The sequence below is a fragment of the Pogonomyrmex barbatus genome, unplaced genomic scaffold (genome assembly GCF_055798465.1).
Source record: "Pogonomyrmex barbatus isolate J1 unplaced genomic scaffold, ASM5579846v1 scaffold1, whole genome shotgun sequence".
Classification (NCBI taxonomy): Eukaryota; Metazoa; Arthropoda; class Insecta; order Hymenoptera; family Formicidae; genus Pogonomyrmex; species Pogonomyrmex barbatus.
This window is the reverse complement of record NW_028297098.1, coordinates 21,799,097-21,943,275: the sequence shown is the minus strand read 5'-3', so window position 1 is coordinate 21,943,275 and position 144,179 is coordinate 21,799,097. Positions and strand designations below refer to the sequence as shown.

Genomic DNA, 144,179 nt, shown 5'->3' with positions numbered 1-144,179 from the left:
ATGGAAGAAAATCGCCGTAAAACCGACACAAGTAAACGCACCATCACGGCATGCCTTTTCTCTAGCATGGCCGCCTCTCTTTACTCTGAGAATTCTTTCTCACCGTTTTTTTACACTGTTGATTCTCGACTTTGAATGCTTCCAATCTTTATAAGCGTTTCACATTCTACCACGATTTTTCGAGAGATCATCGACGAGAGGTAACGCTAAGAAAAAAGCCTGTATGTGCCTGTATATATTATATATATATAGAGTTTATATTTATATATATATGAAGAAAACTAAAAAAAATGAAGAAATAAAAACTCAAAAAAAAAAAAAACAAAAAAAAACAAAAAAAAAAGAAATTGTTGATCGAAAAAACGAGATCCCTGTCGATCAGCTCTGATAGCCGATGTGCTTTCGCACGTTTCGCAATTTAGCCATCGGCCTTCTACAACTGCCTGCTGGACATGGCGGCGGTAAATCACACCGGAAATAATCACGGAGCCGGAAGTAGGGCGAACAGTCTCGAACCGGTGATACGACCGGCCACGGACACGAAGCACGAACGACACAAAGAACACAGGGATGAGGAGGATGGGGCCTTAAGCGTTCTCGCAGCCGCCGAGCACAGACGTCAGCGTAGCATCAGGTACGCAGTTTATTTGTTAAAAGCAAAATTTATTTTTAATTCAAAAAAGAAAATAAAAGATTAGATTATTTCTACATATTGGTAAACGAATATTTTTAAAAGAACTTTTCAATATGTTGATTTTCTAAAAGACAAAATATTTATTTATATTTTAATCCTTTTGAATTTAAATATACACATAATACATAATACATAAAAATTAAGATTTTTATATATATATATATATATATATATATATATAAAATTTACATGACCATTTGGACCATGAAAACTTGATTATTATAGACGCCTCGCAAATTTTGAAACTGTAATTTTATATCACGTAATATGTGATCTATTTGTCATTTATTTCTTTGTTAAGAGTATATCAGGATGGCGATTGCTCTGATTGCAGAAACAAAAAGGTGAACTGGAAGATGTCTCGCCAATACGATATACTAGGCAGCAGCGGAGAGAGTAGCCAGGGAGGGGGTGGGTCTGGGGTTGTACTCGTAGTTAATGACGAGGATCGCGCCCCCGAGCTAGAGCCATTGCTGGCCGAGGTGCCCTCCCAGCAGGATGATCAAAACAACTACTACCACGACCATCACCATCACGACCAATACTACTACGATACCGACAATGATCAATACTATGACCATCACCAATACTACCACCACTACCATCACCATCATCATGACCACCGACCACCCTCGTACTACCAACACCAGAACACCTACGCACCTCGCTCCTCGATCCGTTACCACAAGGTGTCGACTCGATCCAAGCTCAAAAAAACTTTCCTCAGTTTTTCGAGAATGTCCTTTTCTCTCTTCCTTTGACCCCCTATCGGAAATAGATCGCGATAGAAAGATCCCCATTCGTTGTTTCGAGATGCAATAAGAATCGCGATTACCGTATGTACGACACACGTTTAAGCTGTGTTAGTTCCGTAGCAACTGCACGATGTTTCTGAACTGAAATGTTCTTCAAACTATTTTCATAATCTTAATCTTCATCTTTCTTTCTGATCTATATCTTTATCTTTCTTTCTTGAACATGGATTGATATTTAAGGGGTTGGAAAATTATATTATTTTTATTATAAAATTGATAGATTTTTAATAATAATGTGCCAATTTTTATTCAACTACATTAAGTTAATCTATTTTATTTGGTAAATCAAATTTTTGAATTAAGAAATATTTATATATATATATATATATATATATATATATCATATTTATTCTTATTTCTTTTATAAATAATACAAAATATTTTTATCTATATTTTAAAATACTATTAAAACTGATAAGAATATAGTTTGATTTTTTTCGTATAGAGAAACTTTAATACTTTATTGATATTTAAGAGATTAGAAAATTATATTATTTTTATTATTAAAGTTTATTGAAATCCAGAAACATCCTGTAATTAAATAGATCACGTAGATCGTTCTATTTTATCTGAAAACAGTTTTAGATTAGGATAACATCTCCGCGGATTTGCTCTGTTCTAAAATAAAATGCTGTCTCGCACTTAGCATTGTATTAATTGTATCACCTAAACTATTTTTAGAAGAGATGTGACCTCCTTCCAAAAAATTCTTATATTATAAGATCTAGATGAACAAAAAAGATCCTTAGAGAAAAAAGATCCTTAAAGATCCTACTAGTGAAATTAGATTTCAGAAAAACGGTTAAACTCCCGCTGAACAAATCACTTATAGGTATTTAAATTAGATTAGGACAAACCGTCTTAGATAAGCCAATCGATGTTTTCTATCAATCTGAATTTCGATTTTTCCAATCCTGGAAAGAAGATTATTCAAGACATATTCGCACGGGTCGAGAGGTATTGCCCGTGATGTCGTGATCCTTGGTGCTCAAGACCGATTCGCAGTGAAATTAGAAAAAGTTTCAGTCCACGTCTGATCAGACGCTTGTTTTTACTACTTGCCGATACTGCGCATCTGCTCGCTGATGGAATCCGTCTTGGTCGAATTGGTCTTGATTTCGTCGAGTGTGTTAGCATTCCTGTAAATAATAATGACACCTAGACACACTCTAGCGCGAACACCATATAGAAAAATAGCCACATGTTTCACTTGAACGCTCTTTAGTGATATTTCTCGTGTCGATGCATAGAACAGCTCCCACCCCCTTGTCCCTTGCTGCTTTCGGCCTTAGGATTATCGCCGGAGCAACGAAGCAGTCAACACGATCGCGCGACTGCCTCGTTCTCTCTATCTATCATGTTTTGTCTTGATTTTTTATGTCCACGTCCTGGTAAGTAAGTAAAAGAGCACACACTCTTGCAAGGGAGACTTCCACCTCGAAGGTAGCGAATACCTTCCTCTTTCCAACCGAGCGATCGGAATTTATCGACAAATGCATGTGCATGAGCGAAACTTTTTAAACTTGCATGTCAATTAACACACACATATGTATGTATCTCTGTGTGAATTATATTCTCACTCCGCCTTATCTCTCAATTTCTCCTATTTTCTTTTCTTTTTCTTCTTTTGCAAAGCTAGGTTTAACTTTGTTAGTGACAAAAGTGTATGCTGAAAAAAAAAGTGAAGCAGATCGCACATGAATGAAATTACTGTTTTTAAAATAAAAAGTTTTTTCATATTCTTCTTAAATTAAATATAATTACAATAAAGAAATATCATTGTGATGTTAATTGTACAATAATAAAATATAATAATACTAATATCAAATTCTTCAGAAATTTTATTGATGATAGTAATTTTTTTTTAATAAAAAATCATGTTAGTTTAATTTTTATTTTAATTGATAAATTTCTATTTTTTTCTCACTACATATTATGCACATAACATTTAACTATAGTTCTCTAATAGGAAGCCAAATAATGAATCGAACGTGCGTCTGCTTTTGAATTTTGGAGACAAAAGGCGTCTCGTCGTGTTAGTTTCTTATTCGAAACGCGCGCGAATCGAACAGCGCGATATTGCTAAAGACAAAGAACCGGCAACACCCCGACTCCCCCTTCGATTCCTGATCCGACTCTGAATTACATAGGTAAACTATTAAATCGCAAGTATGTTCTCGTTTAGGAGCTGCAAGACGTTATACCGTCTGACTCACGTGCCGGTAGCCTCGAGAGTCTTACGCATCCTGGTGACAGAGTCCTTCGTCCGCATCCTTCGGCGCCTCCCCATAGACGATCACGATCGCCAAGTATAAGGTATTATAAGTATAAGGAAGGATAATATATAAGCAAAAGAGTCTCAAAGAAGAGCCACGTAAATTTTGCGTGCGACTTAATTACAAGAATTTCAAAAAAGAGCTATTCAGCGCGATGATCCAATAATAATTTTAGATATAAAAAAATTTGAAAATCTGATGTACTCCAAATTAAGAAATTAAAGCAAGATGTATTTCAATAAAACATATATTATTTTAGTTTAAATTAAGAAATATTTCAATTCCAAATTACTGAATTAAGGATGACAATTAAAGACATTGATATCTTCAGTTATCCAATATTTGATTATTATAGATATGGCTAACATATTGGCTGGATTATATACTACATGACATATGTGTGTGATTTTTCTCATTTGTCGCCGTCATAATTTGCAGAAGACACTCGCCAATAATGCCTAGATCACCATCGCCAAGGCGACATGGCCGATATGATCATTACCACGATGGACCAGGGTTTAGCGATACCGTTAGCAATGTCGTCGAGATACAAAGGCACACTCAACATCCCCATGCGTCACAGTATAATCATCGGCATAGGATACGAGGTACGACGTACCGGCGATAATTCCGACCAGCGAAAGCCACGACGGTGCAACGATAAGTCTTTCTCACGGAACCACGACCGCGAACTCTGTTTCGTGTCGGTCATCTCCAACCGGTTTTTTTATCTCGTTGTTTTTTATCAGAGCCTGGAATATACTACGAACACAGCATCCTTGTATTTTACTCTATCTCACCGTATCACCGATACCTTCATTCTCTTGATGTTATTTCCATTATATAATTATGATTGATTATGATTAACTCCAACCGGCTTGGTGATATTTATCCTATCGTTTCAGACAGCGTCATTGGATATACGCCGTTTTCTAGAACTAATTGAAGAATTGTTAATTATAAATTTTTGTAGATTTTTTTGTCAATCAGAAAGCGACGAAAGAGAGTTCGTGGTCACGGTTTTCTAAGAACATGAATGTTGCTATAATGTTGATTTTACTCGAGGCAGAAAAGCTCTGTGTGATACTCGATGTAATACGTTTCTTCGTTCTGTTCTGTTATGCGCCTACACAGACTATTACGACCACTGCGACTATTACGACGATGGTAATTTCTTTCACAACTCTCCTCTTCTTCATTCCCTTGTCTCCACGATGCAATTATGATGTTACTACATAATCAATACGATCGTTTGGCTTTCACCATTTCTTCATTTCTGTTCTGCGATGATACATACTCATGCATATACATAGATGACACATACGTATGGATACACATTTACATACACGCAAAAGACTTCACAGAACACAAATCTACATAGTAGACAACTTTTCAAACAATTGATATGTACAATACTCACAGCACCAGTGTTCATCATACATTGAAAGCGTTTCTCTTTTTATTGCCACTCGATGCTTTTTACATTAGAAACGCTATTGAAATTGTCAAATAGTTCTAGAAATGATCAAGAAAATTAACTAATTGGTTGTTATAAATTATATTAGATTGCTACTAAAATTTATTAGTATGTTTTCATAACACATGTTTAGTTTTTAAATGCAATTCACAAATATAATTCTTGTATTATAAATTGTTAATATAATGCATATTTGAAAGATATATGTATATGCCAATCATATTGTTACATGATACTTAACATTTTGGTTTTTAAATAATCATATTGTTACGTCCATCATTCTGTCATTCAATGAAGAAATATCTGAAAGTCTGAACGACGTGCGGCTTTTACAGTTTAATTATTTTAATTTACAATTTAATTTTTACAGTTTAATTATTCACTTTTGCCTTCTACTGAATTAAATTGTGTTCTGTTGTATTACATACATTTGGCATCTGGTTAATCTTCTAAACCAGTCTATTTTATTTGCGCGAGTGCAAGAACATCCTCCATAAATGGTGCTCGGGCGTAACAGTATGAAATATAGAATGCAATAGTGAAATAATTTAGCTCGTCTGCAAGAGAATTAGAGAGTTCAAGGAATTTGCACAATAACTATTTAGACTATCACGATTATTGATGCACCCCCGTAATTTAGTAATTTAATATCGTAGAATATGTGCGCATGCTACGTTAGATGCCTTATAGAATTTAAACACGTCAATATCTAGAGCATCGGCACAAACATATGTTTGCAATATTGATTTGAGTGATTTCGTAACATTATGGACATGAAACATCACGAGCATGTTGCATTAATCCTCCTTCTTGACAATTTCAAAATAATTAGCACACATTTGGGATCTCTTTTATTAATTCCGAAAAATCGTATTACAAGTCATAATGATCAATTTCACAAAATGTAGAAATTAGAGAAATTATGTGAATATATTAAATTAAGTTATGACACAAGTAAATATAGTCAGTATTCTTTCTTGAAAAAAATAATAGTTAACCTTACAGAAGGTTAATTACTGTTAATAGAGCTGTACATTATGTTACAATAGTATCATTAGTTCATCAATCCTGAATCCTTTCCGACAAATCGAATTCTTCGACTTTCGCACAGAGACCGAGTGATCGAACCGAAATTAATTTTGTTCCATTGTAAACCTTTTACATAATAGAACAAACAAGTAATATTGAAAATTATTATCTAAAAATTATCCGATTTCTAATATCCGTATCAACTTTCCAACTTCCCGGCTTTTCCACAACCTTGTTACACGCTTACGATTTACTTGTCAACCCTTGCGTCGTGTGTCAAAAAAGCCCGAACGATTGTGCCACTGAAACATATACAATGTACCTCGAGAGACTTTAACGGACATGTTCATTAGGTCCATGGAGTGCCTCGACGAGTCCAGCTAGGTCGCCAAGCCCGGTTCATAGGATCGAGCGCGGTGGTCATTACGGCACGACTAGTCTGGAGCAGCGTTCGAGGAGTCCAAGCCCCATAGGCGGCGGTCGTCCGCATCACCATCATCACCGTCATCATCCGCATCAACACAGCTATCCGGTGCTGGTCGCGAGGAGAGGCCAGGGTCGCCGGCTGCCGCCGACGCCGAACAAGCCGTCGACCCTGCAATTAAAACCGGCCAACATCAACTTCCCCAAGCTGAATGCCTCACCCACCCATGGACCGCACGGCATGGCGCCAGCTCATGTGCCTGTGGGACCCGTACCTGGCCATGTGCTGCAGCACCCGCATCCGCCGCCGCACATGCCACCTAGCATGCAGCCGAGCCATCATCCCTTGAGTTTCGAACAGGCTGTCGCAATGGGCCGCGGCGGTCGGCTACTGCCCAGCCCGGTGCCCAATGGTTACAAACCGCAACCACAATCTAAACAAAGAGCACCTAGGTAAAGAGTTCTTATCGCATGTATGATCTTGTATCATTAGCTATAAATAAGCTTTTATTATTAATCTTTGTTTATTTTTTCAAGGCGTTTCTTCTAAGACACTTTAAAGTTCATTAATTTCATAGTAGACCATTTAGAAATTGTCTTAATTCATTTGCTAATGTGTCTTTGGAATATATAATCTATCCGCTTTTCTCCAAACTGTAACGACGAGTATTGATTGAACGGATAATGTTTTTGCAGGACGAGGCACTCGGACAGTGACGAGGACGATTGGTGCTAGCCAAAGTGGGACCCTGGACGGTGGTCCGGTGACGTGGACGCCCCCAGGCGTCTCAGGGTTTGCGCGTGATAGTTGTCCACGTGGGACGCACACTGATTTCGGTGTGAAAGTAAGGGAGGAAAGTGCCGTGGAAGTTGACGAAGCTTTAAAAGGCTTCTTCCAAGTCTCGACTGACCAAAGAATGTTTCCATGAAGGATTTATTCCGGTCATAACATTGCGGCATGTATTCCGGCATATTGGTAACCGAAAGAAGTCTAAGAGGGTTGAACAGGGAAAACGATTCCAGGCGAATAGTGTTCGGACCGATCTCCGATGGCTGAATATGACGACCGAACAGGGTCAGCAAATACACCAGAGAAATCGATTTCTCGCGAACACAGAGAAAGTCGGCGAGTTATCATTTACGTATCGACGTCGTACGAATCCGCGAACGAGAAGAAATAGCGACGCTAGCGATTCTACGGATCGATCGAGCAATCAAACGGTTGAGCTCGGCGTGAGATCTCGAAGATTCGATCTTGGAGATTGGATCAAAAGAATCAGAAACGATCGCCTGGTGGGATCATTCGAAAGATGAAATCCATCCGATCACACTCGAGGACGCTCTACATTGGTGTGAACGACGTAGCGAAGATGGATCACTCGAGATCGCGAGCGATGGTTTACGTCGAGAGACAAGGTGGTGGTGGGTTGCAGTGAAAACTCGTCGTGCGCGACAGTGATAGAATAATTAACGCGGACGTTCCGGGAGAGCTCTAACCTCCGATATTATACGCGAGTTAATATTTCAATCTTACCTCGATCGAGCGGAGATCATTTCGGGAGAGACTTACTTTTTATACAATTTTTCGGAGGAGAGACTCATCGAACGCCCGAATTGCGCTGTGATCACCACGAAACGTTCTCTTATGTGCGTGTATGTTTATGCGTGTATGTATGTCCGTACGATTCTGTGCGTGTATGCTTACGAAAACCCCCTTCCCCCATGATTTGTCGGAAATCGCGACTGATGTAACCGAATTGTTCCACTTCCACTCGTGAAAGCGCCGATTAATAAGTAATGTTAATTCAACGACGATGTTAATTGAGGCAAGGAAATGGAAAGGAAAATAACAGTTGGGGTTTCAATAAAGTCTATGATTTTCGGTTTTGAGAAGGAATTTGGAATAGATAGTACAATTTGAAATGTATGATGAAGTTTCATTTCGAACGTTTCGTTTTTGTTTGCTGTGATCGAACGATCTTTTGTTTGTCGGGAAACTTAGCCGCGCAAATAAAATCGACTGATGGAAGTGGATGTTTCCCGACAAATCAAGTAAGAAATCATTAATGAAAGGGTTAATAGGATTAGAAGTTAGATCGAGGCTCGAAACAGAATTATAATTGTTCTGTCGAGATTCAGGTCAGCTTTATTTTATCATTAGCGAGATCGTGCGTAAACGATTCTCTAATAAAACGCGAATCGGAGAGACGCGCAAGAATCGCCACTATGAGATATCGATATTGTTCGCAGTTGCGGTTCTTGTCAAATCGAAAATGCGAGACGATTGTAGCGGCCGTAAGAGCAAAACAAGTGGAAAGGGGAAGAAACTGAACGCGAACGTCGTCGTTGATTCGCGCGGATATTGCCTCGCGATTCGTGCCAATCAAGAGAAATTAGGAAAAAATTCAGGAAATGAGGACCACGATCGAGAAATACGCATTTGGAATACGGAATGAGAATAGTAAATGATCATCGCGAGATATTAGGGGGAAGATGTGTAAAAGAGAAAGAGAGAAAGAGAATGGGCAACATAAAGAAAAACAGTTCTTACCATACAGTTTTCAAAAGCACTCCTGTAAATTACTGCGTATAATTGAATTACAATACTTATTACTTATCACTGCTAATACCGTTATTAAATTAACACCCACAGAAAGAGATGAAAAACAGCTACTTCACTCTATTATTACACTATTAACCAACTATTGCTACTACCATTACTATTATATTACGATTTATTACCGCTACTACCACTACTACTACTGTTATTGTTACTACTACTATTACTATTGCTGCTGCTACTATCACTACTACTATTACTCTATTATTACAACTATTACTATTACTAAACTACTTCTACTATCGTCGCTACTAACGCTGTTTACTATCATTACTGTAATACTAAGTGTGCTAATTACCGAAGTGCGCGATTCGTGAGAAATAAACGTGAAACATCACTTTACGTAATTAATTTGTCTTCAAGCTCGTGAATTACGCCGTCGATTTAAACGTGCATTTATACGACGGACGACAAAATAATAAAGAAAAATAAAATAGAGAGAAGCCGAGAGAATTATCCGCAAAACGAAAGCTCTAAACGAGCGTACGTATTCAAACCAAGATTAACATAATAAAAAAGAAAAAGAATTATATATAAAGACATGTTTAACATACTGCCACTCGTACGGGATGTTTTAAGCGGAAACACATACGAGAAAATGTAGGTGTACATAAATGTACGTCGTTTCTTTTTTTTTTCCTGTGACAAGTATAAATATTACGATATATCTGTACGTAAGTAAGTGTACATACCCGATGAGCGAAAAAGAGGGAGAGAAAGCGAGAAAACAAAGAAACGAGTGAATGGATGTAAAATAACTGAATCAATAAATTTAAGAAGCGAAGCAATTCGGATGATATGATTATCAATAATCGTCAGATGATGATTTTTTTTTTATAAAGTATTTTTATTTTATTTTTGTTTCTTATATTCTTGTTTCTATATTTATTTATTTTCATTTAATTAATTTATTAAAGGTAGCTATGATATTTTTAAGAAAAATGTGAGAGAAAACAGAAGAAGACCCGATTTACTTCGTTTCTTAAATAATTCGAATGATTTCCGACGCTGCTCTGTGCTTGTTGCGTAATTTTTGTGTATCGGCTAAGTCAAAATAAACGAGAATATTGCCATTACATAACGACATTAATTAATGTAAGTAGTTAATTCGAAAAGAAATGTGTGCATGTATCGGAGAAATTAATGTGGAGAGAAAGAATAGAATGAAAAATGAAAGAAAGAATGATTGTCTTTTCAGCATGATCGGTATATAAAGATCCTTGGTGAATGGACGGGCGTTAATCATCGAACTTGTTTGTATTATTCAGCGATTAAAAATTTAACAATACATGATAAGATCAATTTTTCCAAAGAAAAGACTATAGACTTATCCAATCGCTTTAATATATTGTCTAATATACATATATATATATATATATATATATATATATATATATATATATATATATAGTAATGTAAAATAAAAAAATTAATAATAAAAAGATCATTCAAAAGAGTTGAGATAATTGGTGATTGATATCTTCAATAACATTAATTATTTCCAGGTTCAAGAAAATCAGATTTGAATCAGAGTCACACACAATGTTCTCTCTCATCTAAGATAATATAATAATGTTACTTTGGAAATGAAAAGGGTAGAGACGAAAGGAAAAGAAGAAAAAAAGAAAGGATCACCGAGGATCTCGCGAGCGCATTTTTGGTGACGTGTAATCAGAGTCGCGTATTTTCTTCCCTTAAGTGCTTTAAAAACTCAATTATATATTGTATCGACGCGTATAAATATTATTACATAAACGAGATTTACAATTAGAATTAGTGAAAAATGAATGCGGTAGGCAGGAACGCAATCAATCAATTCGCTAATATTGGTCCAGAACAGCTATCTTTACATTATTTTTATGTTGTTTTTTCTTTTTATAGATAAAACAAAAAGTAACTAGATTTATATATTTCTATTTAATATTCAGAAAAATTGAAAGATTATTAAAAAATAAATTAACAAAAAATAATATTTGTTCAATAAAAAAGATTACTTTTATCCTAGCCGGTATTAGCGAATATCTCAAAATAAATTGAGATCGACAATGATTCATGAAGATTCGCAATATCGTGATAAAACGATTATAATACGCGCGCGCGTATGAGCGTGTGTGTATGATTAAACATTCATAAAAATGTTTTTCTGTGATAAACATATTTCGAAAAAAACTTAGTCGGTCCGGTGATATGGTCGCGTCGATAAGCCATTTTCAAGCCGGATTCAAAAGTACACATTAATACAAAAAAGAGCCGCATTTAACATAAAAAATTGTCGATTTCTTCTCTTTTTAATTCTAAATATTAGATATATTTGTTTAGAGTGAAATCAAATAAATAATTATATTTGACATCCAATTTAATCATCTGATTCAAAATATGTTTTGTACGTAAAATGAGATTAGTCTATATATATGTAAAATTAAACTAAGCATGTTTATATGTATAATGTTTAACTAATTTTAAATTTTATGATAAATTGAATAGATAAAATTAATATTGAACATAAAGTGTAAATGCGGCTCAAAAAGAATATATGAGTGAATCGATGGACACATGATGCTTAAAGTGCAGAGAGAAAGAGAGAGAGAGAGAGAGAGAGAGAGAGGAGGAGAAGGAGACGAAAGTAGAAAAAGAGAGAATGCAAAATGTGCGTGTATAATGTATGTCATTTATCGTACACGTCGTATAAAACATTGTACATGCATGAGAGAATAACGGAAAAAACTCTTTCAATCTTCACAGACTTTCTAATGTCGTAAAGGATGACGACCAAGCTCGTAAAGAACTAATCAACTGTAATCCAATATAGATATTAATGTAATTATAATTTTTAAAAATGCTAATTTAAAGATAAACGTGAGAACCTTGTGACGAGACCGTGATTTAATTAAATTACATAACAATAATACATTTAATAACAATATCGATTGCAGTCATATAAGTAATTTATAATAATGATAGTAATAATATCGTGATAAGGATAATAATAAGAATATCAATAACGATTTTACGACTCGTCTGACGATACTCAATGACAGACGATAACAAAAGACTTTTCTTAGATACGTGGCAAGATGTATAATCCCGAGAGATAATTATTGTCGAAATATAAAAAATATGCGTGCTTTAGAACAAAATTTAAAAAAAATATTAAAATAACGCTAATTAAAATATAATATCCAAATTAATTTATTTCCATATGACTCTACGATTTTCGAAGGTATTGTTTGGTCGCATTGAAGTAAGATTTGTTCCGACTGTTATTTTATTATTTCCGGAAAAAACAGATATATATTTAATACAAGAAAAATTCACGTTTATATTAACAATGCAAAATTAATTTGACATTTTACACAATTAGATGTCATATACTAATTTCTATATATTGCAAAGCGTATTATAATGAATATAATTTTTATATATAAAAAAAAATTAATCAATTAATTTAGCTTTTAAAAGATAGTAAAAATAATTGATTTAGTTTGCTTATTGTCGATGGATAAAAAATAATCAATAAAATTGGCATCATTAATAATAATCAAAAATTGAATCATGGAAATTAAAAATAATAATTATTATTTTAATATTTATGTTAATATTTATCTTTTTAATTATTATACTTCATACTATACTATACTTCATAATAAATCATAATTTTTCTGATATTTTATGTGTAAAATTGCATATTGCATTTGAACGTAATTTGGATCCATAGTTCATTCTTCAATCGAAATGCGATCACGCGAACCTTCAATAAATCGTCGAGCTCTCAGTGATATTAAAACGAAATAATATTAATGAAAATAGATATAAAAATCACGTTGCGATATCGCAGAAAGTTCTGTAACGGCAGACGTCCGAATCCGCAGGAAAGAAAGAATAAAAGAAAAGTATGAGGAACGAGAGCTAAGGCGACATTTTCTGTATATTTTATTGATCGCCGCCAACAAACAACACGTGCGCGTTTCACACGTGGACTTTATAAATGTGTATACATAAATTAAAAATATGAACATCGAACATACACACACACACACACACACACACACACACACACACACACACACACATACACACACACACACACACACACACACACACACACAACATACATACATATATAGAGTGAGGTGCATCCTGGAAACTCGTAAAACAGGATGTTTGATCTATCTCAGAACGGTGCTCCATCCGATGAGTATAAAAGAGAAATGGAAATAGAAGAAATTCTCTCGGTTTTTTTTTGCAGAGAGAATAAAATAGAACACGACATACTCGCGTTAAATAATGAGAAAGAGATTTATGAAATCGTTGCTCGATCGATATATAGTATATTGTAAGAGAGGAATATTACACAGGAAAATAAATTCCGCGTGCACGTATAACTTCATTTACTTGTATCTATAACATGTGTAAGGTGTAAACGTGATGAGATAGAAACTTAATAAAGCGCGAGATTTTTCCTCGGGCAAGCGAAGAGTTAAGTCAGAGAAAAACAAAAAAGAAAAATCGTTACTGTTAAGTTTTTCTACTTATTCTATATACATATATATAAATATATAAATATAATATATATAAATACACACACACACACACACACACACACACATATATATAATATATATATATATATATATATATATATATTGCATTTATGTATTTGCGTAAAATATACATATATAAATATGTACACGTAATAGATATGTACACGCATACAAGTTATGCGTATATATATATATATTAAAAGAATATACTGTGAGATATACTGTGACACTTGAACGCCCTTGTCGATAATAAATAACCGTAATAGTAAAAAAATACGAAGGAGAGAGAGGAGAGGTGTGTGAAAGAGAGAAATTTTGTCACTAGAATCTCTTGGCGCATCGGCGCCGGAGCTTCGTAGAGTTTCATACTTTTGCAAATAATCGAAAAATCTCGTCGACATTATATATAAATAAATAAATAAATATATATATATATATAATCGATCTCTATACATATATACATATTATAAATATACATATTATAAATATACATATTATAAATATATCCGAAAAATTTAAACCCGTTCATTCGAATCGATTTAAGTCATGTACGCGGTACGCGGTGCATAATTAGAGAATTGAAGTGCAAAAGAATCACTTGTTGCAGAAGGAATCGTTGCGGAACGTCAATTTCTTCCGGTCGGAGTGCTTTCACGTTTCTGATATACGCACGCACAGGTATATTGTATTTGCTTTTAAAAGTACTGAAAGAATCTGCAACAAGATATAAATTTATGGCATTTCGATATCGAAAATCAGTCGCAATAAATGTCAGAAAATATAATTATATAAAATATAATATAATTATATAAATAATAAAGTTGTCTCCAAAATATTAATAAATACATTAATTTTTGCTTATTTACATTTAAAATAAGCTATTTACTTGTAATTATTTACTTGTAAAATTACTAATTTTTATTTTTTATAAATATTTATGAGTATTTTAATCTAATATATATTTACATTTAATTAAAAGTAAATTTTTAACAATTGTGGAATTGAGTGGAATCTTTTTATTAAATTATTATGCATTCTTTATTCAAGTATCTTTCTTTCGCTAATTAAATAATAGCTGAAATTTTTCGATATTTTCGAAACCTCTGCACGCGTTGTCTGAATGTAATGTAGTTTTGCGTGGTAGAGTGTACTCAATGTATTTTCGAGAAACCCCCCCATAAACAATTTGTGAATCCAAAAATCGAAGCTGATGCTTTTCTGTCGCGCAAAAGCCGAGAGAAACGCAAAGATAAAATGAGAGAGAAAGTCATAGCATGGTGAATCATCAGTTGCCTTAATATTACAAAAACTAGAATATTGCGAAACGCGCAAGAAAAATATTAGAACAGAAGAAAACCAATTAGAATAATCGAGACTGAGCTGGGAGAGTTGCGAAACTCTTCGAAATAATTCGAACCGTATAATTCGAACGTTTGATGAAAATGTGAGGAGGCAGCTGGGCATAGATTGCGATAATAAACATTTGCAATTACATTTACATGCAATTACATTTAAATTGGTCTAATTAATTCAGATTATCAGATTTGAATTATTATATCTAGTCGATAATGTTATTTATAATTTTTGTTCTTGCCGTACAAATCATATTTCTCTTTCCCTCTTTTAAGTGTTTTAACACAAAAAAGTTTTATACGTATATATCTTTATAAATTTAAATGTTTACTTCTAGACCGTTGAAATATCATATTAAGAATCTGTTAGATGTATATAATATCTGAGTTGTGATTCGATATGTTACAAGTCCCAGCTCCGTTCATACGAAGGTTATTTGCATCTTGGCGATTTCGTCACCATTTTTACGAACTATTGGAAATCAAAAGATCGAGAATGCGAGGGAACTAAACGAAACGAAATGAGGACAGAAAAAAAAGACAAAGAAAATCCAGAATAAATTGACGAATTGGGAAGCGAACTGTGGCTGTTCTTTATATTATGTATGTATTATGTGCGTAAGTGTGTGCGTGCGTGCGTGCGTGTGTGTCCGCAGAGATGTTCAACGAATTACATATGAGTACATATGAGCGATTAAACACGAAGGAGGGAGGGGGGGAATATAAAAGAGCGTATCTGCGAGAAAGCTCGTCTTCGTGTCCCACGTTTAGCGTTGAAAATGCGATTCCGAATTTTAATCCGAGAGCGAGAGAAAGAAGACAAGGACTTCTCGATAGACGAGTATAACGTATGTAAAATTGATTTTTTAGATATTCTTATACTTATTACGAATTGTAAAAGTCGATTTTCATAGCATTCGATATGTCTGCGAATCGCATTTAGGGCTAAACGTGCGATGCGTTGCTTGTATCTTTGATAGTCGCGTACCGTTGCGAGAATTGTGTAAAAAGTCGAGAAAAAGAAGTGAGAGAACCCATTGAAAGCTTTAACTTTAAAATAAACTAATTTAAAAACAAAGATTAAGCGCAGAACATTACGATGCGAAAATGCGGAAGCACGACGGCTGTAAAAAAGTTTGACGCTGCCAAGCGCACGATCGTCTGGCACGATTCTGACCGCTTCTACTTATGTATCCCTCTCTTTCTCTCTCTCTCTCTCTCTCTCTCTCTCTCTCTCTCTCTCTCTTTCAATACAGCCGGACGGATAGCTCGTCGGAGGAGTGTAACATGAGAATTCGCGCACGAAGCTTCGTGAAGGATTGGAAATCCTCTCGCGTCGAGGAATTCGCGAGATGTCGGAATTTGGATTCGAGAAATTACGAGAAACTTCCTTGTTATGTCTCGCGCCCTCGAAAATTCATGAGCGAGCTTGTTTCATGAACCGGAAGCCGGAATCTCCAGAGATTCCGCGGCGCCAGAATTCACGAGGCAGCGAACTCGGGCGCGCCGCGCGGCGTTCCGTCGTGCTTCCCGTCATTGTAAAAAAGTTTACTGTATATTACTTATACGTATACATACGCAGAAACTCTAAAGAAAGGTATATTTGTGTTTTCTTCGAGAAAGGATCGGGCGAAAAGATTGTATCTTTATACGTAGCAATTAATAATCTTCGTGCTCGCGCGTACGTCACATGGTAAGATTTAGCTAATTGTAAATAATTGCGGAAAGATTCTTATTTTTTTTCGTCATTTCTATTTGTGGCACAAAAACGTGAGATTACAATATTTTTGCAATACTTTATATAATTTAATATTCTTATATGAATTAAAATTTTATATACTTTTACAGTATTTTTTTCGCAGATTCTTCGATGAGCTTAAAGTACATCGAAAATTTTATGATGCGTTTAGTCGCAAAATAATTTAATATCAAAATTTTATTTATTGTAATTAATATATAAAATATATTAAATAATTAAACATATATTTTCCAGAGATTTTGAAAAATATTTTAATTTAATAAAATTTTTGTGTTTTATATTAAATTAATGAAATATTCTTAAATTAATGAAATTAATTTAAAATTAATGAAATATTCTTGAGTTATTGTCAAAATATTTGTAATAATGAAACAACATCAAATTATGATATGAAAGATTCAAATATTTACGAATCTTATTCAAAATAGAAAGTAAAGAAAATATAAATTCAAATTATATCTAACGAAAATCTGAAATCCACGTGACAACGCGTGTGCATTGCGATATCTCATTTCTCTTCTTCAAAAAAAGATATCTGAATATATTGTGTACACAATGAACATACATCTGCCAATGAACTGTATACGAACGAGAGAAAAGAAGAGAGAAAAAGAGAGACTGAGAGAGAGAGAGAGAGAGAGAGAGAGAGAGAGAGAGAGAGAAAATGAGAAAGAGAGAGAAAGATAAAAATATTATATTGAGTGAGAAAAATATCTATCTTATAATTCTTTAGAACCCTCGAAAATACCGACATATAAAAAAAAAATGTAAGCGTGTAAATGAGAGAGAAAGAGAAAGAGGAATGCGTGTGTAAAAACAAGAGAATTTAAAAATGAAAGGAAGAGAGAAAATGCGTAAAAGAGAAACAAAGAGCAACAGAGAGAATATAAAGACGTAAATATGCATCATTACTGATGTACTATGCTGTAAACGTGCGAGAAGCGAAAAATCTGTCTTATATATAAATATTATACATACACATACACACACACACACACACACACACACACACACACACACACACACACACACACACACACCATACACATACATATAGCTAGTTCAAATTTGCAAACTTAGTGTGTATCGTCGCTTCGAAAATGCCCAGTCATTACTCGCCAGAATTTAAGAGAAGAAACCCGACAACCGAGATTTCAAGTTCATTCTTTTTTTAAGGAAAAAAACTAAATAAAATAATGTGTTAAAATATTTCACACAAATGACTTTTCACTTGACCATAATCCCAATTTTACCAAAAGCAATAAAAATAATTAAAAAATTATTATAAGAAACAGGAAGAATAAAGTCTTCTATTTGTAGGCGTTAACTTAGAACGTGATATTGCAACATACGATAGTAATCATTAATAAAACTTTATTGTATAAATATTTTTAAATGAGATCATTAAGCTCATTGTTATTCTTTATTAAAAATGAAATCATAATTTTTTAAATGAAAAATCATTTTTTCATTTAATTCATGATAAAATAGATATTATTAAATCGAGAATTATTTGAAAGCTTTCTTAAAAGTTTGATATAAAATAAAAAATTGTTAACATTAAAAAATTTATAGAAAAATTATTTATGCATTGATATATTACCATATTTATGTATTAAAGTTATGTATTTAAAAATTATTTAACAATTTAAAAATTTTAAATTTAAAAATTATTTTTATATTATGCGCGTGTAAAATTATATTCTTGTATTATCAATAGAAATCATTTTAGATTGTAATTTAATCGAGAAGTCCTTTTAGATTTGGCTGGACAATTACGAATCTATGCAATCTTGATGAGATTATTTAAAAAATTGGTGTTTTTGGTTTGCATATGTTTTGGAGAAGACAGCTTCTTTATAAGAATAAATTTAAAAAAGCTTTTGTAATCAGTGACGACAATAATTTACATGCAAATGTTGTTGCACGTAACTTCGCCATTACAGCATGTTTATACTACTACTGAGAAAGTGAAAGTAGCTTAAAGTGGATGTAATCGAACAAAAGACAAAAATTTTTGAGAACTTCATCAAAAATAAAAATATTAACTAATTAATTAAATGAAAATTTCTTTATAGCAATAAATGTAACGTAATTATATTATATCGCAGTAAAAGGGATATGTAGTTTCTAATTATGCATGGGAAAAACATGAAATATTAATTATGTTAATATAAATTGCTTACTGCTGTATTACTTATATATTGCTTTCGCAATTTATTCTATTGTAAAATTAGACAAAATAAATTATTAATAATATTATTAACACAGAGAATGCAAATCAGTTAATCATGATTAGACATATTTATTATATCTCATTTGATTATTTACAGATTGATTCAAAATCGATATATTTTTCAGATATACCAACTTAATAATATATATGATAATAATATATATAATATATGTTAGAATATATGTAAAAATTTATAACAGCGAAATGCAGCGTTCTTGGAATTTTTTTAATTATATTTCCAAAATACTCTTATTGAAGTTGCAATAGTATAACCAGATATGTAGTCATCATAGAGGCGATCTAAAACAACATTAATCACATATTGATTTTTTAATATCAAGAATTCAATCTGAGCAAGATATTCAATAAATATAAATGAATGTAAATTATATAAATTATAATATTATTGTTATGTATGAATTTATATTTTTTATAATTGCAAAAATTTGAAAGTATCTTTCCATCTTATATCATAAAAATAAAAATACAAAAAATACAAGCTAGTAGTTATTGTTCATTATTGTCCAGTATTCTTAAATATGCATAAACGCGTTTTAAATTATGACTTGCATAGAAAGTACTATCAATTCAAAAATAATTTTTTATGAGAAGCTTTATACTAAGCAAAAGTTATCATGACAATTTTGCGTTGAGTACATGAAAATATATACATGAAAATATATTTGTACATATATTTGTTATGTGTTAAATTTTGCGTATTTTTAAACAGCGATGTACTAATTCGAATACACAGTGCTTAATCGGCTTATGGAATCAAGAAATTAAAAAGCATATTCCGTTTTTATGATTTAGAATAGAGAACGTTTTTATTTATTTGACGTTATTTATTGAATGTGAATGTAGTTAGTATTTGTTATATTCAAAATTTAAATTAAAAAATATTCCATGCAATCTTTTCATAAAGCTGTATATAACTGTATATAAAGCTGTATATAAAGCTGTATATATCATAGTGTTTAATTTTCTACAAAATCAATTTAATAATACTGTAACATCTTGATTTATATCTACTTGTTAATGATTTAAATCTACTATTTGAAGATAGATCTAATATTGCGAGATATTCATTTGTTGTTATTGGATTTAATTTTTTTATTTTTTATTTTAAATCATTAACAAATAGATATAAATCATCGCGTCAAGATGTTACAGTATTATTAAATTGATTTTGTAGAAAATTAAATACCACGATATATACAGCTTTATATATATATATAAAAAGCTGTATATATCGTGGTGTTTATATATGTGTGTGTGTGTGTGTGTGTGTGTATATATATATATATATATATATATATATATATATATATATATATAGACATATACATATATATGTATACACATTTGATTAATATATTATGTGTACAAACATGATTAATTTTTATGTATATAATTTGTACATTTATATAATTTAAAAAACATATTTTTTCATAATTTATATGTAGGGTATTTTGCATTGCTTTGATTTTTTACATACCGAACGTAATAATGGCAAATTCACGTAAAAGCATCCACCAGCGGAGAATTGAAGTCTTCGATTTAGAAATTGCAACAATAATTCGATGCATTCCTGCATTCAAAGAATTTGACTATAATATACTATAATCATATATAATATAATCATATATTCTATATGACTATAATATACATATATTCTATTATAATCATATTAAAATGACTGTTATATATAAAATATAATAACACACAGTGTCAAAAACTTCAAGGAAAATAAAATTGAACAACATTAACACAAACAGAATTTCAATCATCTTGATTTGTCTTAATTTTTATTGAAACAAACTAAAAAGTTTAAATGATTATTATCTACTCACTTCATTTTTTATCACTCTTACTTGCCACTCGATTAAAATCGAACCCATACAATTAGCCTAAAACAAGTCACGTTAGTTTATTAAAAGTATATTACTCTATTTATATTTATGTAAAAAATTAACATTCCACTATAATATCAAAAGATATATATATAAATTTATTATCAGCATACATGCATGTACTATTTCATGCAATAATATTTAAAGTTTGCATGTATGGATAACATATAATTATAAGTATAAATTCTTGTTAATTTTAATTGCTATTATCTCGATATTGTTTATTTTGTTATCTAAGTGTAAGATGACATTTTACTTTGTATCAATAGGAAAGTTTTACTTGAGAAGAGGTGAAATCACAGGCAATATGAAGCAATACAAGCTGTAAGAGAAATCCAAACAACCAATTGCTTAAGCAGAAAGTTAATGGCCATGTCACCCGATCCCAATTATTTATAAGTATCCACTTGATTATGAAGTACATGCTGTTGATAGTATGTAATGTTAAATTGCCAAGCCAAAGGAGCAACGATAACGAGTATAAAGATCCTAAGTTCTCTGCGGCAATCATCAAATCGTTGTGCAGACTTAAAATCGTCTTTTGGAAACAAATAAATCCGTTATTATTAATTATTTAATTTTAAATCAATATATATATATATATATATATATATATATATATATATATAAATCTGCGTTATATAGATATTATTATTTTTAAATTATATGGTATTATAATGATTGATCTTCTTAAAAGGGTTAAATAAAACCAACCTTTTTGCTAACAGTAACGGTTCCTCTGCCTGTCACCGGCGGCAAATTTTGTAGCGCAATTGCGTTAAGGTGACGAAAGCGTTGGCCTAGAAACATAACTACCGCCACGAATTTGTAGACAGATACCAATGTGCCGAGATAAGGCAGCATATATCTCACATTATGAAACCATGACTCCATGAAAGCGTACATTCCCGATCGATTGATGACGATCCAGATGACCGTAGTCACAATTACGAAGAACCACGCAACAATCGCGGTCCACGTCTCTTTGCGAGAATAGCCAAGTTGCCTAACACTTTCGTCGTAATCCTGTAAAGCAGCCCAAATCCTAACAAAGCTATTTCTCGTAAACATCGTCAAACCCACTTCGTACATCACCACGCTGTAGTTAATAAGCACCTGGGCAATTTATTTTTAATTATTATATTAAGTTAAAATGATTTAAAGAAACTTAAAATCTTTACTACTTAACTAGATCCTTTCAAAGACCCCAAAAAAGTAAAGATAAATCTAATATAAAAGCAGGCTTGTGTATCCCGAGGATTTGAATAAGTAATTTTATCTTGAATTTATTTATTTTATAATTTAATTAATTTATTATTAATTAAATATTATAATTTATTTTCTCTATTTTTTTTTTCCATTTGATTTTCTACTCTATTATTTTTGCTCTTTTGCTCTTGTTTAATTTTTCACTGACCTTTACATCTTCCAGTTGTCCGAGGACAGGGATATCTCTTTTAATATTCGTAAACTTCACGCATACTTCGTACAATGCATAGCTATAAAAAATAGTGGCGATCATCGTGAAGATCAGATTGATGTTCGACGGCATTATACGATCCTGCGAAAAGTTGTAAGGAGCGAAGCCAAACACTCGCGCAATGTAGATAAATGGCCAGATAACTTTATAAAGAGGTGAGTCTGGACCGTTTAATTTTTGAATTCGCTTCTTTTTCAATTTGGAGAATACGGTCTCCTCATTGACAGGAGAAACTTGCAATTCCATGCTCAAAGAGACATCAATCGACGCTTTCGAATTAATTAGGTCGAATTAAACGTGAATTTTTTTATACGGCTAATGAAGTAGATTTTGCGTAACCTGCCTAAGAAGCATAGATAATTAATCATTTGCATTTGAAGAGATCAGATCTGACAGAAGATGAAAATGGATTCCATAAATAATAGGCTGTTTGATCATTAAATTAATACAATAATATAAACTGTCGACATAAAATTATAATGACAATGCATTAGTAAGAGAATAAGTAAATAGAGAAATAAGAGAAAATATTGTAAAAACATGAATATTTGATTAAAATGTAATTTTATATATCAACTGTGAATGTTTAAATTATACATTGAAAAGATATGAAATTTTTTATTATTCAGATTTTGCTTTACTCTATTCGTGATAATTTTTGCCACGACGTTATTTCTTAATAAATTTGTTAATGATAATTATTCTTTCAAGTTATTTATTTTGATAAATATGGTATAAAAGTGAAATTTATAATTGCAAAAAAGTTAATGATATTTTCAATCAGATTCATCTTCAATTCCATGAATATTAAATCAATGAAGTTTTAAAAAATCTGTTCGCTTTTGTTTAATATCTCGACAATTATCACGTTCATCAAATAATTATATATTGTATAATCTTAAAAAATATACAATCTTAAAAAATATACAGTCAAAAAATAATGTAAAGCTATTACAAATAAAACTATAAAAAAAAATAGAAATTGAATAAAAAAAATAAAATGAATAGCACGAATATTACAGAAGATAAAAAGGAAAATATTTTTCTTTTCTTTAATTGCAATTTTTTTTTCAAATTGCAATAAATTGAACGTGAATAAAAGAAAAATGATTATTATTATGTTTGAAAATCCCGAATGTCACATTTTTTGTTTCAAAAGTTAAGCAAAGTTTGACATAGCCTTTGGGTTTTGGAGTTGTCATAAACTTAAATTTTTACTATGGGTTCGTCGTGAATTTTCCATTAACAAGAATATTATACATTCCAAAAATATATAATTCAAGATACACACAGAGAAAGAGAGAGAGAGAGAGAGAGAGAGAGAGAACAGTAGAAAAAATTTATACAATTTTAAAAAATAATAAATATCGCAAATAATTAATCTAGTATCTCAAAATCAGATCGTCGTTTCATTCAGGGTTCGATACATTTTTGGATTTTTTTGTCATAATTTTTTACACAAATTGAAAATTTTTAGTACAACGGAATTTGTGTACTCACATTACGACAGAGTCCTCAGAGTGGATCGATTGTCCTAGACGATGTCGCGAGGTCTACGTGAGGACTTCGCGTTTCATGTACCTTCATCGCTCGCGATAAAGCGGGATTAGAGCCACTCGCGTAAACATACTCGCGATGAACACACAAACGCAATACGTGCAAAGGCTTAAATATTATTCCACGTCGGCACTGGATGAATAATTGAACAGAAAGAAGAATAACAGGTTGAAACACATTCACGATCAGTGGAATGAGTTTGCAGATAGTTTCAATCGTATTGTGTGAAACAGTCTGAACTTAAAGTCTTAATTTTTTTTTAAGAATTTTCTATTGAGGATATTGATTTAATTATTAAAGCGTTATCATTCATTTACTAACAATCTTAATTATTTTTCAATTCTGATTTAAATTGGACAACTTGCTAATTGATATTTTATCAACTAACAAGTTTATTAATTTATTAAATATTTATAAACAATTATATAATTACGTATATATATATATATATATATATAGCTAATAATAATTACAGTAAAAGATAATAATCTATAGTTCAAGTCTATTTTTTTCTTAAAGGAAAAATAATTAAATAAAATAATATGTTAAAATATTTTGCATAAACTATCTTTCTCGTTTAAAATTTTTCTTATCAAAAGTAGTAATGACAATTAAAAAATTGTCGTAGACAACGACAAAAAATGATCACTAAATTCTTTATCTCTTAATCTCACAAAATAAATATAAATTCTATAAAGCTAACTTAGAAATTAATTAAATATAAACAGAAATTAATTAAATATAAACAAAATTTAAACAGTAATGATATATCTTCAATTGAAAATAATGTTCTACATAAAATTTAGAGTATAAAGCATCTTATATATACTGAATTAAAAAAAAAAATAAAGTTTTCAATGTAACATCATAATAGCAACGCTTTATTTTAATTTTTTTTTTCGCGTAAAAAAATCGCAAAGAGATATCTTCTAGTTTTCATATCCCTAATTCAGACATGAAGTAGTTATCACCCGAATCATTTTAGATGACTTTCCCGCTAGATGGACGTAGCGTACAGATGTTCGAATCACCGACGCCGTTTCGAAAAGTAGGGCAACCTCGTGTTCTTCTGGGTAACGTGTCAATTGATATGTCGCTACTATTGTTGCGTTCTTATCGTATTCGGATATGTACAAGCGAGGTGCATTGATAGCTCTGGAGGGATGCGATCGAGCCGGCAAATCGACTCAAGCGAAGATGCTGATGAATGCGTTGAACGATTTGCGGATCCCGGCGAAAGCTCGCGCATTTCCAAGTGAGTGACGATCGATCGCGTGTTTGTGAAGTTAGGTTATTTTGTGCGGGAAAAGAATGACTTATCTCTGCCGCAGATATAAATGGATTCAGTTTGATAAAAGAAACATTAAAATAATAATTTACGCACCAAATGCATATTTATAATCTGGGATATTATTTTATTTGAGATATTATTATTTATGCCTATCTGGGTTATTATTATTTATGTCTATCGTGTCGTTATCGGTTCTGTCTTGTCTCACTTGTTGCTGCATTTCCTATTGCTTTGAATGCTGGCAGAGTGAGAAAAAATTGTCGTGAAAAATTCGCGTGAGAACTCAGTAGATCGTATCTTATTGTTTAAAAATGACAGATAATGGAAATAACTAATTATACCATTCAGAGAGTAAACAAATTTTATTTATAATCTAAAAATTCTAATAATTCTAAAAATTATATTAAGCGCTAATTTTGTGAAATTAAAGAAACATTTCTTTTTTTTCTTTTGCAGATAGAAAGACTCCTGTTGGAGCTATTTTAAATGGTTTCCTATCAAAAGAGGTAAATATACCATCGGAGGCGGCTCATTTGCTCTTTTCTGCCAATCGCTGGGAATGCAAGGAGGACATGGAGAAGACACTTTTATCTGGTGTTACTCTGGTGATAGATAGATATGCAGCCTCTGGTGCCGTATACACAGCGGCCAACACTGGCAGAAGTCTCAATTGGTGTCAACAGGCTGATTTAGGGCTTCCAAAACCAGACTGTGTGATGTTTCTCAAAGTGTCTAAGCGACAGCAGGAACTGCGCAGTGATTGGGGAAAGGAAAGATTTGAGCATAATGAATTTCAGCAGCGTGTCAATGCCAATTACGAGAAATTAAGAGATGATACTTGGGTCATTGTAGATGCCGATCAAGATGAATCAGCAGTACATGCTGAAATACTACAGAAAACACTATCTGTTATTCAAGAAGTTGAATATCGTAATATAGAGTTATTAAGTGACTGAAAACAGTGACAAATCTATGTATTTCTACCTCAGCAAAAAATTACTATATTAGTAATTCTATGCGGTATTCATTGTCTTTAATAAAATCCTAAGAAAATATCAAATATATTCCCTGTTAAATAAACAATTTTATTTTTATATCTAGAAATTGTAAAATAATAATAAAATAATAATAATTGTAAAATAATATTTTTATATTTATATGTCAAGGAAATTGTGCAACTCATGTTAATTTTTGTTTGATATATAATATTAATTAATATGATCAAGATATTACATTGTTAAAGTTAAAAAATTAGAGGAATTCAAATTATATATGAAATAAATAAATTTTTAAGTTGACAAATTAATTTCATGTTTGCTTTAAGATTAGTTATTTTATAAACATGTTTATATCATTTTACAGTGGCTTTTAAAGTAAAATATGAAATACACTTATTTTGATTTTCATGGCAATAAATAAATTATATATTATATATCATGTAATATGATTATGTTGCATAATTCCATATAATAATATAATAATAAGTAATAAGATATTTTCTTTTATCTTTATTTGAATATAGTTTTGAAAAAAAATTGTTATTAAAGAGAGAGATGGAAGCTGCAGATGTTTCTTAAATGAAGTCAGATGTTCCCTAAAAGGATATGGTTCTCAGATACATCTGGACTCGATCTCGGTGAAATAAAGCATGCATTAGATATTTCCGGAATCGAATCACACACTTTGCGCGCGTATCTATATGCATTCACGACATACATTTCGTCCTCGTGATTGATGTTCTAATACAAAATTGTATCGTAAATAAAATATGGGGAATAAATTAATCTTTATAGTAAAGATATAAAAATAAAAATAAAATTATTGAAATAATGTAATAAATTATTGTAGTGTGGTGTGTGTGTGTGTGTGTGTGTGTGTGTGTGTGTGTGTGTGTGTGTGTGTGTGTGTGTGTGTGTGTGTGTGTGTGTGTGTGTGTGTGTGTGTGTGTGTGTGTGTGTGTGTGTGTGTGTGTGTGTGTGTGTGTGTGTGTGTGTGTGTGTGTGTGTGTGTGTGTGTGTGTGTGTGTGTGTGTGTGTGTGTGTAATAGTATATAAATTTTATAATCTAATAAAACCTTTATACATATATGTATATATGTATATATATTTTTTATATAATATAAATTATGTCTACTATGTTTTATTAAAATAGAGAAACGTTGAGTGACGAAATAATGACAAACTCCGTCAAAAGTAAAATCGAAAATTAATCACACTGATTCATCTCTCTTAAAAAAATAATTTGTCCATATTATTATATTCACAATTGTATAGTGGCTATTTGTATAAATTGATACTTGATTATAGCAATATTAAATCAAATCTGCTTGAATTTAAGTGAGTTTTGCAATCTGGAAGAGAATTCTTGAATTTAAAGCTCCAGGAATTTCTAGAATCATGCTTTTTGGAATTTCAGTTAGTATTCTATTACAAATTACAAATCTAAAGTACACTTTATCTTGAGAATACTCGTCCAGATCTACGACATTCGTATCCTTGAATAAGTACAGCAACGGAAATCGATTATGTTGAGTACGACGACGCCAGTTGCTAAGTTGTACGATGATAAATTACATCTCGCCCATGCACTGTGTGTAATGATGTCTCGTGCAGCTAGAAGCAAGCGCATTAAATGTCTTCATGCAAGCGTACTCTTGAAGAGGATATACGCATAGCTTATAAAGTACTAAACTGTATGTGCACACATACATACGTGACCTGATAACAAAATTACAAAAAATTCGAGTAGGCGGTGATGGATGTACGTCATTCTTTAGAAACTGTCCTAGAGTGAAAAGGTCAATTTTAATTAATGCATTTTAAAACGCTTTTATTCTGTCCTTTATAGAATTTTTGATGAACATTTTCTTGTTCTTTTTGAATAAAAATTTGACGGAGAATTTTTTTTTAACTTGAACAAAATATTTGGATAACTTAATAACTCTATCAAGTATATTTTTCATTATATTAAATGCATAAGTATTTAATTATTTGACAGATTTCTTAATAGTAAATAACAGACATTCCATTTATATAACAAATAATAGAACTTAAATACCGACATAAAAAATTTTTTTCATTAATGTATGCATACACACACACACACACACACACACACACACACACACACACACACCATATATATATACATACTCTATATATATATATATATATATATATTATATATATATATATATAAAACACTCATATATATATATATATATATATATATATATATATATATATATGAGTGTTTTATAATTAATTCAGTTTTTATCATTTCACTTTTTATAATTAATTCAGTTTACTTTCCTATCTAATAATATAAAAATATTTTTCATGAAGATTTTTCAAATAATTATATTTTTATATGCAAAATAAATGATTTTTTAATCGAAAATTCTTGCCTCTTTTATCAAGAGTCAAGAGATGATCTGACTATTGCTTTAATCCTAATATTCCTCTATCTCAGTTTCTGACTGTGAATTATTACAATCCTCTGTGGCGACACGCCATTAATCCTTAAGTATCACTCATGTGCAACGATGTGCACTAGGATATAGCCGTATTATTCAGGAGTTGGAGACGTCGTCCGGGAATCGCGTTCCTCCAAATCTATTACGAATCCCTGGACGGGAACGCAACTTTGTTTCATACGGAAACGCGATCCGGGAAAATTGCATCCGGCGAAGAAATCCGGCGGAAGCGCACAATGGAGACTCGAGTCTGAATTGATGTTTCCGAGGCTATGTAATTTTCCACGTGGATGGGGACACGATTTTGCGAATTACCGGGAAAACTATTAACTTTCGTTCAAACTGTAAGTTCCATATTGCTCGCTCGATTGCGATAACGCGAGAAAACGCGAGTTTATGCGAATAGATTTCTCTCTTTCTCTATATAACTGTATTATGTTTGCAATAATAATTACTCAAGAGTTTCTTTGTTCAAAAGTTTATTTCGTAATAATTGTGATTAACTGGTTCGTTATTAATCGCAATTAACAAATCATCGTCTACATTAGTGCGATCATCGGTGAGAAACGTTATGAAAGTTTATAGCGATAGTTCGAATTAACTTTTGTTATTTTTGAGACTTGATTTCTATACATGATTGGATGTTCGGTTGCACACAATCCTCCGTGATTTAAATTCTTTTAAGATCCATTGTGTCTTCCCCGAAACTGCAAAATTTAAAAAAAAACTGACACATTATTTTTGGTATATACATTTTTAAAGCAGTACGAAAAAAGATAAAAAGAAGAAAGAAGTATATAAAAAATAGAAATATTAAGTAATATACTACTTCTTATAAATATCTGTTAATATATTACTTTTTACGTTCTCATACAAAATAAGTTTATAATAAGATTATAATATAACGATTTGTCTTGCTATTTTTTTCAAAGGATAAAGAGTGCACTTAAAATAAAATAAATATATCTACTCACTGAAAGCTACTGTTATGATTATGTCTCTAATCTCTTCTGGGTCTTATAGTGAAGATACTCCTCTCCGTCTCGCACGTGGGCCTCGGTCTCTGTTGTGACACGCCATTATCACTATGTATCTCGGCGGAAACAGTAGTTACAGTTCGCGCCAAGTCAGACGGACCGAAGACGAATCTCGTCTCGTACTGTCTTGTCCAATTGCTATCGGATTTCGATCTTTCTCGCTCTGATTCACCATCGTTAGAATTGTTCCCGGATTCCTCGGCATCGAGAAAACGCGAGCGTCGCCTTTTCAATGATTTCTGCGGGGAATGCCCGACATTTCCGTCTAAATCGGCCGACTCGATCTCGTCTCTCGGGATAGCGCAGGAAACCACCCCCCTGTTTGACTCCTTCGTATCAGAATCTTCAGCAGACGTATCGTCGAACACTTGTTGCGACGCGTTCCCGTTCGCATTGTTGATCTTCGATAGAGATCTGATCGATCGCTCGTTGCTCAATGCTTGGCTATTTTTACGTCTCTCCTCATTGCTTACCGTTTTATCAAGCTTACAATCGTATTCCGCGTCTGTCCCCGACTCGTTCACGCTCATTTGCATCGAGTGAACGTCATCGGATTTAAAACTACTCTGAGGTACACCTTCAATCGTCTGAATGTCGATGACCTTCGTCGACGTTGAAATAACGACGTTATCTTCGTTTTCTCTCGACGTTGATTCATCACTCGACTTTGCCTCTTTATAAAGGTCTTCGTCTAATTGAGCCTCGTCATGCGATCTCTTCCTCTTCCAATCAACATCTTTTTCCACGTAGATCTCTTGCAAATTTATATTTATCTCTGCGTGATCAACGATCAGATCCTTTTCTCTCGAATCAATTCTCGTGAAATTCTGCTGGTCGTCAATTAATTTGACGGTTTTTCTAGCTCTGAGATTGTAACTATGGTTCTTGTCGTTAGATACGTGTTGTTTACGCGATGTCCTTGTCGAGAGATTGTCGTCGAACGTGACAAATTTCCTAAAAGATATACCTGTTTCCAAATCCTTCCATGCATTGCAATGGATTTCCAGGAAACAATCGTCAGTTCGAAAGCCGGTTCGTTGAAAACTGGCGATAATGAGATCCCGCGGAACTTCCCGCCACGCTTCCACCAAACTTCTCACTACGTTCTCGGCGTTCCATTGGCGTCTGCGTTCTCTGATTCCTTCCACATACCTACGACAAAAATATTCTGATCGACAAATATTTCTGATAGTTCCTTGCAAGCGAGATAATTAAGCCTTTAAAGCATGTGCTTTTGTTTATTATAAAATTTTTGAAATTTTTCTGAAAGGTATTTCTAAAGTTTGTAAAAATCATCTCTACACAATAACAAGAATGCTGAAAATTTTGCGGAATTTTTCTTGATAGTTTAATTTTATAATTTATTTAATTTCGTATTTTATATACAAAGTTGTATACAACCATCTTCAATAGATTTACATTTTGCATAATATATGAAATATGAAATATATATGAAAATATATATATATTTATGAAATATGTATATTTATAATATATTTATAATATATGAAATTTTTATATTACAGATTCCTAGATTTTATTCCTAGATTTTAAAATCCAAGAACGATAAGAATTTTAAGCTAAATATTTATACTTATTTATTTATTTATTTTATACTTAATAAACATAGTAGAAACAACAAAATGAATTATTAAAACAAAATTACGAGATAAGCATTTTAAATAAAATATACTTTAAAATTTCATTAACTTTTAGCATAATAATTGCTTCTAAATTATAGATGAGATTATCCTGCAAATTTTTACTAAATCTACGAGCTTGCAAAATATAAATAAATAAGAAACGATTATTATAAATTTTATGAATATACCTTTTTCTGTAAGCCATTTTGACGAAATGGAAGATATCCCTTTTCAGCGGTCTCAACAATGGCGGGAAGTTGTCGGGGAAGAAGATGTGCCTAATGTTGCTTAGTTCAAGATCTCGAAAGGCACCAATGCGATTCCTATGCAGCAGCAACAGGATCCTGCGATCGTTACTCGACATACAACGGTTCAATCGGGTCAACCATTCCCTAAAGAGACCGTCGTTTATCGAAGCATCTTCGCTGTGAGCATATACGTGATCCTTGCCAGTTATCAGGGCTGGATAAGAACCGCAGATCAATAATGGTAGCTTCTCGGTACCGGAAGCGTTACAGCATAACAATGCCGTCGTCTTCTTTAGAGTCGTATCAGGCACATTTTGTTGTATTGTTGACGCCAAGATCTCAGGCGAAACGTCGGAGTACATCGTTAACTCATCTACATGGAGGAGATCTTTGTGCTTATATTGCGTAATGACAGATCGTATCATGTCGATCCAGAGTCGGTAATTGTTGAAGATTGACCCAGAAAATTCCTTCAAATTCAACGAGAGACCGTATTTTTTTAGGAAAGACGACAGCCATTTTTCGGAACAATTAAAGTCTAAAATAGAAAAGAGAAAGAATGAGAAAAATATGATAATCACGTAGCAATGTTAAATAATACAAATATTGTATTTGCGAATTAAAAACGTGTCATGAGCTATTATTAATGTCAATTTGTTGTTTCGTCACCATCGCAGTTTACTTTGTCAAAGCGAGAAACAACTTGATGCATTAACAACAGCTCATAACACAATAATAACGCGCAATAATAATCCGCAAATCATAATACAATTTTGAAAAAAATAATAAGTGAAAAAGAATATGATCAAATTATTAATATAATCAAATTAATAATATATATTATTAATGAACTTTTTCAAATTTTCTTTTAGATTATCTCAAATGTTTGAATATTAATTTTATACAGAATAAAATCGGGATAAAGAAGAAATATTGTCATTTTTCGGGAAGAGAGAGAGAGAGAGAGAGAGAGAGAGAGAGAGAGAGAGAGAGAGAGAGAGAGAGAGAGAGAGAGAGAGAGAGAGAGAGAGAGAGAGAGAGAGAGAGAGAGAGAGAGAGAGAGAGAGAGAGAGAGAGAGAGAGAGAGAGAGAGAGAGAGAGAGAGAGAGAGAGAGAGAGAGAGAGAGAGAGAGAGAGTAAAACGAAGCGGAATCTCGTGAAAAGGCATCGTCCTCCTCCTGAGCTGAGTGTGACATTCAATACAATGCCATTATGGTACAAGTCTATTATCTCTTCGATTATTGCGATATGAAAACAGAGCCTTCGTTGGAATTAACTCCGTTCGTGCCTCAAGCTCTTAAAAGCAGAGAGGGTTTTTCGAGGATACGTGCCTGCCAGTCCGTGTTTGCTAGCCAATTCGAGGGCCTTGTCACGTAGAAGATGTCTGTCAAGGGGACAGTCGGTGGCGTGTCTCTCGCAGGTCCATCTCAGCAGATCGTCCTTGATCATTTTCATGATGGTCGCCTCGCGGTCGACGTGTTGCTTCCAGGACATTTCCGATTCGCTTCAACGGTCCTTTACCTCGAATGCTGCCAGACTTTGACGTTTCCGGGGGATTTTTCGGTGGATCGCGGTTGGAAACGGAATAGGTTGGGTTTATTGAGGATAAAAGTTTTTGACGGACAGACAGGACAGACGCAACCGGTGATTCGCGCTTGTCCCGCGGGAAACCGCGTTGACAGATAAATTGCGCTCCGGGCGCGCTCGTTTCGTTACGTCGAGATTTTTCATAGGGTTAGATCATGTGACATAAAAGTACGTTTGTATGTACACACACACACACACACACACACACACACGCGCGCGCGCGCGCGCGCGCGCGCGCGTGTGTGTGTATACATATTCTATCATTATTTGCAATTCTCATGAATATTAATTATTATTTCAAAAATATTACATCTTTGCCGAAACTCCTGCTAAATCTTACTTCTACCTGCGCTAATTTATAGAAGTTTCTTAAGCTTAGAAATGAGCTATTTTATCGTTTTCAGAAGAAATATAAAAATTTTATTTCTCAGAAAATGCTTAATAAAAAATTATTTGTATGTTTGATATATACGTTTGTATGTATATACATATATATATATATATATATATACATAATAAGGTAAAGAATAATTTTGAGCGAGATTGGCGTTCATTCTTGGAACAAATTTCCAACCGAAAATTACGCCATTCCATTCTCTAGATTCGGCAGATTTCGCTCGCGCTGAACAGAATAATTAATTAGCTATCGGAGACGGAGAGTGACTTTGGCGGTATGCAAACGTTTATCTTGAAACGTTTAAACAATGTAGAACATGAACGATTTTCCTTTTTAATCCGCGGAGGTTCATTTAATCTGTCTCGTCCAGAAATCAATTAAATCAATATCAAGCACACGGGAAAAAAAGACGCGCTGTGAATTTTTACGTACCTTCTTATTGCTAAGAATTCAATTTATTCCAGGTTGTATTTTTAAAATAACTTTTTGACCTGAGACAAAACGATTTAGTTTCTTTTTTCTCTCTCTCTTCATTTATGTCAAGTTTCATTCGAAACGAAGGTGCGAACGAAATATGACAAACTACTTATCTTGCATTTCACTCCGAGATCACTGATAGCTGAGCCGAGCGCTTATCGTTCGCGACTTGTCGCTCGCTAATACACGTTCTTTTCATGACATGTGTGTACTCTCTTTAATATGCGCGCAATTCCTGGATGGCGGTCGTGTCGTCGCCAAGTGTTTTTTTTGTCGGTTCTATCTAATTGCATGAGAAACGGGAACAGCGACACAGTATTCGCCGCCAGCATTCACAGCATTGTCCTTAAAAGCCTTTCTTTTTCGTTCTCTTCTTTCGACCCTCTGACTGTTCTCTTTTTCGCCCAACCGCGTCCTGAAAGAGCTTTCTGAAAGAGGCCAAAACAGTGACAAGATCAAAGAAAGTACCTGCTGCTACAATTCCCCTTAAATTAAACTCATCACTTAATATCTTTATTACGATGTAATATCGTGCTATTTATTCATTCTGGAATATTACGCGTATGATTATATGCACATTAATATGCATGCTGCAGTAAATGTTTTGCTAGACATCTACTGAAATTTCTTTCTGCCATCAAGAAGAATTATTGTTTTAATTTATGTTATATTATTTATATTATTTATATTTTATTTATATTATATTATATTGTATTATATTATATTGCATTATATTATATTATATTATATTGTATTATAACAATATTTATTCGATTATTGATCTCATTAGCCCTAAGCACCGATAATTGATGAAAGAAATCTAAACAATTATTATTACCTAAATAATTATCTCTCTTTCTCTCTTTTGATCTTAATATTTATTATTTCTCATAAACTGAAGAATTACTAAGAAGAATTTATTCATTGCCGTTTGCATTATTTTTGGAGTTGGTATGTGATTTCGTCACTCGTTCTCGTTGAGGAAATATATGAAAATACGCTTCGTTCTTTTCGCTCTTTCAAGCACTCGTCCACATATCGTCCATTCGCGTTAAATTACATTTCTTGGGAGCGTTGTCCGAATGAAATAGTTCTCCTAGATATATCCTAGATTTTTTCTGTCTAATATCGTGTTATTTGCTCGTGCTCGCCTACATTCGACGCCTCTTCTTGTTTTTCCAAGTTAGAAACGCTTATATTACCATTTAATTATTATTTTATATGTGTTATAATCCTTAATATTAAAACTCTATGAAAACGTATATACAACATATTTATTACAATTATTTCATACAAAAATATATGTTTAAAAATATTTATTTACCACAAATAATAATTTTACGCATATCTCATACTTTTCGATTCCAATACTATAAATGTACGTATTTTAATAACGCTTATCATTATTTTAATCATTTTCAATTATTTTATTTAATTTATTTGTCAATAACAGATATTCCGTACTCTTCGAAAATAGGTCTTTTATCTCCAAATTATTTTATCTCACGAAATAATATTTTTCAGTAAAGTACTCTTCGTGTCCGAAGGCGCAAAATAAATTGTATATTCATGCTCTTCGCTACAAAAATACACGTGAGAATCAGAGGATAGAGGTGTCATGGAGACGCAATAGAATCGGTAACCGACGACACGGCATGGCCTTGAATACTAACAGGCCACCTCTTGCGATACAATTACAGTTGTCCAGTCATCCCGAGCTATACAGAGCGCATCCACTTCGACCGGGGTTGCCTCCACCTGTTATTTTTCTCCACTCTTTCAATTATTCATTCAGGGCCGACGTAGAATAATATTTAACGGTGACATTCGCACGTATACCTTTACATTTGTGTGCCCGTCACAGGTATGTTTACACGAATCGCTCCCATTTTATCGTACGCGACGAAAGTGTTCACGAAACGCCGAATCCTCCTAGTTCTTACGACGTCATCCGGAACAATCGATGCGTTTCGAGGTCTCGAGCTGCGAGTACACACAAGTCCGGAATCGTTGCCGAAAGTTTCCAATTTACGCGGCGAAATGATTTACGACGGACAGTCGTGAAAGATAAATCGCCGTAAATATATTGGACTTACAGCGAAACGGCCGCTGCTGCTTTTGGGATGCTGAATTTCATGCGGTATTTACTGTCTTCGAGATTATGTAAATCTTTTTATTTTTTTCACTCTCCACCATCTCTCTCTCTCTCTCTCTCTCTCTCTCTCTCTCGAGCTATATATTTTTGGGATTTATAACGTACCCGTCGATGGGAAGTTGACGTCGAGACCGCGGAAAAAGTTTCGGCTTTACGACAACACCGGAATAGCTCTAGGGCGTTGTTAAAATTCGCTTAACTTTCGGAATAAAGAGCGAGAGAACGGGCAGGATTTTTGAAAGTAATAGTTGGTTTTATCACATCCATTGTATTTTAAGAGGAAACTGCGGTTAGAGAGGAATAAAGCGGTTTTTTTTCCTCTACCTCACGCTAGGATTCACGTTTGTTCTTTTTTTTTAATCGTAAATTCTTCTAATATCTATTCTGCAGTTTCTGTTTTCTTCTTGTAGTTTTATTTATTGCGGTTCCACGTTGTTCTTCGACATTACATTTTCTAGAACAATACAATTGATCGATGAACGCGGTGATTTCCGGGACACAAAATAAAAACGAACAGACTTTTCAGGAACTTCGTTGATTCAATATTTACTCGTGAAATTGAAGATAGACCTGATTGAAAGTTACATCTTATCGACCTTATTGCAATCGTAAACTTTGCTTTCGCGCCGTTCGTTTGTCGCGATAATTGACTTTAGCAAATAATTAACTTTAACGAATTTATATAAATGAGAGAAATACCGATTATCGCAATGAGCAGGCTAGAGCGCAGTCTGAGTAACCCGAAAAATATTATATCGTATTATATTATATTGTATTTTTAACTACTTTAATTCATACTTTAAATACTCACACAGTGTTTATATATAAAAGTTTATATATAAAATTTTATTTTAATCTGACATAAAAATTAATTTTACAGACTTCTTCAAATATATTTATGTATTTATTCTATCGCAATATGCTATTATTATTGCAATTTTATATTAATGATATATTATCACCAATTTAATCGTAACGGAATGTATTCTTCTATCTTTTATCACATTGAAACTCACACACGCAGACAAATTCTGTTAATTGATAATTATCTATGTTTCGTAGACAGATGCAAGTTCTGTCTCATTAGCGGAGACTGGCATCGAGGAAATTATGCTTGTTAGATCTAATTGATTCCAAGCATCGATCGATTTCTCCTTGGCCATGAAGTCGCAAGCTTCTTCTTTCATTGTAAATACCGTATTCACCAAGGTAAAGAAGAAACGAGTCAAAAGGCTACGCGGTCTAGACTCGTCTCTTTATAGGGCCACGTGGCCAATGATGTACATTGTGCGAGTGTTTGGCTTTGCTCCTTATAACATTTTGCAAGACCGTCTAGTACCGTCGAACATCAACCTCATCTTCACAGCGATCGCCGCTATTCTATACAGCTATATATTGTACGACGTGTTAAAAAAGTTCATGAACATCCAGAGAGAAGTCTCGGCTCTCTCAGGAACAGAGAACACGAAGGTAAGAAATTAGTTATAGAGAAATACTCCCGGAAGTATATATAATTATATGTATTGTCATATTTATATATATAATTTTATAAATATTATATGATATTATATAAATAATTGTATATATTTTATTTAAATAAACAAAAATCTCTCTCTATTTATAAACTCTTTGGATAAAAATCAGTTTTCAATATCAGTTAAATATACTTTTGTCAATTTTTCAAACAAATCTAATTAAATAGCTGTAAGTTTCTAAATCATCTAAATATCAAAGCAATGATTAAAAGTAGCTCATCATGTAGGTAATCGTCAACTATAGCGTCGTGATGTACGAGCTGAGCTTAACAGTGTTCACGAGACATAGCTTCGTTAGAATTTGGAACGCGCTACAGGATTACGATAAAGGTGTCAGGCAATTAGGTCATCCTCGCAAAGAGATGTGGACCGCAATCGTCGCGTGGATCCTCGTAGCTGTGATCGCGAGCATCTGGACTTCCGTCAATCGCTCCGGAATGTACGCCTTCCACGAGGCGTGGCATTACAACATGGGATATTTGCTGCCCTACGTTGGCACGTCAATAGCTATCTACAAGTTCGTGGCGATGGCTATTTTTCTAGGCCAACGATTTCGCCACCTCAATGCAATTGCGACGGAAAACTTACCATCGTTGTCAATTGCGAGCAAAGAAATCGCTACCATCAGCAAGAAGGTTGAAATGATAATTGATGATGACAATATGATATAAAAAAATATTAAAATTTTTACTTAATTTTATCTCAGAATTTTATCTAGAATTTATTTCCTCTCAAATTAATAAATTTGTTTGAAATTATTAATTTATGATTAATTTTTAATTTTGAATTTTAATATCAGAGATAAATAAATATAAATAAATGAACAGTTTATGACAATTCTATTCGTTTGACTTTTTGACTGTTTTCAAAAGACAATCCTGAGTCTGCACAACGATTTGATGATTGCCGCGGAGAACTTGGAGTCGCTATACTCGTTGTCACTGCTCTTTTGGATCGGCAATTTGAGTCTGCATACCGTCTCTAACATATATTTCATAATCGAGTGGATACTTCTAAAACCGTGGGATACCCTGGCATTGCCGCTTGTGTACTGCATGAGTACCTGGTTGCTGGCGTTTCTCTTTCAACTTTTACTACTTCACGTCGCCTGCGACTTTGCCTCTTCTCAAGTAAAACTTTCTTGGCGATACGACAGAGTATCGCATTCACGCTTAGATAACGATATAAAGTAGCAACCTTGAGTATTACTACGTGAAATAACATAGATACACTTATGGAAATATTAAATTAAAATTTTTTTTATAAACTTTTAAAATAAAATATCAATATTCAATAGAAATAAAGCCGGATATTTTTAAGAAAATGTTTTATATAAATTATAAAAAAGTATTTATAAATTATATTTACAATTTATAATTTATAAAATATTTTTAAGAGAATACATAAACATAATTTGTTCCAGGCTAATAGCATGGGCTTGATTCTATTCGAGTGGCAAGTAAGACTGATGAGAAAAAATGAGGTAAGTAGATAAAATCATTATTGCATGCTTTATCTCTTAGTTTCTTTTAGTAGAGAAATTTTTGCCCAACAAATTTTCTCTTTTCTAATTGCAATATCATCTATTCTTCTAAAAACTTCTTTCGACTTCTTCCGTGCTTTTATTACATCTACGTATAGTATTATAATTATTTTAACACAATTACAATCTGCAAGAGATTTTTCTCTGAATGCAGGAGTTCGTTGAGTTGTCGTTGCAATTTCTAAATCGAAGGCTCAAGTTCTCCGCCGCAGGATGCTTTTACGTGACTCTGCCATTATTACGTTCGGTACGTAAGAAATTAAAGTAATGCAAAGAATTCTATATTTTAATTATATTAAAAATATGTTTCAAACCATATATATCGTTAATTCATTAAATTTACAATTCCTAATATCCGCGATTACTTTTCAATGTCTGATTATATCTTTTAAATTACGTTAGAAATTTTGATTAGTCGATCACATTATATATTGCGAGCACTTTACTTGCTATGCATGCAAGAATAATTGCGAGTACATAATGATTTATCCCGTGATCCGTCGCTTAAAATTTAGCTTAGCTAAAAGTTTGATGAGCGACGTTACGTATATATGAAAGACGTATGTCAAAAGATTAAAAGGATTATTAACGACGAACGTGATATTAAGACCTGCGTCCTTCTTAGCTGGATATTGCGAGTAGACATAAATCATCGCGTCAAGATTTTAAAACTGCTGAATTATCCAGATGATTTCGTGGAAAATTAAACACGTTCCTTACCGCGATGTTATCATGGCGATCAGACAACTTAAAGAGGAACGTGCATTCCCACATTTTCTCCACGTTGCGCTGGCGATTCAATCAAGATTAATAATTAAAGCGGAGATATTATAAGCTCCACGTTTATCCGATACGATATTTCCGTGAAAAAACATGGATGCACGACTGCAAAAATAGTAGCTCTATTAAAACGCGAAATGAAAATAAACGATAGGATTTATATCAAAATACAAATGAAAAATAAAAATAATTAGTAGTTTTAAATTGAAATGTTGCGCGTGCATATATAAAATAATTACATCTAGTTGTTTATATAAATATTTTTTTTCATATATATATATAATAGTTCAATGTACATGTTGCGGAATTGGTCGAGTGAAATATTTTTTTTAACATGAATTTTCAATATAATAATAAGTGGAACTGAAACGATCAATAAATGTGAAAATGATCATTACAGCAAATATTTTTATATCAAAACCTGCGACGTGATAGAGTTTAATTGGCGCCGGTATCCCGAAGGAATTTGGGACGCCGTAAATGCTAGCGTAAACGTGCTCATAAATCGCGTTACCAGAACACGCCCTTCGATTTCATCATTCCGCAAACTGAATAAGCCTTGTATATACTCGAGTCAGCGCACTACTGTTTGAAATTGGTAGTTGTGCGAAACTTCACGGTTAGTGATGCAGTTATATACAGCTTCGAGGGCACCTGACCCTCAAAGCTCCCACGACAGTGTCTGCTTAACGCAAAGCTTCGATTTTCGTGTGGAAAATTGTTTGTGAAATTTACTGGTGTTCCGTATATTTAAGTTTATAACGTGACTTTCCGCATATATTTCACGACTGTTTAATCGACGACATAATTAACAACTTGTATGTTTTACTTTTTGTATATTTTTATACATACATACAAACAGCGAAAGAAGAAAAAATATATAGTTCAAGCTTTTACGATCGCGAACTATATATTAATTCACAAATATAACATAATATTATAATTTTTTAGGATTTTTTATTTATTCAGAATTGAATATCTTACTCAACTTTATTCGAATATTGGAAAATTCATTATATAAATCGATCAATCATTATATTGTTTTCAGATCGCTTCTACAATGACTACATATCTGGTTATACTACTACAATTTCAATAAAAGTGTGTTGGCAATAAAAGTGAGGAAAATCGCAGGATCGCTTCACGACTAATTTCTATAAATGTGTTCTAACGTGTGTTCTTTTAAGACGATACATAGGAGAAATATTGATTTTTCACCAATTAATAATCTTCAAATAATATCAGATTAGATTAACGTATTTAATCAAGTTTGATTGATTTACATTTTTCATGTTAATAATATCATTAATAACATTCATTTGTTTAAATTCAATAAAATAAATTCTGGATAATCGAGAATAATGTTTTATATTTTTTCCACGTATAATTAGAAGCTCAAACTCTTTTTATAGGACAATGTTGTTATGCTTGTTAAAAAAAAAACATTCAATTAAACATTGTCAAATGTTTTCGTTGAGTTCCCAAGATCAAGTTTCTTTCGTTTGATTATATCTACTTTAAACTACTTTCGCTTTACTCAGTAGTAGTACAAACGTACGCTGCGACGATAAGATTATGCGCGGCAACATTTGCATATGAATTATTCTCGTCGCTGATTACAACAGTCTCTTTTAGATTTAATACCCAAAAGAAGCGCTCTTTCTCGAAATACCAAAGCAATTTTTAAATCACGGTATCAAGGTTACGTAGATTCATAATTGTGAACGGAAAGGTTAATTAAAAGATTGAACTGAAAAGATATTAAAGAAATTAAAATTATAATTTTAAAAGATTTTCATTAATAAAAATATGCGACTTTACTTAACGACGTTAATTATTTACTTTTACAACTTTACTTACGGAACACAAATGATTCCTAATAAATATAATTAATAATGCAGAGATAATTTTTAGATAAATTAATTTTTAATACCAATAATCTTTTTTTTTAATATTATTTACTTCCAAAAATTTTCGATCGCGATTGTATATAATCTTTACATAATAAAGTTTCACTATCGATTACTCTTATTGCAATATTATGTTCCAAGTTGACGTGAAGAAAATTAACAATTTCATAAATTATAAAGTACTGTTATGGAAAATCGATGACTTCGCCTTCGCTTAAATTGTTTAATCTTGAGCGCGCACTTTATCGTCTAGTTTACTCATTAAACGGGAAAATTGTTAAATATAACTATTAACAATTAGAGAGATTCTAAAACAGTGTAAGAAAATTTTCGTCATTTTTCTAAATTATGGGTAGAAAAGAATCATGACATAATAAAAAGTAAAAATAATGTGTAAAACGTTAATTATTTACTATATGTTACATCATTTTATGTACAAATATTCTTCTCCATTTCGTAGATATTCTTTTCAAATGAAAGATATTAAACTTAGTTTTATATATGAAAACATAGTTATCATAATCACAGTTGTTCATGTAATTAACAAAGTTTTCGCAAAGTTTAATCCTGCCATAAAAACTAGTATCTATATTCAGCAAAACTTCTTTACAGTAATCAAGGATCGTTTATAACGCTTGAAGAATTTACAAACATAGTTCAAGCGTACTAGAGTTTTTCTCTGGATATTAAAATTTTGCAAAAAAAGTCCTTCAATAATTTCTTGTTTTATAAATAATAATTATCATAATTAACATGTTTGAATAATTTTTTTTCATATATTTAAACAATAAACAAAAACCAAAGGTTTTATCAACTTTTTTTTAAATTAAATAAAGATAAAGTTAGTAATAAATATTTATCTCTTTTTTATAAAAAAAAGTTGAATTAAAATAAAAAATTTTCATATAATTACATATGTTCTTTTGCATATATATATATATATATATATATATACATGTTGCATATTTCTTATATTCTTATTTTCTTCATTAAATAAAAACCTTCGTAATTATTTCAAGAGCCAGATTGTTCACTTTTACTTTCGCTTCTCTAATAATCTGACAATATAGATATTAAAACCTCTTATTGTTAAGTATCACATTATTATTGAAAGCCTTATCTCGATGTATTACACCCACATAATGACGCGCAATGTTCTGTCTCTATACAACATACGTATAAAAAAACACAACAACCGATCATAAAAAAGAGATTTACGTTGTGATCAAAGCAGATCGTCGTTTACGAAGCCGACAAAATGAATTTACTACTAAAGTGTCGCCGACTCTCACTGATATCGACATATTTTATTACGTCAAAACCAATACGAAACAATCTCACTATCGTACTTATCGTACATGAAGACTTCGTTCGATCGTCAATCGACTTTCATTGTTTACGAGCGATAAAGTTCTGGACATTGACAAATAATGGGCGAGTGACTCGGACGTTAAAAGAAAAGGGAAAAAAATTGAAATTGTCCCTCGAAATTGTCGAAGGCATTCTTCTAGTTTCAACAATATCCACTTTAAACGTCCTTTAATACTTAGAAATATGAGTAACATCTCTTCTTTGCTTCTACTTGTCGAGTAATTTTTGCTTGAATAAACATACTTATCTTCTCTTTTGAATAAAGAGAGAAAAATAAAATGAGAATTGTTGAAAAAACCGAGGAAAAATATCAAACTATCTCACACTTTCTAATCTATTTCTCTTCATATATTTTATATCTCTTTGTACAATATCTTGCAAAATTTGATAAGTTGTGTCAAGGTGTGACGTAGACTTTCATATACATAGACGAACAGCACTTAAATTCTTGTGGAAAAATGTTCAGAAAGAAAAATATAAGTTTGATCGCATAAAAAGTCTACTTTTTTCTTCTATCTTGACTGATAATTTTGAAATTTATATCCTAGAATGTAAGACAAAGAAATGAAACTAAATTTAACCTATTCCGATAGCAAAGTATAATAATTATGTATTATAATACATAAATTAGAGATAATGGAATTGTCAAAGGACGAGATGTGGAAATATATTACGCCATTTCTAGTAGAAAAGGTTTTGTTAATGAAGCAAGCTAATTCTAGTAAACCAAAAACAAACGAGGAGTGCACCGTTTCAAATAATATTCCGCTCTTCTAAAGTGTACATAGGTAAATATATATATATATATATATACATGTACACAGATATAACTTTGATGTAAATTTCACTAGATTACGTCAAAAACCGCGGAATAATGAAGAGGCACATTTGCAACATTTCAAAGAGAAGTCAAACGACCGTGAATTACATTTTGTGTCAAAAAATATCGAAATTTGACATTTTTAAAGATATTATTTCCTGTTAAGTTAAAAATGTAAGTTAAAAATGTTTAAATAGATTAGATTTTTTTTTAACAATATTCAAAGTTTTATTCATTTTATTATTTGGAAAAACATCTTTCTTATCCATTTCTAAAAAGGGCATATTAAATCGATATTCGAATATATCGAAATTATTGTTGTTGATTTTCCATGATGCCGATTAGGTCTCTCATTATACTTACTTCATGAGTGGCTGTTATTGCAAAGATTTTCATAATTATGTTGTAATAAAGATGAATAATGTAATAATATATTAATTTTTTAATCGTTATTTAAATCTCACCATGAATCAGGTTAAGATGACATAAAAAATTCAGAATGAATGACGTGAGATTCGAGCGAGATAATATATTTCTCGCATAATTAGCAAACCAATATTATGCAATATGCAATTTTACAAATTATTATAACCAATATAAACTCTAAGTATCAGATATGATATAATACTTAATTTATCAAATACGATAATATGAGCAGAAATAAATTTAATAAACAAATATGTAAATGAAAAAAATCTATGATACGTTAACAATATTAAGTCAGGATTTAAATTAAAAATAAACAAAGATTTTAATATAAAATGAAATATCTTTTAAATTAAAGTAAATTAATATTATTAAATTTATGATTGTAGTCCGCGACGAAACATTTATTGAAACCTCACGTCATATTAAATTTTACTTTGTACTTATGTAAAGTCAAGTTATTAATTAATATAGATAGATAAGATATAACATGATTGGGATCAAATCGACACATTTATATTTATATGAAATTATGAGGTATCTAGAATTCGTCGCGATTTCGTTTTTGAAAAGAAAACGCGAAGATAACGCAAAGCGATACGCAGCACTGCTCGCCCGCACGAGTGCCGGTGATTGAATGATAATGCCATGCGCGCGCGTACACAATATCGCTCAATCAAAGTAAACAAAGTATCGATGCCGCGCACTATCGTATCATTATCTCGAACACAAAGATTTCAACGTTATGATCAAATTAAATATAAGATATATACTTCCCGTTAGGCTCTGCGCATAATGGAGGAAATATTAGGAATAGCAATAAGTATTAAATTTTGGAAATGAAAATTATGGAATAAAATAATGGATGGAATAATATGGAATATGGAATAATATGGAATAAAATATTAAATGAAAATTAATGGAATAACATTAATATTAGTAATTATATGAGATTTTAATGGCGAGATTATATAGTGTGTGATTGTATAGTATGTGATGTAAAATGTTTTATATAAAAATATATGATATGGTGCGGTAAAATGGGCAAAGGCAAGTCAGCGCTGTTTACGGTGCGCAATTGACATTCTTTATTACAGTTCAAAATTATAATTACATTCTTTATTACAGTTCAAAATTATAACATACGTTTCGACTGTAGTTTGAGTCATCCTCAGTGTATACAAAGACAAAGGCAAAATACTGCGTTCATCTGATGTATTCTCACTGATGTTTAATTCGCCAACAAGAATTACTATGACCGCACAAACATGTCATCCTTAAAGAGACAAGACAAGTCTTTAAGGGGTTGTCAATTATCAGATGATACACAGTAGTTTACATTAAACCGCGGTTCGCACACCTTGAGCTCCAGGCGATAATAACTGAGCGTGGTGACTCTACAGGTCAACAACTTGTCATCAAAACAAAGCCGAGGTTACAATTTGCTCAAGATGGAAATGTATGCGTGGTACAAGAATTCAGACTATTATTCTGTCTCTTAAATAAAGAGCCCTCTCTGAGATTAGATTGTGTTTTTCGCAAATTATGTTCACAGTCTGATACTTTCACACCGCTCCAGTCAAATTCATGATGACGTAGCCTAATCTGTATTCGGTAATGACTGAATGTGTGTTCGCGCTTCTACGTATATGGTTCTGATGTTCATGCAGTCTCGTTTTTAATTGTCATCATTGTTTGTCTAACATAGCACGTATCACAGTTGCCGCGGCAGATCTTGTACACTACATTCCTTTTGGAATGTGCTGATAGAGCGTCCTTATGAATCCTGATCATGCCTCTCAACTTATTTATACTAAAGTACGCAGATTTTGCATTGAAATCATTGACAACTTTTTTGAGTTTAGTCACAATTCTCGGAACAAAAGGTAAAGTGAACCATTTTGCTCCCTGTGATTGCACTATTGTACTTAACATGCTTGATCTATCTTCCCGTCTGAATAGTGTTTTTTATGAATAGTGTTTCTTGAATGGATATTATCAAAGGTAAAGCTGAGAGGGTAATCATTTATTACAAAAATCGTAATCACCAAATTCAAGTTTTTTTTATGGTATTTCGGAGAGAGATAATAAGAACGCTCTATCAACGAGTGCCTTTTTTAGCAATAGTGCCTTTTTTTGGGCGAGAGAGTGCTGGGAATGAAAATTGAGGTATCTTCCCAAAAATGTGGATTTATGAAACCAAACAATTTCAACTTTCTTATTAACAATCTTTAGGGTCAAATCGAGAAAATTCAACTCGCTCCCTCCTACCTCAGCAGTAAATTGTAATCTAGGATGGTACGAGTTAAATCTTCCAAGAATCTCATCAATCAATCGGGAAGGAATGGCCATTGCAATGTCATCGACATATCTATAAAAAAATGATAAACGGACCTTAACACGAGCACGCTCTTTTCCAAATTTCTTAATACTAAATCAGCTATGATCGGAGACAATGGAGAACCCATGGGTGTTCCAAAGGTTTGCTTATGAATTATATCGTCAAACGTAAAAAAAGTAGAATTTAGGACAAACGAGACTGCACCTAAAAATTTATCCTTAGGGATGTTGCAGTTCTTCGAGATGTAAAAATATATGATATTAAAAAATAAATGGCGCGCGCAAGCGCGCGTTTTGTATCGTTCGAATCTTTTAACAAAATGCATTATAAAGTAAAGTGCAATGTGAAAAAATATCAGTCTTCTTAATAAAATAATTATTAATTATTGATTATGTTCAAGCATAGAATAAATGTTTCTGAAACAACCAATGGATTTTATTAATTATTTCATTCAAATAATCCGCAAAGAAAATATTGCTTAAAAAGATAAATATATTATCTCATTAACAAATATTGATATATTTTGAAAGTATTTTTAAGAAAAAAAAAACATTTATAGCAGATATGTAACATTTTTGACAATATCTTTGCACAAAAATGACTATTATTATGAAATAACATAACAGATAAAAGTTGCGGGATGTAAACGAAATAGTTTGCTTAGAAGTTTAGATGCAACATCTTTTTAACCGGCGTTCCATGTCAATTTGGCGTCATTGCATTTGCATAGTATTGCTTCATTTTGCTTGCGATGAGATAATCAGAGAGACTAAATTGAGCGATGCAGGAATTTTAAAGAGAATACCGTGACTTTAATAATAAAGAAAGAATTATCTATTCTATTAGATATATTTATAAAGAAATATTAAATTTTCAAATTAAGAAATTTATGAGAATTTATCATATAACTGTAATTAATATAAATATAACTATAATTGGTCATATATCAATTTAATTATTGATATATTCTCTTTTGTCAATTTTTCATAAATTTTTAAGTTAAAACAAAATTAATTTTTGCTTCTATTTTATTTATAATTTTACTTCGAAAAATTAGAATAAGAAAATTAAAATTAAATTACAATAATAGTTTTATGAGTATGTACTTTTTTGTATTAATAAAAATTAATTATAAATTAATATTTTATTTTAATCTACAATTTAGAAAGCGTTTGTCTATTAAAAATATAATATAGAATATAAAAAAACAAGTTTTTCAATATTCAATATTCAATATTCAATATTCCTTGCTCTCTCTCTCTCTCTCTCTCTCTCTCTCTCTCTCTCTCTCTCTCTCTCTCTCTCTTCTTTCTTCAATTTAAACGATATTTTTCTTTTTTGACACATTACTAATGAAACAATGCATCACATGCATTTTGCACGAAGCTCTCAAATATAACCTGGGCTATTCTCGTGTGCGCTATTACTTCAACAATGGTGGAAAAGTTTTTGACATTGTTGACAATGCTTCAATTTTCTCTTTATGGAAACATTCAATATGAAAGAGAAGTAAAAAAAGGATATAAAAAAACAATGATGAATTGCAGATACTGTAATATTGAAGATTGTATGCGAATGCATTTTCGAAAGAGAGAAAGAGCAAGGAAAGCGTTTTTTTTTCTCTTATAAAAATACTTTTCCAAGAAGACGAGTACGTATAACTTTGCGTATAATAGTCTATAATTCAAATCCTCAGGGGGATTACGTTTTCACCGAGAACCTGAACACTAAGCCGAGAACTTTTCCTCCAAACAATTTTCCTATTATTCCTATTATTGTAAAAATGTTCAGAGAGATGTAATAATCCTATTTCTTAAGCTTTTCATGATATTTTTCTTCAGCTACATTTTCAGCGGACAATGACTCTCTATTTTGACAAGTTCTCGAAAACGTGACGCTCCAACACGTGACACGTTCGCGAACAACAATATTACGAGACGCAAGATACAGCCAAGGAAAAATGGGAGAAAATGAGAAAATCGCCCTCATCGGCAGTCAGCAATGTTACTACGACGGCAATGCATCTATTTTCCACGCCATCGTTCCGGAAAATTGCTCCTTTCATCGGCTTCCGCCGCGTTATTCTCTCTCAAGCAGATGCACGCGATTTGCTTCTGCTGCACGCGACGATTCAAACTGATAACGTGATAAAGAATAAATCATTATATTAAATATCATAAATATTTCTCAATCTTGTAGAGTAGACACCTATATGTTGAAGGAGAATTTGAGCTTTCAAAAAAATTCATAAATATCATATTTCTATTCAAAACTATTTTCGAGATTTGAATTCAATCAAAATTTAAGATGAATTTGAGAAAGCAATAAATGTATATAGAAAATACATACGATAAGAAAATTTTTTGTTTTTTGTGATAGTTTAACTACAGTAAACCAATGTGATATAAAGGCAGAGACATTCGTGATTTCATTCGTGCACTACCGAGTGGCCTCGTCTATTAATTTGCAATGGTTTACGAGGCACAGAGTTCGATGTTAATTCGATTAAACGAGTTTGTTAACTCGCTTGCTCGATAATGGGAATCGTCGCCGCCGGGATCTGAATAGCGTGAACGATAGAATTCTAAATCCCGGAGGAGATTTACAGTTCGATGAGCTGTACGTCTTCTTCGATCTTGTCGTTAAACGCTTAAGTAATGAGATTTTCCTATCCTTAATTTAAATATAACTTATCTTCAAAAGTATAGATAGACGTAAATCAATACAATACAAATTTCCTCTCAAATTTACATTTATTTGACATTACAACAGAATCGAAGAATGTAATATACATTACCTTTATATTCCGTATAGAATATAAAAATACCCCAAGAAAGTATCCATTTCACTTTCCTTGGATATTAATTTTCTTATTTATGACGTTAAAATGTCGCGGAAGTATTACTTTCAAGGAAATGAAAATATTGTTTTCCTTTTTTTCTTTGTGATGAAAGGATCGGTCGGAGGAAGAGAGAAAGAGAAATTGATCGAAGAATCCATAGAAGAGAATGTCCCCGGAGATCACCCTACATATACACACGTGGATGAGTTTCAATGGATGTACTTACGTCACTGCCCATTTTTAAACGTGGGCGGAAAACGCTACCTACGTCATCAAGCGATCGTACATGATATCCCAGCCTGGTATTCCAAAAGAGAATCTAACAAACGTTCAAGGAAACAAATTTTTAATTTTCCGAGTTTAAAAATTTGAAACAGAAATTTTCGTAACAGAAAAATATTATCACAATAATAATCAATATTTTCTAACAATTAATATTTGCATTTTTCTCTTCAGTTTTACATTTGTCGCGAAATTCTACATTTTTGCGAGATGCATAGAAAAACGTATGCTGCTAATATTTTTAGAATTTAATTAAATTCTTAAAAAGAAGTTCTTAAAAAAGAAACTGACCCTCTCGTGTCCATTATTTATTTTGTAATTCACGAGTGATCTACGTGAGAAATAGAGTGAATACACGGGAATAGGAATGTAAGAGCTTTTTTTAAGTTAAATTAGATTTTGAAGATCAAAAATCAAAAATGTAAAACAAATAAATTCTTATCAATCCCTTTCAAATTGTCCATTCTTTTTTAGGTTAAAGTTCTGTGATAGTTGTAATCCAGCGAAAGGTTTAACAAATTCGACACGCGGGAATGAAACTGGATGTAGAGAATGGAGAATGAAGCCGACAAAGATCCTCAACGCAGTTTTGAGGATTAATTGAATTTCAAGAGATAGACAATAATGAAATTCCCGAATTTGTCGTTCATCATACTGATACCGTTTGACAGCAGCCGTCAGTTTATGCTAACGATAAATATTACAATTACTGGCAATCATGATATTGCATGAGCAATTATAAAGTCCCAAAATGTTCTTTGACAAAAAACTAATATTAATGTGAATGATGTAATTATTATTAAATTAATATTAATCTTAAGCAAATTAAATAATTTATCAACAAATTTTTTTTTTTTTTAAATATCATTTTCAAAAATTCCATATAATAATTATACTCAACTACTTAATATTAAAATAATATTTAGAAATTATTATAATTAAATTAAATTACATAAAATAAACGTAAGTGAAAGAACATTTGCAAAGATATAAGAACTTGCTGCGCAAGTTTCAATATCCTGCCGAAGGAAACGCAATCAAAAGATCAAGAGAATCTGATCTTCGCATAAGCTCCATAAGGAAAGTCAAATTTTTCCCTTCTCGTAATAAGTAACTTTCCCCAGAAAAATTCTGTACGTTTCCATGTAGCTACGACAATAACCTCTTGGTGCGTCATTACGTGCAGTTTCCACTACATTACGAAGTACTTCCCCTATACATATAGAACTTTTGTCCTTGTCCCGCATATTCGCCATCTCTACCGAACGACCATTGTCGTGAGTGTTATAGTATGCCTGAATGCGAATTTTATGCAAATCGACCATTAGGTATAAATATGTTTCACGCATCGATTTCATCACGCTGCTTCCTATTACTGATATTGCCATTTTACTGGTGATATTGTGCCAGCCATGTGCGTTCCCCATCCATATCATTCATCCTAAATTTGCAAATATTTCCGACGAATATCTGATTGCGGAAGAAATTTGGAAATTTACAGCCTCAAATCTATGATTTTCATGAAATTGAAATATTCTAAAATATATTTATATAATAAGATATATTTAAAATAAAGTGAATTTTTACAAGTAATCTGTCAAAATATACATAAATTTTTAAAAATTTACAAATATTTATATCTAAATATTTATACTTAATTAATGATAATAAAAGAGACGATGGATTTACAGATTTCTGATACAAATAGATATTAAAGTAATATTGTAATTTTTAATTTACAATTTAAAGTAATCTATTTATTGGAGCATAACAAGTTTATTAGAATAAAAAAATAGATATACAATATGGATTTATTTACGTTTGCTGCACTTCCTAACATTCTGAAATAAATTAGACATGAATGTTGGGAAAAAAAAAACAAGAATGCAAGAAGTGCAAGTAACATGAACAAATCTATTAAAAATACTTCGAAATATAGACAATAAATTAGACAATAAATAAGCGATATAAAATTTTGCATTAAATGTATTAAATGTATTAAATGTATTAAAGTTACATTATAGTTCGCATGTACCTATTTGTTTATCTAACGGTTTATTTAAACAGTGGTTATCGTAGACTTACATAAACTTACATAAACTCGAGTGACATCATTGTTACCTTTTTTTAAATTCGCAAGCCCATTGTTAAATTCCTCTCAAAAATATTATGTTGTTACGTCCAGAGAACGCTGGATTTAATTTTATTTATTTGAAAGCAAGAATTTCAGGATCAGGAAGGATGCAGCAGATACTTCTCTTGCTGAAGGCGGAATGAGCTGCAAGTTGCTCGCACTCGGTTATTGCTTCTGCTCGAGATTCAACGTCCTATGCGAGCGTTATAATATCTCCGTATGAGCGGAATGAACGCCAGTCCATTATTTAAATTAAGAAACTTAATCTTTTTAACATGGGATTGGACCTCGTGCGATCTTCGAGCGGAAAAGAACGAGATATTCAAAATAAAAATATAAGAATTTAAATTTAGAATAACATTTTAATAAATGCCTAGTGAGTACATAAAAAAAAAAAAAAAACCAAAGAAACACATAATAGGTGAGCGTGTGTATGCAAATATGTATGTATATACGTAAATATTAATAACGTATGTATTGCGCGGATGTTACAGGGATGTTAAGATTTTAATAAGATTTTATCGGGGATTTTGCATCTAGACTACTTAATATTTGATCGTTAAATAGTTAGTTTCTTAATCTCGCGATCACGCGCTCATCTATAAATTATTTTATTTGTAATATCATGTAATATTGATCCTGATACTGAAAAAGAAGAATCTTTCGTGAAGTCTTCGGGATGTAACAATATAAATATAAATTTTTTTATATATTTTGAGATTGTTTTTTATAAATATTCTTTTAATAAAAATAATATTTGAATAATATGATAATCATTTTGGGCACAATGTACGTTATGTTTATTTAATTAAAATAATTCAGAAATTATTCTTTTTTTAACACATTTTCCGATGCTGTTTTCAGATATGTTAAATTAAAAGAACTGGAGTTAGAGATCTTAATTTAGTTTTGATAAAAGAATTTGTTGTTTACAACTTATCACTGTATGTAACTCACTGTATGTTAAAGTTAATGTGCGCACATTAGTAGTAATATAGTACTAATTCTAATTTTGGAGCTCTAAAAGGTAAACGAGAGTCCCATGCGATGCAAGACATAACGTCACTACATGCGGGAGGCTCGCAGAGAGAAAAGTTCGTTTCGCTAATGTATAGTCCGTGGGGAGAAGAAAGTCCGCGAAGTTGATTCGCGAATGCGAAATCGCAAGAGGCAGGAAGAAAGGTGCTCTTCAAAGTTTATGTCATATAAAAATATTAATTTATTGTAAAAATTCCCGTGTGGGATTGCTAGTCCTCCATCGGGTGCCTCTTCTGGTGGCGCATTGGGGAATCGGCGACTTAGCCGGAGGGTACCTGAGAAAATAAAATGCCCAGAGACCAAACCAAATCTAGCGAACCAAACTAGCGAAGCGAGTAGCAATGGAAAAACCAAAAACGGATGCGAGTATCAGATGACAGTCTGGAAAAACCGGGAAATCCACCCTCTTCGGAGGCAGACTTCGAGGATTCTGGGAGAGATCAACCATTGCTAGCAAGCGATATCTTAACTGATAAAGCATTTAAGCATAATTTCATAGATCCATGTGAAACCAATCCCCTGGACATGGGAAACTAAAAGACACGCAAAGCATAATAGGAACCCAGAATAAAGTAGGAGACAATAAAAAGGAGACTACAAACTCTTCAACGAATAAACAAAATATATATTTATTACGTTTTCTTTCTTTTTCATGTGCATATGACCATTAATATCTAAGAAAATAAAAACCTATCGTTTAATAGATTACGAATTTAACGAGAAGACTTTTGAGTTAGGGCTTTACCAATCGGTAACGCTTATTTATAATAAACAATAAAATACAATGTTTATATTTTTGTCTTCGATGTCAAATTGTCACTTATACATTATACATATGTGAGCACAGAGACGAACAAACCAACTTTGGTAAGATAAATAAAGATAAGTAAAGAAAATCGATATTAATAATTATTTAACTATTGAGAATAAATAATAATTACATTCGTTACTGTATCATATACATGAAACTTCCAAAGCTAATAGATTATTGTTGTAGACGCCTTAAACTATAACTTATATTAATTCTTTTATAACTGTAATATGTTGTTTTTTAAATTTTGAAACTCTTTTAGTAATATCCCGTTCTTATATTTCAATAGTATATAAAAAGAATTATGGGAGACGTATTGCAATACGTATGGGACAAAAGATAGCGTTAATAAAGAGAATACTTTGCCAAGAAATTTTCAAGACAAGAAAGTTATAAAAAATATTAATAATGGGATCATAATAAAAAACAGAATATGACGTGATATAAATATATCAGGCCCGTATTCATAGTCCAAACTTATATCTAAACTTAAGATTGACTTGATAAAGTTAGGCTTATTAGTTATTAATGAAGTTTTACTTATATAAGTGACATATTCATAGTTACAAAATAAGACAAACTTCATAAAGAAATTATTGATTGAGTTTGACTTATTAATTAGGTCAGACTTGACCAAGTGCGTATTTTTTATTTACTTGAGATTATATTTTGTTGGTGACTAAATAATACAAATATAAATTTAATCTGTAACTGTTGCTCCGAATTGTGAGCGAATTCGACATGTATTACAAATCGATATATTTGCGAGCGAGATAACAAATGAGAGACCACGACGTGTCATTTGTTTATTAGGTAGGGTAATATTTGATATTGTATAAATAGACAAGCGTGCGAAAAGACGAAAGAAGTCGAGATTGAGTAAGCGAACCGAGCAAATTGTAATAATACGCAAATAAAGACTTTAGTTGGAGAAAACGATTCGAGTATCTAATACAAGCCCGTACATATTTATTTATTTGAGATATTACTTATTAGAAACAAGTTAAGATTATGAATACGTCAAGAGTAAAATTAAGTCCATGAACAAATAAATCTGTCTTTGTCAAGTAAATCTTATACCTGTCAATTCAAATTTGCTAAAATATTTTATTATGAATTAAGAGATAAACTTAAGTAACAACTTAAGTCTTATTTATTTTTAAGTTTAAACTATAAATATGGGCCTTAAATGCCTTTTTTTATTGTTGTAATCACTGAAACTTATTAAACAAATATCTACATTTTATATATATATGAGATACAAATTTAATTTATATTATGGCCGTTAATCTAAAACGAATTGTAGCTTATTATATATAAAGTAAAAAACATTGTGGTATATAAAATTGTTATTATGAGAAAAGAGGTGCATTCTATAGTCAAAAATATTGTAACCTGAAAATAATAAACTTACTAACCTAGTGAAAACAACTTAGTCAATGTGATGTCGATATGTCATCAAATTGATCAGAAATATGATGTCAAAAAAAGTGATTAAAATGATGGCAAAATGATGACTACGCTACACTGCAAAACGTCCCATATCTTAATAGTGATTCTGACTGTCATTATGATGTCTATTTGATGTCAATTTGATTAAACAATTATTCTGCACAGGAATAAAGTTAATATTCATTTCTACTAATGTAGATTAATGTCTTCTTGCAATTTTTACATACATATTATGAATATTTGTATATATCTCCTTCCTTCAATGACATAAATCCAAAAAATAACGATTGTGTTTTATGACTCATAATATATGTTTACAGTATAATCCATTACAAAATCATTACAAAATTACCTTTTTAAAAAAAGGTAAAAAAAAAGAGTGTCAAGTAAAGGGACGTACGTGCCCTACGAGCGATTTTATGAGATTCGAAAGAAACACAAATCGTAGAGGATGTAACACTTGTATATTCCAGCTGCACATCGAGAATAGAAAGTGAGGAAGTTGTCAAACCTCATTGTAATTTCGTAATTTGTTTCACAATCCTATTATTACGTCCAAAATTAAAATAAAATGATGGGGGGAAGGACGACCCAAAAACTATTCTCGCAGAGATCTATAAGATTCAGAGATATAAATCTATGAATCTATGAATTAAACACACTTTGTGTCACAGATAATGGATCAATGTATGAATAAGACGTTATAACGCTGGGCTGTGACATACATTTGATTCATTTTTAGGTCGAAAGATTTCTACTTAGAGAATCTTATGCGATTCTTAAAAAGTGGAATTGGAGCGAGGTTTTTGAATGAATAATAAGAGTAGTTTAATTAAAAATTTGGACATTTAATAAGTATCATTATCCGATGTGTTACACATTTTTTATAATAAGGAGGAACGAATAATAATAATAATAATAATAATAAATCTGACAATAATAATGATAACGATGATAATGACAAAAAGATAATAAAATCGTTTACAATGAGAGAGAAAGAGAAAGAAAATTGTGCACTGGAAAGAAGAGCGAATACGAAGGCGACATGGCGATGATGGCAGCGGATCCCTTTCATCTTGCAAACCCTCACCCCGCGGACTCCCGCTTAATAATGTAATTCCCTATTTGTTCTGTGGACTCTGTGCTCATCGCGCATGGAGTATCACGTGCTGCAAAACCTCCCTCTTCCTCTATCTCTCTCAGAGCTCCAGAATTAGAATTGGTCTTACTTTATTACCTATGTTAAAGTTGGTGTGCGCATATTTAAGTGTTTTATTTAATTTGTGATAAAGCTACAATTTCTCAATCGTTCTTTCATTTAAGTATATCCTTATTTCTAGATTTTTTAAAGGAATATATTTTACAGTATATTTTACAGTATATTTTACAATATTTCAATTAGATAGAGTGTTCCATATATAATATCACAAACATATATCACAGCCAGTTGTATATAATTAATATATATTATAAATCAAAATGTCACATCTTTACATTTAACTATAATAAGTAGAGTATATAAAAACATTTAACATAAACATTTAAGTATAAAATTAGAATATATAAATTCTGCGTCAAAGTTACGAGACCATGTTTCATACAAATAACAATTAATTTATCACTACTCGAGATCTTCTTCGATATTTCTGAAAGAAATACGAGAGATTCGAGAAGAGTATCTTTGTCAATAAGAATAAAGATTACATAATATCGTTTTTGGTTTTAAATCTTTGATAAAATCTTCGTTGTGTCATTTCGTAAGAAATGAACGAGATTCCCACGATATCACGAATCTGTCATGAATTGAAAACTGATCTCGTCGAAAGAAACAATCGAAAGTAAATCTATTCACAAATATCAAATCTTTTTTTTTATTTCGTGTAATACGAGAGAGAAAAAGGTTAATTGAATAAAATGTTAAAAAAATAAAAAAGAACAATTAAAAATGCAATCTCATATGCGATACTAATTTGTTAAATTTATGAAAAATGGACAAGTTATTATTATATCGCTTTTTCCGGTAAAAGATTTGCAAAAAGAAAAAAATTACATTGTCGCTCAATTTCTATTTGGTAAAAATCTCTCCGAGTGTTCATGCTGATGTTTTCAAAAAAGAAAGACGATGTACGTGATGCATACAATACATCGAATTTTTAACTTTTCAGTTCACAATTTTTATGGGCACTAACATTCTCTTAATCAGACTTTTTAGTCGTGCAGTTAGTTTCAGTCATCGATTGATATTTTATCAAAAATAATTATTGCAAGATTCAATTTTGTTGAGTATTATCGTATATATATATAAATATTTTAATAAATAAATAAGTAAGCAAAATATATATTTTAATGTAATGAAAATTTTGATAAATAGATAAATAAGTAAGCAAGTTAAATTGCCAATCGAAATTCTTATTGGATCGGAATCCCATTAATTATAACATTGTACAATGGTGCTCCGGGATTTGCAGTGTCAATTAATATCAATCCATCAAAGCGAATTGACACGGCAAACCCGTTTGCCAACGATCTGTTAGCCTCTGCTCTGGTGTAAGCAGCTGTTGGAAACCAGGCATAAATCGAAGTTACTCTCGTCGGCCTGATAGTACCAGTGGGATTGAATTAATCCTAAATCTAAATAAAGTATATACGTGCACACCATTTTTAATCATAGCACCTGTCATTGTAAGAAATATGATTGTAATTTAAATAGATTATTATCGTGACGTATGTTAGCGATGAAGTTTAATTAAATCATAATTTGGAATCATAATTTCTACACGGCTAAAAGTTCTTTCTGAAGAATGCCGATGCCTCCTTTTAAGCATCAAAACTCTTTTCGATCGCTCGTGATTTCTCTTGCGACATGGAGAATCTCAAGTTTTTCGGACTTACAGTGGCGTAGCGTGACATGCAAAACTCTGTCTGTACGTGTGGATTATAATACATAGTAGATGAGAAATTCGTGTTGGAGCGGCACAACGTAGGGGCATTATGGATCGGTATCTGCCAACGAACGAGCCCACCGAGTCCATCGAGTTCATGGAGCGCCGACGTTGACTTGCTTGAACGTGATCTGAATCACAAACATATTAATACACATGTATCGTCTATTTTAAAGCAGTTGACCGTACTCCAAAAGCATTATGACAATCAACATAATTCTGTAAATTATTATTTTATTTATTCATTTTTGCTTTTTATTTTATCATATTTATATGTAAACAACAAAAGATTTAATATAAAAATACGATTTTATATTACTCCGTTAGTGCCCTGTTGTTATATTTTTATTTTGAGTTTTTTATTATATATTTTATAATTGTAACTTTTTAATGTTATACACATACATTATTTATATGTGATATTCTTATATCATTATATTATTATTTTTATATAAAGTTAAAAAATAATTATTGATATAAATAATAATATTATAATTGTTATAATTACCCAAGTAAATTGCAGTTGCTGTTTCGAGAAGAAGCCAACCATTCAGATACCCTGGGATATGAGAGGTTCAGTTCACTTTGTGTTTGTAGAGATGATACACCCCAATGTTCCAACTTATGCACATCAAATTTCCGTTTGTGTTCTATCATTTCATACTTTATCTCCTTTTCTTCCGCCGACTTCTCCATTTGATCCAGTTTCGTTTCCGCGACGAAGGGATGTTTCGGGATCTGATTCTGAGAGAGATAAGGATGTTTAAAAAACAGCGGATACTTATAGGGAATCTTCAACTTCGGCGAAGGCTCGACATCTTGGCGGTTTTCTTTGCAGGAGATTGTATGATCCGAAGGTACATAGGAACTCGAATTGGAAGACACAGAATTGTTTGTAAATTTTTCGCGAGGCACCTCGGTCAATACTATGCGAGGATTTTCCGATCGGGTCATATCGCAAGTATTTTCCGCGTAGCCGAAAGTTTTGAAAGTCGGCTTTTCGTCGACATAGTCGAGATCGGAACGCCAAGATGTCAACGAGGAAGAAGACGTTGAAGACAAAAATCGTTCGATAAATCCCGAGTCAGAAATATGTTCATTTGAACGCTTCTTCGACCATTTTTTCCAAACTTTCTTGTAGTTAAATAATATCTTATCGTTGAATGTCGACTTTAGCAACTTCTTCAGCGACTTCGTCCGTGACAGTTTCTCTGACAGAATTGACATCCACGTTACGCAAGTGTCTTCTGTGTTGACACGTCGATGTTCATTTGGGGCGCTGATTACATGCGATGACTTTTGACTAAAGTTAGATGATGATCCTGATATTGATCTAGAATCCTGACCAAAATTCTTTTGATCTTTTAAAATATCCTTGGAAGGCGTAACAGTTATGTTTTGGAAGGATAAATCTATACTGCTATTGCCAATATTTGTGCACACATTAGTCTGTGACGATCTGAAGGACTTTAGTGATGATGAGCTCGAGAGATCAAATTGTTCATTTTCGAAGTCATATAGATCGGCTTGTAAATTTATGTAACTGCTATTACTGCTTGAGTCGCAAGAGCTTGTTAAAATATCGTCAAGTGAATTCTCACAGTTCAAATCTTCAACGTCTCCCAAAGGGCTTGAGCAAATTATTGATTTGGTCTTCTTCATTTTATCTTTCGGTCTTTGCTCTTTTTTCTTCAAGTTCCAAGTTTTATTTCTCTTCAAAAAACTGGATCGTGCATTTATTGATATCTCGTCCGCAGTACCATACATATTGATCTTGGCAGGAGATTCTGACAATGTCTCCGAAGGTGTTTTTCCGTCGTTCTCCGGATAATACTGATTACACATTACAAAATCATCTTCGCCATCGCATGTCTCAAGTGAAGTGAAAGAGGTCTTACATTTTTTCTGAAAATTATCCTGAACTTGCAAGCTGGATTCATCATGTATTGCGAGATTCGAACCATTCTTCTCTATATTCTTCCAATTACAATTGACATCAAGAGAGTTCAACGACTCGGATTTTTCCTTAACTCGTTCCAAGTGTCTGTTTTCGTTAGATGCCTTTACACTTGACTCATAAATTTCAATAATCTTCCTGACGAAGTTGCCGTTTGAAATCGATGATTTTGATTTGATGTCTTGTTGGGTGGCCGATGTCGAACATCTAAAGTCTGTTTCGAACCCACGGATCAGGATCTCCATGTTCGGCATGTTTTTTGGTATGTCCGGTAAAACGCGAACTCTATTGACAGGCATGTCGGTGATTAAAAGTTCACAGCTCGTTTCTGGGATAAAAGGGTCCGTGTATTCAGATCGATTCGTGCTTCCTCGCAAAACTATAAAAACAAAAGAAAAAAATTTGCATAAATTTCGAATAATTAACTAACAAGACTACTTCGTGTAAATTTAACTAATATATATAGTATCTGTAACTATTATTGTACTATTTAGAACAGTAATATTTTAGAAGCGTGCTTGTGAAGTTAGTGACGTTTAATTAATTTTTAAAAAAACAACGATACCTCCAGTAGAACTTTTCATAACTCTACAATTCCTGATTAAATAACATTTTGCATTTCTAACACTAAAAAATAAAGAAATATACTAACTTCACATTTCAACGCGATACGTCCTCCATTAAAGTACAAAAAGCAATCGAATATTATGATATCCGTTAAGAGTTTCCGTTAATTCTAAATGAATTCTACATTTATTTATGGATAAAATTCCAACGATTAATAATTTCGTAAACAGAAATTAAAAATTAGAACAGTACAAAAAAAATTGCGCGCTTTGTGCGCACTATTTACTTTTTGACATTATATTTTTTTTATATATAAATATATATATATATATATATTTATATAAAATATTTATATCACATACTATATAACCTCGCCACTAAAAATCTTATATAATTACTAATATATTTCAATATTACTAATAATATTAAATAATATTAATTACTAATAATATTAAAATTACTAATATATTTCAAATTTTCGTTTTCAAAATTTAATACTTATTTCTGTTCCCGTTATTTCCTTCATTGTGCGCAAAACCTGGAATGAAAAGTATATATATATATACCTTATATTTAATTTTAGTGTTGAAATCTTTGTGTTGAGATAATGATACAATAGTGCGCGGTCTTGGTACTTTGTTTACACAATCGAGAGGTGTTGTGTACGTGCGCGCAGCGCGTCATCATTCAATCACCGACGCTCGTGCGGGCGAGCAGGGTTGCCTATCGCTCTGCGTTATCTTTTCGCGTTTTCTTTTCGAAACGCGAAATCGCGACGAGTTCTAGATGACATACAGGAACATTCGATGTATCTTACAATAAACAATAGCTCGCGCTGACTTTGTTGGACTCATATGTATTAAAAGGCGACTTGTCTCACTTGAATATTTCGGACGGCGGAAATGACTCGTTTTCATTGAAAGGGCGCTTATTTTTCTAAAACGCAATGATAATTCATAACTTTTTATAAATGATAATCTCTCCGATGAATATCCGATGAATTGTTTTAACACGACGGAAGGGCTACGTATCTCGAAGGATTTTATTTAATGATGATCCGACATACATAACAATACATATAACGATAGTTATACGTTTATACGTAACAGATAAAATACATACATAGATTAAATAAATTGTAACGAGTCTATTAAGAGTGCCGTTTGCTTTGAATGCTATAAATATTCTACCTTTATTATTTATTACACGCCAAAAAAAAGATAAAACAATGACAGCGCGTGAGCGAACGCATATCCTGAATGAAATGTAGCAAATGTACGATACAGATCATTTAAAAGTTATTCAAAATGTAACAATTATACATATATGTTCCGTTATCGAAAGTGGAAATACGTACATGAATAAACGTGGAAATTAAATTTTCGTTGTAACGTTGTTGAATATTGTTTCGTCATAGCCAGACTATTGTGACTGTAGCTTTAAGTTGTGTTTACCCGCCCCGGTTGATATGTCACGTGTTTATGAGCGCCGCGCCCGTTCGGCATTCGTATAGGCAGGTAGAGAAACACGCTGCTTCGCATTTTTTCGCATTTCTTTGATACCGAATGATATCAAATGTTACTTTACCTTATAAATGCCATAATAAATGCTTATTAATTAGTGCTAATTAACGATTAAGCGTAATTCTCTAAATAACTCTAAGTGTCGGTCCACAATGAGTATTTAATCTTTAAGTCGTAAGAAATTGACCAATCATAGTCGATTATTCTTTTCATATTCGATTATAATTGGTCAATTTCTTACTTCTTAAAGCTTAAATCACCTATTGTGGACCGACACTAATGAAATATACAGTGGCTAACGAAAGTACTTCGAACGCTTACATTTATGATTTTTAGTACATCAAATATTTATGTTAAACAGAAATTTCTGAAACAATTTGGCGTTTAGAGCAAGAGAGAAGTTCAGAGATTGTGTTAGTAGAATTAAAAAATAATTCAATGTATATAGAATTCATGTATATAGAATTTACAAGATATTTATTACAAGTACGTATCATGAACGGATAACAAGAGTATTCGAACGCCGTAAATATTTTTACATTTTTATGTACTAGTATTTTGTTGTACCTCTTTTGGCATTAATAATCTATCTGAATCGACGCTCCATATTGTATACTAATGTTCTTGTTACAGTTGTGTCTATAAAATTCCATATTCTATTATTTTTTCCTTTAATACCCGGTTCGATATAATTTGATGTAATATTTAATTTTTTATCAATTTCTGCTCAATCGGATTGATTACAATGGCTTTCGTTAGCCACTGTATGTATACATATTTAAGTGACTTATTTCTTGGAAACTTATAATTTTTTGTAAATATTAACTCCTCCAATGGGTACGGCCTTGACGTGGCAGAGGGGCTCAGTATTCCGAGGGATTCCCAACGGAATTCCGAAGACGAAGAAGCTAACAGTATCCGTTGCACTGTTATTAATAACATTAATATTGACATTAGGTAATATTACTGTTATTAATAATGTACTAACACAACATAGCCACGAGTTGTTCATTGACTCTTACGTGGCAAATGTCGGTTTTTAACCGACCATTATTTTTCCGCCGCCGATTTTTAAGGGTGAATGAACGAACTGCAGCCAGTTCGTCGCGCCGCGCGTTTGCTTCGGAAGTGCCGTACAAGTGATCGGACTAAAAAACTTTTATTTAAAATTAGTGCGATTATAATAATTCGCGAATGTTCTGTGCTACGAGGAAACCTGACGACCTAACATCCTGAGAGGAGGAGGTGGCCTACGAGAGGCATCGGGCATCGGCGGAGCAACCTTGCGGTAAATATATATTTTTTTCTCAATAGAAAATTAATTTCACGTAATTTCACATTTATTTGGATTATTAAATTTCGATAATTTAATTTTATAGTTCGGGAAAGAAAAACAGTTTAAAACTTTGTACGCTTTTATCTTTATAAAGATAAATTCTTTTTTTAATTATTTTATTATTTTAATGAATTATTTAGTTTAATGGAAAAACAAATATGTAGATTCGATGTGTGTATTCGTAAAAATTACTTTTTAAAATATCTGTATTTAGAGCTCTGCTATAATTTAAATGTTCTGTTTTTGTGTTACAGAATAATGTAATGAAATCGTAGCTACGTGGCAGATTCACTCCGCTGTTGCGCATCAGGTCGGTAAGTAACGATTTTTTTTTTATTAGAGTTACAAATAATATCTCAAATATATCTCTAATATATTTCAAATATATCTCTAATATATCTCAAATATATCTCTAATATATCTCAAATATATCTCTAATATATCTCAAAACTCAGGATGTCTTAAACGTCAACATGTTAAATAACTAATTAGAACGTCGACAGGGTATAATTATTCATGCTAATCAGAAACATCTGCTTTTCCGTATAACCGCCATTTTACCCATCAATTTGCTCGATTACTAATCCGCGATGGTTACGCGATCCACTGTGCTTATTTTCGTCGAGACGGCTTAGTCTTCGTAGCAATCAGCTGCATACGCTTCCGTCATTCTTCATAGTCATAATAATATGATAGAAAGAAAAAAGAAATACGAAAAGTACATTAGGGTTAGAAAATTGAAATTAAAAATTAAGAATAGATGAATGAGCCAAGCTGAATATTTATGTTTCTATTGTAAAAACAAATACGCTGTATGAATATACAAGCATGCTTTCGCCAAATGCAATGTTAAAAGAAACGTAATGAACATTTTGGACTTCTTATCGTGGGGACTTTTAATAATCCGTGAAAACGACCAAGCACAAGTCATCCATCAATCGCTGATTCGAGATCACGTGAGTTATCATTTTAACGGCACACGCGGGAATAACATATGCTTGAAGGATAGTTATGCTTATCGCAAGAAAAACTTTCGTACAGCGCATATATTTGCGTGCAAAGATAACGTGAAATATCCTTTGATGATGTAAATACAAAAATAGATTTCCAGTGAAATTTTAATTTACTTCGTATGGATAACGTGAACAAATTATAAAATTCAATAAAAAATTAGAAATTTTAGAAAAAAAAGACAAAAGAAAGATAAAGTAAAAGACCATATTATTTTATATATACAGAATGTTTCACTTTAAACTTGAATATTTAAAAAATTAAATGAAATGTCGAGATCTGATTTTCTCAAGATTATATAATTTTAAAAGGAGAACTTGATGAAATAAAATTTGTTTTTGTGTGACAATAAAGTAAAATAAAGATCAACGTCACTTTTTAAATAAAACTGTAAACATCTTTGATCGGTTGTAACTTTTTTTACGATAAATTCAATGGCACATAAAATCATTAAAAATCAAATAATCGAAGCAAAAATCAAACCATTATTATTAATAATGCTTGAAATGAGGTACGACTGGAACGTGCGATATATGTATATCAAATTTAATACAAATTTTTTATCGTGTATATATATTAAAAATTACCAATCTAAACTTTTTGGCAAATAATGTCGCCAAAAATAAGATTGATGGAAATTGCATATGACTTTATCTAGTCGTGCCCAGTAGACAGCTGATGGAGTAAATGTGTCAAGTGACCGCTGATCCGATGTCGTCTTCTTCAAAGTAAAACGCTTCTCTCAAGGATTCTCTTATTAGGTCGCTCCTTCGCATGTCAAGTTTTCGGCTACTTTGAGGTACACGAATAAAAAAACCGATTCTTCGCTACGTGAATCTACGTGATCTTTGTCTATGTCTTGGAAAAAGAGAATAAAAGAGGGAAATGCTTTACTTTCTCGATATTGATTAAAATAAAATGTCTAATATTAAATAAAAACAGATCTGAACGTTAATTAAATAAAGTTTGTGAAATAAACGAAAATTAAAGGGATGAGGTAGATCTTAAAAAAAGGAAGATAAAGAATTGCAGATAAATTGAGATTCACGAAATTTGAGTAATATCTTTCCGAAATGTCCGGGTCATACCTGTACAAAATAGATAGTCGTATGTAATAAATAAGTTTCAAGTTATACACACGCACGCATGCATTTAGATACATATATGTCTCTTTCGTGATGGTACATGAATTTGCTCTCTACCCAAGGATATCGATTATTCAACAACGGTGCATGTTTACATATCTGTTATCTAGCACATGAATTTGTAATCTGTCTAGGATATGGAGTATTCAAGAACAGTATTTGTTTACGTATATACATAAATTTCTTAAATTTCTAAAGCATCTCCAATATTGATATCATTAATAGAAAAATTAGTTCAAATCTTGTAAAACAATTATTATGAGATACATTTCTTATACGAATTTAAAACATTGAATTAATCTATAAACTTGAATCAAAATAATCATAAATTATTTATTTTTTCAAAAATAGTATACATGTACATTTTATACATAAGTTTTGTAATTATTAAGTTATTCCATGTTTTATCTGTCAATTAAAAAACTTTCATTCTCTAAACATCTTTCCGTTTCTAAATATAATTTTAAATTAGGATATTTTAATTGTAAAAGTATTAAAAATATGAAGCTCTTTATTACATTTTTATTGAATATTATTAAAAATCTTTATTTTTTGCTTTTAACAATATTACTTGAAAATTATGATAATTTATATAACAGGTTAATAATTTATTAAAATTTTTCAATTTTTTTTTAATAAAGAAACAATTTTTTGAAATTTTTTTCACTATACTTTGCAAAAGTCCTTTTTCTCAAATAAAGATTTACCCCATGCAATTTTCATAAAATTTCTCTTGGCGCGCTTCTTTTACGAAAGAAGATCGATTCAATAAATATGCTGTTTCCTTTATACAACCAAATCCGTATGTTATAATCGTTTTCTTCTTATTTTACTTAACCATTTTTATATATTTAAAAAGTTGTTTAATTCAATGGAATTGATTTCTGCAAATATAATGTGTCAAGTAGTTATTGACCGGAAAATTGCTGCTTTTCTTTTTTGGAGCGCTACTAAAAGCTTTCTTCATTAGGGACAAACAATTCAGAGCTAAGACTACTTCAAAGTTAATGTTAATTGGTCCAAATGGGATTTCTTCGAAGAAAAATTTAAGATACGGAAAAACAAATCTATTTTTATAAATATTATAAATCGCAAAAGTGCTTTCAGAATGACATAAATTTATTATCTTGTAAATTTTATTTATAAATTACTGCTCCTAACGTACAATTTGCATTTTTAAACATTGAATACAAATTAATAATTTCCTTCTCACTCCTTGAAAAAATAGGTTTCTATTTATATTTTTAATATTATTTTCATTTTTTTCCAATTTACACAATGTAAAAGAAACAAGATTTGTATAACAAGATATCTTAATTAAAAAAAAAAAAGATCGAGCTGTTATTACATTATACTTGCTAAATAGATCTTTCATATTATGATATTTTTCTCTATCTATAAACTTTCTAAGGAGTTGTAATGCGAGGAACTCAAAGATAGAACTTCATATGTAGAATTTTGAAATGTGCATTAGATAAAAGTAATATTTCTATCATGCGACGGTCTTGGCTGACTTTTCTGAATTCGCCACTAACATTAAAGCGACTGCAGTTTGCAGTAGACGACGGTACTATGGCATGAAAAGAACATCGCGCGAAATAATACAAACTTCGCTGCAACGTCACCATTAAGTTTTCTCCAACGGTGGAATAAATCTCGGTGAAATATGCAAACAGAGTGTGTGTGCACCGTCTCCCGACGTTACAATGTAAAAACAACGTGCAATAATTACACAAAGATGCACCGTCCGTTCTCTTGCAACTGTATAAATCGCGAAGTCACATCGCGTACCGAATGGAAAAACTTCCAATGATTAATTTTTATGAAAGATATAAAACATGATGATAACAAACTCTGCAAACAGATGTTATGAAATTCCGTTTGCGCAAAAATATAAGAAAATATTAATATGCCCATAAATTCATGCCTTATTTTTTTTTATATATTAATATATTGATTTTCTATAAAACGAGGCAAGAAATGATGATGAAAATTTTGAACTCATCATTAATAGAAAAACAATCAGTCTTTTCAGATTTGAATTTTTCAATAGCTAAAGATAAATCATTTGTAATATTATAATATTGTTTAATAACAATAGTAAACAATATAAACGAAACAAAACAATTATATAAACAAAACAATTTTAAAACGTTTTGAAAATATTTACAACTTGAGTTTCATAAAAATTCCAAAAAAAACTTTTTTCTAATTTTTATAATAATAATAAAAATATTATAATTTTCTAAAAAATGTATTTTCTTTTATTATCTATCTTTTACTAAAAATAATTATTTTTTATTTTGTTTTAAAAATTCAATCAATAGAGCTTACTATTTGTGCAGAGAATACTGTTAGATTAAATATTCAATTAAAAAAATTTAATTATTGTAGAATATATATGTATTTAGACTGTTGTGATAGAATTAATTATTTAGATTTTCAATTTTCAATTTTTCTTTTCATTTTTGACTGCCTTATTTGGAAAATTTTGAACTACAATATCTCTTTATTATTCGATAATTTGATATTCTATAATAATATATCTTCTCACTTATGATATTCAAGACAATTTATAATATGTAGTAATGAACACTAACGTTTCTTCATAACTTAATGTATTTGGATTCTACGAATCAATGACATAGTAAAGAGATTCGATTTGTAAATTGTAATGTTTGCACTTCAAAAACTTTTTAAAAAATTGTTTATAAATTTGTTTACTTTGACATTTTCTATATCCAGTATTAACTTATTGATTTTATTTTCATATTAATGTTAATTAATTCTCAAAGCTTTAAATATTCATAACAAAAGCTAATATTAAAAAATTATTATCCGACAAGAATATAAAGAATTAATATGACATTTCAGTAGTTGTTTGACTCGCGTAACGCGATTCTGCGTGGGTTGATTGCTATCTGTATTAATTGGTAATCATCATCAAAATGCTAAAGACAATAATCTCTATGTAATTAATTTTGATGGTAGCTTTACCAATCCGTCCGATTTACGTAATTGAACATAGACGGGTAGCAAGAGTAATCTTTTGTGATAATAAAACGCGCTCGTTCGAAACAGCAGCCGCAGACAACCGAAAGAATGAATCGTGGTATAACAATGTTCGTTCAGCGAGAGTCCATGTGGTCAGAATCGCGGGAATTTTCTTTCCTTTGTATTTTTCTTTCTTTTTTCTTTTTTTTTTACAAATGAACATAGAAGATTAATTATTTTTCAGCGGATGATCCATCTTTTGTTCGGATTCCGCTTTCACGTTAAAGGAGACTTTATTGTGACACTCGTCGTCGACTTATATGTCATTATAATAAAATCATTAAAAACCTGTTCAAAGGTTTTCTAAAGAATTTGCAACTTTAAAGAAATTTTAATAATGCATTATGTGCAAATAATAACACTCTCTTTGACATTTGTAATTAACTACAAAGGATCATTGTCTAACATTTTTTTCCTCTAAAAGTGAAAATTACTTAATGTCGTCACACAAATAATAATTTTTTAAAAATAATTCAAAATTAATTAAATTAAGATCAATAAAAATATAACTAAAATAAAAATAATAAAAAGAAAAACAGAAAAAAATAACCTTATAAAACTTTTAATTCTTAGAAAAAGTTCATACTATACTTATATTTTTTATTTTATCTCTATTTCCATTCTTATTTTTATTATTTCTATGTAATATCATATATATATATGTGTGTGTGTGTATTTATATTTGTATTTTATGTCTACAATTTAATTTGTTTTTTATTGCTATTGAGACGAAGCATTTAGATAAATCCAATCGAATGTTCATCCGATTTCTGGATGTGAGAGTTAATCGAGACTTTGCAGATAAAATTGCTTTCGAGGATCTCGCGCGATCCCCAAAGGTCAACAAGAAGAAAAAAAACTATAGCAACTACTGGCACTATGTTTCACGTTAGTCGAGCTTAATTCGAGCACGTGGTAGCTGTGAATAAAAATTGCATCGTAAAATCTGTGGAAGAGAATTGCATCTAGAAATACGACTTAAACATTGATCGGGATTTTTTTCAGTCATTCAGTAAAAAAAAGTTATATATCATAAAAAAATAATTAATATCGTAAATTTAATTTCTCACAGAAATAAAGTATATTATATGACAATATTTGTAATATATCGCTAAAATAAAGTGTTGCTTAAAATCTATAGAACAAAATTCTAAAGGTTTCCTCAAGAAACGCTTTTACTATTTTAACAATTAATACATGAGTTAGTTTAGCGGAATTGTTATGTACACAGCTTGTTTCTCGATTTCCCACGTTACGTCGGCTGCATGCAAATGCAATTTAAAGCGCTAACGACTTAAACTTGACGGCAAAAATTTATTATGCATAACGCTTCGCCTTTTCGGCCCTCGGATATTACGCAGAATATCTCCATTAAAAATAATTAATATTAATATACGTAAATTAAATTTTATAGCAACATTCCGTGTAATATTACAAATGCGATGATACTTTCATACGCCCCACGTATTAATTCAATAATTTTCACAGATTCTCTTTCTACGAGAAACTTTAGAACGCTGACGCTCGTTTCCGGAGAATAGCGGTCTTAAGTCGACACACGATGAGTTTCTTTACTGAAAAATCATTACAGATACACAATCTTCCTTTTCCATTTGCCACAATACTCCAGCTGCATACAAATGCAGCTTAAAGCGCTAAGGGCGTTACGAGAAGGAAGTCAACGGTAGGTGGAAGACTATCGTCTTTTCCGCAATGAGATGACGTCCGGGCACGTTCGTTGAATATACAATAGACTGAAAACGCCCCGAAGGAATCGATGAAATTTATCACAATAACGACGACGAGTAACGGTCATCGTACGCTGCTTTTGTTATTTGAGCAAGTTGAAAGTAATAGAAATGAGTAAGTTGAAAGTCTATAAATTCCATTCCAACTGTCTTGCAGCCGCGTAAATGCCCGCGCTGCGTTATTTACGATCGCCACGCATTACGAATTTTATATTTTCACGCCAGCGAAAACGTGCTTGATTCATACGTTGCGCAACGATAGAAGAATAATTGACGCACTTACAATGATAAAGCGTTGCACCATTTTTAAGAAAGAATCTCAACTCACATTTACCGATAAATCTTTGAACTAAAATTTCAATCAGAGATTTTTATAAAAATTATTACGTCAACGGTTTTGATATCGGATAAAATAAAAATTGCACATTCAGAAGTTATAAGTTTATTTAACTTATAAGAATAATAAAATGTTATTTGACTTTAAAAAATTACATTAATATTAAATTAATATATTCTTTTAAAAAAAAATCTTTCAAATTTATAGAAAAAAATCAATGTAATGTCTTTGATATCTTTCTCATATTTTATCTAAAAAATGTCAAAGTAATACAATTTTATGCAGCCCTGTTGATGAAAAGAACGCACTTTCTACGTCGTGGTTATTTTTTTACCGAGCTCAAGGCTGCAAATTGACGGACATTCCCGGCGCCAGCATGTAAAATTAGCAAACGTCGCGAATCGTACTTGCATTTATTTTTTCGTCGCATTCACGGTCGATTCTCGCCGAATTTATTTTCGCTTATTGGCCGCCACCCAGATTTCAGTCTATTCTTTTGTTACCGTCGCGCTTTTTAACAAGCATGACGTAGGAAAAATGTAACCGTAAACTAGAATCACTTTGTAATTGTAATATTCCGATAATGGCGTCTGTAAAGATAAATCTGACTTTAAAGTGAGACAAATATAGTTTTGCGTTAAGTAAAAAACAAATAACCGACGATATTATTACTACTGCTGAATTTAGTTCGTTATTTGGCATTTCTCTTCAATTTTACGTCGTATAAATCTTCATAAATTTTATCGTCTCGTCTATTTTCATGCTCCATCTTTTACAAATCAGTCCTCAAAGTTCAGGAATTGTTATTCAAAATTGTTATTCAATTTCTTTTGTGAAAATATAAAATGTGATCATGTTATGCAATAATGTGTTATCAAAGAAAACGAAAGCGACATTTCATGGTTTTGTTTCTTGTGATATACATATATAATAAAAATATATAGTTATTGATTTGTTACTAAAAAAATAGTTGTACTTTATTTAATAAACGAATGTATTTAATAATCCTGGCTTTTATGTTGCTTTCGCACTATTACATTTTATATCTTATCCTTAAATATTATTTTCCAAAATACTGTTACTTTTTAAGCAGAAAAGATTGTTATATTTTTATTAGGCAATGAATTCTATTCTACTTCTGAAATTTTATAACATGAACTCATGTATAAATATATCACTGTGTTCTTCACACGCTAGCATTTTATGTTAAAATATTTGTCCTTACTTTCACGTGCAACGTACACATAATACGCCAATTTTATGGTAAACGTTGGAAATGGCAAATACTTCCCAGAGGAAATCGCTTATATTCCATATTCTTTTTTTTTATTCCGGGAAAGTTTTCTACAGGACACGTATAATAAATGCAGACAATTTTCGAGAAACTAATGAAGTGAAGCGCTTCGGCGAAACTGTACTGTATAAGGGCAACAAATTAGTGACATTATTGTTATATATAAATTATAAATTTAAGATGTATAATTTAAGATGGATAAATTTAAGATGTACACTGGCATGAGCTCAAATGACATTATCCGTCGACAAATGGACAATGCCATAATTTTGAAAAACGGAACAAATTCATCTCATTAATGGAAAAAAATAATTATATGATTTAAAACGATAATAATACAAATAAATTTAATTCTCTGCGATATTAACAGGATCGATATTGTTATTTTTAGTAAAAGAGCAAAAATTTTAGCAAAAAGTTTTGAATGTTAGTTGTTATTACGCATTCTGAGAATTTTGAAGTGTCTCGGTTATTATGGAGGTATAACGATTGTTATCCACGGTTTCTGTGCCAGATTTACCATGTAAAATGCAATATTGATTCCATGCATTCTGATTTGGATTGTATGTGTACCGATTATGTAATATGATTACTTGCTTTCCCGAGACAACTAAATGTGATTACGCTATGATGGAAGTGTTATGTTTGCTGAAATTCAATTGGAGAGATGAGAAATGCATTATGCCCTGTATCTCAAAGATTATCCGTCGCGTAAGCGATTTGTCATTGGGTTTACTTGTTGACAGAAACTAACATCCAGCAGTAAGACAATACATTCAATGCCTGATGTCAAACATAATTTTATATGATGTGATACTACATGCAGAAGCAACTTTTATGCCTTGTCAACTGAGTTGATATGAGTGTAATATTTTAAAAATATGAAATCGATATCGTAGAGTAAAATAATTTTAATGATTTATATGTATATGAATTAGGAATGTATTAAATATTTTAAAAAATGTAAAGAACCAGACTAAAAATATATCTATTTCTAATATATATATATATCTATATATATATCTATATATATATATATATATATATATATCATATTTATTAATTTTCAAATGGATTTTAATCAGGAAGAAGTTTGAATAATTTCCAAGATATAAATATAGTTTTAGTTTTATGTGTGTGTGTGTGTGTGTGTGTGTGTGTGTGTGTGTGTGTGTGTGTGTGTGTGTGTGTGTGTGTGTGTGTGTGTATTTATGTATAAAACATGAATTATATATTGTATAACATCTTTGTTACATTTTGATGTTATTAAAATATTATAAAATTAGAATAAAAAAATTAATGTTAATAAAAAGTATGAATTATTAAAGTATTAATGATTAATTTTGAATTTCGTTAATTTTGAAACGTTCTGTATAAGAATAGTTTTTAGTCATTAAGTAGATGTTCCGTTACAAAAAGTACCGCTATGCAATAGTTGTGTAGACATCGCATTGTCCAAAGTCAGACTACTCATTAAATAACTAAACTTGCCTGGAATCAATTCTTTAACATTTGAAGAATTCACACAAGAAAGGCGGAGTCTCATAAATAATGCCTATATGAATTTCTCTCGACTATAGATAGAATTCTATATAATTAAACCGTTGTCAACAAATTAAATTATTTTTCTTACTTTACTTACTTATACGCTAAAAATGTAATTTTAAGAAATGTAACATCGTCAACAATAAAAAAATATTTTATAGAATAATATTTAAAAAAATGAGACATTATCTCATAAAAAAAAAGTATAAGACATCTTAAAATAAAATTCAAACTTTATTATTCAAATTTTATTATTATCATTTTATTATTCAAAATAATAAAATGTACGATTCCACATTCTTCATTTCATTCTTGAATAATTTATTATTATGTTGAGATTGTCATAAGCAAATTTAAACTTTTCCGTGTTTACATTAACTTATACATTACGAAGAAGATAGTCAAGCAACGAATATTGGCACTCACTTTGTAAACGGATTAACGTGTTGGATTACAGATTAACGTGTTCGATTATCACATCGAATTTATTCGTCGCGCGACACTGATTAATTTTCGATCGTCGAATTGCGAATTGAGCAATAAATTAAATTGCACATGCACACGCGGTAGACTTTAATCTAATCAGAGAGAGAGAGAGAGAGAGAGAGAGAGAGAGAGAGAGAGAGAGAGAGAGAGAGAGAGAGAGAGAGAATTCGAAGTAACATTCAACTTCGCGAATTTAACTACAGTTTCGCACCGGTTACTCCAAACGCTATGTCCGTCTCTATGTTGCTTACGTGTGTGGTAAGAGGATTAATACAATGTCTGTTTGGACGCAGTTCCATTTGTGAAAGGTATTATCCACTTTACTATCTGTATTAAGTTACCTTATATCCTTAATTATTTCATTTCTTTCAACAAACCAAAATTGTGTGCAAAATTTGAAAAAAAATGAGAGATAAAATAGAATAGAGAAGGATTTCTTTTACTTTAAAGTAATAACTCTGTAGATGAAAAATATCATTCAGTCTTCTTCTTTTTTAAATTAATATTATTGTGTAAATATAATATAATTGTATAATTAGTGTAAATATATATAATAATATTATGTAAATAATTAAAATAAATTAAGTAGAAAAAAACAAAATTAAACATTGTATTTTAAAGTACATATTTTCATAAAAATTGAATAATTCAATGAATAATGTTCTTAATCAGAGAATATTCTTGGACGTTTTGGAGTGCTCTTTTGGTATGCTCTTTTTACTTTACTTACTTACGCTAAAAATGTAATTTTAAGAAATGTAACATAGTTCAACAATAAAAAAATATTTTATAGAATAATATTTAAAAAATGAGACATTATCTCATATAAAAAAGTATAAGACATCTTAAAATAAAATTCAAATTTTATTATTCAAATTTTATTATTATTATTTTATTCAAAATAATAAACTTGCACCCCGCAATGCGACTAACATCGTAGTCAAACAAACATAAATTGATTGCGAAGTTCCGTTGGTGGTCTCTCGGTTTCATCGCGTCGTCTATTTTGTACAGAAACGCGCTTACATCAGTGGCACAGTGGCTTTAATTCTATCTACCAAGTCTGGCCTTAAACAGGTCTATTCTACTTGCATCAGAGAATTACGCGTGGACGTGTGGACGTGGTAGAAATTCAGTCGATGACATTCTTTATTCGCTACGCACGCGCGTTGCTCTGATGCTGGCTCAATAAGTACGATAAATATCACAAAATAAAAAATTAATAAAACAATCCCACATGTATATTTATAAGCTCAATAATTTTAATAATTTTTTTCATTAATATTCCTTTCGCGCGTTTCATGCTTATTGTATCCATTTACGTGTATTATATTGCATAATATAATTTTGTACCTCTGCGTGTAAATTTATATCTGTGCAATTGCAACTTTACGAAGGTGACGTTAATTCGTATTTAGTACATACATTGTATTCATCATATTTGCTGAAGATCCTTGAATTTTTAGAGTTTGAGAATGCCGTGCTTATAGTAATCTGCTGACAACTTGTGTGAGTCTATGAATTAACCTACCCCAAGATTTAATTAATGCAGCATTGTAGCAACGCATTACGTTATTATGCTGCATATCTGTTTACAAAATTCACAACAGAGATAAGGGAATTAATTCAATCCACTAATGAAATAAATAACTAGAGCGATCAAATCGTATCGATTACGAAATTTAATTTATTAGCAATCAGATTTAATTAATGTTAATATCAAAATTCCGACTTTTAATTGTCGCAACGAATTACGAATTACGATGCGGATAACCAACCGGATTGTCCGCACTTATCAAATAAAATCGACAAATAGTCCAGGAATATTTCAATCAGATAATTACACAGCCTCCCAATTCTATTTATATCTTGATTATCTAGGCCAAGTCATTGCTAGAATGCAATTTCCTTCTGCGATCACGCTCGAATCACGGAATCTCTTTGAATCTTTCTAAAAAATAAATAATCCCCGCTTAATATTAATCGCTTCGTCGTTAAACGATCGATATAGTCTAACACAAATATCTTATAAAATATTACATACATAAGTAGCAATTTGAACAGATGGGTAGTGCAATTACAAATAAGATTTAATATAAATAAAGATGCAATATGTTGTATCTCCGCGATGCATTTAACGATTTTGCTTAAAATTTTTCAGTCGTTTGTTTAACGATTGTTTAACAGTGTTTCTCGACGAAAATGCGGGTTCATCAATAAGCTTATTAAGGGCCGCGTAAATAAACGGTAGAAAACGATTCAACATTTCAACTCTCGTAATTTATGACGTACTTATCTTGCGGAAAGCGTTACAGGATAAATAATGAGGATCAAAGGGACCGAGTAAACATTGCAAAGGTCAATGTTTCTTCGCAAAGGTATTTCGAGTTCCCCTCGCACAATCGAATCCATTACGTGCCACTGCCAACTTTCGATCGAGAGGGAGAGAATTTGCGATAAAATTCGTGAGGGCATGCTAATCGATCGCTTGCTTGCTCGACGAATGACTCGCTCGATTTAACCCTGATCGGTTTCTGATAATGCTCAACTTATTTGGAACTTATTCGTTGCACGTTTTCCTCAAGTATGTTTCGTTTTTCGATCAAACTCCGTCAACTCCGATCGACGTTATCAGAAAATTCCTCGGGTGAGAATCTCGGATACAAGGAAGATAAACCTAATAGAAAGCTTAAATTCTCAACATAAATATATAATTCTGTATAATTATAATTCTGTGATGTGTAATTATAATTCTCTAATGTATAATTATAATTTCTCTAATGTATAATTATAATTCTCCTTTAACAAATTCCTCGAATTTTACATATCGTTTATTAGTGCTATTATATTTAATCCTAAATAATTAATAATAGCAGATATTATATTAGTATTATCATTATATATTATAAACATCATGTATCAGGCTCAAATTGTTAACTACAAATTGTTGAATAAATATAATTATTGTATTTTCAAAAGTTACTAAAAATATAATTATGGTCAAATATTTTTATTACAATTTTCTTTATAATTCTTACTGTTTTATTAAAATTTATTGCAAGGTTCTCGAAAAGCATTCGAATAAACAGAAGTATAGGATAAAAATAATTTCCCTATATATTTAATGATCATGAACTTATGAAAAAATAGTTAATTTTTTTCGCCCTTCCGATTTTGATGGGAGTTTTGCATCTCATTTCATTACCATAAATTTCAATTGTTGTATCTTAAATTATATGATTGATTTATGAAACAGATAGATTTTATTTTGAATATGGTTCTAAATAAAATAATTAAAATATATATATATTAACAATTGTCTGTTTATTAATTAAAAAGTTAACTAATTAATTAAAACATTAAAAAATTAATTTCATGTTAGCAAGCATTGTGATATTTAAAGATAAAAGCAGAGCTGAAAGAAAGTATTGAATAAAAGCGATATAAAAATTAAAATCCCTTTATAAATAGTTCGCATCTTCTTTTCCGATATCTATATATTTCCGATATCTATCTATTTATAATTTTATTTTAAATCTATTTATAATTATTTATATCTATTTTTATTTTTTATTTTTTATCGATTTATAATATTTTATATATATATATATATATTTATAATATTTTTATTATACATTTTATTATAAATAGATTTATTATATATGTTTCTCTTGATATGTATTTATAACCTAATTCTTTGCGTTATATCAAATATGATAAATAGTATTTTGTTGGAAACTACATCGCGAAATCTAGAATCGTTTAAAATAAGCTTAAGCAAACAAAAAGCTCGAGGAAATTTCTAGGCGAAAGCAATTAGAGAATCCACGCCGAGATATAACTTAGCCAAGTCAAGTGGTCATAAACGAGCATTTCCCGGTGCTCATATTTAACTCGTTATTACCGAGAAATCCATTTGCTCATCGAGCAAAAGGAGCGAGGAGGTAAAAGCGACTTCATGCATTGATCAAGTATTTAACGATGAAACTAACGAACTAACGGACGGCCGACTAACTTGTTGTTCTATAAACTGTTGATATTAAAACTGTAAACTCGGATCTCGGCGGTAGTGGTCTCGCCGTTACAGAATTTGCTGCAAAGCTATTCGCCAGAGAATCGGGAAATCGAGTATCGGTTTCGCCTCGTTATAATTCTGTGAGTTGATAGTTGTCATTCGCGCTATCTTCTTACCTCATCGTCGCCCGAAGGTACCGCGAGAAAAGGGCAAAGGGTTGTTAGGGTTGGCAAGGTGTCGAGAAAATCTCTCTTATCGTACCGGAGAAACCGGGATCGATATTCCGTGGGCGAGAATGCATCTCGAAGATGCATCTGTTCTAGCGGCACTCGCGATCAAATTCAGTATTGCACTCTATTTCTCGGTTATTCTCTCTCTCTTTCTCTCTCTCTCTCTCTCTCTCTCTTCTATTCTTATAAGGATGCGACTCATTGAGTTTTTTTATGCGAGAATACATAAATATATTTCGATTCTGAGCCTGGAGGAAAATTTGACGGACGATGAATGATAAGACGTCGAAGTCTCCCTCCCTTTCGCTCTCTCCCCTCTCTTAGTAACGCGAGGTGATATAAAATGAGATATTGATTTAATGCAGGTATGTTATCTATAGTCTACACTACGGGAGATAAACTGCATTTATCAAACAAAAAGGAAAGACGCGAGATCGAACGGAAGAATACGTATTATATTAATATATTATAGTAAAAGTTTACAACAAAAAGAGATAGATAAATAGATAAATAAATAGATAAATAGACAGATGGGACAAATGAGAGAGGAAAAGAAAGAATTACGTAATGACAAATAATAGAGAGAGATAACATTATGCTTTTATACGATTGTTACTTAAAAACTAAAAAAAAAAAAAATGTGTAGAATTTAAAAGATAAGCAAAATGATAAAGCTTTAATCTTATTACCGTGGTAGTGACCTAGAAAAAGATATTGATTAGAACATTTATAATGGAAATAATTTCGAAGAGAAGATTAATTGACGTGCATTTCAAGATCCGCATTATACTTTTCGTTTCAGAAACCTTGGCATCAAAGAATAAATTACATTCTCTGGTTACGGTATCGAAATGTAATTGATACCATTTTACCGCAGCAATGCTATTAAGCAGTGCTATTAAGCAGTGCAGCTTTTATCCTCCTTTTGTCATTCACTCCCCAGATATGGATAGAGAACAGGATTGAAGTTTTAGCTTTCTATTAAAACCTAAGCAAACAAATTTCTCTCTCTGATATACCCTTTTACACATACACATTATTTCTGGTCTTTCTATAAATTTGGTTTTCGATATTTATTGATGTTTGCATTCTGCACAATTCTCTAGTTTGTAAATAATTCAATACAAACAAGAAAATTTGCGGTAAAATAAAAATATAAATTTTTTTAACGAAATTGAAATATTTAAATAAGTTTATCACAAACAAATTAAATTTTTTTTGCATTTTTTGACAATCTTAGAACAACAATAATATTATTAAAATATTCAAAAAGAATTATAATGAAAAATAGAAACAGAATGTATATGTAATATGTTTGTATGTACAAATATTCTCTCAAAACTAGTTTTTTTCGAGCCATTTCACTTTACTGAATCCTATATAAACCCGATATGATGGCCAGTTCGATTTCACGTGAATGCACGTGTATGCTTGTCCGATCGTTCTGCAGATGGCATGGCATTGATGACTGTAATATACCCTCATCTGAATAAAATATGACTTAATATCTCTCCACTCTCATCCCCGCTTCTCTACGAACAAGAAGTGTTCTGGAAGACGCGTAAAAAAAATTTCATTTCGATGCCTAACATTTATCATATATACATTCTCCCTTCGAAAATAAATCCAATAAATAAAATACCATCTTAGTCATTAGATATTCTTAGGAATACTATTGAGAAAAATATTTTTCCAATGTGTGTCTTTACATATTATTTAATTATGAATGGATTTATATCTTAAAATTATAAACATTTGACAGATTTGAAGATATTATAAAATATGTATGCAAAATATATATATATATATATATATATATATATATATATATATACTTGAATTTATATACTTAATACTTAAATTTTGTTACTTAAATTTCCTTAAATTTTGTAAAAAAATTTCGCATACATATTTCATAATATCTTCAAATCTGTCAAATATTCGTAATTTTAAGGTATGAATCAGTTCAATGCAGATAATTAAGTAATATGTAAAGACACATTGAAAAAAATATATATATATATATATATATATATATATATATATAAATAATAATATTATATGATCTATCGATACACATACGAAGATGTAAAATTATTTGCATATGTGTCTTTTGCATATTTTACATGCAAAATTCGTAATTTAAATGTATACAAGCCACTGTAAAAGCTTTGCATTTTTATATCTTCGAGGACAAAATGAGACATAACATCCTTCCTATATAATAAACTGTTCTCTTTGACACACTCGTGTACATTCACTCGCTAAGTCTTTGTGCGGTTTTAGAGAAAAAAAAAAATTAATCCACGACCTTTTCTTAGATGAAGAAAATCTTTATCGCGCAAAGGCATATATAGAGGATGAACTTTGAAACGTGAGTATTCAGAGAGAAAAAGAAAGAGAGGACGTATTATATGTTTAAAAGAAACAGAGAAGATTTATCTGTTCGATAGGGGGAAATACAATGAATGTAAAAATATTTAAAGACATATAAAATGTCTCCAGTCTTGTATAAAAAATTTTCTTTATTACTTCTTTATTTATTCAGTAAGAAAAACTGTTATCAAATGCATATAACTTTAAAGATATTGTTATTTTGCATCTTATTCGACAATCAAATAATGAGTGTATAAGTAGAGAAAAAATGAGTATAGTAATATAGTAATTAATGCAATTTTAATATTAAATTTTAATGTCAAAATTCTTAACAATTTAATATGTTCCTCTATATGTAGATGATGTATTATTGATGTAAGACACAATCTGGATAATATAATTTTCTCGGATATTTCTATATCCTGATACTTTATTGTACAACTTATACATGGCAGCGTCGACCAGGAACGACTTTCTTTACATTTATAATGTTTCCTTCGGAAGATGGAATGGCAGCAGACGAAAGACATACGACGCGTATGGAAATCGTGTGGATGAAGGATGCCTATCCTACACTAGAAAAATGTGAATGAGCCAAGTGGAAAAATGCAAAGCTCTGTCGAGGAGGAAACATCGAGATACGATCGGTATTCGCCGAAGCACACGTTGCGCATATACTTGTCGCGAAAGAAACATCAATCGCATCAAATCTTTCACGTAATTTTTTTATTGAACTTGATAAAAAGAATATGATATAAAAGATAGAGGAGCTTGTTCTTCTAAACATAAATTCAGATTAAAGCTCTGAAGATATTATCTCGATTTATAAGGGCACAATAGATAATTCTTTATTTATAATTCTAGGTATTCTATATCTATAATTTCTATTGTGAAACTTTTAATATTACATTATTGTTTTAATACATATGCGACAGTGTGATTTCCTTTAATCCGCATTTCTCGAAATTTTTTTTAGTGATTTTTAGCGATAGAGCCATACTTGTTAAACTTTAATTCTGCCTATGTGCTTGATGTAAAATGTTAAAAGTAACGAATTAGAAATGGCCACTAATTTAACCACCGACATAAATAAACCTTATCAATAAATTCGCCACTATTTGCGGGATTAAACGTCGGTTGCGTTTTTTTTTCCTTCCCGTTCGATTTTATAGTTTTCCATGCGGTTAAAATCCTCTTGCGGCACGGCCGGAATGGGAAGAAAGGTCAGATGCTGGTGCTACTTATGGATTTCACCGTTGGCACCCGAATGTCTGGCTTCTGGCTCCACTTTGGCTAGCCGAGTCGATGATTCACGAAAAAGCAGCTTGCTAGAAGTACGATTCTACGTACGCAATTCATGTACATAGGGTGTCCCAAAAAATCAATAAAAGTAGATAAAGAATTTCGCACAGATTATTTAATACTTATTATTAAAAATTATTACAACCGTATACCGCTATATTAATTATAAAATTTATTTTTTCTAAAAAATTTAAACTTTATTATAATAAATATGATAATATATAAAAGCTTTTAGGTAGCTTTTTATTTAAATTAATTAATTAAATAGATTTAATCATAAAGGTGTTTGACGTTGAAAATTAAAACAATCGAAGTTAACGATAATGACGATAACAATATAATATGTAACACAATATATGAAATGAATTCACAAAACTACCACCAATTGTATCAGTTCTTAGAAACGAGCAATGGTCAACACCCTATATATTTGTTGCCACGCTAAACGATGATCGTTCAAATGACGATTGTTCAAAGTTTAGCACGACTAGAAAAACATTTACGATTTATTGCGCGCGAAATTGCAACTTCAGCCGCCAAGTATCTCGAGTCTCCGTTGTCGCGGATATACAAAGTTGAACTTTCGCGTAAATAATGTACTGCGGTCGTTGAGATATTGCATCATGTTCAATCTCGTATACACACTATCACTGCTTTTGAAAAATTAAATTGTTTATTATCTAGAACTTCTGTACAAAAGACGCCTTGTCGAGCAAAATTTTTCACTTTTTAAGATTTATGTTCTTTTTCCATTACTGAATCAAGATATCAATTTGTTTTTTTTTTCCCTATCTTTTCTATCTTTTATAAAGTTTGAATACAAAGATTAAAAAACTCGATTTTATGGAAGAGAACTTTAAAGATTTTGATATTATGATTTATACATGTAATCTCTATTTTAAAATACTTAATGATATATCATTATTTTAATTAGCTTAAAATGTGTAAAAATTAACTTAAGAAAAAATTAATTTAAGAAAAGAATTATTTTTTTACTGTTTCTAACTGCATATTCTCTTCTAAATGAAGTTCGTAATATTTAATAGTAAATTAAATTATGTAAAATTATGTAAACTTATTATTAAGCATTGTCTTAATAATAAAAATCAATAATAAAATGTATTAATAATAAAAATCAAAAGATCGCAAATAATAGCTATCATTAAATATTCACATAAATATAAAATTTATTTAGTTAGAGATATCTTAGTATTGTTTTATTGGTTTCTTTCTGGTTTATAGAAGATGCAAATTTATTTTCTCGGATTTCCGGACGTATTTCTCTTGCCAAATTTATCTCAGCTAAAAAGAGCAAAATCATCAAGATTTTTCAACGAAAAACTTTTATACAACACGATCGACAGTTTTTCATCGTTCGCTATCGGTCCAAGTTTCTAGTTACTGTACATCCAAGAGCTGCATTAAATTACAAAGTTTGTCACCGACAGAGTTGAGAATCTCGCTGTATGATGGCCGAGTGTCAAACTCTTCTCTGTCATGATGCTCCAATATTATCCTATAGAAAATAAATCGCCATATGTAGGATATGTTAAAAGGCTTTTAACATATCCTACATATTTCAATTATATCACTTTTCATACAAAAGCGAAGATTGCGATAACGGCAAAATTTTGTTTAAGAGCATACTGGCTATCAGCATTCTCCAGAAGGATTTGGTTGTTTTAAGCTCCAGAAGGGAATCTCTATTTCAGATTTAAGGCAATAATCCAGCAGTAATCGGATGAATAGTTATTTCAAGTTTACATTACGACGATGATGTACTATTTTATTATTCAATATGATTCAATGTGATTCAGATAGAAACGATATTAGAATATCAACAAACTGAGCAAAAATGAGGAAATTTTGTTAATCGAGAAAAATATAAAAAAATATCATTTTATTTTAACGATATTTTTGCTATGTAAAGAGTTGTTAATTTGAAATTCAGAAAACTTTATTAAATAATTTTAGAGAAGATAAATTATAAATAAGTTAGATTTCTATATTTAAAACTTAAATGTAGAAGATATGTAGTGAATGTAGATTCACTTGCATATCGTGTCTTTGAACAGATTTATTTCACGATTATGCAATATCTCTTGTAATAATTTAGTGGACAACGTGGTAAGTCTTATTATCAGTGCTTTCAAAAGGACGTCGTAAGCGGCTCATTCAACAATGTCGTTCTACTTGAAGATTCTCAGAAAATCCCATGTTACGGCGATTCATGAAATTTAATGTCTTTGTACTGATGTCTCTACTAGTGATATATATACTCACATGCCATTTAGGAAAGGCAATTATTTATCTTGAATTCTGAATCCACCGCTATTGCGATGACAGCACTAAATTTAGAGATCGGAAATAAAGAGAAATGATAAAAAAATATTTTTTAAGATTATATCTAGATTAGATATTTTTAAGATTTAAGATTATATTTTTTAAGATTAATATTTTTAAAATTTGAATATAATAATAGAATAATAATAGAATATAATAATTAAAAGTCGCAATAAAGAATATGTATAAAATAAATTGTTATAATTGTTAATAAAAACTAAAAATATTTTTAGTTTTTTATATTATTTATTGTGACAAATATTTAAAATTTTTCTTTAAAATTAAAAAAAAATGATTTTACCATGTGCCAGTCGAAAAAAATGTCAACTTTAATTTTAATTTTAAAAATTTTAACATAATAAAACATAAATTAAACACAATTTTAACATAATTTAGCTGAATTATATTTTAATATAAAAGGCTTTATAAACATTCGAATAATTTTCTATTTAAGCACAATCAGTTTTTTCCGTAAGCTTTAATTTAATTGCTCAGAAACGTTAAAATATCGAGCACATATTGCACTGAAATAACATCAAACGAATCACGGGTTGAGATAAATATTGCCACTACCGTTTTACAGACGAGCCGTATAAAAAAAAAAAAAAACGCGTAAATATAAGCGATGTGGAAGGTCCATGTTCGAAAGAGGTCCACAAAGGTAACACGTGGCTGAAATTTTAAAATTTCGTATTCAGCGAGTGATTGAAACGAGTGATCGTTGATTTGCGCGCCGCCACCAAACGAAATGTAATTAACGCGTTCGCGAGTGCTTTAACAAGCTTCACTTCACCGCAGATTGCCTTCGCTTCATTGAAAGCTCTCTCATCACGTATATGTGACGTAAATTGTCGATAGAGCTCGATTATCAGTTAACATAATTTTTACGCTATTTTTTTATTAATATCTAAAAATCAGATTTTCCTACAATTTTTTTTTTTTTCACTTTTACTCGAATTCCTCTATTTTTTTCTTAAGTGGATTTAAGACTTAGATGTAAATAATTTAAAGCTTTTAAAAATAAGTTCTTCAGTGAAGCAATGTTCAGAATAAATGTAAACGGACAAAAGAGTACACTTGCAAGTAATTGATAGAAATAGAAATTAATGTGTTTGACAATTCAGGAAATACTTTTCTCTAAATGGGGTCACTATGCGACGTGATTATTTTATGTCCTTAAGTATTAAATTCGTCGATTTAAGGAACGCGATACTCAGACATCGTTAAAGTAATACTCTGCATCCGCTCTCAGCAACGATGACGGGTCATCCTTCATCTTCTCGTTTACGGTGAGAGATCGAGATCGTCAGAATCATCTGGTCGCATATTTATAGTCGATTCTCGAAGAAAAACTACTGCATTCTGAAAAAACAAACGAGATTTACGGATCCCGAGAATCCCGGATGAACAATCACTTCACTTGATCATTTAAGAAACGATGTGAGAAAAAAACTTTAATTCTGACAAATCTAAAAAAAAATTCCTGAAATATGTCTCGTTAAAAAATTGATTCATAATTGCAAAAGATTATTCAAAAGGAAATGTATAAAAACCCTAGCTTTAAAATTCGATGGTTTGGTCTAATTACGGTTTTGATTTCCTTTCAAGAAGATAAGAAATTCTAGGATTGATAGAAAGAATTTCAGCTGTGTGTTAATGCTATTAAAATTATAATTAATTATATAACGAATTATATCCAAAATCTAAGATTTAAAAATAGCGTACTTCATGAATTTAATACTTTTATTTATATAACTAAAATTTCAACACAGTTCTGAAATGTCTCGATAATATATAAAAAAGTAATGTCTCGATAATATATAAAAAAGTAATTATTATAAAATTATAAATATATTTATATATTTATAAATTATTATAAAATTACTATAAAAAGGATCTAATAAATAATTAAATTATTTGTTCTCAAAGCACTGATAATTGAAATTTCATCTTGTATGATATATTATCTTAGACATACGCTTTGTACAATTGACGCATCTAAGTGAACAATACCTATGCAAATTCTCATGCTGCAATTGTATCCACGTGCACATGTTGATATACACATTGTAGTGATGTGCGAAGTTAGAACCGATTTGATAGAGAAAATTGTCGTATAAATTTAACCACTGCTACAAAACAAGATGTTATGTAGAAGACAATTGTTTTTAATAATAATTTATCTATCTCTACTATACAGATAGCAAAATTATTTATTTTTGTTAAATATTTCTCTATATGATAGTTTCTATTAATTTTATGGTATAATAAAAATTAAAACGTCAAAGTGTAATTTAAAATAGGCACTAATTTAATTATTTAATTATATTTTAGCACAATGTATGATACTAATATATACATATATTAAAAAATATTAAATGGATATTAAAATGCAGAAAGAATGAAATCAGACTTTTTGATTTCTAGACGTAAAGAGAAATGTAAAAATATTAAAAAATAATTTTCAATACTTTCAATACTTTTCAATACTTTCATGATATTCGTAGAAATTAAGTATAAACGATGAATATCGTTTATCTTACTATGCTATTGCGTAACCCTTTTGGAATTACGACGTAAATCTCCTAACTTGTATACGGCATTTCGTTCTGTGCGAGAGAAAATACAATTCTTCGAGGTTCTCCAAGGAATTCGATTGAACTGGCACTGCGAATAGCATCACGTGATTTCGAACTAGAAAATCTTCTTCCAACATTCGAGAACAGAAGAACTGAACGTGCCACTTCTATGAAAAACATCTGGCTTTCTTTATACGCGTATATTCTTTCTTAATATTTTCAATTCCAACGTTTTTCAATTCGAAAAACGTTTTAAATTCTATATTCTCGGCATTAATAATTTTTAAATCGGATTAAATAAGATTAGATATCTTTCCTCTTCCCAAAAGAGGATTAACAAATCCGATCACGCGACAAATTCGATAAGTTTAAAAACTCGATTATACATTCGAGAGGTTATGAAAACTCAATCAAGAAAATTGAAATTTTATGTTTCCCATTTAAATTTATATATTCTATTTGATTTTCTATATATTTCTTATTATAATATATGTACATTACGGTCTATCGTGGATTAAGTGATTTGTGTACCGCGCTCGACGGAGTATTTTGATCATTCGAAAATCAGCTATCCACCGAACTCCCTGGCAATACGTTACACCGGTACGACGAGTTTTCATCTGTATTGTGATTACACGAACTGGACCGGTGGCAGCGACCGGTGGAGACCGCGTGAATTATGGTCGTCACTTATTTTTCCGTTGCCGGTGCTCGGTGCGCGAATACCGAGAGATATCGCAGTTATATTTCTTCTTTTCCACGCGTTCGAGCGCGTTTTTAAATTCCGCCCAAATATTAATGACCAATAGATTAGTTGTTACAATTTTTGAGATTTTCAAATTATTCCACGAAATTTCCAAATTTCTCAGTAGTTACCGATTCATTATTATTGCAAAATATTGAAAAATAGAACGTTGTAAGAAAACTAATGGCTGCACATTTCCACGCTGTTGCACAATGCTTTATTTTTCATTTAATATATCCGACATATGAAGCAAGAATTATTTGTTACTTTCTTGTTATTTTACATCGCGTTATTTGCTCGTCATTTCTCATTTTTCATATTTTATAACAAATTCTACCGTAATTTTTATTTTCTTCATCAAAATATTTTTGACAAAATAATATCAAAGTTACAATATTATATAATGCAATTTCTCTCATTCTAAAAATTAAAAATCGAAATTTTATGATTAAAAAACTATTTTAAGATTTTCATTATTTTTGTGTTATATACAAAAATCTAAACATCTAGATGATAGTACCATAAAGATCGAGTTAATCCAATATTGATTCATCTGAACAGCAAACACGATAATTCTAATAGATGAACTAATAATAGCCTAAATAGGACGGATTAATACTATCGTTTGACTATTTTATAATATTCAAACAGATTTAACGTGTCTCACATACACGTAACCAAATTATTAGCAACGGGTGCTATAACCTAATAGCTCTCGCCGTTAACCTATTTACATCCGCAATCATTCTCAAATAGCCATACATCTAGCTAGTATGTAAGCGTGTCGCCTGCTAGACGACAATTCAGATGATTACTAACTGGCACTTCAAATATGATTACAAGGACATAAAATTGTCCCTATCTTGTTTTGACGATTTATCAAGTTATTTTGGAACATCGTATTTCTTCGTCCCTGTCAATCCCTGTTTAAAGGATTAGAATATGTAAAAGACTCAATATAAAGTTTGAGCTTTACGTACGATAAAACTATAAAACAAGCATATTGCTTATAAAGATACAAAGATATGCTTTGCGAGGGAAATCTTTCCTCGCTTTCGCAGCTTGACCCTTCCGAGGGCGGGAGATCTTAGGCGATACATGACTCGCCAGAGACCCTTTTGTAATTCGTTGAAAAATTTTTGAAACTCTTGTCGCGTTCCTCGTAAATGGGAATTCGATGTCGGTACAGTGATGGAAAAAGGTTGTGGTTGGAAAATTCGACCCGTCCGTCGACCCGATCTTGCCTTTTAATCCTTCGATACTTTCACTGAGGTTTAAAATATCTTTTTTCGATATCCAGTTTCATAAATTTCTATAAAAATCACATTATTTTTTTTTTCCTAAATGAAGATGGAAATGAGGAATGCTGTTATTGATAATAAAATTAATAGTGCAAAAATGTTTTTTTACATAAGACTGTTGTGAAATAATAAAATTTATGTATATTTATTTTAAAAGATTGAGCTTGTAAACATTAATTTAGTAAAACGAGTTTTAAGAAAATGTCTCTTGATGATTATTGTGAATAAATCATCTAAAGGAAATCGTGCAGCTGGCAACTCGATGCGTGCAACTTTCTCACGGTTTATATTGCAGCCAACAAACATGGTCCTCGTGTACTTTTAATAACTTTTGGCGCACAAATCGCAATCGCAACCGCAATCGCAATTGCAACCGTGTTGAATAATCGCATTGATTATGCACGCGTATGCAACACAATAGCAGCAACTTGGACAATAATCTGATTAATTATATGATAGGCAAGTATATGTATGGATCTCGTGAATTCAAGCGATACATAAAGCTAATCGCGAATTATTTCGAGAGAACAATCAGACAAACCGGAAAAAAGGATGAGAATTGCGTGGATTAGAGCCGATTATACCTCCACATTGCAATTAATCGATTGCTACAGCTAATTGTACATGCAATTTCCGCGCTACATTGAACAATATTTGCCATTCAGTTTATATGCGATCGCACAAATTAGAATCGCACTCGACGTAAAATGTAGCAAGTGGTTCAAGTACAAAGTACAAGATAATCCTAAGAAATCTTAAAACAAAATTAACTGTGTCGCAATGTTTACGAACTCAAATTTACAACAACTTTTCATTTTACGCTAGTTATGTATACAATGAGATCATATATATAAATTATTAAATAAAATGTTTTTTTTTTTTATTATTTTATTTACTTGATCAATTTAGTTATTGATAATTTTAGCTTTCATTTCAGCTAAAGTACAATATGAAAATATCGTGCCTTTTAATTTACGAACGTTAATTAGTTTAGCTTCGTTTGCTCCCGGCAGAAACATTCAAATTAGTTCATCCATCGGCATCGGATGTTTTAACTAGATAATTACTAAGTATAAACCATGTAATTTTACCTCATTGATCGATATCTGAGTCCTAAGGACTGGAAGACTATATCTCATCGATTGGTGATGCAACGCAATTAATCTAGTTTCGTGAACAATACAACAATACCATTCTCACGCGGGATTCGTAGGTAATCGCTTCTTTGTCAGTGTTTCAAAACATAATTAATGTTACTGCGATATAGTAATTAACGCATAGTAATTAATCCGTTCCTTGAAGAAGGAAAATATCGTTGATCATGACAAAAACATTGCAATTGAAACTATAACATCAAACTTGACAGAATAAAAGAGACATATAAAAGTAATATTTATATGTGTATAGAGTATTTAAATCAAAATTAGGAAAATATTAGCGTTTTATTTATTATTAATTTTATATACTTTATTATATTTTGTTAAACATATATCCAAAATTTTGGGATTTATAAATCATCGCGAAAAATAATTATAATTATAGTCAAATTTAAGTAAAAGAAATCTTTCCTCTAAATTATATATTTTATAAAATCTTATTTTTTATTTTGAAATCACGAATAAATATTAACACCTTCTATTCGCTGCCTTTATATTACTACCTAACACTTTTCCCTATTTAAATAGTGTCAATTATATTTTTACAGAGATGGATGTGTACGGTGCCAAGAAATTGCAGGGTTGAAATTGTATATCGATGCCCTAATCTATAATCGTAAGTGACAGCGTTACAGCTATCCGCTTTCCGCCAGAACGCAGTTTTCTATTACTAGAATCGATATTACGACAAGGTTAATTTCAAATACGAAAATCTCGAGAAGAGCGAAGATATTAATCGGTAGTCGTATATCATACACTTCCGAAATGTATATGAATAATTATGCACTTTCTACATCTTTCTATATCTTTCCTAATTTTATGTGGCGTTATAAAACAATAAATATCGAAAGGAAGCCTGTAATCCGACGACTGACAACTTATCGTGTACGATCCATATACTGAGGTTTATCGCGATTACTCGAAAGATACGCCGCGATAAATCACAGCCAGAATTAACCGTAGAGATCATGATAGCTTTTCCCGACCCAATGTTCGGGATTTTATTTTGATTTACGTGGATAAATCCGCGGTTACTGCCGCCATGTAAAAGTAATCGTTATCTCGTTTCGTCAAAAAGATTGTCTATCGTATTGATAGATAAGAGAAAAAGAAAGAGAGAAAAAAAAGAGAGAAAAAGATATATTTAATTACTATTCTCAAATCTCGTCAGGAAATATAAACGTATATGTTCGAAAGAGGATCTAAAGTTTTATTTTATTAGTTTAGATCAAATAATACACATGGATATAACCCGTGTTAAGCCATTTTTTTAATATGAAAAGAATTTCGATAAAATCATAAAAATAAATATTTAGAGCAATTCTACTGCATTACTTTTAATTCAATTAATAATAAAAAAGAAGATATTAAAAAATGTGTACTTCACTTATTTCGCACAATTTTATATTTATTTTTAAATAAAAAAGAAGTAAATAAAGAGTATAATACATAATTTACGTAAGAAAGTAAAATGAAATTTGAAGAAAACATAAAAACCAAAATCAAGAAGATAAGCTATATATAGATTGAGGGAAGAGAGTTTCGATACGTCTTCAACTGATAAATAAGGAAGAAGAAGACAAGGAAAAGGGCAACGAAATTGGTTTAATCATAAAAGGGACACGTTGAAACAGGATTTATCTTGGAACGAGTGGCATAAACTCCCATAAGTGGAAATACGTGCGAACAAAAATACGAACGCATGTCACTAAAAAAATGCCAGAGAGAAAAATACGAGAACGCATGATATAAAAAAAGGAAAAGTGAGTAAACAAAAAACCCGAATAGGAAATAGTATCGTTTTAGTGCAAAGAATATAAGATAAAAATAACGTCGAAAATATATCAACATATAAAACATATAAAAAAGATATCAAATGTGAATAAACGATATTAGGTATATTTCTTGTTTAGAGAATAGAAATAATACTATTAATTCAAATGTTATGAACTTCTTATATAATTCTATTTTTTTTTTCTAAGGTTAAGTTAGGTAAAATGATAAAATTACTATTCAGTATTTTTCTTATACTTATATATAAATATACATATACATATACATCTATGTACGCTAGACATGCATATAAACGTACTACATATAAATGTCAGAGTTTATATCATGGTTTTATCAATAACTTATTCATAATTATTCAACTAAACAAATTATTATTATTATGAAATATAGTCATATGATTCGATGATATGTACAATTAATGTGCAGCATTTAATTAAGAGAGAATAGCAATTAATATATAAATTATAAAATCTAAACGGCAATTTCGATTGTGTAATTAAAAATTGTATGACTCAATTTTCGAATAAAATATTTATTTGACATAAAGAAATTTATAGAATTGGATTTATGTTATGGACAAAATCTAACTATATTGTAATGCACATTTGGTATAACAAGTGGCAAAGAGACTAGCAGGAGAATTAAATCTACGATGTATGAACGATAGAAATCAGGCTTATAGAAATTGAATTAGATTTAAACGTAGAAAAAATACTTATTCGGCAAACTCTCAAAACATTATTTTCAATATGAACATTTAGCAAATTTTTATTTCCTGTCTCGAAATCTAATATTTTCTAAATCTCTTTTGTTTCAAGATAATCAAAATTGAAAGAGAATAATAATTACTATCTTTTTGCCAAACGATCTTTCACATATAATCACGCAAATGTAAATATGAGATAGAAAATATAAAAGACAAAAAAGAGAGAAAGCGCAGATTGATATTAGTTGCAACTATTGAGAAAAATAATAATGATAAAATCAAATGCAAAATATAAAAAAACTCCAAAATCAGATATGATAATAATTGCCAGAAAGCATCAAAGATTTCTAAAGATAGCAAACCCCACTGCAAATCGGATTAAAATACTATCTCATTAAAATGTAATCTCCTATCTCAATCAAAATCTCATTTGATTTGTACCATCTTTTTACATCAATATCTCATTTGATTTTCGCAAAGAATTAAAATGAAATATATATATATATATATATATATATCAGATTTTAAACGCATATCTGATCGCACAGAGAAAAAAGATTTGATGAAATATTTAATTATTATAGCAAATTTTATTAGTTATTATATAAACAAAAGAATTTATTAAAAAACCTTTCATTTTGTAAATTTAAAAATAAATAATTCAATTAAAATTAAAAATGTATATATTTTGCAAGGATGTACCGCAGAGTATAATAACAGCAAGACATCTCTGTGTTGCTGCACGAATAAACCCGGAAAACTGTTTTCAACAAAAACTGTTTTCCAACAACAATAACGAAATATAACAAAAAATATAATTTACTGAAATAGCTTTGTTAAATTTGCATATTTAGTTTTAGTAAAAATTTATTCTATTTAATAAAAAAAATACAATTTTTGTTGCGCTGACAGTACATTTTAGTTTCAGCACCAAAATAATTTTGTTTTACTAAGAAAAGTGTTAGAATAACAATTTAAATTGGTATAATCTAATAACATTTGTTTGTGAGTTAGCACACACCTAACTCTTCTCTCGCTCATTATCTATTCGTTGATTATTATTTTTATAAAAAGAAAGTGTTTCTGAGTATTCTTTGTTATTTTTACCATATTATACTGTTATAATCAAAAGAATGTTGAGTCAGCAATATATTATCTATATTATCTATATTAAGTAAAAGATATTAAGCTTTGTTTATTTATTGCTGTTCTGCTAGCGACAACTTTTATTATAATAGCATAAAATATGTTTGCTTTCATAGCAAGTTAACATGTTTCTATAAACAAATTCATTCAGCAAAATATTTCTACTTTGCTAACAAAATAGATTTTACTGTAACATCAAACAATTGGTTTTTACAGTAAAATTTGTTTACTTTTACTTTAAATATCCAGTAGCAGCAACAATTTTGTTGCGGCCAATAGTGATAGATAAGAATAGATTTGTTGCGATAGATTGTGCGAAATTTCCTCGGCGCGAGAGAGAATATAGCTTCTCAGTTTACGTTCCTCAGGTTTGAATTATAGCGTATCGTCCAACTTCGGAGTTTTCGGGGCCGCGAATGAATGGAACAAATCGGCAAAAGCGGGAACGCACAAACATGAGGGGGAGAAAGAGGGGTGGCACGCATGTGATGGAAAACCGTGGCGAACGGGGGTAACTTTCGAGAGTCAGATCGAAGCCAAATTTTGTGATTTCAAAGAAAATCACAAAATCGAGAGGAGAGAAAGAACAAGGGAGGAGGAGAGAGAGAGAGAGAGAGAGAGGGGGGGGGGAGAGAAGAGGATTGACGATGGGTCGGGAGTGCGCAGGCGGCACTCATTGCCAGGGTCACTCTCGTCGCACTCGCAATCACTCCGCAGCGGCGCGACGCGAAACGACGCGACGCGCCGCGACGCTGCCGATCCTCTTCTGCTGGCTAGACGCACTTCAGTGCGCCGCGAGAGCGCTTCGAATCCGCGTGTTGACTTTACGCTTCCCGCCGAAACGAGCAGGGTGATATTTTACGCACCGCCGATCGTCGATCGCGATAAAAAAAGTTTTAGGATAAAATGCGAGAGCAGCTATCGAAATAAACTTTAAAGGTGGAAAGGAGGTAGAAGGCGTCACGGAGGAACTCCGTATTTAACGAATGACGAAGAATAGTGCGTTGTTGGAATTCTTTATTTTTGGCTGCGAACACTGGTGGTCATCATGCAAATTACCAAGGAATGATCACCGATGAACTTATTGAGCGTGTAATCAATAAATAATGGGCCGGTAGTAAATATTGAATAATGATATATAAAAATAAATTATTATTGAAAAAATTATTATTAAAAAAAAGTTATTAATGTTCAGGAAAGAAGATTGTTAATAAATGATTACCAGTACGATTATTACGATTATTAATAGATGTGTGATTGGGACACAGAAAACGTGTGAAAAAGTAATGTCTATATTTGAGATTGTTAATAGGTTTAATGTGATAACAAACGATGTGGTCAATATTCTCCGGCTAGTTAATTATCAGTGGTCATCAGCAAGATTAACATACCAACACAAGATTAATAGTGGTTCGAGACTGTTAATGATTGGTAACCATACTCGAGCTTACATACGTGCGCTTACGAGATTAGCAGTAAATGAAAATCATATTCAAGCTTATGATACCATTCAATACTCGCTAATAGGATTATTAATAAAATAGATAATATCTAACACTTAACTAGGTGAGAAATAAGTGATATTAATAAAATCTTGAAAATTTTATTAAATTTTATCAAAGACGATTTAAACCTTAATAATATAAACTGTATATAATAATATAAACTAAAATAATAATTATACAATAATTATACAATAATAATTATTAACTTCGTTAATATATGAAGAAAATTGTAGAACGATGAATGAGATCGAGTGTTATCAATCGACACTTGGCAAGCCTACTTGTTCAACAGTGAAGCTATTTTTTTCTTTCTTTCGACGAAGAAACGAGAAATTAATGGACAACAACTACAAAGATACTCCAGGGATCAAAAAATAATCAATCTAAAACTTTTTCGAGAAGAAAATCTGAGCTTTATCTGAGCCGATCAAAGAAGCTTCGCGAGTATAATCCTTCGGGGACAGGCTCTCTTTCTTCCTTTTCAGAAAGATAAAATGACTCATTCACGAAGAAACAAGTGTATTAATAAATGACATAAAACCACTCGAGTCGTACAAAAGATGATCAAGAGCTTTTTCAAGAATTAAAACTAATCTTACTTAAGGCTATTAAAGAATCTTTACACTCGGATTATTAAGACTCTTCCCTTTCTCCTCATTAAGATAGATTACACGACACAACAATAAAGAAACAACTTAATTAAAAAGTTCCCCTCAGGAAATAAGAGACTTGTTAATAAAAAAAAAGGGATACTTCGGAACTTTTATGTGGAATAGAATCGGTTAATTAATTCATCGATTTAATAAAATATAAAAAAATTGTAAAAAAATCTGCTGATTTAATTTAATATACATTCTAAAAATGTGTGACTCACTCAAAACGCGAGGAATAACCGATGAGTGAAATTAAGTGATACAAATTGGTGATTGGCGTGTTTGTGGACAATATCGGAGCGCTAAGGAACCTTCTTCGAGGAAAGTAAAGTGACTCATCGATGAGCAAGGACCAGCTGTATATTCGGGCACGGAATTTTCGAGACATTCCTCCAATTTTCGAGGAAAGTGTATCAGCAGAAGCGAATTCTACTCGCAGTTCTCTCTCTCTCTCTCTCTCTCTCTCACTGTCGACGGACAAAGTTATGATTGAGGTTGACGTTGTGGAAGTGACGCCAAATATATTTGATCATACATGCTTACACGAACAGGCACGCGATTCACAGTGGTGAGAATGCCAGGTGATACAATGATAAAGTGTCGCATGATCGGCGAAGAGACTAACAACAGGTAATTATGCAGGTGATATGAGATCGAGATTTCGCGAGAGATCACGTTTCGCGTTACATTCGTTGCGAACATGACTCGTCTATTAATAATTCTATGAACAAAATTTCACGACAGTCCACGCGAATACAATGGCAATTTTGTCGAACAAATAGCAGATCGTTGACACTGTCAAATTGTCGTGAATTGACATTTTTCAAACGAACGATATTTCAAGGCAAAACTCCGACAAACGCCGACATTTTATTTTCTATCGTATAAAACTCTCATAATTACATCTTTTCTTTCAAACACATACACATACACGTACAGATGTACACACATATATTTTAATTTAAATTAAATCTGCTGGTACAATATATTAATATATCTACTGATTAAAAAGTATATTAAAAATAGATCAAAAGCAATCCATATGCTTATAAAAATTATCATAAAATGAAAAGTCTATGCGTTTGTGATGTAATTATTAATCAATTAAATAGAATTTTTTACTGATTATTAAAGTTTAAATTGTATGTTATGTCATAAATGAATTCAGAAAAGTTTACTGGAAGCAATTTAATCATATGATGTTCTGAAATACCAGTACAAATGCATCATTGCAAAAACGATAGTGTATATGTACGATAATACGTGTGTACAGTAATCGAGAAGTTTATCTTCGAAGCAAAAGTTTTTGAATTGAGTCAGACTTACAGAAAAATAAGAAAAAAAGCATACAAACATCAAACTAAACTCAAAATATAGACATTAAAAATAATTTACAACAAATATCTAACTTTATTTCTTTTATATATATAATTAAACTTGATTTTGCTTGAAAATAAATATGTTTTGACAAAACGAATGAAGTAGTCAATCATATGTGATAATATATATAAAAAATTTTTTAAATATGATCAGAAATTTTTCTTTGAATAGAAACATAATATGCATTGTCGTAAGTTATTTCGTTATTGCGATTAAGTTATTTCCTTAATTGCAAAGTGCATTAGCTCGTTGAGATGGAAAATGGCTTCTCTTATCCGAGAGCTTTACAATACTGTATTATGACTTTTATACAATATGCTTGGCATCACAAATCTAATTGTATATTACATTTTCATATATTTTTGTAATTTATTACATAACTTATGAAAAAAGTATATTTATAGAGAATCAAGATTTAAACAAGCAGCTTATCTATTCGATTCAGATATCGATTTCTTTCACATCATCCTTCTCGACATGTTTGAATAACGAGACTATTAGAGCATCAGTTTAACTCCCGAATTAACCCTTAGAGCGCTTATCAAGTTACCGATCTGAAAAAGTTTTTCTTTATCTATAAGAACTTTTTGGTATGTATTAAAAAAAATGTATCTTTGCGATGGTATATTATATAAAATAATAATATCACGAATAGTTACGAGTAACAAATAATTATAAGTAGCCACCAGAAGCGACTTTATAAAAATTATAAAGCTTCTCGCAAGTAAACATGGAACAAAATTAAATATGGAATAAAATTATATTAAGCTTATTAAAAACCGTTATTAATACTAAAATGTTAAAATGAGTATGATGTCATAAAAAAAAAATTATAATTTTGTTCAAAGAACCATGTTCAAAGAACATATAAATGCAACATTGTGACGTGGTTATCACGATCTCATATTCTATATTCACGTGATACAGCGAAACAAAATATAAAAGCTAAATATAACGAAAATTTTCACAATCGAATAAAATGATATGAATAAAATATAACATTTGCTTTAAATAAATTGTTCCATAAAAATTTGTACGATTGCAAAAAACCTGTAACCTGTAACCTTTGACGAGACTTATTGCGATCTCAAATTGCGCCACGTAATGAAAAGATTCGACCATTCGAGAAATAAACGTCGCGACTGAGACTGAGTTATGAAGCGACGGTAAAACTGGACGGAATAGCATATTACAATAACGATAAAGAGAATTGTGATTTTCATTCATTGGCTTTACAAATTCTGATCGTGTCGTAATAGAGGAATGAAAGATGAGGGAGAGGGAGAGGGAGAGAGGGGGGGAGGGAGAGAGAGAGAGAGAATAATATGAGATAGAGAATTACGTGTGTAACGAAGCATTCGTACGGCAAACGGTACGATCCTGAATTCATGATCAAAGAGGCAGGCTACAGAACGAAATTGTGTGTTCTATCGCAAATGTAAAGTTACCCGATATCACGATTCGAGATAATGTGATTAACTTAAAATATCTAAAATATCTAAAATCTTTCTAAAATATCTTCTTCTATAATACTATTCCGAAATGCTTGATTTCAATTTTAATAAAAATATTGCAGAAATTTAAGTTTGATTAAAAAAGATACTGTTAAAGTGATTTGAAGAAATTGAAGATCTGTGGCCTATTAATAAAAATCGAAGTTATAAAAAATTGCGAATTAAAACTTCTTCTTTCATCAATGTCTAAACGAATCATTGATGTTTACTTAACGAAGCTCTTAATGTTCAACATACATTATTATCTTCTGTTAAAATTAATTAACAATAAGCAAAATATTGTAATATATTTTCCCTATTATTTCTTTATTATTGATTTTTATATTTTTAAGATAAAGGTCTAATCTCTAATCTATTGATACTTTATCAGTATTCTGTTTCAGTGCTTATTAAACTACATTTCATAACTTACGATTCGTTTAAGATGTTTCATGTAGAAAATTTATAAAAAACAAGAATATTGCATTATAATCATGAATAATTGACAGCACAACCGACTTTTAAAGATAGTAATAAAATGAGATCTCTGAGGATTCATAGTTCATAATGTCTGTATGTGCAGGCCCTTTTAGATTATTAATCCTTAGAGAGACTAGTTAGCATATAAATAGCCAGTTGTGCAAATAAGAGCAGAGCATCTATGCAACTAATATTTACGATCGAATCGACTCAGGTGCGTCGGGTCAACTCAAATGCATCGGGACCTTTAATTAATTACCAATAGTTTACGGTTTGATCCTGGCCAGATCAAAATTATAGTTATGATAGATAGATAGTTATAGCTATGATAGCTATGATACGATGATATTCTATAATATCTATAATATTTAATTTTATTAAGGAAAATCTAGTTAGAATTAATCACATGAAATTCTTGTATCATCTAAGTAAATAACGTATAAAATTTAGTTCGAAAAACTTATATTTAAGTAAACAATTATATTATGTTTGAAATTTCTTCCAAATAAATTGAACTCCAGTTTTATTTGAAATTCATTTGAAATTTCAAGGAAAAATTTACGAAGTTTTATATATCGTTTTATATAAGTTGTATATATCGGATAAGTCTAAAAAAATTTAAACGCAATTTTAAAAAATTATTGCATTTCAAGTTCTGTATTATTAAATCTTTTTCTGATTTTAATATCTTTTCTCTTTCATATATTTCTTAATTTTCGTTAAAAATCAACTGGAAACTCACCAAAAGAAATATTTTATGCGAAGATGGATCGTATACATAATCATTTTTGCATATAATTAATTTATAAATACATTATTTATTATATGTATTTATGTAAGAAAAGACATTTTATGTAATTAATTTAATTAACTTTTTGCGAAAGAAGACATTTCAAATAAAATGCGGAAAAAACCTGCCTCATCATGCTAATTCATGTTGTTACTGTTGCTATGATCATTCCGCGCGCATCGTTTCTCTAAAATTTCATTAGCACACTGAACGAAAGCTAGATCCTTTTTAAACTTCGTAATGGCTAATTAAAGAAGACATGATCGTCACGCTTTTGTTAAACTTCTGTAATTGCATCAGCGATGACGAAATAACCGTATGAAATTAGAGCGAACAAGCTTTAATAGATTATCAAATGAAAATTTAACTTTATCGATACAATTTCTGTTTTATGATAGGATTAACGTAATAACGAATATATGTAGTAAATGGCAATGAGAATTCGTCCTTCGCACGAAAATATCTTGACTATTTTATTTCTCTCATTAATTATTATTTTTATCGTAACACGACGGAAAAATAAAATGAAAATTTAATATAAATTATTTTCGAAAGTTCAGAATTAAAATTTTTGATGATTAAATAATGTATTGATTTTTCTTATTGCATTAAATTTTAATCACGTACATTTTTTTCTAAATTGAATTTAAAAAATTAAAAAATTTGTCTAAACGAGAATTTCTAGAGAACATCTGTCACTTAATTATTAATATAAAATCCACATAAAATAATATAAAATTTTTATCTTTTTATTGTAATAATATTTAAATTTATCTTTTAATGTAATAAAATTTAACGAGATTTAACGTTCATGTAAATACCCGCAATAAAAAAATAACGTCTTTCATATTCTTAAGAACAAAATCAAATTGATGATGCGGCGATCGAGTCAATTATTACGATTGAATGGTCGCGAATCAATTTTTGGCCGATCTGATCCGGAAAATTGACACGAAGGCTGTAATGCCATCGTCGATCCGCTGAAGTAATTCAATTACGTTTTTTTTTAAGGGAAGTTTTTAGTTTCCATTTTGTTCGCAATTCACAAAATTTGTTCCGCAAGATTCACAAAATTATTTTTGATGATATTCTTCTTCTTGAGACCCAATCAAAGCGGATGAATAAAAAATATTGTATGATCACTATATAATATAAATTAATTCATAAGTGTCAAAGCACCGTCATTGCACCCTCATCCCAACCGCCGCCATTATACACTAGCCATTGCATCCCCATCGTACTGTTCTATTGTTCTGAAACACTCACTCACGCTGACGCGTCGATCGGAAAAGCGCAGCTAATTACGATCGTAAGCTAATTAGCATTACAATTACGGTGCTTCCGACATGTTTTGGACGAACGAGAAACACGAGGCATAACGATCGCCCGCTATTTCGCATATGCAGAAAAACATAACTGATAGAAACTAACGACCTGTATTTTTTGATATCCGTTAAGCCTGTATTAAAGCTACAAATTTGATTGTTAATTCGAACTAACGTATAACTTTAATTTTAGTTGTTTTTGTCCTGATTCTTTTGTTCAGCTTTGATCTTCAGTTTGCAATTCTGCAATCTCCAACTCGTAATCTGACATATGTAGGTTCTACGCGCACGATGCAATCGTGAAACTAGCGCTAGATTATACGTGATTTGTGCTATTTATATTCGAAATTTGTAGCTTACTTCGCGCGAGATTTATGAATAATACAAATGTTCAGAATTGCTATTCATATATAATAATTAAATATACATTTATATAATAATCACATTTCTTACTTTTTTTTAATTCTAGCACCATGTAAACTGTATAATTATTTTTTTTATATTCCTTAAATCGATATTTCTACTGTGTGTGTAATCATTATTCTTAGAGAGACAATACTACAATATTCAACTAAAATATTTAAAGTATTCCATTAAACAGAAGCAACGTGCAATTCATTAATTGAAAAATTCCAAAATTCTTTCGTAAACCAGAGAACTTCAATAATTCATTTTTTTTTTTTTTTTTTGACAAAAAATCATGAATCGCGCGTGGTTTGGCTGTAGCTTAACGAGTGAGCGACGCGAGATGCGACATCGATGATAGCTTCGCGCTTCGATGGGAAATACTCCGCACAAAAAACTCGCGTCACGCGCTGTTAATTCACGCCATGAAACGACAACCGAGTTACGCCACGATTCGAAATCGAGAGATCGATCGTTCTCGCGCGTGTCCGTGATCGATTCAAAAATCCACCTCACGCATGACCGTCGCTCGATCCTACTCGGGAGATCCCGTATACACACCTACACGACACTTACACGCGAGATTCGCCGATAATCGCGGAAAAACATCGCACGAACCGACAATACTTACGTATTGTCTATGTATAACACATCCCACGTCTATCACGAACGGGAGGCAGACGCCGCCGCCGGGACTTACAACGCCGCGAGTCAAAACAAGGAACGAACATGCACGCGAGTAGTAGATCCGTAAATAAATCCACCCGCGCGATGGAAACCCGGAAGACCTCGGCTTGTTTACTTGATAATAATTTAATCTCCAGTTCCGTTTTCGACCCGATAATCCCGGATGAGGATCCAGCGACTCTCATCGCGAGATGCGCTTTCGTGAGATCCGCTTCGCGCGGTGAAACGAAGTGGATCTTCTCCTTCGGCTCTATTTCATATGTCGATCGAAAATCCTTGGCGCGTTTCTTGCGCGTCCTCCGCATTTCTTTCCCCGTCGAAGTGCGAGTTTCAGACGTGAGAAAGCGCCGAGAGTGCTGAGCCGAGCCGTTCGTTCTCACTGATCATTGATCAGCTCGCGTAAATCGTGGCTTTTTTCAAACGGCGCTTTTTTCTCACGATCAAAACTCACGGTTTCTCGCGGGTGATGAATGAGAGTGAAACGAACAATGGTGCCGGAATGCGTGGCGTCAGGAAGGAGCAATGGAGCAAAACTGGCGGCGCATCGGTGCGATGAGTAAATTCAGTCGCCGCCATTTACCGCGGGTAACACAGCAATCTACGCGTCCTAATTGTCCATTTATTTAACTAAGTATTTACTTTGTTCGCGATAATGTGAAGGTATTGTCGCGTTAAAATAAATTGTTCATTGGTGCGCGCGGTGCTCTGGCGCGAATAATTTCGTTTGTTCATCCTGTTCATACTGTGCTGTTTTTATTTCCCTTCACGAGCAGTTAAGCGCTCAAATAATGAAAAGTTGTGATGTTTCAAAACATAAAAAAGTAATTTATTGCGAGCATTAGATATGTGAGAATACACACACACACACACACACACACACACACACACACACACACACACACACACACACCACACATGTAATGTTACTTAATGATACAAAATTTATTTAACCGTTTTCTTGTAATTTACGTAAATTATGTGCATTTTAAAATCGTAAAATCTAAATTTAAGATAAAAATCACTCTCTAGTTTCAATTTGATTTACGTTACCACGTTACGATTTAATACACAAATATTAAATAAAATATGTTTATAATATAAAATAAAATTGACTTAACAAACTGTTAGTTCATAATGTAACTTACAAAAATTTTGTACGTTTTAAATGGTAAAATGCGCAAGTCCAAAAAAGAAGGAATCACTTTTTAATCTCAATCTGATTTGCGTTAGAATTTTGTAGATAAATTTCAAAACGCAATAAATCTACTTTTGACGTGCGGTTTTAAAAATAAAACGCGCGGCACGCGTTGTGCTATTTTTTCAGCCCGCAGATACATGAGGCGATGCGTTTTATGAGTAACGAATCGATCTCTCGATAGATATCGTTTTTGCGATCATCTCCCGGAGCAGCATCCATGATTATAAATCCCACCTGTTATAGGGCACAAGGGAGACTCTTTTTTCCTTCCTTTCCTTTCTCTTTCTCTCTCTCTCTCTCTCTCTCTCTCTCTCTCTCTCTCTCTCTCTCTCTCACATGACTGAAAACCACTTTGATCCGTTCTTTACAATATCTCAAAGTCGAAGGGGAGATATAAACTAGAGCAAACCTCTTATCCAACTTCTGCGTTCGACAACCATCCGCGAGAACACTGGAAAGATTGTTGAACTACACAAAAGATTGTTAGTCGCGAGCTTTTTTGAGGAACTTGAGTCCTTCTCGCTCGAAATCATCGCTGACAATCTGACCTTTATCTCAATTCCAAAACGTACGATCGTTATAATGAAGAACAGTCAGTTTTATGACAAACACACGCTGAATATTATACCCAGTAGCTGAAGAGCTATTTAATAATCGTAAAATTTAACGGTGCATATAAATTTTTTTAAGATCCTATATAAAACAGAATTTACATAAAAGGTCAGAATTAATTTATAATTAATTTGAAAAATTGGCCTTCTCTTTTTCCAATATTAAAATATTAAAATATGTTTTCTAAAGTTTTACTAGAATGTTGCAGCTGACGAAAAGTATTTTACAGAAGCAATAAACCAATCATTCTCATAATAGAAGTCTGTTTCACGAACAATTTGACTATTTCATCAGACTTTGGGTGATAAAGACGATAATGTTCTCCTTGGCGTGGATGAGAATTGCTCTCCAAGTGTTGTTCAATTGAGAAAACTTTCGATTGCACTATTCACCCGTTTTCGAGGAGCTTTCACCGCAATCGCACTCAAGTTATTCATTGCGCGTTTAGGTAATTTGGCCAAATTGCTCGGTGAATATCTTCAAACGTACGTTCCAAATAGTCAGAAGGAACACATCCTTGCAAGTTTAAAACGGCAATTTACTATTAACAAATTATAGCGTTTGTATATAAAATATATTTCAACTTTACAAATTATAATCAGTTTAATTAAATATAAGGCGAAAATGAAGAAATAAAATTAGCAAAATTGCAATTTCGTAAAAATGTTGATTCAATATGAATAAAAATTACAAAAAAAATGTTGAAGTATTTTATAAAGAGAATATTAATAAACTTAATTAATAATAAAAGAGAACAAAATAACAATCTTGATAAAAGTTTAAATAATTAAATTAAATAAATTTTAATTAATGTAGATTCTAAGAAATTTTATTTTTGCGATTTGAATTGATTTTCTCAAATAAACTAACATTAAATACTTTATTTATATTTTGTCTTATTATCATAATTTAAAAGTCAATTAAAGAGTTATTTAAATATTGCAAAGATTCGAAAAATATAGTTTTTTAACTATAATTATGTATTATCTCGAATATTTTAGGACCTATTAAAAAAAATTACCGCAAAACACTCAGAATTTTTACAGTAATTTATAGTCTATAATTCTTTGCTATTCGAATTTATCTGTATGCAAATTACTACAATAATTTGAAATTATTTTTGAAATAATGAAAATGGGATTTTCAATTTGTGCTTTTTCTCAAAAATATTTCAACTTTTAACAAAGATAACAAATTAAATTACAGTTTTAAAGATGGCATAAGGCAATTTATTTATTCAAATGGAATTGATTTATAGAGAAAACGAGCGGATAAACATTGCGCAATATCCTAGTTGATACCAATAATTTCTCGTGCATATTATATTTATTTGTACACATATACATCTGATATGTGCATTTCTGCAACGAAATAATTAAATTCTATCGCAATCGTACATACATCTTGATAGCGTTAATAAAATTTTCGTGTTGCCACTCCTAACGTCATCCGACAATGAGTCTGATAACTTTATCCATAATAAATAACGTGGAAGGTAATTATTACGATTATATTATTTACAATTGAAAGGATCGATAGGAGAACAAACGTGGTTTTATCTTTTATCACCATTTTACACTTCGCTGACAGCGCAATTAATGATTCCGTCAGATGCTTTTAGATGCGTCATTGTTAATTTTATCGCTAATTGATATTATATTCAAATATTCAACTACGTTTGATTACAGTATTTTATTATTAATAAAATCCGTCGCTAAAATCGAATGCAAAAAATATGTCAAATGAATAATTATTTAAAGGAAAAGTAAATGAATTCTTGATTTACAAAATTAAAATTCTTGCAAACGTCATAGAACATAATATTATGTTTGCGATCGTGAGAAAGATCATCGTCATTTAAATAACCATTAATAAAATGAACATTGTTTCACTAATAACTGTATTCTATACTTTAGTGGCTCTCTTTCGCCTCTTTATTGAGATTTATTGAAGAAGAGCTCAATCTTGTGACATCTTTTCTAATATGTTCGTCGGTCGAAGTAAGCAATTGTGTATGCGGCATTCCATAACGCAATCTCCGTGATGTTATTTCTGGGATTTGCGCCGATAACCAATACGATTATGTCACGTATCCAACAAGATATTCATTCTCTCGGCAATTAATAAAGTTGATCGAATCAGAATTAATTGTGCACTCTTGATTCTGTCAATCATGTAACGCGAAATCTGATATGTATATGGTAATTGTGTTGAGCTAATAAGCACGTTGGTTCTAATAGTTTACACCGACAGGATTGACATTTTTGAAAGTAACGAGATGTTACACAGATATTCATGAACAAATACGTAAACACACATATACGAATAACAATGCATTGTTGCAAAATGCATATCATTTCATAGCTCGATTATCTTTGAACATTCACTTATATTTCAAAATATAAAGTATATAATATTAAAGAAATAACAATGTCGAATAAGATATCTCCTTTTGACATATTTCATAAAATTGTAAGGTAAACAATTTTGGCAGAGTAGACGTGAAACTCTAAATGAGCAATAAAATGTTATTATTCTTTATTTAATTACGAAACTTTATTTTAACTACTTTAATTTTACTTTTTGTGATTGAATCTAAAACACGTTAAATTTGGTTTCTGTTTAAGAATCGATATTTGCAACTGATATACATCGAAACCAAATAATTTAACTAACAGAGATATTTACTTTAAAGAACATATTTCATAAAGCAATCGCGATTGCTTCCCGGAGTTATTTGAGAAGCTAACGTATATTATATGCACACATATTTCTATAAATCATGTGTGTATCGATTTTCGTTATTCATGTAGTTCCTTTGACTTACGATTGGCGATAAAATATATGCTTTTGCCAGGGGCGATGATAATTACAATGAAATAGCGCCGACGAAGCGCCGCAGCGTGTAGTATCTGCGTACGTTAATGTAAACGTATTGTAATACGCGTTACTAAATCCGGATTATCTCGATCGCCCAGTACACGGAATAACCAACATAATGCACAAACTCGTATTGGATATCGCAAGATCGTGCGAGCATACATGTCAATAAAGGAAGCATCTCGCGAAATAGGATAATCCCGCTGCAACGACTCTATTAAAAATTAACGTGTTAGGTTATTTCACGGTTATACTCATAGAAAGAGCCTCTCAGAAATGAATTTTGCAGAAACCCTCTCGTGCAAATATGCAGATATTAAAGCAAATTCCTGCGAAAAAATTCTGCAAAACTTCTGCATAGTTGAATTTTCTTCAAATTCGCTTTGTTACGCATCGTACGAACAACGAGAAACAATCCTGATACTTAATTTCTCTTTTTAACTACTGCGCTTGTTGCTTACGCTACACAATCTATCGTATCGCATTTCATTTACTAAAAAACAAAAAGACAAAAGAAGCATTCTCATACTAATAAAATTTACAAATATACATATACGCTGTGAATAGTGCGGAACGAATATTTTCCGTTTATTACAATGCTTGGATTTTATCAAAGAATATTTCATAGAATAATTAATTCATATAGGAATATCAAATACTCGTATGAAATTTTTATAGACGTACGAAATATTTGTTTTTTCCTTTTTAATCGTTTTCCGATCGTGTGACATTTCTATTGTGTGACGATTTCTAAATAACATTTGATATGTTATTTATAAACATTTCAGGTACGACGTACTTAAAATACATGTGAAATTTATAACTACAAAATATGGAAAAATTTATATTTTTCTTTTTTTTTATATTATTTTTATAGATTATGTGTGATCATGTATTATGCTTTTGCATTTTTCATCGTTTTTACGTCAATTTTACGTTCTTCGTCTACATCTAATTTGAAAGAAAGCGCATAAATGCTTATATCAAACCTTTTAGTTTGTTCATTAATCACAGCGATATTGTTTCCCATTTCCGACCTCCTAAACATTGCTAATCACAATAGATCTCAATTGTTTTTTTCCTACGAACTACGTATTGCGAAAATACGCTATCAGCTAAATGACTGTAGTACAAAAAGGGATACTGATAGAGCACGAAAATGAATCTGTCTGAGCTGTATACGAAATAGCTTATCCCAAAAACAGGGAATGTTGTTTCGTCTGCAATCCGCTTTGCCATTTACGACAACAGCTTTTTTAAGAGATTTATGACATGTATACAGGATATCTCAAAATATATATATTTCTTCCACTTTGAAAATTTTTGTATATATAATTATTGTGTCAAAATTCTCTTAGATAAATTTATAAAATCTATTTTATCCAAACTAAAATCTTATAAATTTATAAGATTCCATTTTATGTAAACTGCATACAAAAAGTATGTTAAATTTGTAAAAAAATTTGTAAAAAAATGCTAGATATGCAAAATATCATGTCACATTCTCATGGATCAATTTCATGGTTATCACGTATATACGCAAATCAGAAGAAAGCTTTTTCATAGCTTGCGAGGTCGCGCACGCGCACGCGCGCATCGAGCTTTTCTGCTCTACTATTCATAATGATATACGATTTAAAAAATTATCGCTCCGCAGAAAAATCCGCGCAAAAGAAAGTGACAAAAATGGTTCCCGCATAAAAAAAAAAAAAAAATACGAATGAAAGATACATTACCGACATTGACAAATAATTTCCGTCAAACTTTTGAATTTATGTGGGAAGAATATGCATGCGCGAATTTACGGTTATGGCGGATACGGCGATTTAAATGTGAAGCGAAAAATACTGTCCAATCTTGTATTTTTTATACAGAGCTTCTGGCGATCGATTCTTAGTTTTTTTCGTCCATTTGTAGGGTCTATTGAGCACATCCGTTTTTCCATTTTCAGAAAAGCGACGGCAGATAAAAAGGTATCAGGTACCAACAGGGATGTATGAATTTAGAGTTACGGTATCTATATATACATGTTCAATAACTGATGCATTGTTATCTAGTAGTGGATTTTTCCATAAAAATCCGCAGCCTCGAGTTAATATAAAATTATGCTTTATTTGAAATTTCGCTTTTTCCTCAATTAAAGGCATTTAAAATATCAAAAATACAAGACAAATAAATATAATTTATTTAAAAATATATTTATCGATATTTATACTCAAAGTCTTAAATATTCATGTAAAGTGTCCTTTAAACATTCATGTTAGAAATAAGAAGGGCGGAAAGATAACTGCCGTTAGGGTTATACTACGGTGAAATTTGAAATGATGGGAGTTGAGATTATCGAAAGAAAATGCAAATGAACACTACTTACATAATTTAATGCGCGTACGATGAATATGGGAAAAGTGTATGGGAAATTCTTCCTGATAAATTTTCCAGTGATAGGAGGAATGAGAAAAAAGCATGCTTTTTTTTAAAGTTTGTTTAGCAATTTCATTCTTCATTACGCTTAGGATTTAGAATGACATCTATCTTGAATTATAACTACTTTCATAAAACTTGTTGAAAAATGTTTATATAAATAATTAGTTTAGGCATTGATTTTTTTTCTTAGATTGTCATTTCTTAACATCCTTGCATAACTTTATTTTTCTTTATGTCTTCTTGAAACTTTAGAATTCATTTTTGTACTTAAAATATATGTTATATTGATGAAATAAATTAATAATATTTTCGACGAGTCCAAGAATTGACCAGAAACTTGAAATTTAATGCAATTTGAAATGCAAAATGATTGCTTATACTAGAAATTGAACATCTTCAATAAAAATACAATTCGCTTCACTATTTTTTTGTAAAATGTTTCTTTTCATCAATATTTTTCGGAAAATCCAACAAAAGTACATTTGTCGAGACAATACGCAACACTAAAATAAATATAGTTTGACACACAGTTTGATTACATTTGTTTTGCGTGAAAAAGTCACTCTATTATTTTCTACTTCCTTCATAAAATTTATTTTTAATATAATTCTTTTTAACTTATCGATGTGTGTGCGCGTGTATGTGTGTGTGTGTGTGTATATATATATATATATATATATATATATATATAATCATTCTATTGATTTATTTTAAATTGTTTCTAAAAATATATTCTATTCTCTCGCTAAATATTGAAATAATTTTTGCGAGCACGCATGAACATTCGGAAATCGCGCAAAAATTTCGCGCTTTGTTATTTCGTACGATTCATAATTCGAGGCGGACGCAGCGATTCGCTGGAAAAATCATTGTGCGTCAGAGACGCTACTAAAAATAGTGCAAACGCATTTTCCACCCACATATCTCCTGGTGAACTTTTACGGCGGAAGAAATGGCTGTTCCGTAAGGGAAAATGGGGTGCAATCAGACATCTTATCATTTATATGACGAGAACAGTTTCACACACTATTATTTCGAAAGTGGTACTTAAGGATTATCTTTCGAATATGAAAACGCTTTCAGTTATAAAATAAAAATGTAGATAAAACGATAATTATGACAGAAAGCATAATATATTTCTAGTAAAGTCTCGCACAATGACAGATAAAATCCAACCTGAAACCGGATTATTCCGTTTCTTGACAACGTCTCCGCAAAAGAATCTTTCTGTAAAAAGAGTTAATCTCTAAATGCATTGTTTTTATCTTGGAAATGAGATAGATGTGGAATTTTGTAACCAGAGCTACCTCAGATTATATCTTGCTTTTTCCACGAGAAAATAAACTTCCGGAAAGACAAATGAGTCTCACATGCGCGATTTTGGACAAAGAAATGAATTGTAGTTCCCAGGTGGCTAGATGCAAACGAAACGAACGGAAAAGTCACCGTCAACAGGAATGCTCAGGAGTGAGGAATGTGCAATTTAGTTTTGTTATACGTTTAATAGTGACATTTGTGTCATTCAAATCTTTATCATTTTTTATCGAGATGATGATAAATTACTGAAATCAATATCACGCTATATTAACAAATTGTATAATTATATGTACAATCGTTTAATAATTTTAATTAACATAATTAATAATTGTAATTAATATAATTGTTTAATTGTACAATTATATATCTTATTATATAAGTTTGTAAAACTATTTATTATGTAAGAGTTTGATTTATATTTAAATTATATATTTTAAATGAGTACCTCTATGAGCACTATGAGTACTTCTAAATAAGGTAATAACATCATGATTTGATTTAAGATTCAACATAAGATTACATATTGCGACTTATGGATTATGTTTAAATGAATAATGTAAATCTTCAGTTAAATGAGGAAAATTTCAATGAAGCAGCTGTACTAATTAGATTACCTCAGATAAATCGGATTACTGAATCAAGTTCGCGTTATTAAATCGGAGTTATTGCACTTTCTGGTCAGTTTACGGTTTACGCACGAGCTAACGTTATATACGGTTTATAGATTCTCGCTTATATCAACAAGTAGCACTGAGATCCTAATTTTGATTTACAAGAGCTGTGCGAGAAATGCGAAAAATCAATGAAATGCGATGAAATTTCAAGGAAATTTCTGGTATTGATAATACATAAAAAATATTATATTTAAATCAAAAGAAAAAATAATTACAAAAAATTATAAAGAACAAAACAATAACATAAAATGTAAAAAATAATACAAAAAAAATAATAAAAAATAAATATAAAGGAAATAGCAGTTGCGTTTATAAATTACGATAAAAGTATTATAAGCTTTGTTAAACAGCTTTTTTTAGAGAAATACAGGTATATAGATTTACATATTTTAAATTCTTAATTAGTAAATTTCGATAAAAATGATTTTATTAAAATTGGTATAACTTTATAAACTTTATAAACTCTATAAAGATAACTTGATATAATGCGTAATAAATGACGTTAATATATAACCATTACTTTGATAAAACAAAAAATCATTACAATCTTTTAAATCATTACAATGACACGCTTCAGATGTTTTAATTCAAACTACTTTTTCATTTTCAGATACGGAAAATTGTGCTTCTTTAAATATGCTTAAGTAGAATTAAATGGAAGATTAAGGCGGTTTAAAAAACCGTCGCGCAAATATCTTGCGGAAAATCGGTGATTTAACTGGAAGGATTCTTTAGAAGATTATTTAGTCGCCTTCAAGTTAATAGAAGATAAAAAAGCTAATCCTTTCATTTATAATTTAAAACTTAAATTTAATCAAGTTTAGAAGATAAAGACGTTGAAGACAAAAAAACAATGTTAAGATTAAAGTATGAAAATTGTCTTCAATATGATAAAAAGAATATAATCCAATATTATAAATTTTGACACTCTTGAATATTTACCAACTTTAGTCTGGAAAAAGTAATTTTTGAATATATCATGAGAGATGTAACATAGAGGGAATAACGTAAATTTAGATTATAAAGAAAACTCTCGTTTTACGAAAACGCAACTTGAAAGAAACATCGTGTTTTTTATAGCGCTTAAAATTTTCTCAGTTGTAAACATGCATCGTTAAACTGTAACAAAAAATCTTTCTCGATACACGCATCGGTACATAATGATGTACAACGAAAGAATCATTTTCCTTCTTTTAATATCAATGCACCGGAAAAAAAAATTATGCAAGAATTATTCCAGAAATTTGAACAACGAACATTTCTTTTTAACATTTTATTTAAATCACATAGAATATAGAGAAAGTTCAAAAAAACAACTTATCGGAAATGACAATTAAAATCAAAGTTTAATAATGAGAAACTACATGCCATTATATATTTATTACTACATGCAATATAAAATAGTTTTTAAAATAATTTTGCATAAAACAAAAAAATATACCACTGTTCCTTTCAGAATACAATAATTTTAATTCATGTTAATACATTGAATGAAATATTTTATAGTTTTAAGTCTTTCTTTGCATAAAATTCTGAAAGAACCGTAAACAAATATTTATATACAAAGTATTGCGTGTATATTAAACAATTTAATTACAATAGACGCCTAGAAAAAGTTAGGAAAAAAATTATTGTGTTAATTATTACGCAGATCTCGTCTATTCTAAAATGTTGCAGTGGCTTTCTCAAAGTTACTACTGAATAAAAAGGGCCGAAGTAATCGCGTAATTTCGAATCGAGAATATCAGCATTCCATCGGATTTATGCAAAGTCCTGATTGCAGAGTGAACTGCCGTGGTCGGTGCTCGTAAATCTCGAGGTGAATGTGTTACCGTTGTAAACCAGGCCGCACTTGTATACTATGTATTGTATACTACTTGTATACTTTGTATACTATCTCGCACCTATACAACATGACCGGCACTCCTTCAGTCATACCCTATGAATGGCTCTCGCGATGTTAACGATTTGATCCCCTCGTATGTGGTACCGAAGCGTGGTTTACGCCGCGGTTTCTCGTAACCATCCCGTCAAAAGCTTCACTTGTAATCTACTCTCGCAATATTCTAACGAGATAGGGATCGAATGCTATTCTGTGTGATCGAAGAGACCCTTGCTCTCTTGATGGTACTGCTACTTTTCAGATTTGGCTTTTCCAATCTTGTCAGTTGCACATCAAAATCGCAAAAATAGATGAATCATATATATATATATATATATTTTTGTATTATATTTATTAGAAACTGACATATATATATATATATATATATATATATATATATATATTGATTAAAAATGCAAGTTTGATCTAATTATGATTCTATTTTTATTCACAGACACATATTATATTCGGAATTTATTAATATAAATGATGTTTTTTGCCATAAAAGCTAAGAGACAATGATGAATGGAAAATGCTAATGTAATTATGGTGCGTAACAACATTTTTATGCTTCATTACCAAATAAATATAATATAATGCGAGATAATTTCCAGCAAGGCGCGTTTGTTCCTTCTCATAGCTTGTGTCTTTTATTGTTCTTATCGCAAAGCATAAAATGGTACTTTACGTATAGAAGTCTGACGCGCAACATTTACCTATTACAGTCGGCAGAGATAAGTAGAACGATATCTTCTGTTGATTAAATGAAGCCCCCTCGACACACAATAGTTGAGGAACGCTGATAAAATGTGCTTTCTTGCTTGATTAAACGTTGAAATAGCGATGCTGCCATCCGAAAATACAATGTGTACTCGCGTCTCGCCGCGTAAATTATTCATTGTCGCATCAGAGAAAATTACGGCCGTTAATCTGACCGTTTTCAGTACTTTTACGGCATTATTGTACCGCAGAAATTTAGACATAATAATAATTTAGAGAGAAGGGAATGATTTCTACCTTCAAAGACCAATAAAAACTAATGAAAACATACGCATGATCAAACACAATGAACATATTTATCAACTCGCTGCAAAATAATTGTTTTAAAACGTCTTAGAAGTTTTTTTATTCTTTCTCTTTTATTCTTTCTCTTAATAATATAAAAATTACACGATAATTAAGGAACGCTAATAAAATGAGCCTTTGTGCGCTATTGTGGATTTTAAGTAGTTAGACTTGTGAAAAAAAATTTTTCCAAACATCCTCTCTTAATACAACAACCACTTAAATGGCAATTGAAAATAATATTTCTTAAGCAATAATATAATAATGTTAATAACGCGTTGGTTAAATAATTGTTGGTAAAATTAATTTTTTTTTTAAACAATGTTATTCCGACTAAAACAGTTTATATAAATGTAACAAATTTCTATTAATATTTATATATTAATATAAAATGGTTTTATTAAAATAATGATGGTATGAAAAAATATGAAAAGATATAAAAAATATAGAAGAATTAAGCAGATTTTGTGAATGCGAGATTGCTGTTTTTCCCTGCGCGTTTTCATTTTTGTTTAATCCGACTCGCTTTACGTCGTATAAAACGCAGGAGATACAGAAATATTATCTACTATCGTAATTCGCGCATTTCTTTCGACGGAGATTTTCCTCGCCTCTACGGCAATGCAGATGGATTATCATTGTATAACGCTACGACTTTTCAAATGCGAATTCTACATTGTGAGTGCTCATCATCCGGAAAATGTGGTCATCAAATACAGACGCAGGAGCAATCCTTCGCAGTGGATTCCATTCCTATGTTAGATGAGACTATAAATATGAGAGTAGAAAGATTATAAGATTATAAGTAGATAACAGAGGATCATCTCTTTTAGTTGTTTCGAATAAGCTGTACTTATTAGCTTCACTGTAACAAATTTGAGAATTAATAAAAAAAAAAAATAGTTGAGAAATGAAGAAACTTTCATTTTGTTTGGATTAAAATTTTGCCAAATTGAAATCTACTTTAAACTGTGAGATGAGCTTATCTATTTATGTCCGTAATTTTAAGACTGTGCCATCTCGAAGTTGCAAGCTTGTACTCAAACCATACTTACAAGCCAATTTTCTTTAACTTTATACATTCTTTAACGAAGAGTAAAAAAAAGTGTGCAAAATGCTGTGTGAAGAATAACAAAGATCTTGATTGAGCGTGAATTTTTAATTTTTACTGTCAATGTTCGCCGACACTCGCCTGTTTACATACCTCGCGAACGGCAGAATTCTGCATTATGCAAAGCATCTATTGTAATGATTGGTACACTATGCTTCAGCATTTTTTGATAAATGAGCAACAGTCATAATTTCATTATTCACGCAATGCCATTGGTACGGAATTTATTCGAATTTCTCGAGCATTAATTATTCGAGCATGCAGCATTCTTATCAAAGAAGAGATGACAATTAAATTAATTATCAACATTGTCGATAAATTTTAACGACACGTTTTAATCTTATTAAATATTTTAAAATAATATGTTATATATTTTAAAATAATGTTTACATAAAATTTCATAGCCATCGTACAATTCTGAAAATCAAAGAAAAAAGTTTTTTTTTTATAAAAATATCGAAATTATACTAGGTTTTTTAATTATAAAAGATCAAAGTTGGCGAATAAAATTTACGTGTGATTTGCGCGCTCAAGCATGTAATTATTATAATTACGCTCGTGCAGACCTGTCATCTGTTATCGATTTTCAAAGCTGATATTAAAGTCGCCCTCAATACCGCGTTTTGACGCGGAAAACCGCGAAGCCATATGCGGTAAGGTCACGATCGTAACTTCAATTAAGTTCCAAAGCGTAAAACGATAAATTATACGGACGCGTCGTCGAAAACTTAAATTACTCTCCCTCCAATCTGCCGGTGAAAATCTCAGGAAAATCTCCTAACTGCGAGGATGAATAGCAGAAGCGGTAGCTTCCGCGCCGACTCGGAACTTAATTATATCAAGATCGTTGTAACATCCGAGGAAAGGATCAATTTAGAACACAGCAAGGAAAATAATGTCTATTACGAGTCCGCATACGGAAATAAGAGAGCTTAAAATCGCTCGTACAAATGGGAAAGCCGAAACAAATCACGTGCAGCAAAGTGCAAAGGAATACCATGTATATTTCCTAGACAGAAAGAGAATAATGTCATTGCGATCCTAAAAAAAAAATATATTCATTACATTTTGAGCAAGATTTTACGGTGCATAAAATATCATGGCGCGTAAAATATCATATAAAATTAATATTATTATTCATAAAATTATTCTTGGATTTTGATAAAAAGTTATATGCAACAACTTTTTAAAGTATCGTAAAATTTATTTTTATGAAAACATTTATGCTACAATGAAAAAAAAAAAAAAAGAGAAATTGCTCATTTTCTTCTTTATTGCAAAAATTAACCTAATTCGCAAGATGTCGAGCGCAATCATTGAGACCGATTCTTGAGACCATTTTAATAAACGTCTCGAAAGATTCCGTTAATGTCAATATGTCGAAGAAAATCCCTGTCAACGTCCTTGATTTTCCCGATGAATGCTAACGACCTCTCCGCGATATGTACCCTTTACGCTTCGTCTGCGAGAAATTCATCTGCCGTACTCTTGTCAACAAGATAAGATAGATAAGCAAGACGAAGGAGAAATATAAGTAGGAAGAGAAGACCTTGAAGACCTTGAAGGAAATTAACAGAATAAATATGCCTATCGTTTCTCTTTATCGCACAAATTCTTCGTCATCATAAAATATCTAGTTTGATAATCTTGCTCTCGCGCAATGACTTTGACGAAAAGATCCTTGGGATAATCAAACTTAATCAAACAGAATCCTGATTCTTATTCCATAGTCAAGATAATCAAGAGATATTTATCTCTTTTTAATATTTTTGTACAAATTACTTTTTTGGCAGAACTATTGAAAAAACTTTCGAGAAATTCAAAAAGTTACTTTTCTCAATGATATTAAGTTAATAAATCTAGATTTTAAAATATGTTTTGAAATAAATTTTTTAATATATACGATTAAATTTGACCTACTGTTTAATTTTGATTTTAATTTTAATAAGAATTATAAATTAAACTAGTTTTTTTTAATAAAGTTAAAAGTGCATCCGAAAGAATTTTTGTTTTTGAAAGTTAACATCGCTCTATTTTTAATACAAAATTTGTTGTACACAAATATAAAATCCACTTCAGTAAAATTTTGACAAATTTTGGAAATTAAAATTACTTATTTAAAAAAAGATACATTTTCTGCCTCTTTATTGTTATAACGGAAATTGACATTAACCGTTAAAGTTGTGTTATTTTCCACTTGCAAATTGCATTTGCAAACTGGCCTCAATGGTCGCATTTAAGAGAACACAGTTTAATTCGTCGTAAAAATACCATTATCCAAATTACATGTCTGCGCAAGAGTAACACAGATGCAGCCAAGGAGAAAAAAACCAATAAGACATTTTCAAGACAGATGGTCACAATTTTTGAGACAGATGGCCTTAATAAAAAGTACGTTAAACTTGTTTCTAAATTTTTATAAAATCAATTTTTATAAAAAAAATTGCAAAATCCAAGTAAGAAATCTAACTCTCGTGATATTTCGGCGAAATTAAAGAACGTGAAAAAAATATCAAAATATCTGTCATCTTTTAAATAAACAAATATGTCATTTTCACGTTCGTGTTGATTGAGTTATGCAAACGAAATTCTTCGCGATGGTTTGCATTTGCGAGAAGCATTAATCGCTAATTCAGTGAATATCGAGAGCACATTATAATTCAAATCCTCCGAATGATGTCTGCATTAATAGCAGATTGGTTTCACAAATCGATTTCTATTTCATATTCCTTGTCACGAATTATATTGCGAATTCACTGACGAAATGAGAAAGGCATGCTAGAGTAATAATAATAACTTCATTGCATGCATATTACAAGCTTCATTAATAAGATTTGTCAAGTCATAACAGAAAATATATTGCAAGTGACGAAGCGCGCTAACTGTTACAAGACTTGAAACGATGTCACTAAATAAATACGAATATGATGATAATATCATATAGTAAGCTAAACAATACAAAAGGAAAGTTTGCCAACTGTGAACGGCAAAGGATTAGATACATAATCAGTCAAAACATAGTCGTTGAATTTCACATAAGCAAGCATCTAAACACTAGTTACAGCAATCAGTTAATTGTTATGTTAAAGTTTGGTTTTTGAAAACAATTTATTATTTACTTTATTATTGTATTTAACATTTTGTACATATTTTATTTATTACTTTAAGCCCGTGTGTATGAAATGTAACTAGAAAATTATAAAATTTAAAAACAAAGGTGAGATTAACATGAAAAATCAGATAATCAGAAAATATAAGAAGCAGTGACGGACTGAAAAGAGAAAAGACATGAGGAAAATTGGACGTTATGAAATAATGAATTGAAATATTTCACTTCTATGAAAGAAAAACAAAATTTTAGAGAGCAATGTAAAGGATAGAAAAATAAATTTTAAAAACGCGGATGACCGATAAAAGTAAAATATAATTTGAAATAGAAATACAAGGTTGATTGTTAATGTAAATTGAATATGCAAAAATAAATGTTACACATTATCATATTTCAATATGATAATGTGTGATGATTGAATCTTTGGAGTTTGATATTCAGGATAAAATTAAAACTGCATTTCAATAATCACATTATGTTTTAAAAATAGAAATATTGAAATAATCGACATTAAGAATATTGATAAGAATTTCTCAATTGCATTCAATGTTATAAATTTTTATAATAAAAGAACTAATTTATATGAATAAAAATGAATAAGAATTGTTGACAGAAATGACGCAAGTGCAGCGGAAAAAGTGTTCTGACTCCAATTCATTCCAGATCTATCGCATCCGTTTCGCTTTATAAAATTTTTATGACGTGAGCACTCAACAATCTCCCAACAATAATTCAAAACTTTATGAAAGTTTCAAGTATTGGTTTTAAATTGCAAAAGTTTTATTTAACTTAATTCTAATTTTTTTTTTGTATTTATTCAGCTCGAATTTTCGATGGCTTTAATTACTTAGTTCTGTGCTTAATTATTCGAGTTAGTTTAATTCAAATTAATTGTGTCAAGTTGATAAAAGATAAGTTAAATTATTGTTGCAGAAACCTTCTATCATCGAGCTATCTAAATTCGCCATTCTGATCCGGCACATTACGGAATAAACGGAGGTCGTTTTGCTGATTGACGTCACGCGGACGGTTCTAGAGTTGTTTATATGGCTGGTAACTCTCTCGTGCTATAATCCCATTATCTCTCAAGAGTGGTATGGGGTGGAGATAGCTATCTAACGCAAGTAGCCTCTTATTTAGAGAAAACAGAACGAAGGAAAATCTGTGAGAAAAAAAATTGTCGCTTGTCATCAAGATGCAATCGCTTGGAACAAACACACTTTCTCTCCAATTATTGCATGTCCACGATAATGAATTTCTCTTTGCTTTACCAAAATAATACAAAAGAATTTTTTCCTTTAACATCCAAGATGAAAAGAACTATAAAGCGCATATTTATTTTGGGTTTATTATTTATATTTAATTTTATTATATATATATATATATATATATATTGTACTTTATATTTTTACATACTTCCTTATTAAAATAAAAAGATATATATTCTAAATTGCAAAGAATAGGAAATGGAATGGACTTTCACTTTTGTTATGGGAATTGCGAGTTGTTCTTCGTGTTTACTCTGATATGATCTATATCTTACGATTTATTATTAAGAAATAATTTCCTTTCGCCAAGACACTTGATTTTCTCGGTAAACACACGCCTCGTACCTCACGGACCACATCTACTTAAAAAGAGTTTACATCACGGGTAAGCACTTCGCAAATGCTTCGCGCTACTAACGGGATGGAAAAGCTGTTAAAATAAAAAAAAGAGCCTTAATCTCTTCACACATTAATTTCGCACGAGGCAATTGTATGCTCGGAAGGAAAGAAGAAAGAAAAAAACAAAATATTAGACTATAATTTAATTTCTCTTATCCATACTTAATATCTACATTTGCAGTTTCTTCTTTTCTCATTGGTCGATTCTTGTGTCAAACTAAAAAGAATCGATTCTTTTAGAATTTTATTTCTGTTTCTTTTTTCGACAAAAGTTTACAACTAAGATCGATTTTGTTTCTTCATTTCTTGTATGATTTACTCCGAGCATGTCCTGATAATCAAGTATATAGAGGAAAACTTATTTAAATTTAAAATTGAAATTTATTCGTCTGAATTAAAGTTTCTCTTCCGAAAAGTAAAAGAATTCTTGTACGCCTATACGTAGCGATGTTTTCACCGTTGTTATTCGTAATGTTCTTAAAATTCTCTTGAATTGGAATGCCAGTCAAGGTACTGGATGAAACTTTCCTCAGTGTTTCAAGTTAATTATAATACAAGAACACACAAAATAATAAATTGTTTTTTTTCCTTTTATTTCTTAAACTCAGCTTGCTTAATTTAGATTTAATTTGTCACGACCGAATGTACGTTGTTTCCCTCAACGAAGAAGTGGCGCAATGTGAATTACGAAAAACGTTTGAAAGAATGTCCATTCGCGTTTCGCGAAATTGTCAAAGGCTACGCGCGGTCTCGCAGAGCCCATGAGATTCTCGCCGAATAGCAGAAAACGGACAGTGTTCGGCGATTAAAATTAGCAGAGGAGTTCCTATAGTTGACTCAGAAGTCCGCGACGGAGAGAGAGGCTATTTTTAGAGGGTTTGGCAGTAACGAAAGCGACAGCTGACCATTTTACCGAGTCGACGATAGGCCCTTTCCGCTTAATGCTTAGAACGAATTCGTCCTCATTCGTCTTTTCATCCCTATCTGCACAGTATCCAAACGTATTATTATGACATTATTTGTTTTTTAATTAAAAATTAAATTAATGGTTAAATAATTCGTGCTTTTATTACTTAAGCCTGTAATTAATTTAAAAAAAAATTAAAAAATACACTTAATAGATATTTCCTAACTTTTTTTTCAGAAAAATTAAATATGATTGCTTCGGAAAGAAACTTTTTTAAGTTTTTAAAGTTTTTGCGCTGCAACATCAAATGGATCATTTATTATTTGTGGACATTAGCTGGAATTTTGTATAAAGGCTAGGGTAGAAAAATACCAATTTTTAAAGAAAATTATTTTAAATTTTGTTTCAATATTTATAAAAATTACTCAATTCCTTGATATTGTAACCTTTAAAAATATTAAGATCATAAATTTGACGTTCAAAAAAACTCTAATTTTTCTTGAAAAATTATCAAGTAAAAGATATTCAACAAAAAGATTGCGAAGCAGTCATAGTTTGAACCTGCATTTGAAACTTCAATCTAAATCAAAGTCTGAATTTAAAAAAAATGGAATTTTCCTGTATGTACATTCATTTTTCTGTTCGATCAAAATGGGACGGCAAGTTACTGTAAGCTATGAAGATTGTTCAAATATTGTTCTCACCTCAGGACCATAATAATATTAAATTATCGAGCCGCGGTTACGGCTGAATGAATGCTTTCAATAGTTGGCGCCAATATTTTAGTTCAATAGTTGGAAAATATCGATCTCAAAGAGGAAACGCGCACGTTGCCAATATAAAGTAGTCTTCGTGTGAAAGGAATTTTCAATTGCAGGATGATAATAATATTACTAAAAAAGTTTCATACGCTTTTCTTTGTGCATTGAATATTTTCTATTTGTTTTTTGAAAAAATAGCGTCATATTACATTCAAAGTTTCAATATTGTTATAATTATTAATAAAAATTATATTTACATTCTCAAGTAACAATTTTTGATGACAGAGATATATATTTACACATAAATTTTCCTTTATATAAGCTGTTGTATAATTACAGTTACAAATTAACTTATAATTCCACGTAATTTATAGTGTAATTTGCGACGCATTAGTTTGGCCATGGGAAATTTCTAAAATTTCTAAAATTTCTAAAATTTGAGAAAGTAAAGCTAGGAACTCTGAAAATGAATTTTACCAAACTATCCATCTACGTGACGGTATATATAAAGTTTCTAATGAATTCAGGATTTAATTGGAGTATGAATAGGTATGAACATGGTATGAATCAGTATGAATAGGGTGATCAGAACAGTATTAATAAAAGCAGCCCTCAGGATTGTTACTATTTTAGATCTCCATTCCTCTTGTGCTTGGCTCGTCAATTTTATAACAAATGGCCTTTATAAAAGCGGTGATGATCGATTTGATGGAACGTATAGTCGCGATAATTTCTGCGAGAATTTTGCGCGAATTTACGAGGGTACGTTGACACATTTGTCCGTACAAAAGCGTTTAACACTTATTAAAACAAACACCAGACGCTCGTCGAGATGACGAAAATGTCTGGCGACTGGAAATTCCAATTCGTCTGCGCTTCGTTCTGAACGCATTTTAATATCACTGAAGGCTGTCTTGCCTCTCAGTTATAGATATTTTTCTGATTTTTTCTGCCTCAATCGAATGATGAAAAAAGATATTTTACAAAAAGATATTTTACATCAATTAAATTCATCATAATTTTAAAAGCTGATAATGATTTTCAGCTGGAGGAATAAGTCTTTTGGAAAGACGTGTGCCGAAAAAAGTGCGCCCGGAAAGGTAACGACGCGAGGAATCTTTTGGAATGATGATCATTCAAATCACCGTCATTAAAATAGGTCATGCGTAAGAATGACGAGGCGCGATGGCAGCATACAGGATCACGACGACATCGTAAATACCGAAAATAATTCCGCTGTTTATACGGCCACGATCGAGATGTCTGGCTTGCAGTTATAACAAACGACGGAATGATTTTACGCATCAACAACTTGATATCGGGAGAAATGTACTTCGTCAAAAGAACATTCATCCATCATCCCTTATCGGATTAAAAATGGTGAAAATGACAAAGAAATGTACACATGTAAGTAAGAATACAAATGTAAAAATCTCTGCGGAGATCTGCGACGTTTGTTTAAAGCAGTCTTTCAAAAGATAATTACGTTAGAGGATAAACGAAGCAGTGAGAATAAAAGAAGGGAATTTAAAACGTCCCCGGAAAAAGATTGCTCGGTCAATCAATTATATCAAGTATATTTAGTATCAAGTATATTTATCTAATTATATCAAGTATAATTAGCGTCCGACTCAGTTGCTTCTCGCGCGATTAATCGAGGATTAACGATCCGTCTGTGTAAATGGTCAGAATATATCCGTATGGATGCGTTGATCCTATTTTTCGCACTGCGAAAACTCCTTTCTACATCATTTTCCATCGCGAGATAAGAGCATCATATGAAGAAAACATTTGTTTTATTTGTTACTTAAAAGTAATGAAAGGTACTTCTGCTTTTTTGCTACATCCAAGTCTATTGTTCAGAAGTACTATTCTTCAGGGGGAGATCTCTCTCTCTCTCTCTCTCTCTCTCTCTCTCTCTCTCTCTCTCTCTCTCTCTCTCTCTCTCTCTCTCTCTCTGTTCCTTCCGAATAACGAGGCGGAGAAATACGGTTCCATTCCAGGGACGATCGCAGTCTCGACAGCAAGATTGATGCCGTTTCAGTGCAGGTTCAGAGTCACGTAATTATGCAAATACGCAAAGCAGAATAGGATTCCGAGCGGAGCCTTGCGCTTTCTTCCGTAATGTCCGCAGTGGAAACGAGCTGCCGGTACCAGCTGCTGCGTTCACGCTTCGGCGTTATTACCTACAACTGACACTAATCCCATCTCATTTCCTGACCGCTCCACTTTGTGGGGGCAACGAAACTGAGCGTAACACCGGCGCGACCTACTTGGTAAATAAAAGTTTCAAAAGCGACAAATGTACGTGCCAATCTTTAACGAGTCTGTGGCATTCCGTCGGCTTAACACTTAACTGGCGAGCATATCGCATACAAAATTTTATATCTCTAAAACTGAATCACGTGGTTAATTTTTCAGATCGAATTGAGTATCTCTAAATTAATTTTAATTAAAAGTTTTAAATATTTTTTTATAGTTTCCTAAAAATAAATTTTATTTCATCTTGAAAGGGGGATGATTCATTTCGGAAATATTCAATAGACGTTTATCTTCGAAAAATTGAAATATACCTTTTTATTCTTTTACATTGAAAACCAAATAACTGTAAAATATATTCGGCGATAATAAATTGTGAACAATCCACTTCCTATGACGAAGAGAAAATCTCACATGAAGATTTATAACTTTCAGTTCAGGAGCTATTAATGACAGTGAGACAACCCATTTTTTAGTTTCTGGTTACTGTCATTAGTATACGTGTTACTACCGTGATTTTCGAGTATTCTATATATTAATAGACTATCGCACATCGATATAAATACTATTCTTCGAGCCTCTGCAGTTGAACTATGCCGTGTGTGTATACACACACACACACACACACACACACACACACACACACACACACACACACACACACCACACACACACACACACACACACACACACACACACACACACACACACACACACACACACACACACACACACACACACCGCACACCGCACACGCACACGCACACACACACACCGCACACGCACACGCACACGCACACGCCACGCACACGCACACGCACACGCACACGCCACGCACACGCACACGCACACGCACACGCCACGCACACGCACACGCACACGCACACGCACACGCACACGCACACGCACACGCACACGCACACGCACACGCACACGCACACGCACACAGTGCCCCAAAATAAACGTGTGAAAAAAGATTTATCGACATCTGACGAAGCAGAATTTTAGTCGAAAACAATCCGTTCGGCTTTCATTATTCCTCACTAACACGAGAGCGGTCAAACTTGAATGTATAAATGAAAATGACTAAAATTAATCAAAAAATAAAACAAGCTTTGTTCAAAGTCGATTTTAATTACGACGTTGATTTTAAGTCTCTAATAAAATTTGTTTAAATTAATAGCTGCTCTTATGCACAATGTTTAGCGTATTGCGCTTCGAGAGGATCTATAGTTTTGGCTGGAAATAAAAAGGATGGTAACGAGAGCAGTCCATTACATCGCAGGATAAAATAAAGGATAGGATATATCGTCGACCATTGTTTGTCGAGACATGTTTTCTCGTCCGAAAAATCGCAATCGCTACCCGCGAACGTAGAAATCGCGCTTAACGAGGCGGAAAAGATATGCCGCCGTAATAACAAAACTTCGAATTAATCTGTGCCGAATTCGTAACAAAAATGCATCTCTTGCGAACCGCAAATTGTAGTCGGATGCATTTCAACCCGTTTAAACCCGTGTTTCTCGTAAATCAGCTCCGGAAATGAATGCATTCAAGATGCGCTCCCTTGTATCTTAATTTTTCTCACAGCTTTATCCATTGTCCTCTTCAGGTAAACTATTTTAAAATCTATTATTTTAACATGTTTGTAATGAAATTGCGATGATAATATTTTTAGAACTGACAATATAAAGAAATTAGTTAACGGAATTACTCCTTGGCGATATAAGAACTTCTTTGCGTAATAAAATTAATAGTTTCTTTCTCCATAGTATAAATTTTATTGCCCTTTTTAGAGATAAGTTTCGTACCGGAAGAAAACCTTATTACCGCCTGTGCAATTGACTTCCATTTCACAATGCAACTTTATTCTTGATCGGATAATTTCATTTTGGTGTAATAGGAGCAAAACTGCAAAAAGAGTACTTTAACGTTCGAAAAATACTTGAGACACGAAAGTACATAAAAAATGAAAAATTTGAAGAAAACCATATTCTGCGGTTTATATAGAAAGAGAAAAAGAAGATATAATCTAAAAGTTTTCTTATCCAGAAATATCATATGAATTTGTAAACTACATATATAAATATATATAAATCATCGCTTCAATAGCATACTATGAAAGACGTTTGTCCGAAAGACGAGTTTGGCTTCACAAAAAAGGCAAAATGTCATTTTCGTCGACAACGCAATACAGCTCAAGAAAAACAGAATAAAAAAATTCGAATGTAAAAATGGGACCAAGAAGTTATTTGAGAGGACTCGCACAATGGAAGAACCTTTCTGAATATATCCCTTATACGATGCGAAGAAGTATTGTATTTTTTGCTCTCGGCTCGTGCCGATGCCTTAAAATGAGGAGAAAGGACGACATGGCATGTTTTATATGAAAAATAGATAGCGTCAGTCTAAAGAGCTAAAATTCGGAATTCAAGATAGTCTCCTGAACACATGTCAGCTATCATTTTTTCTTCACGTATGCACGTGAAATATGTAATGTACATAAATTAATTAACAAATATAAATATAAATAATATTCAATTTTTTCTAATATAAAAAATATATGCAGCAACAATGATATTTCGTATTAATGGTATTTTTATTTGGTATAAATATAATTATTAAATCGATTTTTTTTTTTCAAACAAATCAGTATGTACGTTATAATTCAGATTCGCTAATTGTACATGCGATGAGACGAGCACTCGAATTACCGCGAATTTATTCTGGCATGCGCGGATCTCGGCACGATGTTTCATGTGAAGCGCGAATCGCGTGCGTTTCTGTTCGGACGCGCACAAATATCGCTATTACGCAATGTAATCAAAGAGGTGGCCAGCATCTCGACGTTCCTAGACATCGACACTTGCCAAGATCGAAAAACTTAGAGAGGGTATTCCTCCGATTCCTCGATGTGAAAAACACCGCGATTCGCAAAACTTTCTCGCGTTCGATGACGTCTCCACGAGGCGGAGGGAAGGTGGAAAGTTTAAAAATAAATTGATCGACGAGTATTTTGTCGACCACCCGGCGGGTGGAATCAGATCAGCCGGAGCAAATTGGTTTTTGTCTTTAATTGACGGGTGAAGAGCGCAACGCGGGGTAATTTACAGTTGGGGATTTATTTAGACCCCCATAGCGAATCAGGGAGTCGGCGTGAGTAGAACATCGAAGAGGCGAGTACGATACTGTGTATAGGTGATATCTGCAGAATTAATCTCGACGACCCCAATTTGCTCCAAATGTCAAAAGATATTTATGAGGATTTATAGTACGCGCGGACTGTAGGCGCATGTCAGATTTTTATATATTTATCGAAAAGGAAAGATCGATTTTTCTTGGGAATATACCTTAGCCGCATAAAAAATTTTAGAAACTTTCTATTAAATTTAAAAGAAAAAAACCAAAAAATTTTATCATACTGTCACGCACTCGTGATGGCTCAACAATACAAATACGTGCTAAAAATATATATTTTTAGCTTGCACTACATATACGATATTAATAGTACATTTGTATATTTAATTTTATATATATATAAATAGTTTATATAACAGCTTCCAATATTACATTTACCTTCTTTATTTTCTTTCTTTGAATAACAATTACGTGGAATTAATCAACCTTATGCTGATATCAATGTTTCATATCAATAAACATTTCCCAGAGGATACAGAAATTATCCTCTCATCTAATCGCAATAATAATTATAATTTTGATTATTTTTGTAATCAAAGTTGTAATTAATTATTACAATAATGATTCGTGTTGGCATAATTATAGAAAATAAAGAAGGTAAATGTAATATTGGAAACTGTAACAAACAAAAGACAAGATTGCAATTGATAAACTGATTTGATGTTTAACAGTTATATAAACTATTGCGTTAAACTATAAATTATTTATATATATAACCTTTCGTATTTGTAAACGCTAGGAATGGTGAAGGCCACGGTCACTTTTATTAGCCCGCAAGGCAAACGGTACGAGATATTGTCGCAAATTGAAACGGAGATGATCGGAAACGCGGAAAACCGTGACCGCAAGATCGGTGATGCGGAAACCGGGTACGTATACCGCAATTGCCGATACATACAGCCGCGTCGTCAGCACACGCAGTGTCATAGAATTCCCTTCGAAACGGACGTGAACGTCGCCGGTGCGATCAGCCGTGCCGACACAACGCAATCGGTATCGCATGCAAGATGCACCTTTATGCGTGTATGTGTTGCCTGCAATATGCACGGAAGCGAAATGCACGCGTGACGAACCACGTAATCGCGCCCTTATCGAATCCGTCACGGTCGTCGCAGAAAGCGAGATCTTCTCGCCCCCGACGATCCCAGCCTAACCCAACCCCGAGATTACGAGGTGCACAATGTAACGAATTAATGCGGGATAAGTGGCGAAAAAGAGCCTTCGATTACGTCACTAACTCGCGCTGTGTGACCGCGTTACGATCATCGGGCTTAGTAAAATTACTCTTTATTTGCATGACAATTGTTTGAACAGTCCGTTGGTGGATGACGTTACCTTTTATTTCCGATCCGTTAGGTAATTCGAGTATTCGTATGAATATAATATTTGTCATAATCTAAATATTCACTAAGATATAATTCAAGAGTAATTTAATATTCAAGTACAAGATAGAAAATCGTTACTTTTCATAATTGCATGTATATCGCCAACGGCGAAGAGATTTAATTAATGTCTATTTAGCGCTGAATACTCACATTTACTTTCCGGTCCGGAAATAAGCCCGAAAGTCGTCGTCTAAAATGAGATAATGGCGAATTTATAATATCGTGCTACAGTACAATATCAGATGATAAACTACACTTTCGTTTCTTAAATAAATGTTCTCATACCGATCGTATGCGCGTGACCTAAGTGACACCAAGAAGTAGCCAGAGAAATTTTCCCGATGAGAAATTAGTCGAGAATAGGCCGATTGAGAGATGAATCCAATTATCATTCGTTAGTATTTCACTGTACAAAGTCTCCCTTGAATTGACGAACTCACTCGATCGAGATTTCCAATACATACTGAAAGCGAGAAATTCTTTATTCTGACGACCTATCGCGACTTCTTATAATTCGTACTGTCGACAGGCAAGGTAGAGGGAATCTTGTCAACAAATTCAGGCTCGGACAAACGTCGTAACGAATGCCTCTAATGGTCGTGTATACAGTCGACGATATGGGCTCGATGAATTGGTAATTTGAAATGAACCCTTAAAATTGTAATAAAGACTGAAAATGCTCGAAACAAATGTATGAAGCAAATAATTGAAAGTTCTTTAATATAAAATGAAATATTAAAAATCTACAAGTCTTACCATTACTTACGCTGCACATTTTGTTGCTTATGGATATTTAGATATTTTTATATAATTTATTATATTATTTATATTATATGTTATATATTTCTTTATTATTATAGACTAAAAAATGTTTAATTTCTTTTATCCAGAAAAACGTATAGATAATGCAGTGTTTTGGAAAAATGTAACAGACTATATTTTCTGCTTTTCAGTTTGCAGACGGTCGCTCAAATTCCTGAGACAAAAAATTCGGATGGCAAAACAACTCGCGGTTCGTCTTAAAACAGCGATACATCGTAAAAGCATCTACGCAGAACTATCTACAGAAACGATAAGATCGATCCAAATTTCTCTCACGAAACATGATCGAAGATAATGTATAGAGCAAGATAAATCGGGATGGTGAGAGATCGACGTTATGATACTGCGCTTCAAGATTTTCCGACTTTGAAAGACAGCACGACGAGTTGATATCTGATAACAAAGGTAAAAGCTAGTTTATTTTTTTCTGCGATAAAATGTCTCAAAGCTTTCCACGGAGAAGGTTAGTGATTGCAAGTTTTTAGAATCTCTCGAATATACAAATTTTTTCTTTTATCATATATGAAGTATTTCTAATATACAAACTTTGATAAAAATTAAATCGAAGAAGAATGTTAAAAATGCACAAAAATCATGAAATTTTTATATACACGAAGAAAGAATTGAATCTCGAAAAAGTCACGTACTCTGTACAAAATGAATAATCTATGTTAACATAATTTTAAGTTATACCCATGTTTTTTTTAAAATAAAAATATTTAACAAGTCAGGAATACTTTTAATTTTTTCAACTGTATATTTTTTTTATTGATAACTTTCAATTCATTGATATATAATAAATTGATATATAATTGCATATTGTAGTTGATCTATTATTTATCGTTATTATCAATTAATTGTACGTTACAACAAAGCGATAATGAAAAAGACCAATTAAGTAAAAAATTATATGAATAATTTGCAGTTGACAAACTTGAAGAACGCGGAGTGCTCTTCGAGCAGAGTTGAAGATAAATAAAAGAAGAAAGGGAGGAGCTCGCGAGAATGGTAACGTAAAGAGACGAGCGCCAGTCGCAAAATCGGGGAAGAAAGTAGAAAATTGTGAGGCTGAACGATGGGAATAAGTTCGACGGAGACGACGGCAATGGTCGTTTCCGATTATTACGATGCTGGTAGATTCAGCTTGCAGAACTTCAGCAGCAGCAGCAACAGCGGACTGCTCGAATGCGGTCAGCAGACCAATACCAATGGCCTGCCCGACTTCATTATTTATGGTATATTTGTCAACCTGATTGGCCTCTTCGGGATTTTCGGAAATGCGATATCGATGATCATCCTATCGCGCCCGCAAATGAAATCGTCCATTAATTATCTGCTGATTGGACTTGCCAGATGTGACACAGTGCTCATCATCATTGCAGTAAGTTTCTTTTAACATTTACATTTTGTATTTTTTACGCGAAAAGAAAAATAGATATATTTAAATTTTAGAGAAAAAAAGAAGTACACTCAAAACACGAACTGCGCAAAAGCGCGATTTGAAAAGCTGAGAATAAATAAAGTATAATCTTTAAAGAACTAATGAATGGTTAATGAATGTGCGGAAAATTGTGATTTGCTTATGCAACGTTTTATTTCTTGGCACAGTTTAAAGAAATTGGAAATTACGTAATGGAAAACATGCTTGATACTTCATTTAACTTCGTAAACATTTTTATGAATTCGCTTTAATGCAGAGTTAAATTTTATATGGTAAAATTATTGTGCATGTTTGTGAAATGCCGCGGAATATAGCGTTTACCGTAAAAGAAACAATCAAAGTTAACAGCCACTTGAGTAAGCGAGCCACTTTTCACCCTTATTATAAAGAAATAATATGAAAAAAAATTTTTATTGTACCGAAATTAATATTAGCTTTAACATCTTTTAAAGAATATTTTATTCTTTAATAAAATAGTAGATTTTAAACTCAATTAATTTATATCATTTAATCGGATATTAATATCAATCTAATAAATATTTTTATTAATAATATTTAAAAAGAATCATTTGTGTTCTTTAAAAAAAAAACCATAGATTAAATGTAAATACGTTTCACATGCAATATTGGAACAAGTAATATAATATATATATATATATTACAGAGTCAATGATATGATGAATATTTCATGTGTACCCGTGTGATTTATTTATTAAATTCAACTAAAATGTAATATGTATGCAAATATCTTTCTATTCACATTCTGTGTATTCTAAAAAAAAAAAATCTTATTTTCATGAAACTTAAAGACGCACTTGCTCAAACGCTTTTCTCCCCAGGGTCCGCAAATAATTGCGACGTTTGATGAATCGCAACTCGCCGTACGGAAAATCAATGTTTAATTGGCACACACGACCAGAAACGATTCTCGATAGGATCGTGGAACGCCTCGTAATTGCCATCGGATGACCCAGCGTTTACCGTCGTCGCGTCTGGCCACTGCCAATCAATCATGCGTATCAGATAAAATTTTTCAAAAAAAAAAAGTGCATCCAACGTATCGTTCCCGAGTCATGGGGCTGTATTTCGAAGGGCTTATCGCCTTCGCCTTGTTACCGTTATCTCTTATTAACAATAGCTCTCAAAACAATCGAGGTCGCTCATGTTGAAAGTGATAGGAGCCAACTTTTCAGACAAAGCACGAATTTCAGATTAATCCTTTTTTATTGAATATACGAGATGTTTTCCCGGATGCTGCGAGAGAATTATCGCAAGCGCGACGCAAACACGACATGCGATGACAAAATGCAGAATAATATCGTTTATTAAATATTTTATAGTTAACCCACTGATAGTTTCAGAATGATGAATGGAAGGACTTTTCAGCGTTAAGCTGTACGGCTCTATTGCAAAATTTTATCTTTTATTTAATTGTAGACGCATCTTAATTTAATCATATTTTATTTCAAGGATTATTTTATGAATATTTAATATTTTAGTATTATATATTTAGTGTTATATATAATAAAAATTTTAAATTTAACAAAAGTACGCCATCGTAAACTCTTGTAAACTTAAAATAAATAGAGAATTAAGCCGGAAAATGTAATCACTATGTTAAATCTCTGAACGTCAATTTTATATAGAGAGGCAATTTAAAATATACAACGTATCTCATATTTCTTATATTTTTTAATTATTGTTTATATTCTGATAAATTGATTTGTTATTACAGTTTATTGTGGAAAAACGTAAACTCATAAATTTAATTTATCTTATACAAATAATAATTTTCCATTAAATTATTTCGAAACATCCATCGTACCAATATCTTTCACTAAGGAAAGAGTAAAATTATAAAATATAAAATTCTAGCCTTCATTATAGCTGACAATTAATCCTCGCCATACTAACCAAAGTAGTTAAGAGTCTGAAAAGATTAATAAAGTTTGACGTACGATAACGAATGTTAAATATCGAAATTCAATTTTCAATGAAACGTATCATAGGCTAATACTTTGTTACAGAAATCAGACCTCTCTCTTTTAATTTCATTTTTAATCCCCTGTTTCATACTCGTAAATTTACGATGTAGCCTTTCATTAATACGACGAGCTTTTCATTAAAATAAATTCTCTTTAATACAGCCCAGTAGCGCATTCCAGTTTATCTCGTATAATTTCAGCTATTTCTCTAAACATATAATTTATCTTTATCTCTGCTCTCGCATTTTTACCTCTGATATACATATGTGACTGTATACGAATTACGTGTCTGCAAATTAATGTGGAAAAGAAAATTCGTTGCAAAGAACACTGTAGAAATACTCCGTCTAAATTTTGTAATTTGCATCATTAAATTTAATTTTATTTAAATCTTAAAATTCCTCCGTAAAAAAATACATATAGTATCAGTGTATAATAAAATAACTAAATATAATAAAAATAAAATAATTAAATATAATAAAAATATAATAAAAAAGTGAACTGAATAAATTGTGATTATGTTTAATTACAATTACTACATACATTATTTAAAAAAGCTATATGAGATACCACACACAATTTCGAAAAAAAATTTTATAGTTTATTTTATAGAAGGTGTAAATGTCACACATGAAAAAAATTTATTTTAAAAATATTTTATAATATAACTGTAAATCATTCCTCGAAGATAATTCCCTTATTGAAAATTATAATTATTTATAATATTAAAAATATATATCATATGATAAAAAACTAATATTAAGGATTAAATTTATCTTTTTTATGTAGTACAATTTTATTATATATTTGATGATTCTTGTAGCAATGTCCCTGTCAATATAGATTCATGACAGGAAGAAAAAGTAATGTCACTGAAAATACATGGCCCATCAGGATGTCGTAGAACAATATAGATCACACGACGAGCTTATGTAAATAAGTTGCGGCGTCTTACGCGGTTTCGCGTTTTCATAGATAAAGTCAAGACTAACAGACGCAGTCATGATAAACAGGATCTTCCGTTTTAAAAGAGATAGAGCGAAACGCTCGTATAAGATTTCACCTTGTAGCTGCACAAACCTTATACAAATCGACTCTGTTATTAATTAATTATTTAAAGCAAACCCCTCCGATCTCGCGCTCCTTCTTACCAGCTGATTAACTATTTGTATATTCAAATGTCGCAAACGTAAAGATGACACATATCCGCATGCAAATAATTGCGTCTTATAATAGAAATAATAGAAAGATTGTCTATTTTTGACAAAAAATTTTCTGCAAATAATATTTGCAAAAAGTAAAATATAATTAAAACGGAATATTTTTGATAAACACGAATACAAAGATTTATATCGAGTTTAATTATAAAAGCAAATCTATTTTATTAATTTATACTTTATTTATTTGTCAATTAAAAATTATAAAAGCCAAACATGAATGAGCGAAAGGAAGCTTGAAGCCGGCAAAAGTTTTCATTCGTTTATTATACATATATGCAAATTATTTACAGGTGTTAATCTACGGATTGCCAGTAATCTACACGTATACAGGCGCATTATTCGACTATAAATTTATTGTTTATCCGAAGATCATCAGGTATCTATATCCCCTGGCCTGCATTGCGCAATTTGTGACGGTATACCTGACGTTAACGGTGACTTTAGAGAGGTACATCGCGGTCTGCCATCCATTGAAAGCCAGATCCTTTTGCACTTATGGTCGGGCTCAAGTGGCTGTGCTGGTCATAGTGATCTTCGCCTTTATTTACAATCTACCCAAGTAAGTAATCGGTACAATGTTGTTCATTCTCTATACATACTCGTCCAGAAAATGTAAAATTGGTATATATAAGAAAATAATTGTTTTCAACTTTTTAATTTTAAACTCTTTGTTTTAAGCTTTGATTGTAAAATAATTGCAATAAAATGTTGAGGTTTTCTTTCTCGTTTAAAATAATATAATATAAAAATATTCATTGTGAAAAGAGTTGGACAAAAAAAATGATGGAAAAAAAGAAGGGAATTTGTAGTCAGTTGATTAGGCAAGTTAAAATTATTATGCTTTTTACTAGTGAAGTTAATCTTAGAATGTCTTTAGATTTTGGGAAATCGAGGTGTACAACGAGAAGCATTGGAAGTATAATATTACGGTGTACTGTGTTTATCCAACCGAACTGAGAAGCAACGAATATTATGTTACCCTGTATATTCATTGGATGTACTTCTTCGTATACTACATGATCCCATTCATCATGCTGGTGATTTTTAATACGGCCATTTATCGACGGGTGAGTAACGTGAGTAAAACCCAACATCGTCATAAATCCGAATTATTATTTCGCTAAAATAATAATACTTTATTACTTAATGAAGCTTTATGAAAAATAATGTACGTAATAAAAATAACAATTTATTATACACGTGAACGAATTTTATTTTTAATCCAATTTATTCCGGATATAAATTAAACAGAATCGATGAATGATTGACAGATAATTATAATAAAAAATGATAAGAAAACAAAATAGAAGGAACTATTATTATTTTAACGTGTGAAAAATGTCTGTGATCGTCAAATTTCAAACCGGGCTGGCGAAAAACATGGCAAGCGTTGACAACCCAAAACAAAACACGAGGCAGAACCGGATTAAACCGCGAGATATCGAACAGCTTGTCAGCAGTAGCGAGTTTTCCCGATAGAACTAACATTTTCCGAAGTTACCACTCCGTTTTATTAAAACTTCTTTTTAGAATTCGCAATAAGTCATGATAAAAACGAGAGAGGGTGGGTAGCCGACGGGCCGATGGTGCAATAAGTTTCGCGTAACAGGCCGGTTATATGATATATAAAATACGCATAATACGATACGCATATCGAAGCGACGAAACCAATAAAGTTACTCAAAGTGTATAAGTCTCTTTGATACACGAGCACACGCTTAGAATTCACGAGCACGTATGAGGGCAATGAAATTCATGGACGACTGCTTTCACATGTGCCACTTCGGCGGACCGCATGACTGCAGCTGCAGACACAAGCAATATTATTCTCTTTCTTCTCCTCCTTGTACTCCGGGCGAAATACGTGAAACATTTACAGCTAAAAGTTAACGTATGTTAAATATTGCGAAACAACTTCTTCTCTCTAACTTTATAGTATAATAATAAGCAGGATTATAAAACCAGCCAGAGAAGTTGGAATCGTAATCTCGATATCAAAACAGAATGATAATTTTGTGTGTTTTAATATATTTTGCTTCTTTTTTTAATCGGCAATAAAAGCGAAAAGTAAAAACTGACATAATTAAAAAATTTGACGTAGATTAAAGGCTATCTTTGCAATTTCAAACTATTTCTATACGGTAAGATATATTCTTCTATACGGTAAGATATATTCTTTTCCGTAATATGCATTTGCAAAATCGAGGCACGTATTATCTTTGCGATAAAATCTAAAAGCTGCAGGATTGAATTGGATCCGTACGACTTTTAAAGATCTGAAATTACAAAGCGTCGAAGGACAACTATTTCCCTCAGCTTTCTCTTATCGCGAAACTTTAGCGTCTGCAAACTTCGTCCTTAATTCCAGGATCAGGACACGATTTTCAGTGACATATTCTGCGGGGCAACTTTCACGGACTTAATGCGAATGAAAGTGCGATTTCAACGAGAATGCTCATGCGACAAATGAAGAAGAAGGCACACAATCTTGGAATTCTTACTTCCTCGAGTTGTGGTTTCTTGACGTTATTCGTTCTGACGAGAAATCGCAACTAAAGCGAGTACAAAACACGCGAATAGAGTAAAGAGGAAATACTTTCGCCTTCGTCGATAAAAAAAATTTGATAAAAATGATAGTTTCAATAAATGAATAAAAAAATATTAGCACTTTTATTTGTTTGTATATTTCAAAAATTTGGTTCAGTTTAATAATTTAGTTTAATAATTTCCTGAAAAAATAAAATTTATTATTATGATTGCGTTCTTTATATTCTTTAAACAATATTTTGAAAAATTTTCTTTAGGGTCAAGGTAACCCGTCTGTTTCATGAGTGAGAGGGTGGACGGACGTGACTCAACAGCCCGTTGACGAACAACGGGATGAAAACGCTTATGTTCGTGCCAACTAAGGATATTTGACCCATATATATTTACATGACCCAACATTTGCAAGAAGATGTGATTCGCATTACATATTTTTTTTTCGAAATATATCTGCTTATACTTCAAATTATATTATTATCGATTTATTAAAATAGTTTTGAACTGCTGAGTTATATAAGTCCGTTAAAAATAACGGCACGTTCGTGATATAACAATTAATTTCAAATTTATATATATATATATATATAAATTCAATAAAATAAAAATTATCATTATTCTCCTAAGATTGAGTTCGCCGAGCAATTGCCTTCTCTGTTCTTTGAAGCTTGACATATTGCATTGTATTGTTGATATGTGCCTATATACTTTAATGGGTAATAATTTTTTTTTTCCTAACAATTTATAATATTCTACGTGTAGAGCTTGTACTGAATGAACCGAATATGGTAATCCGGAGCAATTTAACGACACGCAACGCGCATAATAATTCGCTAGAGCGACACAAAGTCTTAACACGATAATTAACACCGTCACTTCGCCGTAGTAATTATTTTAGCAGGCAAGCACATAATTCGCTTTCTCGTGGTATGGAAACCGCAAAATTAAAAAAAAAATGCAAAAAAGCCAAACCGAGATAAAAAAAAGAATTTGTGGTGTGAAGTTGCAAAGGTCCGATCTTTAATATCTGAGGATTAATTTAAAATACTTGAAATTTTTGGTTGTTCTTGTATTTTCTTGTTTTTCTTTTTTTTTGTATTCCTTCTTTTTCAGTCTTTCTAACGTGCTTATTTAATTCGATTTCTTAATGAAAATTGGAATATATTGCAATGAATATGTAATTTAGATAATATGATGCAAAATTATTTCCATCTATCTACTGTTACGTCAATCATTTTATCAGTTTAGGCAAATTATTTCTAATGTAATTATTACGCTTTCATACACAGCTTTCCGCTTAATTAGTTTAAACTTATATTTGACATATTAGAAATACGTGAAAATGATTGGGATATTGAGACCTATTCTATATAAATTGCACGTTCCATTATTTCATAAATCATACATCATTATGAATTATACATCTGCTCGTGCCGCGTCAATTGACCTGTGTCCTTCCCGAAATAGCTGTAATTGTCATGTTTTTATTATCAGCAATTCTCCTTGATTTGCTTCGTAATTATTTCCGGATGAGATTCACCCTCATCTCGATCGTTACACCCCGGTCTTTCGGGAAGCTACCGCAATCCCGAAGCTCCGCAACCGAAATCCCGAGATTAATTCATTCTCGTATACCGAGATCCCAGGCGTTCTTCTTTTTACGTTCCGCCCCGTTTGGCCTGTAGTAAAATATCGTGGTGCCCGTCTGGCATCTATTCAGCGCTTTCTTGCTGCACTCTCAAGTACGGCGAGTGGGCGAATTTGGAAGCCGCGGAACAAGCGCGGAGGAACGATACAAAGGTACAAGGTGGAATGTCCAAATGTGAAATATATGCGACGGACGCAAAACTCGAAAGTTCTGAATTTTACACGCGCGAATCGAACGTCCCTCTTTAACGCCCTCGCCCCTGTTTTCCGCAGAGAAAATATTATCGCACAAAGATCCTTTCCCCAGCATAGAGCGGCATTCCGCCGATAGCGGAAGATACAACGCGAGTATATTGACAGTTTTTATAAGAAGGAATCCAAACCAGATTCTTATGTCGAAGTTAGATAAATAGTAAGCTTCCTTTCTAGACAAAGTAATATTTCACGCCGCAACATAAGAATATCTAAGAATATATCAGATCTTAGAATTTAATTGTCAGTAAATTAGCTTCTCTTCTCTTGCACGTCGTGCAATACATTAGATATCGTTAATCGTTAATCGTTAATTTCTAATTCATTAATATTTCAAAAGCAATCTCTTATTAAGAAATCTGAATTAATTTTGAATTAATGAAAATCTATCATTAAAATTTAATGCAAAGGGAAATTGAATATTCCAATATATAAATATTGTAATAATATTTTAACTTTTAAATTTTTAATTATGTCCTGTAATATTTTATAATGTACGTAGATGTTTTAAAATATCTTTTAACTTATTGATATTCAATATCAAAGTTTTATACTATATAACTATGATACATCAACTAGGATTTAACAAATGTATAAACATATGTCTCTGAAATATCGCCACAAATATCGTTTTGAAAATGTTACAGTAATCTTTCATGACTAAATCTAAAAGACAAAATATCCGATTTCTCGCAAACTTCGTCGCGAGATATTTGTCTTTGAAGAACAATTGTAAATCTAAAAAAAAAAAGGGGGTCAGACACGGTTAAAGGTACGTCACACCAGGGACCAGTGCGAACACAATGTGTTTCACATAACTTTGCACCGAAATAATATGTGATTCGCTACAACAGCGGCTACAATATGTCTGGGGTGCCATTGCCATTTTTTACATTGCGTCGCGAGGGACCCATTAGAACTATAATCTCAATGTGGCAAACTTTTCGCCAACTTTTTTATCCCTTTCAACTTTTGTCCAAAAAGTGTATTTACACAAGAATTTAATAGATCTGAGAAATTATACTGGTCAAATTTTGTAATAAATTGAAATCTAAAAGTTGCAAATATACTTTTTAGAAATTTTTTAAATTCTGGGAAATCTTTCAAAAGATTATAATAATTAATTTACAAAATTATAATTTTATTTAATATATATATATATATATATATATATATATATATACACATACAAATTAAATAAATTTGTATATATAGATGATAAATAAATTTATTATATATTTTTTTATTTATTACTGTCTTTCAATTTTTTTCTTTAAATTTAAGAAATATTAATACGTTTAATTTGATATACGTAAACTTAATTTAACCCATTTAATTAAACCCACTAAAGAGTTGTCATGTTTTTCTTCATCTCATTTTTCTAAAGTTTTTCTTTGTTCACGAGGGAAATTGCGTTGCCTATTTCATAGTATCCCAACAAAACACGAACTCGCTCATTAACTGTTCGTCGGTCCTGTAATTAGTCACGTTCTTTCAAAGGCGATAATCGATCTTCTTTTTTTTCACAGTGTTTGGAGTTAGCATGACCCCACTTTTGGAGTTAGCATTACTTGTCACCGTGAATTATACCATCGAACGACATTCGGGAATTTAACGTCAGAAATCCTGCCCAGAATGTTTTGCGAAACTTATAATACAGTAATTCCATATTATTAGTCTCACGAGATGAGTAAACTTACTTCCGTAATCCTCGTTAAAAGAAGCGCCATTGACGCTTATTAAATACATATTTCTTTCGTGGACTTTAGTTTTTCATATCAAAGACGATAAAATATTTATTTTTATAGCAAAATATAGATGCAAAAGGATGGCCTTTTCGTAGCAACAGTAAAAAAATATTACATCGCGTAATAAAATATTAGATTTCTCAACGGAATGGTAAAATACAATTATTAATTATTAATTAATTTAATTGTTTATTTTATAAATAAAGATTTATTAATATCAATCCATATGGTGTGAAAACACAAAATATTATATAAGAGAAATAAAAGATTTCTTCTTTTAACAGAAAAATTCGTTTTTATATATCATAATATATCTTTAGGTGTATGTCGTTTTTAGGTCAGAAAGGCGAATAGAGACTTGCAACAGCTGTCACGTCACCAGCGTCGCGAGATCGGTCTGGCGACGATGTTGCTGTGCGTGGTGGTCGTGTTCCTGATCTGCAACATCCTGCCGATGATCTCGAACGCGCACGAGACCTTCATCGCGGATCCGCCGCAATGGATGGTGCAGATCGGCAATCTATTGGTGACCATCAACAGCAGCATCAACTTCATCATCTACGTGATCTTCGGTCGGAAGTTCAAGAGAATATTTCTTAAGCTCTTTTGCTCGTCCAGACTGTTCGTGCCCGGCCGGGACAGTCCGGAGTTCCAGACGTACGACGAATCGATCGTCACCAACACGACGAACATCGAATTAAGAAATTCGATCAGGCATGGCCACTTAAATCGCGCCAACACCATCAGTTCGAACAACAACGTACACATGTCCAACGGCATCAGGCAGAGTCTAAAGAGCGGCAGACCTGCCAGTCCCGGTTCCTGCGTCTATTACCCAGGCAAGAATCCAGCAAGAAGTTCCAGTCTAATGTCGAGAATGTCGAACGGTCGCAATAGCTGGAAGAATAGGAGAGAGAATGGCGATTCCACGCTATAATGAGCAGCGACTATACTGTTCTTCGCGCTAATTATGCAGTTAGAAGTCTGTGCTGAGTGTATTAGTCAAGATATTCTATTGATTGGCAGGTTGAAAAAGAAGGTGAAATGGCAATTCCAATGCTAATGAACAACAAATGTCAGTTTTATATCTGTCATCTTGTCAGACGTCAATTGTGTATCTCAATTGAGGTCAATCAGAATTGATGAGGCAAGAAGAAGAATAATGGCTCTATATTGTAACTTATGATACATAATTATTAGTCGTGTTTTTCCATTTATTTGATTTGATGATTTGATGATCCAGTTGACAGCATCATTTTAATATGGAGGACATCAAAATGGACCACTCCGATGTAAAGAGTAATAAATATTATTACATGACACTTTTCTGTATTATTTAAGATATCGTTAGACATAGTTGAAATTGAAGCAAGAATACATTCGGAAGAGATAGAATGAGCAATAGGTTGATCAGTTTATGCCATAATAGACCAATATGGATTTATTTTTTACCTTTACTCGATCAAGAATCTTATTAGAAATTTTAGCCGAATATGAAGACAATCCACAAATCGCAAGAAAGACTGCGAAAAAGACCAGCGAATAACGCAGCGAACAACCAATATTAATGCTTTTCACATATAATTCTCGTAGCTATCTTAGTAGTTTCAAGGAAATGTCCAGAACGGCTCTATCTGGAGAGGCTAAAATAAGATGATTCAGCGCTGCAGTGGACAATCGATATTATTGTACCCTTGGGAAGCGGCTTGGATCAATCCTTACGTCTGGATACTGTAATCCCACGGGACGGCACGACTTCGATATAAAGGAAAACGATCGTTAAGGATAACAGTTCTCGCATTTCCTGCCACGAAAGAGCTCAGAAAGCCACGTCTCTTGCAACGATGACCTTTCAAGTGATTCCTTGAAAGTTCCGTCTTGCTTTGAAATAATCTAGTCGGACGTTAAAGAAAAAGAAAAATGATTACTACAAGTCCTAGCGCAACTGTTTTAAATACTTTAAACAGTCGCTAATCTCTCGTAGTGCTCCTAGTCATCTCCAAACATGAGTTTTCTCATTATCAAAAATACACACACACACACGCACACACACACGCACGCACACACACACACACACACACACACACACACACACACACACACACACACACACGCACGCACGCACGCACGCACGCACGCACGCACGCACGCACGCACGCACGCACGCACGCACGCACGCACGCACGCACGCACGCACGCACACACACACACACACACACACACACACACACACACACACGCACGCACGCACACATACGCACACACACACGCACGCACGCACACATACGCACACACACACGCACACACGCGCGCACACACACACACACACACACACACACACACACACACACACACACACACACACACACACACACACATATAGCAAAATCAGTTCTTAGATTAATGTTCTTAGATTATATGTATAAATTGATAGATTAAGAGCAGAAACAGAAGTTTCCTTTTATCGTGATATAAAAAATTAGTATTAAGTATATCATCATCGATCTTGAATCTTGTAAGTTTTGTCGTAAAAGAAACAATGTAGTAATCAAAAATATAAAAAAAGAATGCAAATTATAAACCTAAATTTGATTAGAATAATACATTTGAGAAATTTAAAAGATTTTCTTTTCAGAAATCGGGAAATTATTCTTCACTACAGATTCTTATTTTTAAACATTAAATGTCTTGATGATTAAAAAATTGAATATTTCTAGATGAAAAAAGAATGCGTTTATATAAATATATGTAAACGTGTTTATAGAATAGAAACAAAGGGAGAACTTATCACGGGAGAAAATCTTCATCAAAAATTTTATTAAAGTTCAACAATGTTAAAATGTTATTTTATCATAATTATGATGCAAAGAGGGCAAAGAAAAGAAATATGAACAATTTGTTTTAAATGTAATATATAAATGAATTACTTTTGATAAGAATTTGAAGTAGT

The 144,179-nt window shown here is 31.5% G+C and overlaps 7 protein-coding genes across 46 annotated transcripts in view; 4 read left to right on the top strand and 3 right to left on the bottom strand.

Moving 5' to 3' along the window:
* cac (calcium voltage-gated channel subunit cacophony) overlaps window positions 1-18,195 on the top strand; it is a 167,471-nt gene extending 149,276 nt beyond the window's left edge. For 20 of the 29 annotated variants that reach the window (XM_089082011.1, XM_089082013.1, XM_089082028.1 and 17 more), the window contains 7 exons: window positions 423-634; window positions 1,029-1,383; window positions 3,695-3,825; window positions 4,224-4,393; window positions 4,920-4,952; window positions 6,645-7,167; window positions 7,411-18,195. In XM_089082011.1, the coding sequence (XP_088938137.1) occupies window positions 423-634; window positions 1,029-1,383; window positions 3,695-3,825; window positions 4,224-4,393; window positions 4,920-4,952; window positions 6,645-7,167; window positions 7,411-7,450 (1,464 nt within the window). In that variant the 3' untranslated portion in view covers window positions 7,451-18,195. Of the gene's footprint in view, window positions 1-422; window positions 635-1,028; window positions 1,384-3,694; window positions 3,826-4,223; window positions 4,438-4,919; window positions 4,953-6,644; window positions 7,168-7,410 lie in introns of those variants that run through there. The other 9 variants (XM_089082122.1, XM_089082140.1, XM_089082125.1 and 6 more) reach the window with 4 other exon arrangements.
* A 1,199-nt stretch (window positions 18,196-19,394) lies between these two features.
* LOC105434036 (uncharacterized) lies at window positions 19,395-24,610 on the bottom strand. Of its 2 annotated transcripts, none has more exons than XM_089082158.1 (7): window positions 24,116-24,610; window positions 22,553-22,958; window positions 21,850-22,251; window positions 21,416-21,673; window positions 21,076-21,132; window positions 20,721-20,813; window positions 19,395-19,522 (listed from the first exon to the last, which is right to left on the bottom strand). In XM_089082158.1, exons 2-7 carry the CDS (start codon window positions 22,859-22,861, stop codon window positions 19,472-19,474), a joined length of 1,170 nt encoding a protein of 389 aa, XP_088938284.1. In that variant the 5' UTR covers window positions 22,862-22,958; window positions 24,116-24,610; the 3' UTR covers window positions 19,395-19,471. The 2 variants fall into 2 exon arrangements, with proteins under 2 accessions (XP_088938284.1, XP_088938293.1); XM_089082167.1 differs by having other exon boundaries at window positions 22,553-22,954.
* A 599-nt stretch (window positions 24,611-25,209) lies between these two features.
* Window positions 25,210-26,525, top strand: LOC105425822 (thymidylate kinase). The gene is made up of 2 exons (XM_011636761.3): window positions 25,210-25,427; window positions 25,920-26,525. Exons 1-2 carry the CDS (start codon window positions 25,301-25,303, stop codon window positions 26,417-26,419), a joined length of 627 nt encoding a protein of 208 aa, XP_011635063.2. The 5' UTR covers window positions 25,210-25,300; the 3' UTR covers window positions 26,420-26,525.
* A 2,936-nt stretch (window positions 26,526-29,461) lies between these two features.
* Window positions 29,462-32,397, bottom strand: LOC105422887 (uncharacterized). Its single transcript, XM_025217257.2, has 3 exons — window positions 31,807-32,397; window positions 29,913-31,127; window positions 29,462-29,645 (listed from the first exon to the last, which is right to left on the bottom strand). The coding sequence occupies exons 1-2, from the start codon at window positions 32,289-32,291 to the stop codon at window positions 29,939-29,941; spliced, it is 1,674 nt and encodes a 557-aa protein (XP_025073042.2). The 5' UTR covers window positions 32,292-32,397; the 3' UTR covers window positions 29,462-29,645; window positions 29,913-29,938.
* Window positions 32,398-36,333: 3,936 nt separating this feature from the next.
* LOC105422897 (uncharacterized) lies at window positions 36,334-41,521 on the top strand. The gene is made up of 7 exons (XM_011632461.2): window positions 36,334-36,467; window positions 37,545-37,952; window positions 38,245-38,652; window positions 38,890-39,147; window positions 39,441-39,500; window positions 39,715-39,807; window positions 41,389-41,521. The coding sequence occupies exons 2-7, from the start codon at window positions 37,644-37,646 to the stop codon at window positions 41,437-41,439; spliced, it is 1,179 nt and encodes a 392-aa protein (XP_011630763.2). The 5' UTR covers window positions 36,334-36,467; window positions 37,545-37,643; the 3' UTR covers window positions 41,440-41,521.
* Window positions 41,522-56,594: 15,073 nt separating this feature from the next.
* On the bottom strand, window positions 56,595-130,079 carry LOC105422867 (uncharacterized). Its single transcript, XM_089085433.1, has 4 exons — window positions 129,859-130,079; window positions 129,724-129,763; window positions 59,218-61,045; window positions 56,595-58,840 (listed from the first exon to the last, which is right to left on the bottom strand). Exons 3-4 carry the CDS (start codon window positions 60,963-60,965, stop codon window positions 58,585-58,587), a joined length of 2,004 nt encoding a protein of 667 aa, XP_088941559.1. The 5' UTR covers window positions 60,966-61,045; window positions 129,724-129,763; window positions 129,859-130,079; the 3' UTR covers window positions 56,595-58,584.
* FMRFaR (FMRFamide Receptor) lies at window positions 95,092-142,551 on the top strand. 11 transcript variants are annotated; one of them, XM_089085436.1, is made up of 11 exons: window positions 95,092-97,194; window positions 123,777-123,831; window positions 123,891-124,138; window positions 124,735-125,007; window positions 128,928-129,057; window positions 130,103-130,207; window positions 130,527-130,800; window positions 131,321-131,776; window positions 135,332-135,600; window positions 135,919-136,117; window positions 141,567-142,551. In XM_089085436.1, exons 8-11 carry the CDS (start codon window positions 131,471-131,473, stop codon window positions 142,164-142,166), a joined length of 1,374 nt encoding a protein of 457 aa, XP_088941562.1. In that variant the 5' UTR covers window positions 95,092-97,194; window positions 123,777-123,831; window positions 123,891-124,138; window positions 124,735-125,007; window positions 128,928-129,057; window positions 130,103-130,207; window positions 130,527-130,800; window positions 131,321-131,470; the 3' UTR covers window positions 142,167-142,551. The 11 variants fall into 11 exon arrangements, with proteins under 11 accessions (XP_088941562.1, XP_088941561.1, XP_088941564.1 ...); XM_089085435.1 differs by adding an exon at window positions 120,330-120,449 and having other exon boundaries at window positions 123,777-124,138; XM_089085438.1 differs by lacking the exons at window positions 123,777-123,831; window positions 123,891-124,138; window positions 124,735-125,007.
* The last annotated feature ends 1,628 nt before the right edge of the window (window positions 142,552-144,179 follow it).

Bases quoted from the DNA above. Each gene is read 5' to 3' on its own strand.
- LOC105422897 (XM_011632461.2), top strand. From the start codon at position 37,644: ATGAAGTCGCAAGCTTCTTCTTTCATTGTAAATACCGTATTCACCAAG. The intron at 39,148-39,440 runs GTAAAACTTTCT...AATTTGTTCCAG, and splicing joins GCGACTTTGCCTCTTCTCAA to GCTAATAGCATGGGCTTGAT. The intron at 39,501-39,714 runs GTAAGTAGATAA...CTCTGAATGCAG, and splicing joins GACTGATGAGAAAAAATGAG to GAGTTCGTTGAGTTGTCGTT.
- LOC105425822 (XM_011636761.3), top strand. From the start codon at position 25,301: ATGTACAAGCGAGGTGCATTGATAGCTCTGGAGGGATGCGATCGAGCC. The intron at 25,428-25,919 runs GTGAGTGACGAT...TTTCTTTTGCAG, and splicing joins GAAAGCTCGCGCATTTCCAA to ATAGAAAGACTCCTGTTGGA.
- LOC105434036 (XM_089082158.1), bottom strand. From the start codon at position 22,861: ATGGAATTGCAAGTTTCTCCTGTCAATGAGGAGACCGTATTCTCCAAA. The intron at 22,252-22,552 runs GTCAGTGAAAAA...TAAATTGCCCAG, and splicing joins GACAACTGGAAGATGTAAAG to GTGCTTATTAACTACAGCGT. The intron at 20,814-21,075 runs GTGAGTAGATAA...CTTTGAATGCAG, and splicing joins TAAGAGTGATAAAAAATGAA to GAATGCATCGAATTATTGTT.
- FMRFaR (XM_089085434.1), top strand. From the start codon at position 131,471: ATGGGAATAAGTTCGACGGAGACGACGGCAATGGTCGTTTCCGATTAT. The intron at 131,777-135,331 runs GTAAGTTTCTTT...AATTATTTACAG, and splicing joins CAGTGCTCATCATCATTGCA to GTGTTAATCTACGGATTGCC. The intron at 135,601-135,918 runs GTAAGTAATCGG...GAATGTCTTTAG, and splicing joins TTTATTTACAATCTACCCAA to ATTTTGGGAAATCGAGGTGT.
- LOC105422887 (XM_025217257.2), bottom strand. From the start codon at position 32,291: ATGATACGATCTGTCATTACGCAATATAAGCACAAAGATCTCCTCCAT. The intron at 31,128-31,806 runs GTATATTCATAA...TTTTTGTCGTAG, and splicing joins AAAATGGCTTACAGAAAAAG to GTATGTGGAAGGAATCAGAG.
- LOC105422867 (XM_089085433.1), bottom strand. From the start codon at position 60,965: ATGCCTGTCAATAGAGTTCGCGTTTTACCGGACATACCAAAAAACATG. The intron at 58,841-59,217 runs GTAATTATAACA...TTTGTGATTCAG, and splicing joins AGCAACTGCAATTTACTTGG to ATCACGTTCAAGCAAGTCAA.